The sequence below is a fragment of the Lepus europaeus genome, chromosome 2 (genome assembly GCF_033115175.1).
Source record: "Lepus europaeus isolate LE1 chromosome 2, mLepTim1.pri, whole genome shotgun sequence".
In the NCBI taxonomy this organism is placed as follows: domain Eukaryota; kingdom Metazoa; phylum Chordata; class Mammalia; order Lagomorpha; family Leporidae; genus Lepus; species Lepus europaeus.
Window position 1 is genome coordinate 130,892,782 of NC_084828.1, and position 144,179 is coordinate 131,036,960.

The following is a 144,179-nucleotide window of genomic DNA, read 5'->3' on the forward strand; positions in this document are numbered from 1 at the left end:
AGGTGCTTCTCCTGGTCTCCCATGGGGTGCAGGGCCCAAGCACTTGGGCCATCTTCCACTGCCTTTCCGGGCCACAGCAGAGAGCTGGCCTGGAAGAGGGGCAACCGGGACAGAATCCGGCGCCCCAACTGGGACTAGAACCCAGTGTGCCGGCGCTGCAAGCGGAGGATTAGCCTGTTGAGCCACGGCGCTGGCCCCACTTATGACTTTTGACAAATATGGACCCAAATCTGATTAAGCATCTAGATCTAATTTTTAGAAAACACAAGGGACAAAGGGTTCTATAGAATGCAATCAGGGGAACTCAGACTTTGGGAAAAGTTACGGGACACACAATCCAGAAATTTAGAATTTCAAGGGAAAAAGAGACTCAGAAGCCAACCAGTTTCCATGTCTGGAGCTTACTTTGATCCAGATTCAAATCAATACCAAAAAAAAAAAAAAAACAAAACAACTAGCAGGTAAATGTAGACATTGACTAGATTGTTAGTGGTATTACGGAATTGTTGATTTCAAGTTGGGATTATGCTATTATGGCTCTTATTATCATTTTAAGAATCCTTGTCTTTTAGAGACACATACTAAAAAATATATGGATGAAATCTACCCGGAATTTTCTTCAGAACATTCTAGAGGCTCCTGGGGAAAATTGGTGGGAATGAGCTGTGTGACAGGCAGTGGGAATTCATTCTATTCTTTACAGTACTTTGTATAAGATTGAAAATTTCCACCAAAAAAATGAAAAAAAAAAAAAAAAGATCATAAGGTAACCACTGGAAGAATGCACCTAGAATGCATAACTTCATAACTTCCCCAAAATGAATAGTGAAACATGAATAAGAAAATAATCCATTGAATAAAAGTCAGAAAAAGAGAACTGGGGAAAGAATCTAGAAAGCATTTGAAGGGGGAAACACAAAATTAACAAGTGGAAATACACACAGATCTTCCAGTAATGGGAATCAATGGAAATGATTAAAATCATCTACTACAAGACAGATTGTGTTAACAATTTTAAAATTCAGCTATAGACTTCTTAGATGGGAAACTTGTAAAAAATGAAAAGGAAGAAAATAAAGAAAAAACTGTCTCCTAATCAAATGATAGTAAAAACAGATTAGATAAAATAGATCAAAAAGGTAAAAAATGGAAACGTATGAGCTGGAACTAGCAGCAAAGTGGTCACTGGTGACCCTGACAAGAACCATTCCACAGCTCAGGGGAAGCCAAATCCAGTCTGTGTTATGGTAAGTGGTGAATGGGAGGGGGAGAAGTGGACAGGAGGAGGAGGTAGCTGAAAACCAAAAGAGGCACTGTATCTCCAGTTAGGACAAGCGGGCTACCTATTGGTTTACCATCCATTCCTTGAGCCTCTGGAAGTGCTGAGATGAAGCCACAGGAGGGGGCAAGGCAGGAGAAAGGGAGGATGGACGGAAAGCATTCATGGAGCAGGTGGCTGGCCTAGCAGAAGAGACGCCTGTGTCCCACATCCCAGAGCCTGGGTTTGATTCCTGGCTGCGGCTCCTGACTCCAGCTTCCTGCAAGTGCAGACCCTGGAAGGCAGTGAGGATGGCTCAGTTAACTGGGGTTCTTGCCATCATGCACTAGACTTGGACTGAGCTCCCAGCTCCAGGCTTCAGCCTCGGGCTAGTGCAGTGAAAGAGAGCTTCTCTATTTGTCTCTTTGTGTTTCAAATAAATAAAATTAAAAAAAAAAATTCCTGAGGACAGAAAGTTGAGAATGATGAGAGCCAGAACAGGGGAGATATTAGCAGCAGACAACAAGAAAATACTTTCTATTTTTATTTTATTTCTAATTTATTAATTTGTCATTACACAAACAATATATGAATGCATATTCAAAAACATCAAACATTACAGGTAAAGCTATGCACGCCACCAAACTATTGTTAACTGTTTGGTTAGTATCCTTTCAGAACGTCTCTCTATATTTATATAATACATGAACATGTACTTAAGAAGTACAATATACAGTATTTGTATGTGTTTGAATGTGCGTAGCATGTGATTGAACACCAATGGTATCTTATGTATGGTCCTTTTTTTTTTTCCTGGAAACTTTTAATACTTAACATTGTGTCCTGGAGAGCTGCCCGTGTCAATACATTCTTCTTCATCATCTAATGTCATATAGTGTATACCATATTCCCTATCTTTTGATGGGTATTTTGCTTTTTCATATCTTACAAGCAAAGATGCAACTGACATCACTGAACTTTATGGACATAGGTGCTTCTTTGGGGTATATACTAAAAATTACTGGGTCACAGGGTATGTGAATTTTGAATTTCCATAGATATTATCAAATTGCTTTTAAAAATGGCCATGCCAATAATTGTACACTTACCAGCAACATAGGATTCTTGTTCTACTGCACCCTTGCCATATCTTGATTTATATGTTTTTAATGCTTGCCAGTTTGACCTGAGATAATGTCTTGTGTTCTAAGTGTGCAAATTTCCTGATTTTGCTGAGGTTGAGCATCTTGGTGTGACTTATTTGTACTATACTTGATCTTAGCCAAAAGGCCGAGAAGCAATTATCGTTGTGACTTATTTGTAAAGCTATTTGCTTCTATGTGTTTTTACAGCTTTCAATTTCTATAAGGGATATGTGATCAAAAAGCAGAAGACTCATTGCTAGTCTAGTTGGAATTCATTTTTATGCCAGAACTAAATTTCTTCCCCAAATGGTGATGCTGTCTTAATACTGTTTGTTGAGAAATTCTTTCCTTACTGATTTGAAATGTCACTTATACCATTTACTCAATGTGTATTTGTGTTTATTTCTGGAGTCTCAGCTCTGTTAGAGACTTCTTTTTGGCATCAGGCACCTGAGTTATTCTTGATTCATTGAATGAGAGCTGATGTTGTCAGCTAAGATTACAACCGTGTTGCTTATGAGGCGGTTGATGTTATAATTCACGACACACAACACCTATTCTAGGTAGGTTCGATTTAAATCCATTCCATTATCTACAGACTTAGAGTATTAAAAATGTGTAAACACCCTCTCAGATTGGTTTCTCCTCCACAGGGGACGCCTCACAGGCTCCATTAAGAGGGCAGAGGATTTGCTCAGTTGCCCTGTCTAAAGGTACTGTTTGATGGTAAAGTGTTTTGGTGATTTTAAATTGCTTCCTGGCAACGGCAAAAGGTTTCACACGAAATGGCAGAATTTCTGTTGATTTATATGACTCTTACATTTACAAATGACATGAGGTCTACAAACTATGACATATATTCTGAATCAACAATACAGCACTCAAGCTTTCCCATTTACAACAGGCACAAGTCAAATTCCAGTCACCTTTCCATCCTCATACATCTAGTATATAGGGTGCAGCACCTAAAACTGAAATAGAACTGAATTCCATCTCAACAGTGTCTCTACAAAAGAAAAAATACAACTCAGATTTCTCACAAACTTCACTTTTGGGAGTTTACAAAATTATACATTTTTTCTGTCCATACAAGTCTTCCACCTGATCAAGTATATATATGTAATAAAAGTAGAATTAGACACAGACTGGCTATTCTCTCTTCTCCAAGAATGCAAAAAATATTCCCTTGCAGTCCGTAGACACTCTCAGGTCTGATCTATCTATAGATGCGCTGCTTGCCTGTGAAATGACAGCAAGAACTGTGATCTAGAAAACATTTTGGATTGCAGTGGCCAAGAGCACTTTGCAGTTATCTGGAAATAAGGCAAGGATGCAAAAAAACAGAAATGAAAAAGGTGGTCTGAACTTTTTTTGGGGGTGGGGGCATATCAAAGTGTGGCATTGCCTTGTTTTGAAACTCAGTTATTTTTATGATCTGAGTTAGCGCACCTTTCCTTTCCTTCCTTCAAAGGGCTGTCTTCTGAGGCCAAGGTCTTGGTCTGGAAACTTAAGACACTCCGGTCCCATGTCATTAGATGGTGGCCTGGACTGCCTATTCTGTTTCTCAGGTGGGGAAGGAAAAATAAAGCTCATTCACCAGCCAGGTTTGTAGAACAAATCCAGTAATCAAGCGGACCGTGCCAGTGCAAAATATCAGCTTCTTATGTTTTGTATTACTAATCCCAAAAGACTATTTTTCACTTGATGATTGTTAAAAAAAAAAGAGCAAGGATGTCTGTGAACTTTAACTTGCTTTGTACGGTGCCTCACTTAGCCTTTTTCATTTGTGAATACAGCATGTCATACTAATTGTATCCTACTAGGTGAACAGCTATACAAGCACTCGTATAGCAATCCTTCCATCCACAAGGAGAACACATGCATTCAGAGAGCAGGTCTTGGGATAGAAATCGTGTGACCTGGAATAGACAATGAGACAGGGGTGTATCCTGGAATGTCTAAAAGCGTAAATACAGGTAAATCTATATTACCACGTAGTAAACTATTAGTATTGCTGTGAAAGAGAAGCATATATTAGTAGGCGGCTTGAGGCAGAAGGAATTAGAAGAAAATGGTCCAGTTTTGCATAGGCAGGGAATTCATAAAGAAACAAGTCTGCTGAGATTGACCTATGCCAAAGCCTCACAAAACCTCTTCTGACTTGGGCTGTCATTATCTGCAGTGGGGCCAGAACCCATATCCTTCCCAGGGAGCAAGGGAAAGCTCTCAGGGAAAGGCTTTGGAGCTGTGCTTACCCTGGTCACCCTAAGGATTCAACTTAGTTTACCTTTAGGGCTGAAATTACAGAGGTATAAAGCGACCACCAAAGCGCTTCTGTTCCCCTACCTGCTGGTTACATTCTTGAAATTCCTTTAACAGGAAACACTTTGATTTCTTAGAAATACATGACTACAGGAAGGGAAAAGACTGTCCCACACTTTCAAGGATGAGTTGGGGCTCTTTGATTTTTTTTCCTTGAAGGGGCAAGAAAATAGGGCTCCTGATGCCAGGAGTGGATTTTTCCTTGTGGAGGGAGAAATGGTACAGACGAGAGACTTCCTTCTCGAGCTTCACAAAATTGCCTCTGCGACTCTGCCTGTTCCCAATCTCTTTTTCTGGATCATCGTTGTATCTCAATTATTTCTTAGCTTCCATTTTCAGCCCTGCTAATCTATCTCCCATCTGGCACTGGAACTGAGTACAACATCCAACTTCTTAAAATCATTTTTACTTTCTGAATAGACGCCAGATTGCCAAGGTTGATGGGGAAGTCATGGCTGTCTCCCTTGAGATCGTAGCTGCCAGTAAAACCTGTTCATGCTCTCTCTCTCTCCTTTAAGTCTTTCTTGTGTTGGTAATGCTCGTCCCCTTGGCTAACTCTTGTGACCTTCAAGCCTCGGGTGTCACCTCTTTCAGGAAACATACCCTGACAAAACCATACATCCTTGAGTGTGTCTAACAGCACACAATTCTCACATTTCTTGCTGCATTGTATTAGTTGGCTTGTCTATATCCTGGATGAAACTGTGAATCTTGAGAGCTGGGCTTTGTCCTTTTATCAGGATTACTGAAGAGAACAGAATCCTGCCACAAAGATGCCTGTCATTAAGCTAAAAAGCTTCCTTTAAAAAGGTGACTTCTGATCATCTTAAAATGAATTGGTATTTTATTTCTAGTTATATAAAGATAAATTTCCATGAAGAACAAGTATTCTGGTTACTCTAATCTTACATTAAAAATTTTAATTTTTTTCAAAAGGTCCAGATTAGAGTTTGGAGCTCAAGCAATACATGGCTGCCTTGGGAATTTTTGTAAATAATGGCAGTAGTGATCACTATCGCTGGGGACTTGCTTGTAAAACATTCTTATCAATATTTCCAATTGGCTTAGAAAGTTAGATATCAAAGTGGATAAATCCAATTTTAAATCACCATTATGATAACTGAATACTTAGTGCCTCCCACTCCCTACTTTTGTGTGTGTGTGTCAAGCTATAAAATCCCATTTGAACTATCTTAAATGTGTTTTCTTTGGAGGGAAAGTTAGGTTTAAATCATAATTGATATTACTAAGTCAGAAAACTTCTTAAGTTAAATAAATGGAAACTCACCTATGGTCACTGCACTGACAATGTCAAAACATGGGCATTCGGATGTGTTCCCCAATTGGCATCTCATTGCAATCCAAACTACTGTTGCACCGATTTGGGGCAGGAGGCCCTAAGTCACCAAGGAAAAACTGGAAGTTACACACAAACCAATCAGTTGGAGAACCCTTGTTGTTTCCAAATACAAGGTATCTGTGGCTGTAAAGTGTTAACAGCTTTCACTCTACATGTGTACCTGACTCTGGAGTGTGGGGTGTGCCTCAGGAGAGTCACTCTGGACGCAAAAGCTTCCTAGTACAGCGTTTTTCTGGGGAGGGGAGCAGGTGTGTGGGCTCCAAGGGAAGGAAGGAATATGGGAGAGCAGAGGACAGGAACTACAATAATTTTGCATTTTTGAATACTGCACCATGAGTTGAGTGTATCTTCTTATGTCACTGAAATGAAGTTTATTAGTATTTAAGGCTCTTGATACATATTGCCAGGTTACTTTAAGAGTACACAGGAAAGCCTGCCTTTCCACATTGTCCTATTTAATGACAACTACCTGTGAAGAGTGTTCACATTTCATAGGTTACTACGAGCTGAAACTTGAGGAACTGCCATTATTTCTTCTGTGAGCTACTCATGTTTCCTTTCCTTTCCTATCATTTTTCTTAAATGTAAAAGCAGTAGTAACTGCCATTAGTTACAACTGCATTCCTTAACATCAATCACTTCCTCGGTGACTGGCATTACTTTATGTTTATAGAGTTTTTATATCCTCAGAATCAAAACTTATCACAAAAATTCCAATCTTTTCTGATTCAGTTTTTCTCCACCTGCATTAACTACCACTCTGGCAGTGACAGAGCAGCACATCCAGCGAACTTTCGGTCAACATTCCGACAGCAAGATCTCACATTGCATCTCACCTCCTGTGGCCTCCTTAGCATCTCACTCCACAGCCTTGTATTTAGTTCCTTTAAGTATTTCTAGTGTCATTAATTAACATTAAAATTTTGTTCACTGCACTACATTCCTGCAGCTCAACTAGAATATAAAGTATTTGGGCAATCCCATGTACACCCTGATTTTATGCCTTTTGTTTGCAGCTAACATGGTTAAGTTTTTATTTCGAACAAACATAGAACACTTATCCGCTTTTAACATGGAGAGCTAACTAACTGGTTCTCCTTAACTCCTGATTAGCTAGCTGGCTACACACAGAGCATGTTAATTTCTACAGGCACCTTTCTGAATTCAAGTAAAAGTTTTGGTAGACAAGGATTTCCTACTCATATCATTAACATAATATGAAATTGAGTACAAATATTGCTCACTTTTCTTGCAGTCTTTAAATTATTTTACTTTTGAAAGTTCAAGAACTATCATTAGGTCACTAATAACATAAGTTTTCATTTAAGTAATATTTTGAACTGTGAAAATACAAACCTAGTCAAATTCTGAACACATATGGAGCCAAATATTTCAACAAAACTGCAGTTTAATTTCAGAAAATGTGTTAAAATATATATTTATACATCAATTTCTGACATACACTTAACGTGTTAGTATACACAAAATGATGCTTTCTCTTGAAACTGTATTTATGAAATGTACATTTTAATTTAAATACTCAGTATACACTGCACTTAATCTGCATGTTGCATTTATTAAATACATTAAAATCTGCAATGTAACAAAACGTTTTCTGCATACGAAATTCGAAACACCATTTTAAATGAACAAAAGATGGCTCACTTCATTTTTTTTTTTTTACAACTAGTGTATTGTACACTAGCTCAGCTCCACCATACTACCTGTTCGCTCTTTTTATTTGACATTGTTCACAGACTAGTACATATTACAATAAGAGTGCTGGATAAAAACATGAGGTACGAAAGTGGTTCAAAGATTATAGGTCATGCAGATCATGCTAGACAGCAAAGAAATTGTGACCAAGAAAACACTAAATAAAAATACATAAAGAATGTGCATTATAAAAAAAAAAAAAAAACTCCATTACACAGCTTTGCTTCTTTGGTTACAAAGTAGGTTGAACAATTTCACAGCTTTTTATTTCCCACCCGAAAAAAAAGTCATACGAAATGTTGAAAAGCAGAGGAATCGTGGCAATTTCTCTATTAGAAAGTAGAAACAAATGAACAAAGTTTTCTTCATCAAAATAGCCCAATTATTTATTATATCACAATAACTGGTGGCTACCTGTACAGCTGCACTATGTTCTTCATACTTACACTATACAAAATTTACATTCAAGCTGGGTCTTTACTACTGGAAATAAATACCAAAGGTAAATTGCCATTAGTGTTAGAAATATGCCAGGATTCTTTTGTTCAATTATTGCCTAAACGGTTTAGCTATTAAATGCAATCCTGTCTTTCAATTCCTTTACTGATACTTATAATTATTCAAAAAAATTAAAAAAGTTCTGTGACACTGTTCATGTACATTATGAAAATAGCAGCCCTGTAATAAATAAAACACAAATAAATGAAAACTTAAGTAGGCAAATGTTACTGATATTGAAAGAAAGTGGCTCTCTGGATAAACTGTTATTTATAATGTGAGAGGAAGGCTCAGGGTAAATCCACGGGTAATAGGGAACATGGGAGAGCCACCGAAACTCTTAAAGATCCCACTCATGTGCACCAGGTAAGATGCAGACTTTGCTCGCTTTAATAAACCCCATCTATTATTCTCCTTGTGGACTGATGACATAGAACTGGACATCAACAGCGCTGCATGACATCTCAGAGAGAGGAAAGCTCCTGTAGAATGATTGTCTAATACTGAGAAGGCCAAACACACAACCAAAGCATGGCTACTTGCTTTCGTATAAAGTGGCAGGAACACCAGTGGCACACAAGGACAGGTTGCTTTCAGTTTTTCTTCGTGAGGCTTAAGAGAGCTTTACGCGGAGGAGACATTCGGCTGCTGCGGAGGGTGCTGCGGGGGCTGTGCTGTCGCTGCGTGCTGCTGAGAAGTGCTACCGGGACTGGCCTGTTGGGCTGGGAGCTGGGATAACTGATCATTGTTGGAAAGAGATTTTAACAGTGCATTTTCCCGTTCAAGTAAAGAGTTTCTTTCAACTAATTCTTTTATTTGTTCCTTTAGAACTTCCACTTCTTCTCTTACTGCATACATCAAATGGCTTTTCACCAGGTCCTGTGGAAAAAAAAATTAGGAATGTCAAAAAAAAAAAAAAAAAAAAAAAAGTGGAGTTTATTAGCTTCCTACTTGGTGGCTTGTAAGGTATTTTTATATTAATTTTCTTGTTCTTGTTTTAACGTTTCTTTACTGGGCCTATGGAAAGCAGGATTTTCTTTTGAAGTTTAGAATGACTGCAAGAAATATTTGCCTGCTAAGTTGTCAATAACAAGCCCTGATATTTTTTCAAAAGGTTAAAATCACACACTTAGATGTTAGATCAAGAGGACAAAGGAATACGCCAATGGAATGCTGTCTGATACTAGTCATAGCACTGATTTAGAGAAAGTGACTTTCCATTTTTGACTTTAAAAATCTTAGGATTAAAAAAATAATCGTTCAAAGCTGATGATCTTCATTTATAGCTTATCCACAGCTTTAATAAATTTTAATCAAAATTTTTTATATACCATGAGCAGGATATATCTATGAGAACATAAAAATTGATAACAGCAGAAATCAGAACCAGGAATAAGTCTACTTACTAAAGCTGAATGAAACAGTACCTGAAATGACCAAAAGATGACAAAGATTTTCAGCTCAAGTTATCACTATAATAGTCTTATCTCTAATCCATTTTGAATACTAAAATATTTTGGTAACATAATTATGTATGTCCTCCCTCAAATAGCTCTTAATGAAAAATTGAGATTTTTTAAATGGTAGTATTTCTAAACTAAAAATTCTTAATGTCTTTTCCATCTTCAACAAATCTCATTATCGAAAAGTATAATTTGGTCATCTTTGGTTTCAAGAACCTAGATGTTGGTTTCCTAGAATAGATAAAAACCAAGGACTCATGTAATCAACAATTTATAAATGACAGAACTATAAACTTTTACTCACCATTGCTTGTTCTATTTTGTTGTCAATGGCTACAACACCTCCCCCAGATGCACTGGAAAAAATTAGAATATTTCATTAAATTATTCTAAAAAATTTAACCATCCTTCGAAATCTTCAAATAATGTAAGAGACATTTGTGTTTTCCATAAAACCAAATATAATACTTTAAAATAGCTTATTAAAGTTTATTCTCAGAAGTTTAATACTAATCAGAGGTTCCATTTAAAAAATTTTGAAGGTCTGATTAATAGATAACTTTTCAAAACACTTTGTAGTTTCATCAGTTCTAAATTTGCCTATGGTATATATATTCATATATGAGTGCTACTTTAAAAGTAATTTTTAATTCTTCTCAGGAGTTCTCAATTGTAACTGATCTTAAAAGGACACATTTTGAATGAGCTGTACTGTCTGTACCTTTTAAACTTCATTAATTATAAATTCTAATTGTCTTTCATGTGGAGATTCCAGTGATTACTTATTGCGTTAACTCTGAGCTAATCATTTTCTATGCATTTTATATTTTAACACTTAGTTTTTAAATTTGTAGAACTGGCTTCTAAAAATGATTCAGAGGGTTTTTGGGCAGGGTTGGTTAACAAGCTTAACATTTTGGCAGACCCATATGCTTGGACTGTAGGTTACTTGCTGGTAAAAAACACCTAATAAGGTAGGTGGTTGAGACCAGTTTTTCCTGAAAATCATCTAAAGTATTCTATGCAGTAAGTACATTCCAAATGCAAATATCATTTCAGCATTTATATGATAATGACACGGAATGTTGAACTGTCCTCCTCGGAAGTGTATATTCTCCTACGTACTAACTTAAATAATGACAGTAACAAGAATGTATATCCTATTCTTGGTATTTTCACACATTTTGAAAGACATTTTTAAAAAAAGAACTAAAGTTCTTTTTTTATTTCTCTTGCAAAGAAAAATCTGGCAATTTATTGTATCAATATAAAATTTTAAATAATTTTCATTCAAAATATTACTACTCTCCATAAAGCATCCTGAGAAGACTCTGGTTCAAAGACGGCTGAAGACTATTTTAGTTAGATGATATGAACCCATAATGTTATATCAGATTGAGGTTCAGAAATCTACTGTCCAATGTAGTTGTGCCCTTTATAGTGTAATCTGTGAAGACCTGGTCATAACCTGGCTCTGCGACTCACTATCCATATGACCATCAGCAAATCACCTATTTAACTTTCCTGGACATTGGTTTCCTCATTTGTGAAATCAAGGAGTTGGTGTCAATGCCTCATTGAACTTTCCAATTCTAAATCCTTCAAACTCTGAATTACAGATGGCAAACACTAATTTGGTTTATTTGAGCACAAACCACATTAATTACAGCATACTACATCTCTTGTTGCAATTTTTAAGATGAAAAGGGGCTCTGTATAGCTAATAACTGGAAAAGATATACATCTCATTAACAAGTACTTTATACATGTTGGGCTTTAAATGTTTGTAGAGAGCCCTGTAAAGCAAAGTATAACTAACTACATGCAACTATAAACTACAGAACTACATAAATCATAAGCCTTAATGTAAAACTCCGTGACAGATACCATGTAAATATATTTACCACAAATGTCAACTTCAATCTGGCCAGAAAAACAAAAATGATAGGCATTTAGATAACTGTTTGCTTGAGAATTCCAGACTGTATTTTGTTTTATTTTGTTATGGAAAGATTAAATTACTTTTGAGTTATTCCATGACTTTTGATTCCTTTAACAAATCTGGTTTAAACTGAATACTTTACATGCTAACTTAAACAGTTTTATATATCAACAAGCAACTAAAAAAAAACAAACTTAAAAGGGGTTTATTGCTTCATTTTTTGACAATTAAAATGATCAGCAAATGTCCAAATCATTCTTGTAGCTAAGAAATAATATTTAATGTTGATCTAACAAACTGCTGTCCTGACTCAGACTCTGTACAGCAACAGAGGAAACAGGCTTGCAAGGTATAAATGGATCATATTGAAGATGTGCATCTGTTAAAAGGTATTATTTGGGCCGGTGCTGTGATGTAACGGGTGAAGCCCCGCCTGCAGTGCTAGCATCCCTATGGGTGCCGGCTTGAGTGCTGGCTGCTCCACTTCCAATCCAGCTCCCTGCTAATGTGCCTGGGAAAGCAGCAGAAGATGGCCCCAAGTCCTTGGACTTCTGCACCCACGTGGGAGATCCTGAAGAAGCGCCTGGCTTTGAATCTGCCCAGCTCTGGCCGTGGCAGCCGTTTGGTGAGTGAACCAGCAAATGGAAAACATCTCTCTTTCTGCCTCTGTCTCTCTGTAACTCTACCTTTCAAACAGATAAATAAATCTTTAAAGAAAAAAAGCTATTATCATTTCAATTCTGTTGAGTATTGCACACTAACAATCAGTTAGAGGTACAATTATTATTACTATCATGACTTGTGACTATTAGAAGTTATTATTTAACAGTGCAATAACCTATTGCAGTGGACTCAAACTTTAGCATGCAGCACTCATCTAGAGATCTTGCTAAAACAGATTGCTGGACTCCACTTCCAAGTTTCTGACTCAGTAGGTATGAGGTGGGCCTCCGGAAACTGCATTTCTAACAAGTTCCCAGGCGATGCTGACTGTGCAGTCACACCATGGTTTGAGAACCACTGGTTTACAAAGTGAGAGAAGAATGAATAAAAAAAAAAAAAAAACACCATAATTCTATTTTTAAAACTTTGACCTCTGCTTTACATGCTCTCTTCCTCTTACACTCCTTTTGGCTTGCTGTGTTATGGCCTTATATAACTTAGCAATCTGCGGAACATATGTTCTTTCAGGTTCCCTTGGCGTTTCAGAAACTGCTCACTCAGCTGGAAATGCTCACATATCCAATCCATCCAGCTATCTTCTACTCATCTCTTATCAAGATCCAGTGTCCTCTCTTCAGTGCTACCTTCCAATTTCCTAAGGTAGAGCCAATTTTTCTACCCATCCTGTGGCCCACCAACATTCACATACTTATAGTGCAGGAGGGCAGACCAGCAAATTCTGCCTCTTCCATATATCCTCTGTAGGAATCCTGGGAGAATATGCAACCCTCTGCAGTTCAATCTAAAATAAGGGTTACATGCCCTAATTCATAAAATTCCTGTAAGAATTAAGTGATGTAAAATAGTACTCAGTGTGGGGCTGGTGCTGTGGCGTAGTTGGTAAAGCTGATGCTTGCAATGCAAGCATCCCATATGGGATGTTCAAGTCCTGGCTTCTCCACTTCCAATCCAGTTCTCTGCTATGGCCTGGGAAAGCAGCAGATGACCCAAGCTCCTGGCTCCTGATCGGCCCAGCTCCTGCCACTTCAACCATTTGGGGAGTGAACCAGAGGATGGAATATGCCCCCCCACCCCGCCTCTGCTTCTCTAATAAAGAGAGGGGAGAGAAAGGGGGAGGGAGAGAGAGAGGAAGGGAGGGAGGGAGGGAGAGAGAAAGAAGTCTTCCATCTGCTGGTTTACTCCCTAATCAATAAATCAATCTTTTAATTAAAAAAATACTGTGGTCGCTAGCACACTGAGCACTCAATACCTGACAGTAACTTCTTGTACTGTTATACTACCCCTAATGATTCTGATGGAGCATCTTGAGGGTGGTTTCCTATCTGTTTCACTCTGGTAAAAGAGCAAACAGTGCTGACAGGAACTCAAATCCATAAAGATAAATTAGATCTGCATCAATTTTTTAAATAGAAAACTTTTATTTAATAAATGTAAATTTTGAAAGTACAACTTTTGGAGTATATATAGCGGTGATCTGCATCAATTAATGGCTTATGTGAGGAAACCATTCAAATACTTTGAATTCGCACAAATCGGGATCTCTGCTAGTGTGCATAGGAAGGAGGCACACAACCACCCAAGAGCATAGGCTCTTACCGCCCACGTGGGAGACCCAGATGAAGTTCTTGGCCCCTGGCTTTGGCCTGGCCCAGCTTCAGCTGTTTCAGCTATTTAGGGAGTGAATCAGCAGGTGAAAGATCTGTCTTTCTCTTTCTGTTGCTTTGTCTTTCAAATAATTTTTCCTTTTTTTTTTTAAAGGAAGTATTTGGACACACTTGGGATGGGGCAAGATAATCTATTTTAATATGATCTTCAAGTGATTTCTGATAGAAACTAAAGGTTGAGAATCAGTGCTTTAAACGGTCAGTTTGCTAATAAGGATACTAATAAGGTAGTACTAAGCAAACATGGCCTACAAATACTGTTTATGGAGGGTAGCAGGGTGTTTTCTATGTGTTCACAGTCAGCATGGTGTTTGGCTCTTTTAAAATGAGAAAGATAGGGGCCGGTGCCATGGCTCACTTGGTTAATCCTCTGCCTGTGGCACTGGCATCCCATATGGTGCTGGGTTCTAGTCCCGGCTGCTCCTCTTCCAGTCCTGCTCTCTGGTGTGGCCCAGGAGGGCAGAGGAGGATGCACCCGTATGGGAGACCAGGAAGAAGCACCTGGCTCCTGGCTTTGGATAGGTGCAGTGCCGGCTGTAGCGGCCATTTGGGGAGTGAACCAATGGAAGGAAGACCTTTCTCTCTGTCTCTCTGTCTATAACTCACCTGTCAAATAAATTTAAAAAAAAAAAATGAGAAAGATAAACTCAAACACTGAATAACTCTCCTCCAAGTCTGTTTCCCTCGCTTAAATGTTTTACTTTGCTTTCCTTTTTATTATTGTATTTACCACGTAACATTTTGATAGTTAAGCATTTCCTGAACTTAAGCTCTCTAAGGCAAGGCTTCTTGTCTTTTTATGGATTCTCAATATAAAGTGTGTGTGTGTGTGTGTGTGTGTGTGTGTGTGTGTGTGTGAGAGAGAGAGAGAGAGAGAGAGAGAGAGAATTATTAGGTTCCTCAGTTCCTCATAATGGTTACACTATAAAAATCAGATACTTCAGATTAAGGGTGTCTCTCTCTCTCTCTCTCACACACACACACACACACGCTAAAATAAGTGAGCTTTAAACCAAGTGTTATAATCACTGCCATAGAAGCATGAGGAAAATGAAGTGCTTAGACTCTTATTTTTTCAACTTCCATTAGAGTAAACTGAAGGGCTAACTGAAGTTAAAGGAAGATTTTTTAAAAAAGATTCTCTTTACTGTGGAAACTCTTTCAGAATAAAATCAAGCCTTGAATAACATTTACAGAAGAATTAACAGCTATGGATATGGAGGGAATGGATACAAATGTAAAACTGTGGAAAGATACAGACTATATAAAATTTTATGATAAATTTTTATTTACTGAAGTCACTGCCCCAAAGAACCAAATGAGCTTAATTTAGTGTTTAAATAAAGCGAATTATAACCACACTTCACAGGAAAAGGAAATCCACTTAAAATATCATTGCTTTAGTGAGACAGGTATCAATGCCACCCTAATACGGGCTGGCTTTCCATGCTGCTCAGACTGCCTCTTCCCAACAGGCTCCCACCACACCACCATAGCTTTTCCTCCCAGGTCTCCTTATTTTTATCAGACATTACTTGCACCTTCGCTGTAAAGACAAGAAGGCAGCTAAGAACCACTGACTTCAGAAGGCAGAATCAGCGAAGGCAATGGGAAATCTAATTTGATCTCATGTTAAAAACAAAACAAAACCTCTTTATGAGCTTCCTTATCTGTTGTAATGTAGACAGAAACATTAAGGCTACTTGGGTAAAACAGTGCCAATTTTTCTTTTTCCAAGCGGACACAATTTGAGTAGTTTGTCTTTCTTCTGTCCTCCTCTTGATATAACGTTCACCAATAAAGCAACAGATAGAGGAAAAGAATGCTCAATGACTGTCCACTTTGTGGCAGGTACATCTTAGTGATTCCGTACAGGAAGCCTAAGCAACATTCTCTTTTTAACAGTTGAAGAAAGCTAGGCTAAGTAACTTGCTCAAAGACAATGCTAGGGACAAGATTCAAATCTAGATTAAGGTCAAGTGTATGGTTTTGTTTCCCCAACTATAAATTCCGATTATGTATATTATGAAGAGTGCCTGAACTAAGCACCAAGTGTTAGCTGTAAAGTATAAGCATGTATCCAAAGATTAAACCATGTTCAACACAACATTTATCTTATCTAGCACATTCCTGGAAAAGTTTCAGCTCTGAGAATAAGGGAAGTAACTTCTTGGAAACGGCATTTATTTGCTCAATGATCTTTGGACAGCCAGAAGAGTTTACCTATTCTCTAAGAACAACCATATGCTTTTGGTTTGTTAGAAAGCAAAGGATGCTTTAAAATTATTTATATTTATAAAGAAAATAATGTAAAAAACTTAGTTTGCTATATTAAAAGACCTTATAACTGGTGTTGAGTCATAATTGCAATTACAAACTCATTAAAGGTACCCTAAATTATAGAGTCAACTCTCCTGTAATAAGGACAAACTCCTCTGAGCCGGTAAATCTGATACTTTCATTCTCAAGCTCCCTCATCCAAACCAAACCAAACTGATTCTTTAAACTCAGAAGTAAAAAGAAGCTACAACCTTTCTTGCTGGCCAGTCCTCAGGAATCATATACTGCTTCTAGTAAATCATCCAGAACCTTCATTCTCCCCACCTTTACTTTCCCAAATAAGTGCTGTAATAACATCATTGTTATGAAAACGCATCAATTCTGACCTGGAAAACATTTTACTTTTTCTCCAAGAAATACATGCTTTGTTTTTTAGAAAAGAATCACAAAAGAGTACATTGAATGAGGTCATAATTTAGCAAGTCTGCGAAGGTCAAACATACTAAAACATCTACCACTCTTCTTTAAGAGGGGACTAAAAAATACAGCTTAACGATTAATTTAAGAGCAAATAACAACTCTTTTTTAAAAAGCCTAGGTAAGATATATACAGACTTACTGCCTGACCAGATGTAAAACTCTATGGTAAAAAATAAAACAGTAGACAAGATAACAGTGAATTAAACTAAGAACTAAAAATTTTATGCATAAGACCATTTCAAAAAGTTCATGAAAAAATCAAATCAAAAAACAAGTTTAGGGTTGGGCATTTGGTGTGTAGTTGAGGGGCTGCTTGGGATGCACCCTTATCAGACTGCCTGGGTTTGTGTCCCAGCTCCACTCCTGATTCCAGCTTCCTGAAAATGTATATTGCACTATGGGAAGCAGCAGGTGATGGCTCAAGTACTTGGTCCCTGCTAGCCACATGGGAGGCCTGCATGTGTTCCTGGCTTATGATTTTGGCCTGGCCTAGCCTTGCTTGTTGTAGGCATTTGGAGAGTCAAACAGCAGATTACAGATCTCTCTTTTAAAAATAATTTTTCAAAATTTATTTGAGTTTATTTTGTTGCAAAAAATCTGAAATCCATGCATACAAGAATTTTCAAAATTCTCATGAAAAATGCAAATATAAAAATTATTTCTTGCAGTAAAACAATCTTTCAATTCCATTTTTCCATAAACTTTTTGAAGTCCTCTTACATTCTAATTGTTGGCCTTACAAACATAAAGCAAGTATTCCATTTAATTTAAAAATTTTTTAAAATCCTCAAAAATGCCCCACTGAAAATTTTATTATTAGTTAACATAAAATAAGTGATTTTAAAGCTATCATTAATTTTAGGAAAGCAGATAAAATGGCTAATTAAAAAAGTTATTTTCTCAAGTAACCAGTCTTACAATGGTGATGAAATCTTTTACTAAAGAATGTTTAAAACTACTTAAGTATGCACACAATGACTGATATTTATTGTCAGCATCTTTTACAAAAACGTTATTCAGAAATTCCATTAGCATATTTTATTTTCATCTGGTTAATTCACAAATTCCTGGCAGGAAAAAAATATTTAAAAACAGGAAAAAAGGATACATGTTGTGGACTGTACCAATGTCCTGGCTTTGATACTGTTAGACAGATACACAAAACGTTATCTTTGGGGGAACTGGGAGAAAGATACATGAGACTTCTTTGTATTATTTTTTTTTCTGTCATTTCTTGTGTATCCATTTCAAAATAAAAAGTTTTTTTTTAAAAGAAGCATTCATATGGAAAAAAAAAAATCCAAAGTGTGTATGTAAAAAAGTATGAAATCAATATAAAATCCTTCTACTTCAGACCTCCTTTGTCCAGAGTCAATCGCATTATTTGTATTAAGGACTTTGTAAAAGCCCATTAGGAAGGATTTCTTTAATACTTCAGAAAGGGAAAGGTTTATATATCTATGTGCCTGAAAATATAGAAAAAAAAAATCAAACAAGCATCTTCAATAATTTCTCTAAAACATATACTACTTCTTGAATTTATAAGATAAAATGACCAAGAGAAAAATAGGTAGAATTCGCAAGATTAAAAAAGAAAAACTCAACTTTCAGTCATAATAGACATACAGATTAAACTAAATGGAATATTCCTTTCCAAGGTAGATAACCTCTTTTCCTCTTCTCCCCTCCATATTCACTCACTCCTTGGGCCAGCAGTCCTACATCAGGAAACTTATCTTACAGGCATTTTACATACATAGGAAATAATGTATTTACAAGGCTATTCTTTGTAGCAGTGCTTATAACATCAAGGTTTCTATCAATAGGTAACTGCTTAAATAAATCATGGTATAATCATCCACTTGGTTTTATAGTAGGCACCTATACAAAACCATGAAGAAGCTTTTCTATGTATTGAGAGGGGAACAAAAGATTCTGAAGAACTTAAAATTAAGGTACAGATGTGTACACATTATCATTTATGTGAAGGGAAAGAATATGTATTTTATTTATTTGTAGGATGCATTAACGGTGGATGGATACATACACACAAACCAACAAAGCAGTTCCTGTTTGGGAAGGCAGACAGATGGGGGAAAAGTTGGAAGTCAAATTACTTTCACTACATTTTAGAGAATACTAAGACATTTCAAAATGAAAATGACTCATGAAGCAGATACCCTGTCCAGTCTGAACTCAAAACCTGAACAAATGTCACAAAGGAAAAGTAACAATAGGAAACAGGAAGGGGAGAAAGGTGGCAGAGTGGACAGTGAGAGAGAGAGACAGACAGAAAGGTCTTCCTTTGCCGTTGGTTCACCCTCCAATGGCTGCCGCGGTAGTGCGCTGCGACCGGCGCACCGCGCTGATCCGATGGCAGGAGCCAGGTGCTTCTCCTGGTCTCCCATGGGGTGCAGGGCCCAAGCACTTGGGCCATCCTCCACTGCACTCCCTGGCCACAGCAGAGAGCTGGCCTGGAAGAGGGGCAACCGGGACAGGATCGGTGCTCCAACCGCGACTAGAACCCGGTGTGCCAGCGCTGCAAGGCGGAGGATTAGGCTAGTGAGCTGCGGTGCTGGCCAAGGAACCAGGGGCTTTTTACAGCCAAGGAACCAGGGGCTTTTTACAGGTCTCCCATGAGGGTGCAGGGGCCCAAGCACTTGGGCCATCTTCCGATGCTTTCCCAGGCCATTAGCAGAAAGCTGGATCAGAAGTGGAGCAGCTTGGTTTCAAACCGGCACCCATATGGGATACCAGTGTCACAGGTGGTGGCTTTACCTGCTATGCCACAACACTGGCTCCCCAACAGCAAATCTTAAAAAAATCAATTATGATAAATTAATAAAGAAACAGGTTTTATATTTATGTATCACCGAAATCAATGAGACAATTCTAGTTGTCTTAACAAATGTACCTGACTTCTTTGTATTCAAGCAAATGTGAAAAACTTAAAGTACTTAAAAGGGATGCTAATAAAAATTGTTTGACTTGAGATTTAAATTTATAACAATGCTTATTAAACATATCATTCCTGTGGACTGAACATTAAAGAAGTGCTTATTGATCACCTTTAGGATCTAAATGTTTTATTGTTTAGAATAAAATAAAAACTCATTGTGGGGCCGGCGCCGTGGCTCAACAGGCTAATCCTCCGCCTTGCGGCGCCGGCACACCGGGTTCTAGTCCCGGTCGGGGCACCGATCCTGTCCCGGTTGCCCCTCTTCCAGGCCAGCTCTCTGCTGTGGCCAGGGAGTGCAGTGGAGGATAGCCCAAGTGTTTGGGCTCTGCACCCCATGGGAGACCAGGATAAGCACCTGGCTCCTGCCATCGGAACAGCGCGGTGCGCCGGCCGCAGCGCGCTACCGCGGCGGCCATTGGAGGGTGAACCAACGGCAAAAGGAAGACCTTTCTCTCTGTCTCTCTCTCTCTCACTGTCCACTCTGCCTGTCAAAAAAAAAAAATAAATAAATAAATAAATAAATAAATAAAAAAAAAATAAAAAAAAAACTCATTGTGGGAAATTTTTCCAAAGCCCATTGAAAACTGAATCTAATTCATAAAAATTTCCAAAAAAAAGTTTAATTAAAAATACCCCAGGATTTTCTTTAGTTAGATAAAAGTTCAACAATGAATATTACTAAAAATAAATAAAAACAGTAAGATAAAGTGTTGCTCTGCTTTTAAATCATGTCTTATGCTAGGTGAGAATTACTGCTTTAGAATGACCTAATTCAAAAAAGGGATTCTGATATAGAATGAAGAAAAGTATGACAGCACTACTAGGAAATCCAAAGGGTTTTAAGGTATTTTTTCACTCAAGCAGAATTGTATTCAAATAGCTATTAAAACTTTGTTACTGAAAATGAACCTAACAAATATTTCCCTCTTCAAGCTAACACCATGTCCTCGCATTCTCGGCAATAACAATTCTATAATTTAGACATGGTGAATCACAGAATTTTACACTTAATTCTTCCTTCCTTGAGAACAGGCTCTGCCCCTGTGGTTCTTCCATAAGTAATTTTGTTTTTGTTTTCTTTACCATGGCAGGACAAAGACTTAAGAAACTAATCAGCTATTTATATTATCAGGCATTAATTAGAAGGATATCACTGGAACACAGTAAAAATGGGCAGCTCTTTAGAATTTTTTATTCACCCTTATATAGCTTAGGTAAAAATGAATAAACCTTTTTATTTTTTGCTGTTCTTTGCGTCTTGTTATTCACTGAGAGAAAAGAAGGTGCAGCAGTTTTTATGAATAGGCAACCAACTCAGGTAAACATAAAAACCACGTAAGTTTGAGGGAAACAACAGAGACAGAACTTTATGGATTGGCAGGTTACTGCTGCCCAAATTAAGCTGCTCCATATATTGGTCACGGTGACAACAAATCATAGAAGACTTCTGGGAAATCAGGTGGACTTTAAAAACTCAGGATGATCTTGTAGATAAATCTGATAAAGACCTTTATATGTTAAAATCACGGATTTAGAAAGGAACCATCTGTAAATTCAGTGAAAGGCTTACTTGTATAATCATATCTACTCATTGGTTAGTTAAGAGAACCTATCTTACTCTCCATTCAATCAGAACTGAATGTAAAGGAAAGAAGTGGAAGAAACCAAAAGCGATCCTGAAGGGAGAAAAGCAGACAAAGGTTTGCAGGATTGATTGGTCAGGTCAGATATAGACAGTTCAATCTGTCATCATGTCATTTTGACCATAAAGGAATCCCTATTCTTGATTACGACAGCTATGAAAAATAATTAAGAGAATGCACTCAGCTCAGTGTTTCCATAGAATCTATAGTATAATATATATATATATATATATATATATATATATACTTTTTAAAATTTAACAGACAAGACACAAAGAACACCAATCTACTGGTTCACAACCACATGAACAGAGCTGGGGTTGAGTCAGAACTGGAGCTAGGCACTCGATTCAGGTCTCCCATGTGGGTGGCAGGAACTCCATATACTTTAGCCATCATCTGCTGCCTTCCAGGGTCTGCATTAGCAAACCAGAGTCAGGAGCTGAACTGGCCATCAAAGGTGGCACTGCAATGTGGGATGCAGGTGTCCTACCTGGCATCATCACTGCTAAGCTAAACATCTGCCCCTAACAGTCTTTCATACGCTTTCAGGATGGCAATCATACTTGACTTTTCTGCTTTACATTTTAAGATTCTGTGTTGCACAGGGATGGTTTATGAAAAGTTTAAATGTGAAATGGAAAAAGACCAGAATGCTAAGGTAAATATTACTGGGGATATGGGAGGAACACTGTAGACCTGATTTAAGTATAGTAAAAGTGGCTAGAATAAATAACCAGAGGACCACTGTCTGCAATGCCAGCATCCCATATGGGGTCCTGGCTGCTCCAGTTCAGATCCAGTTGATGTGTCTGGGAAAGCAGAGGAAGATACCACATTCCAAAGGGATTTCAATGTACTTAAACATTTTCAAATGCTGGGAAACAATGTCAAATAAACAATGTCCCAGAGTTTATGAGTTTACAGTTTAGTGTAGGAGATACATAAGTTAAGTGTGATAAACCCTAAGACAGTCTTTAGGGGGTATTTTGGGGGCACATAATCAAGATTTAGGGTCAGTAGAGAATTGTTTACTCAAGGAAGTGCTAAGTTGGGTGGAGAAGAGAAGGACACACATATATACACGTTCCAACTAAAAAGAACGGTAGGTGGCAGTTACCACATTAGGAAACTCAAATAGGAGCGGCGCTGCAGCTGAGTAGGTTAAGCTGCTGCCTGCAGTGGCGGCATCCCAAATGGGGGTCGGATCAAGTCTCAGCTGCTCCATTTCTGATCCAGTTCTCTGCTAAAGCCCCTGGGAAAGCAGCAAAAGATGGCCAAAGTGGGAGACCCAGGAAGAAGCTCCTGGCTCCTGGCTTCGGCCTGGCCCAGCCCTGGCCACTGCACCCATTTGGGGAAAGAACCAGCAGATAGAAGACCTCTCTCTTCCTGTAACTCTGCATCTCAAGTAAATAAATAAATCTTAAAAAAAAAAAAAAAAAAGAAAGAAAGAAAGAAAGGAAAGAAAAGAGAGTACCCTGAATGCGGACGAGAGAGATAAATAGTCTGAAGAAATAATCAGGAGATAGAGCTGGCAGTACTTTATGATTTAACTAAGAGCGATCAGACAGACATCAACAGAAGGAGAGATGCTCTAGGCTGGAGGCAGCAGGTCTGAGAGCCTAACAGCTTCCTACAGGACAAAGTTGACCTGCAAAGCCATTTATATGCTCTTAGTGTGATGAAGAGCGGGAGAAGAAGGGGACAGCATTGTCAGGACTCCAGCAATATTTAAAAGGACAGAAGAAAAAGTCTATCAAGGAGTCTGGGAAAACAAAATAACCATGTAATAAGAAAAACTGGGAAGGAATGGTATTACAGATGTCAAATATCAAATACCAATAGAAAATTCAAAACCCATCCATAGCAGTATTAGCTGAGTTTAGTTTTTATTTAAATAGTTTAAAAACTACTGAAAACTGACATCTACCATGATTCCAACTACTAAAATACAAGGGTACTTTCAAAAAGTTCATGGAAAAATGAAATTAAAATCTATTTTGGTACACAAAAATTTTGAAATCCATGTGTAGTTTTTTTTTTTTTTTTTTAAAGATTTATTTATTTCTTGAAAGGCAGAGTTGGGAGGGGGAGAGAGAGAGGGGAGAGAGAAAGAAAGATTACCTTCCATCTACTTGTTCATTCCCTAAATGGCTACAATGGCTGGAGCTGGGCAGATCTGAAACCAGGAGCTTCTTCCAGGTATCCCAAGTGGGTGCTGGGACCTAAGCACTTGGACCATCTGCTGCTGCCTTCCCAGGCCCATTAGCAGGGAACTGGATTGGGAGTGAACAGCTGGGATTAGAACTAGAGCCCACATGGGACTGCTGACACTGCAGACAGCAGCTTTACCCACCAAGACACAGATCTGGCCTTTGTTTTTTTATGAACCTTTTTGAAAACCCCTCATATACATATGTATAAAAAATCTAAAAGGGGACATGCAAACATTGAGACACTAAATGTATTAGAAACTTGGGATTACAGCTCCCTATTCATATGCCTGGAAAAGCAGTAGAAGATGGCCCCAAGTGCTTGGGTTCCAGTACCACCTTAGAAGACCCAGATGGAGTTTCAGGTTCCTGGCTTCCGCCTGCCCCAGCCCAGCCACTGTGGCCATTTGGGGAGTGAACAGACGATCTCTTCTATCTCAGCAGATGGAAGATATCTCTGTCTCTCCCTCTCTCTGTGCAACCTTGCCTTTCAAATACATAAATAAATAAATAAATAAATCTTAAAAAAATAAAAACTTGAATTAGATGTTGGTTGTTCTTTTCTATTTTCCAAAGTTTTAATTCTGAAAAGGCAAATACATTACGACTACTAAATAAGTTGGAATATAAATGTGTACTCTGGGGGCCGGTGCTGTGGCACAGCAGGTTATGTCACCACATGTGCCACTGGCATCCCATGTGGGAGCCAGTTCAAGTCCAGCTGCTCCACTTCAGAGCCAGCTCCCTGTTAATGCACCTGGGAAAGCAATGGAAGATGGTCCAGGTGCTTGGGCTACATGGGAGAACCAGAAGAAGCTCCTGGCTTTGGCTTAGCCCAGCCCTGGGTATTGTAGCCATTTGGGGAGTGAACCAGCAGATAGAAGTGTGTGCTCTCTTTCAAAAATAAATTTTTTTAGAAGTCTGTAGAAAATGGTAATAAAATATGTTTATCAAAAAAAAGACTTTTTGAAGTTGTTTGTAATTTTAATTATGGCACTGAAAAAATAGTTTATACTTGATCTGCAAGCTATTTCAATTTAAATAAAAAGTAAACAAATTCTTATTTTAACTTAGTTTTATTTTAAGCATTATTATTGTGGATTTAACTTTAATCCATATTTAAATACTTTATTATAAATATTTAAAAACAGGGAGAAAGTTCTAAAGTTTGAAACTTATCTGAAAGTAAAATTAAACCTACTAAAAGGATACACACAAAGTATGTGCTGGATTAAGAACATGCATATACTCCCCTGCCCCAAGTAAACTTTTCCTGATAAACGCTTTAAAAGTAGCCTTAAAAAAGGTTTCTCAATATAATTATTCACAACTAAGAGCAATGAGAAACTCTTACTTAAGGGTTGGCGCTGTGGCACAGCGGGTTAATGCCCTGGCCTGAAGCGCCAGCTTCCCATATGGGCGCCAGTTCTAGTCCCAGTGGCTCCTGTTCCGATCCAGCTCTCTGTTATGGCCTGGGATAGCAGTAGAGGATGGTCCAGGTCCTTGGGGCCCTGCACCCACATGGGAGACCTGGAAGAAGCTCCTGTTCCTGGCTTTGGATCAATGCAGCTCTGGCCATTGTGGCCATCTGGGGAGTGAACTAGCAGACAGAAGACCACTCTCTTTCTCTCTGCCTCTCCTCTCTCTGTGTAACTCTGACTTTCAAATAAATAAATAATAAAAATCTTAAAAAAAAATTTAGCAGGGTTATTATTATTATTATTTTTGGTAATGTTTCCTATTACCTCATTTGTAATTCAAAGAAACTTTTAAAAATACCTTCTAGTGTTTGTTTCTTAGAAACAAAATACTAAATGATACTAAAATGATACTAAATACTAATGATACTAAAATACTAAATGATGAGCTCCTCAGTGGTTACACTTAATACTACTGTAAAGTACTAGGCTTTCTAAAACAAAGAAAAAACAAAACTCCCCCACACATACACACTTATTTGTTTATAATCATAAGCATTAAGTTCAAACAGTATTTTATAATACAATAAATAATTTTAAGCAGGAAACAACTTAAAACATTTATTTTTTAGCAAATGCTTTCAAAGATGGTTTTATATTAAAAGATGAGCCATCATTACTCCAGTTCAAAATAAATCAAATTTATGCAACCACATCTTCACACGATATAAAGTCTCCTTTAGCTTATCCTTCACATTTTCTGGAATTACCGTGTACACCAGAGCTTACTGAACCAGAGTGTGGGCTCCAGTCAGAAAGCGAGATCTGAATCTCCGCTCCATCATGCAATGGCTATGTGACTTGAGCAAGTTACTTACCCTCTCTTTCAATTTCCTTCTCTGTAAATTGAGGACTTTGATTGTATCTATATTACTGTTATGACTACTAAAGGATGTAATATACTACAAATACTGTGTGTCTAATACACACTCGCCATTCGATAGCAAAACACAGCAAAACTGTGAAGAAATCCAGTTAACCTTCAAGTACAGAGATTAACAATATGGGACTCCTAAAGCAGTAGGCTCTGCTAACAATCTAATGGTCATTTATAATAAGCTAACCTTGGATAAATATCAGTAAGAGTTATAGGATCAATGCATTTATTAAAATTTCTTTCATCAGTCACTCACATACTTGGGTGCCTAGGATTGTCCTTCAGAAACAAAACATTCACTAGCAATATTACTTAACTATTTTTGAGAATTTGACAGATGCTCTAAACCATTCATGGAAAACTGAACATAAATAAATTGTACCCCAAATTCCACAGGGTTCATGATCCCCTGAAGCCCAACCACTGACTTCTAAATATGGATATAACCTACAGGAGAGAAATTAGAAATCATTTCCTGATTATCTAAGGTGTGTAGGTTTATGGTAGAAAGAAAAGAAAGAAAATAGAAAAGTACAAGGGACTTTAAAAAGTTCATGGAAAATTCACATTATCTCTTAACTAAACTTTTCCACATATATAGAGTAAGCCCCTCATATTGACTAGGAGGCAACTTATTAGTTTGTTGTATTTGTTTCTGGACTACCACTAATAACAAGTACACTGGTTTAAGAAATTTTATGTTTTAAGAATATGACAAACACAAAATCATGGAATACCATCATCAGAAACAATTTAGAAAATTATTCAAAAGATAGAATGGCATGAGCATGTATGTGTAAGGAAGAGAATAACATATCTCTGGTTAAGGATAAAGTTGAAATAGATACAGTGGCCTGTTCAACTGACATCAACCCAAACCTTTTGGCTTTTCTGGAAAATAAGTAATTTAAACTTATCTTTTTGATAGATTTGAAGTATGTGTATATCATACTTTAATGAAAATATTAATTTTATAAATGTATGGCTTTAGAAATAATTTTTTAGTCTGCAAAATATGATTCTTACATTAAAGATTTCAAGATCCCATCCTGAGCTAATTTATATTATTCTAAGAACATCTCCTACAAATAAAACTGTGTAACAAAGCAAAATAAGAAGGGTACACAGGACAAATTCAGTTTATTTACTTCTAAACAGGATACAATTCTAAGAGGGATTAATTTTTAGGGCATACAAAAATGCATACTGACTCCTAACATATTTCATGTGATACTGGCATCTTTGATGTTCTCAATGTAAAAAATGAGGAAGTTTTTTGGCTTTAGAGGCATTTAAGAAAAACGCCTTTTATTAAAAAAATAAAATCCCCAAAAAACAATAAAATTAATTTAAACCATATTTTATGAAGAAACTGGATATCTTTTTTTTATTTAGAAAGCCAAGACTGGTATATTGACAGCTGATTTTATTGATGTTTCTCAAAAATCTCCTGTGATGTACCACAAATATCCTGTGATAATAACTAGAAAGTATGTGGGCCTCTACATTATATTGTATGCATCTGTAGCAGATGCAATAGCAATATTTAAAGAACCTTACTAATATATGATTTTATTTTCTTTTTAAAACTGATATATTTATTAAACACCACTGCAAAGATATGGCCTTCAGCCTGAGACTGAAAAGATTACATATGCCAAGTATTTCAAATTCCAAGTTTTTAACTTATATTTAGTACTATACTCTTAAGTTATACAATGTGCTCACTTTGTTCATAAATATTCATCTCAATACAATAACATCAGGTATAATACATAAAATCTAATCCATTAAGTCTTACCAATTTATGACCTGATGAGACACTCTTGTGGACAACATTCAGTCCTTAGAAGCTAGAATAACCCTCCAACCATGTGAGGGCATCACAACTTTTAAACTTTCGGCTTTCGATCATTATTATGTCACATTCCTCCTCCGATGCTGAATTCTAAAAAAAATTCTAGCAAAGAGTTTAAGTAAATAAGTGTTTTAATCAAATAGCCTTTAAAAATCTTTTATAGCAAAATTTTGTTTTACCGATTACACAACTGATATTTTGTACTTTTTTTAATGTAAAATAATTTCATATTTGATCTAGATACTTCAAACTTTAAATATCAACATGGACTTTCAGGCCATCAGGAAAACTTGTTAGTAAAGTGGAAATGGAACCAATTAAAGGTTTAAGATCATGATGCAGAAATTGTGATTTAACACCATAACCTGATATAAACAACATTGTAGTTCTACTGAATTGCACTTGAGTTCTATTACTTGGTCCACATCTAAATATGAGTTTCTAGGCTTACAGTGCAAGTGGCTTGATCAGTATACTCAATACTGATCATTTAAATGCTAAGTCAGCATTTAATTTTTATACTTAATCTCAGACTGTCTCCTTTACCCCCGATTCTAAAAATACACAATATGATAAGAATAAAATTTTGTCATGGGTTTGATGTAATAGACAAAACAACATATTATGTTCAGCAGTGTACTGCTTATCCATGTAGGAGTGCAGAAGAAAACTGGGGGGTAGGTGATTCAATAATGGCAAAAATTACTTCATTAAGAATATCACCTTAAATTTACTAAACTTTTACCAGAAAGGTTTCAATGGGACATTTATTTTAATGCCTGAAAAGCAATACTGTACTAACATCTTCTGTCTGGTAAGCACTATATTTTTAGTTGCCAATAATCGACAGAAAAGGCAATACATATTTGTGGGCACTGTTTTGCCTGCATTAATCCCCTAAATAAAATGATACAATGGGGCAAAAGGGAGGGGAAAAAGAAAGAGGCCATTATTGAGGAAGATCAATATGTACAAAGCTATAGCAAACTCAAAGACAGCATTGTAAAGGAAACTCTGCAGCTATCTCAAGAGATATTTGACCCAAATGTACAAGCTTGGTTATGCTGTTACAGATTTAACTTTTAATGGAACTCTTCTATTATACATGGTCATTTAAAAGTCTCTCACATGGTCTGAAGAATTATTAGGATTTTTTCAATTTACAAATATGACCTTTCCAAATGTAATCTCACAACACATTTGACTTCAATAAAATCATATACTATTTTTGTCAAAGCACAGCAATATAGTATAATCACCTGGTGAAGGCAAAAATCTATATATGTAAGGATAAGTACTAGTTTAGAGATGTGGTCATTTCATTAACTCATCACCAAAATGCTTTCATGAAGTTTTTTAACGCAATTATCTTCTATCAACCAAGATTTTTAAAAATATTTGATTTATTCTTCTGTGGGACAAATCCCATGAGAAAATATAATGCACAGCCATATTTTCTAAGGTAAATGCCTCCTGAAACATATATTTATAATACCAGTAATTTGCTTGTTTCTAAGGCTTTGATGAATTGGTCATTTCAAAGAGCAGATTGCTTGACCCTTTGTTACAAGGGCCTGCCCCCCCCAAAAAACCAAAAAAACACTCTTATGATAAATGCCCGGAGCTTATAGGAAATAACGTTAAAGGTGTGTGCACAATATAAATGTACGGTAAACTCAGTGCTTCAGAAAACATACAAAAGATGCAGAAATTCTGTATTAAATTTTCCCAGAGCATGCATTTTAAAAATGAACTGTTACCATGCATAGGGGTCATATTGGAAAATTTCAATCTTTAAATACCAAAATGTAGGAAATCCTTATTAAAAATCTCAGTTGAAATTGGGGACTGAAATGCTTATAGATTAATAGTTAAATTAATCAGACAGCCATTAAAATTTAAAATTAGAATTCATCCTAAAAATTAATATTTACTTAGAAAGCTATACTAATTTATCAGTTATAATCTTGTGTGTCTGGCAATACTGCTATCAAAAAAATCTTAAACATTTCCTGTAGCCATTTATTTTATCATTTCATTATTTTTCAATTTGTGAGGAGAAAAGTCATATTTAACTGAGAATGTAGCCATTTATTTTATCATTTCATTATTTTTCAATTTGTGAGGAGGAAAAATCCCATTTAACTGAGAATGTGCTATTAACAGTTTTTATAATGCAGTCCAGCAAAAACTTAAGTTTACCATTATTTGATTAATTTGATTTTATGAAAAATATTAACAAAACCAAATAATGAGCAGAACACAGTGGATGATTTGTAATAGTAAATAATTATTTGAAAACCTACATGCTCAATCAAATAAGGTTACAAGAGTTCCTAAAGGAACTTGCTATTATGTGCTTAGCTCAGTTTGATATAAATTTCCCTAGCAAGTATAAACCACATTGCTTTAAAAATAATCTAAAATTTCTTTAAGACCATTTACTAATTTAGCCATATTTTCACCCTGATGTTTCTATTCTGAGAAATCCTATCCATAATAAATGCTTGGTTCTATAAAGGTCAGAAATGCGTTTTTTTTTTTTTTTTAATAGAGAAAGGAAGAAAACAGGACAATCTATACCTCCAATAAATTGCACAGTCATTCTACAGATTATATATTGGAGGAATGAGCTTAGAAATATCAAAGAATTGTTTTTTAAAGTTAGTTCAAATGTACCTAACAGAATAACAAGGCTGGAAAGACAATATGTTCCAAGAAATTAACATATAAAAACACATACACACAATCACAAGAAACTTTACTTATTTGTTGTTGGTGCAAGATAATTTAAGACACAATATAAACTATACTAAAATTTAAATATGCATATATACACAATAAGAAGTGTTAGCACATTATGTATTATATGCATTTAAGAATTTTATTAGCACAGTTTTGAAAAACATCTCTAAGGCTATTCAACAGATCATGTTTATAGTCCTCAACCTTTCCAAAGGAGTAGAAACAGCTTATAAAGGATACAAAAGAAAATAAGGCAACTGAAACCGGAGGTGAAGGGGAGAAGATAAAAATGGAGACACAAAGCAAGTAGAGACCAGTTATATATTACTCAAATATATGCAATTAGGACCTGGATGCTTTGTCAACAGAAAGTTGTGCATCTGACTCTGAGCTTAGTATGTAACAGTCAACAGAAAATATAACTTTCAGATACCTTCACATATTACACTTTTGAGAGCTGGTATCTCTTATTTCTTGAAACAAATTATGGTTATGATCATCCTAGACATATATTTAGCAACATTTTCTAGACTAAGTTAGCAATATCTAAAATAGACAGATGCTGCAAATAAAAAGAAATTTTCTGAACCAATGGTTAACGGTCACTGTGAACAGAAGGAGTGAGATTAATTAGATACTGCAACTCTTTTCCCTCCTGATTGTTCCCCTTCCATTAGGACTAGGGAGAACAGACAAGCTTTATCTCCAAGTAGATACGTAAAAAGATGTTTTTGGCTTCCAGGACACAAGTTACATATATTCTGAAAACCTTGCTATCAGTAGGAAATACCTAGCTACCATGGATACCACTACTTGCATCAATTCTTAAGACGTCAGGAAAAAAATACCATTTCAATCTGTGGTCTTAAGTAACCAGATGGTGATAGGCATGCTATCTGTATACATACGTTAGCTTACAGAGCATACAACTATTTCTGGGGAAATATTAAAGGGTTAAAAACTGAAAAACACAATTGAATCTTCTAATTTTTTTAGTATTTATAATCAAGGATCCTCAAAGTTTGAAAATAATCAGGAAGTAAACTGCATAAAGATGCTACTGTCTCAGAGGATTTTCCAACAGATATTCTAAATTTTTACCACCTGTACAACTTTTTTTCTGTCAAATACAGAAAATATTTTAGAAGTAGGCAACCAAAACCTAATAAACACAGAATCAAACTTGGGGTAGACTAAGGAATTTAAGAGTCCTCTATTGGTGCCAGCACTATGGTGCAGCGGCTAAGTCATGTGGGCGCCGGCTGGAGTCCTGGCTGCTTCACTTTCTATCCAGCTCTCTGCTATGGCCTGGGAAAGCAGAAGATGATGGCCCAAGTCCTTGGGCCTCTGCACCCGCGTGGGAGACATGGAAGAAGCTCTTAGCTCCTGACTTTGGATCAGCCCAGCTCCGGCCATTGCAGGCATTTGGGGAGTGAACCAGCAGATGGAAGACCTCTCTATCTCTGCCTCTGCCACACTGTAACTCTGCCTTTCAAATAAATAAATATTTAAAAATAAACAAAATAAAAAAATGAAGAAGTTTTCTGTCAATCACAAAATCCGATATAGTTCTTGATTTGAATAATCTGAAGTTTTAGGATGAATATGTGCATATACAAATAATGTCAACTAGAATATAGTCATCTCCTGTCTACCTACCTACCAGTCCAAATCTTAATAAAAACAAAAAATTAAAAGAATTCCAATTAATATTTCTTTCTTGGGGCTGGAGTTGTGGTGCAGCAGATTAAGCCTCTTCCTGTGACACCAGCATTCCAAATGGGCACAGGTTTGAGTCCCGCTGCTCCACTTCCATTCCTGCTCTCTGCTATGGCCTGGGAAAGCAGTGGAAGATGGCCCAAGTCCTTGGGCTCCTGCACCCACATGGGGGACCCTAAAGCAGCTCCAGGTTCCTGGCTTTGAACTGGCCCAGCCCTAGTCGTTGTGGCCATTTGAGGAGTGAACCAGCGGATGGAAGATCTCTCTCTCTAGATGTCTCTCCACCTAATTCTGCCCTTCAAATAAATAAAATTTAATATTAAAAAAATTTCTTCTTCTCAAAGAGTCTCTAAACCATCTGCAAGTTTAAATACATTGAAGAGGTGTGAGTTTAAATTTTAGTTGTGGAGGAGTAGAACAGAAAAATGAAACAACAAAACAAAAAGATGTCCAATGTTGTCCTGGTTCAGCGATTTCAGGTTATATTTATTTCCTTCTTATCAGAATAAGCTTTGCTATAAATTTTATCGAAACAATAGAGTTTAGCAAACCAGTTTATAGCAAACCAGTTTATACACACACACACACACACATTTCTGTTGTATTCAAAGCCTTAGCTTACCTAAAATTCATTTGGTGAAAAGTTAAAATTTTAAGTGAGATCTTACCAACTGTGCCAATCTTTTCCAGTTGTTCCTCAAATTTCATTTTGAAAATAATTAGTATGACCTCTCAAAATAAGGAAGGGCATTTTAAATTAAAAAACTTTTGACATAACTAAAGAGGAAGGTGGTAAACACATGAGCAGAAGCATGGAAAGAGGCTGAGCAGTTAAGAAATAATTGCTCACTGCCAATTCTAGAGTCTGGAACTGTGCTCAAAATAGATGTCAGTATGTCAGGTGTCCTACTTCCACTAGTGATAGAAAAGCTAAGAGAAAAGATGATTCGGAATCAGTGAAATACCACTTCAAACAATGAGATAAACTCTAAGGTTAAAAATCTGGCAGCAAACAAGTGACCTAACACAAATATCAGAAGAAAACTAAGCGGACACAACAGAATGTAACAGATAGTGATATATAATTTGTAAACAGAAATTTTTAATTCAAGATAATTAAAATCACAACTTAATCTACATGTAAAAATCACAGTACAGAAAGAACACAAATATATTTTTTTCTATTCTAAGAAACACACCTACATTAGTATCTACATGTTCTCTTTTTTTTTTTTGCCACCCCTCTTCCCAACTCCAGTAGTTGTTTCACCTGGATTTTAGGCACTAGTTTTTACATGACTCTAATAATACCAACAAGGTGTTGTACAAACAAGGGGGATGCACTTTTTGTACTATTTTATCCAGAACATTGGTCCTGCCATTTCTGTGAATATATAAATTTTAAACAATCTTGTAGGAGATTAATACAAGTGCATATTTATGTAAGACAGGAGAAAAAATAGATAGGTATTTAATAATTAAATGTAATCTGTGATAATATGCTAGGGTACTCGGATTAGATATATGAAGGACATTACTGGTTCAACTGGCAAAATCTGAATATGAACCATATATTTGTATTTATACTGTGTAACATCAATATTAAATATCCTAAATTTAGTATAGTGCTGGCATATAAGAAAATAATCTTAAGAAACACATACATATTTGGGGTTAAATGAATATGATATCTGCAAATTACTCTTAAGGGATTCCTAAAATATCAGGATGATAAAGCAAATAATGTTAAGAAACACTGAATGTTGGTAAGATGGTTATTGGAGTTCTTTGTACTACTCTTACAATTTTTCTATAAGTTTGAAATTTTACAAAGTAAAGATTCAAACATTCTCTCCTTTTTTAGTTAGGAAATAATATTCTCAAAATGTTCTATTCTCTTTTTTAAAAAAAGATATATTTATTTGAAAGTCAAAGTGACAGAGATATATCTTTAATCTACTGGTTCACTCCCCAAATGCTCACAACAGCTGGGGATGGATGGGTTAGGCCAAAACCAGGAGCCAGGAACTCCATCCAGGTCTCCCATATGGGTGACAGAACCCAAGTAGTTGGGCCATTGTTGACTGCCTTCCCAGGTGCATTAATAGGAAGCTGGAGTGTTAATGAAGGAGCCCTAACTGGAACCTGCACGCTAGGTATCCCAAGTGGTGGCTTAACCTGCTGAACCACAATGGCTACTGTTAAGATCACTTGTTCTCTGGGCTGGCGTTGTGGTGTAGAGGGTAAAGCCACCACAGCAACACTGGTATCCCATATGGGCACTAGTTCACATCCTGGGTGAACCACTTCTGATCCAGCTCCCTGCTAATGCGCCTGGGAAAGCAGTGGAAGATGGCCCAAATCCTTGGACTCTTGCTACCCACGTGGGAGACCTGGATGAAGCTCCTGGCTTCAGTTTGGCCCAGCCTTGGCTGTTGTAGCCATTTGGGGAGTGAACAAGGGAATAGAAGATCTTCCTCTTTCTAACTCTGACTTCCAAACAGTAAATCTTTAAAAAACAAATAAACAAAAAATTACTTGTTCTTTTCTTCTGTTCTCAAAATACAGGTGGTGTTGCCAAAGGTCCAAGTTTGACCCTCTTATATACTACACTCTTCTGGCAATTTTGGTCTTTACTAAAGTTTGAACTCTTCAACTCTTCCTGCTGTACTTGAGGCATAAAGTACTTTAATTTTATATGACAGTTACCACTTCCAATCATGTGATAATGTATTATTTGCCTATTTTTTTCATATTAAGGCCAAGTTCATTAAAGGAAGGAACTGAATTTTACTGATCTTGTTTCATCCAATATTTACTTGTAAGAGTCAATAAACTTTTGCTGTGTCGAGTAACTGCAAACTTCTCTGATATTCCCTCTTAGCTTCATTCCAGGCTACCATACTAGAGTGAAATTTGCACTCTCTTACAAAGCTAACTATGGAAGCTGCATTATTCATTTTAATAAATAGGTCTTCTGAAGAAAGATTATTTTTGAGCTATCAATTTCTATTCTTTTATTTTTATTTATTTATTTTTGACAGGCAGAGTGGACAGTGAGAGAGAGAGACAGAGAGAAAGGTCTTCCTTTTGCTGTTGGTTCACCCTCCAATGGCCGCCGCAGCCGGTGTGCTGCAAAGGCAGGAGCCAGGTGCTTCTTCTGGTCTCCTATGGGGTGCAGGGCCCAAGCACTTGGGCCATCCTCCACTGCACTCCCGGGCCACAGCAGAGAGCTGGCCTGGAAGAGGGGCAACCAGGACAGAATCTGGCACCCCGACCAGGACTAGAACCCGGTGTGCGGCGGCGCCGCAGGCAGAGGATTAGCCTAGTGAGCCGCGGTGCCGGCCTGAGCTATCAATTTCTACTCTCTTTATATTTAAAGATGGTTTCAGTTGATTCCCTCCCTATGTTCCTGACGAATGACAAACAAGAAGACAGAAACCATAATGGCATTTATAGGAAAAAAGAAAGGTAGGCCTGATAATGGCTTTAATTTTAGCATAATAACCAAACAAAGCACTGGATATTGATGGAAGGAGAGATCATTTAAATACAGCAGAGGCAGACTGGTAAAAACCATCTCAACTTGTTAATTCTAATTTATAGAGGGAAGGAAAAAAACAGACCATTAGAAAATTTTAATCAATGTAGAGAAAGGTATATTACTTACATTTTGATTAAAAGATATTCTCCTGAATTGAAAGAATTCTGTTAAAAAAAAAAAGAGACTAAAATCTTTCAAGAAGGACAAAAACTGGGGCTGCTGCTATGGCGTAGAGTGGGTAAAGCCTCTGCATGCAGGGCCAGCATTCCATAATGGCGCCAGCTGGAGTCCAGGTTGCTCCATTTTCAATACAGCTCTTTGCTATGGCCTGGGAAAGCAGCAGCAGATGGCCCAAGTCCTTGGACCCTAGGACCCGCCTGGGAGACCCAGAAGAAGCTCCTGGCTCTTGGCTTCAGATCAGCCTGGCTCTGGCCATTTGGGGAGTGAACCAGCAGATGGAAGACCTCTCTCTGCCTCTGTAACTCCACCATTCAAATAAATAAATAAATCTTAAAAAAAAAAAAAGAAAGAAAGAAAGAAAGAAAGGAAGGCAAAACAGGGATCTTTGGAATATTTAGGGCAGGTATAATGAAAATTGGTATGGGCTAAACAGCTGTCCCTACTGAAAATGATTCTGAGAATTCACAAATAGAAGCCTCAAATACTGTTAACTAGCAACACTGGTAGACAAATTTATACCTCAAAATAAGTAGATCATGCAGTATATAAAGTAAGCAACTTAATAGTTTCTTAAACCTCCAAATGATTCTACTTAATAGAATCATCCTTGCCAAATTAGTAATAAAATTTTAAAAAATCCTAAATTTATGCTAATCAAATATGAACAAGGCAGTCTGGTGAGTTATAAAACAAACAAGGCCATAAGTTATAGTTAATATTTTTTAAAGTTTAACAAATCTTTGACCCTTGTCTGATTATGAATAGAGTGCCACAATACTTTATTAGCTGAGCAAATCTGTGGATATTTGCCAACTGAAGTTGCAGATTGTTAGAACTATTAAAGCTAGCCATTACTGCTCCTCTCAATTAACTATTTAATAAACTTAAAAGGAAGCTAATACTCAGTTTCTACTTGGTTGAGCTTGTCATGTTGGTACCAACAGGCTAACTTACAGTGAAGAATGGCTGATCTAGAATTTAACTGATTCTATTTTGGCATTAACATACTACAAACAAGTATCCGTTAACTTCTTTGGCTCTGGTCAACAGGCTCCAAGGAGAAAATATTTTCAACCCGTGAGAAACTACAGATACAGCAACTTGCCTCATTTCTGATACCTTAAGTTTCTGGTATCTAAAAAAGAAAACAATTAAGGAGTATTTAGCTGTAACAACATATGATGAGCAGGCAACTTCTATGGTTGTTTTATAATGAAAAGGAAAAAACCTTCTAATATTAGATCCAAGTATTATAAAAAATAAAGTTCAAATCTTTCTATACTGTTCTGATGAAAATGTATCATTCATACTGATATCATAGCAGCTCACAAAAGTTAGTGATTTGCAATGAATTAGCACATACATAAAAACTACTCTTTTAGAGTGCCATTTTTCCTTTGTATAAAGTACACCCTAAAGTATTCATACTCTGGCTATATTTGGTAAACTATTCAAATTAGGAAACTCTGATGCTTGTTTCATGCCCTAATTTACATTTATGCATAATTTGCACTACTGTGGCAGAACTATTTAAGAACTTATCTTATAAACAGGGTACAACAAATTTTTATAGCTCCTAATGTATAAGTTAATTATTTTAAAACACTTCTGGTTAAATAAGGAACAGGCCATCAAAAAGATACTTTATTAGACAATGTCTTTAGAAGGACACCTGCAAGCAAATCAAGCCCAAGAACTAAAAGCATCATTTCCCATTTCTAGGCAATGCAGACCATGTCTGAAGTACACACACTTAGCAATACTTCTTTTCTAATAAATGGAGTTGAGTCCATGAGTGTTATGCAAACTATGTCAGAAGACACAAATGCTTTGCCAGGCAAGAGTTAAAAGAATCTATTAAGCTTTCTGTGAATTTTAAAAATACTCTTTGCACTCAACTTACATTAAACACAGAATGATAGAGTGCTAATAAATATTCAGCAAAGTAACTGAACAGAGCATACACTACTTAAAATATGTGTTAAGCAGAAAGATAAACCAAATCTTTAGCCATGAATGGAACTCCATAACTCCATTCTATATTTTAAAAAGTTAAAAATAAAATCTTTAAGGATTTCTGTGGGAAAGCAAACTGTTTTAGGGGTATGCACACCAGTAAAGCAGATCCAGTGAATTCTAGCAAACAAACATTAAAGTTTCTTGCTAAAAATTAAATGACTATTTTGATAGCTTGGTCTTGTCCCTTTTCCAATTTCTTACTTTGAAATAACATTGTGCTTTGCATGATAACAGCTTTTAAAGAGAAACTGTATAAAACAGCATGAAAATTAAAGTAGTTTTGCATTAAAATACAGTAGATAAGTGGCTATTTCATATCCAATTCAATAGAATATAAATCCTTCAAAAAATAAAGCACACAAAATGCAGTAAAAAGAAAAGTATGTTTATAATCTTTATAAAATATAGATTATCCTTTTGGTTTATATTGCTGCTTTGTCCCATGCTAGATACCCTCTAAAAAAACAAATAAAAATCAGTTTTAATGACAAGAAACCAGTACAGCGCAAAGCAATTCATGCATACACTTTTGCATGTATGCATTCCATATGTAAGTATTCATACCTATCCCAGATGCTCTTTGATTCCTGAAACGTGTTCAAATGGAACGCTTGGTAGAAAGCAGTTGAAGGATTCCTGTGAGATCCGAGAATCAAATGGAAATGAAGTTGAGAATGTACAGTAAAATTACCACTTTTCAAAAAAAAAAAAATGGAAGACTTTAGATTTCTAGTATAGTGTAACTGCCTTAATAAAATCAAGAGAAAAAAAAATCACATATAGTTGCTCAGAACAACACTTTGAAAAAAATTAAAAACTGGACAAAATTCAGCAGACCCCCAATGATAATTCAGGATCACAATTCTAAAAGAAAGTGGTAACAGACAAAAATTAAATATTAACTAGCATCTAATTTTCTGTGTGGGTGTACATGAATGCGACTAGTCCACAGTTTAATCAATACTACTATGCATCAAATGACTTTATAAATATTTATCTGCTTAACAACAAAGAGTTCTCACATACAGTGTTTAGGTAAAATAAGCAATCCCTTCACAACACAGAAACTCTTCTTATAATCTACAAAAAGAGGGAAGAATTTGTTAATAAACAATGAAGAGTCCTTTCCCGAGTTGGACTTCATAGAGTTCCACCTTCAGAACCTATTATATATGTGTGGTTTCTTTAAGCTAGGGTGAAAACCTACCCACCATAATCATCACTCATTTCTACCATTCCTTAGGGGCACACTCCCTAGGGCTATCACCACAGAATCTTAATTTATGGGCTCATATGGACAAGTTGCAGTAGTAATGATCCACCTCACAGATCAGGAACAGTTTAAGGGAACTAAACTGCTGACAAACCTGCTCCCTAGCAGGTCTCCCTCTTCTTCACTGTCTCCCCAACCCTAACCCCCTTACAACTGTACAAAGTTATACATTTGGGAATAAAACAAAACCTGCCATATCATTTTAAAAAGGTTCTTCACTCATACAGTAGAAGAATAATAGCAGTTAAGGGGCTGGTGCTGTGGCGTAGCAGGTAAAGCCACAGCCTACAGGGCCAGCATCCCATGTAGGCACCGTTTGAGTCCGGGCTGCTCCTCTTCTGATCCAGCTCTCTTCTATGGCCTGGGAAAGCAGAAGATAGCCCAAGTCCTTGGGCCCCTGTGCCCACATGGGAGACCTGATAGAAAATCCTGGCTTTGGATCCTCCCAGCTCCAGCTGTTGTGGCCACTTGGGGGAGTGAACCAGCGGATGGAATACACCTCTCTGAAATTCTGCCTTTCAAATAAATAAATAGATCTTTTTTTAAAAAAATCAGTTACAGGGGCCATGCTGTGGCACAGTGGGTTAAAGCCCCAGCCTGTAGCGCTGGCATCCCATATGGGTACCAGTTCGAGTCCCAGCTGCTCCTCTTCCGATCCAGCTCTCTGCTATGGCCTGGGAAGGCAGTAGAAGATGGTCCAACTCCTTGGGCTCTGGCACCTGCGTGGGAAACCCGGAAGAAGCTCCTGGCTTCTTATCAGCTCAGCTCTGGCCGTTGCGGTCATTTGGGGAGTAAACCAGCGGAATGGAAGACACCTCTCTCTCTGTCTCTACCTCTCTCTGTAACTCTTTCAAATAAATAAAATAATCTTTTTTAAAAAAATCATTAACAGCAGTTAAGAAACTGTTTATTACACCACAACGGCCCTTTCTAGGAGGTAGGTAGGTGCTATTATTATTCTCATCTCATAGATGAGAAAACTGGGTCAGATAAAAGAAACTTGCTTGACATCACAGACCTACTAAGCAGCAAACAAACTGGTCCCAGAGTTTATGCTGTTAAACCACTACACTATAGTAGAGTTATATTTTGAACAGGATAGGTCTCTCTTTATCTATTAAATGATAGGATCACTATCTAGTCTTGCAGGATAGCTGAACAAGAGATCACATGTAAAGTTCTCAGCATACACTCAGTGCTCAATAGCTATTATTCTATCAACAAAACTAGGTTCAGATAGAACATGGCAATACTGAGGTCCCAATAAATGCCTTAAGAAAATCTATGGTGAGGCCAGGGTTGTGGTGTAGTGGGTAAAACCGCCACCTGATATGCCAGCACCCCCTATGGGTGCTGGTTTGCGAGACTCATCTGTTCCACTTCCAGTCTAGCAACCTGCTAATGTGCCTGGGAAAGGAGCGGAGGATGGCCCAAGTGCTTGGGCCCTGCTTCCACGTTGGAAATCCTGAAGAAGCTCTTGACTTCTGGCTACTGGTTGGCCCAGCCCACTGTAGCCATTTGGGGTGTGAACCAGTGAATCAGAGATCTCTGTCTCTTCTTCCTTTCAAATAAATAAATAAATAAATAAATAAATCTTAAAAAAAAAAGTCTCTGTAGCAGCAGGTTAAGCTGTGGCTTGGGACGCCAACATCCCATATGGGCACCAGCTCAAATTCTACTGCTCCCCTTCCAAGCCAGCTCCCTGCTAATGTGCCTGGGAAAGCAGCAGAAGGCGGCTCAAGTATTGGGACCCCGCCTACCACATGGGAGACCTGGAAGAAGCTCCTGGCCATCAAGGTATTTGGGGAATGAACCAGCAGATAGAAGATCTCTGTCCCTCTCTGTAATTCTGCCTTTCAAATAAAATAAATGAATCTTTTTTTTCAAAAAAGTCACTACAGAATTATTAATACAGACAACTATTTACAAGTTCTATTAGAACAGCAATCAAATATCAGTGATCATGAAACAATAGTAAATATACAAAATTCCATTATTTCAAAATTCAGATTAAGACTCATTGTTATTCACTGAATTTTAAGAAATTATTTTAGAAAGCAGTTAATATTTTAACCAGTAGGTATTTCTTAGATAATCCAAAATTAGCAAGTCACTAGTTGCCAGAGTATCAACAAAGCCCAAAGCAGCTGTTTAAATTAGGAGTTTTTAAAATGTATACAGACTGTCATTCCTTGCCTTATTTCAGTCCCCATCCCTTTTTTAATCCTTTCTCTGCAATCTTTAAGGCAATCAAAGGCACTGATTAGACTTGCCAACAACCAGCAAAACCCTTAAGAGGCTTCTAACTACTACTTGCTTAATGTCTTACATCCTCTCAAGATACATTTACCAGGCCACTTTTCACTGTTTACAACTTAGTCTGGGAAATCAAATGAACACCAACAGAACCCACCGAAAACTCAATCTGGCTCACTCCCCTTACCCCTGCCCCGTACTATATGGAAAGTACTTTGCTATTTTTATAGGAGACTTCAAGTTTAAACTGAGTTACTCAAAGGAATATAGTAAATATAAGAGAATAACACAGTAAACTGAGAAGGTACTACGCAAGTCTGGAACTAAAAATTCTTTAAAGGGTATTCACGATATATCTATGACACTCTTTAAGATATCTTCACACGGAGCCGGTGCTGTGGGGCAGTGCATTAACGCCCTGGCCTGAAGCGCCGGCATCCCATATGAGACACAGCTGCTCCACAGCACTCTGCTGTGGCCTGGGAAAGCCGTGGAAGATGGCCCATATGAAATCACAGCATTTTTGCAGTCTAATAGTAAACTGTTTCTCATAAATCAAATGTAAAAGCAAAAAAGGGACAAAGCTACAGTTAGTAGTAAATCTTGGGGTGTGAAAAGAACCTGTGAAGTACAACACAACAAATGCACCTAAAGTCTTTAAATCATGTCAGAATACTCTTAGGGTGCACAAGCTGACAAACAGCCACTATATCTACATATTTCTACATATATTCAAAATGAAGAAGCCAATTAGACTACAATATAAGTACTATTGTTTCTGAATACTTCAACTGGAATGTTATCCATAAATGAGAGATTTTTAGCAAATAGTCTCCAAGCATTAACAGGCATAGGTTAAAACAGGCAAGTCTGGGGGCTGGCGCTTTGGCATAGCGAGTGGGGCCACTGCCTGCAGTGCCAGCATCTCATATGGGCACCGGTTTGAGTCCTGGTTGCTCCATTTCCTGTCCAGCTCTCTGCTATGGCCTGGGAAAGCAGCAGAGGATGGTCTGAGTCCTTCGGCCCCTGAACCTGCCTGGGAGACCTGGAGAAAGCACCTGGCACAACTCCGGGTGTTGTGCCTGTTGGGGAGTGAACCAGCGGACGGAAGACCTCTCTCTCTGCCTCTCCTTTTCTCTCTGTGTAGCTCTTTCAAGTAAATAAATAAATCTTTTAAAAAAAAAAAAAAAAGACAAATCTGTGAAACCTAACTGGTCAAGGAACTTCAAGAGAGCGGAGAGGAAAAGAATCATTTGTAAATACTGAAGGACCTAACCATCAAAGATTTCTGTTTTGGAATGATGTAAAATTGAAACAAGGAGCCCTAGGTAAATGCTGATAATTGGGTCATTTCAAGGTTATAGTTGTTGAAACCTGAAGGCATCTTGGGGAAGGTAGATTTTACAATATTAGAGTGAAATATTGAATTTTATGTCACTTTGTCACAAATTACGTACTGCCCAAGAAATAAAACTGAAACCAGTTTTCTAACAACTTATTTGATGTCATTATAAATTAGCATTGTAAATACAGAACCAGGGAAGCAATTCTTCAGAAGACTGAGATATGGTTTGTAGAGACTTAAATAAAAATTCTGCTTTTCTATTTGTAGACATGGTTCTCCCTGACCCTATAATTTGTCATGTTAATTTCCATGTACATGAAAATCATGTCACATCAGAAAGTGACTCAAAGCATGTGATAGAAATCTAGTTACTTTAGCAAGACACTGTCTTCGGAGGGGAACTGTAACCAAGAGGAAGCACACCCTCCCATACATACTTCAAAACTAAGTTATAAAAATTGTGGACGCTTAAAGAGTGATGTACAGGAGCCCCAAAACTTACAAACACCTTCTCTTTTCCTTATCTATGTCAAGTCAACTGCAGAGACTTCTAAATAGAAATCAAGGAAACAATAAGCAAAAGATCAACAAGGGTCATCTTTATTATTTTCTGGGCTAAATGATTAAAAACATCCTTTAGGTAAAGGGCTAAAATACAATAAATTTGTAGCTACAGTAGCTTTTCTTTCTCCCCATCATACTGTCCACTTAATAAAACAAGACTTCTAACTATGGGAGTATCTAAGAGCGATGGCTTTGGAGTCAAAGATCTGAGTATGGGCCTATGCCCTGTTACTTAAAGGCTATGTGACTCAAATTCTCAGAGTCTCACAATCCATATGAAAAAGGGGGAATAAAACACTTCTTAACAGGTCATTGAAAAGATCAAATAAGATTATGTATACACAGGGTCTGACACAAACTTGGTTCATGCTTTTATGTAAGGTTATAGTTTCTACACTATACTGTGTAAAAATAAATTTCTGGTAGAGCATCTGGATGTGGAGCAACTGCTTCATCATCAAGGCCTTACTGATAGAGCTAAGCATACTAAATCAGCTAGTGCATTCCATTTGCTGAGAATTTTGATTTTGGGAGACTCAGCACTCCTCCAGGTATTCCCTAAACACAATTTGGTCTTAAGATTTTTAATTTGAAATACAGTAATCATTGAAAAGAGTGCTGAAGTGGCCCAAGATACAAAGTACTTTAACACTAAAATCTTCAAGATACATTTAACAGCAATCACTACACAAATCTAAATTTCCTATCATTATATTTAAGTCCTTCACCTTGGTCAATGTCTGTCAAATTACTGACATCATTTCCCAAATCTGAAAGATTCTCACTCTTCCATATCATTATAGAAGCTTCCTTTATCCTTGGTTTGTAAAACCACCCCTTTCTCTTATCAGTGAATGACCCTTTTAAGATTCAGCTTAAGAATTAGTCTAAGAGAATGAACAAGTAATAGGTTACTTCTGGGTTAAAAAAAACCAGGGGTGGTAGGGAGGCTTCCAATGTATGCTACTTTGTGTATTTTGAATTTTGAACTACATAAACATATTAGCTATGCAGATAATTCTTAAATGAAGTCAATCTATTTTCTTTTTACTGTAATCAGATTTGATATCTCAAATTGTTCCCATTAGCACCATGTAACTCCATCATGGCTTATATTTTATATATATATATAAATATAAATATATATATAAAGTATACATTTGGTAATCATTTTCCTACAGCCCAAGATCTTGGAGGGCAGGATAGTCTTATTTCTGTGTGCCAGTCATTCCTACTCAGAGATAAAGCCGAATGACTGACATTACTGCTCTAAATGTTTTCATGGACATTCAATCTATTTAATAAGTATTCACCTTCTCTTACTGTCTAGAGGTTAGGTTGGCAGTTCTCTAGCATATTTGAAAGTGGGGACTCATATGTATACGGACCAGATGGAACCTTAAAATCTGACCAGGTTCCAAATTCTTTCTTTATAAATTACAAAAATTGGGAGAAGGTAAATAACTTGACCACAGAAATCAGTTAACTGGTGGAAGAGCCAGAAATAGAATACAATTTGCTATACTTCTTACTACATGGCTTATTTGGCCTAAAATAATATCTCCTTTTCGCTGATTACATTCATACCATATATACATGTAAGGATACTTCCAGATAAAAATCAAAGACTCTTGGTATGATTTGCAGCACACAAAGAGTGACCTGGGAGAGTAGTCTGGACACTGAAACATTCCGTTTCTGTGATGTAAATAAAGCTTGCCGTACATGTTGTCTTATGTTATTGATTGTTCACAAATAGCCTGCATAACTCATTTAATCTTTTCAAATTCTGTACGGAAAGTATTATCCCCATTTTCAACATGGCAAGTCTTGGAGTGCTAAGCGACTAGCTCAAGGTCAAATGCCTCAAATGCGTAGCACAGCTGGATTTTAGCCCAAGCATGCCTGACACCATTGCCTGTCTTTAAATGCCCACTAAAGAAAGGTTAATGGATTATTAAACACACTACTGATTTTATTTGATCAAAAGATCCTTCCTCCCCTTTACTGTTTTTGTTCTGTTTTCAAAGGGCAGGTAGACCATATACAAAGCAAGGATTTGTTTTGATTTAACATAAAAAGTCACATGGTCAAACTGAATTCTAATTCTAACTTTAGAAACTAGTGGGATTTGAAACTCTGCTTTGGAAATCCTTTATTCACAAATTAGACTATTTGTGTTAATAATGAAGACAGATTGCCTAAAACATCAAAGATAACACTGAATTATACCAGCACTATTTACAGTAACTGACATATTGATCATAAAGTTTATCTTCCAAACACCACTGTTTAGTCAAATTTTGGTGAAAACTTATCAGAAAAGAGGCTAAAGTATTTTAATATTCAGACTTCACTTATTTGATAGCAGGTATATGTCATAGGTGAATACTAATAAAATTAACTTGACTATCTGCAGATTTTTCACTTAACCATCATATATAAATGTGCAACCTAAAGGATGAGAACTCATTATAACCAAATAAGCAAACGTTAGGATACAAATAAAACCAAACACTTAAATCTGATCTGGGGTTTTAAATTTGAGAAGTAGAGACCAGCACTGTGGTACAGAGGGTCAAGCCACTGTTGAGTACTGTTTTGAGTCCCAGATGCTCCACTTCTGACCCAGCTCCCTGCTAATGCATCCAAGAAAGCAGAAGATGGCTCAAGTGCCTGGGCTCCTGTCACCCTTGTGGGAGATCCATCCAGGAGACTGGATGGAGTTCTAGGCTCCTAGCTTTGGCCTGGCCCAGTCCTGGCCATTATGGCTATTTGAAGAATGAACCAGCAGATGGAAGATCTATCTCTCTTCTCTGCTCCTGTCCCCCAACTTTGCCTTTCAAATAAAAAAATAAATAAATTTGAGGAGTAAGCAATTTAGAGCAGCACAGATGAAATTCAATTCACCCAATTTAAAAGTAGAAATTATGCAAATTCTTTTAGAAATAATCATTAACCCTTTAATATTAGTCAAATTTGAAGTATATATATTCAAGTATATTTATTAAAGTCCTAGAATAATGTATAGTGATGATTCAGATTAGCTATTGTTCCTAAATCTTTAGAAAGAGACACAATTTTTGATCCAATCTATGCCAGATTAAGAACAAAAAATAATCAGTACTTTAGTACATCCAAAACATTATGCCAGTGACTCAGATATGCATATTCTTTGTGGATGCAATAATTAATACAATACCATTTCAATCAGAAGCTTAAAGGATTTATTCCAATTCAAGAGTTGTGCTGCAAATGCCCTTTAAACACTGTCAATTATTAAGATTTCTTATTAAAAATCTGGTCTTCTCATTAATAAGGAATTACTTAGAGAACTTTATTCAGGCTACATTTAACCAGACACATCTGCTTTTGTAAAGCCTCTTTTTCCTCATACTTAAGTAGTCAGAGATAATGCAATTAAGAAATAACCAGCCATCTCTTTAGGGGCCGGTGTGGTTGCACACTGGGTAAAGCCATCTCTGATGCCATATGGGCACCAGCTGAATCCCAGCTGCTCCACTTCCTATCCAAATTCCTACTAATGTGCCTGGGAAAGTGGTGGAAGATGGCCAATGTGCTTGGGCACCAGCACCTATGTGGGAGACCCAGAAGAAATTCCTGGCTCCTGGTTTGGGTCTGGCCAAGCCCTGGCCATTTTGGCTATTTAGGGAGTGAACCAATGGATGGAAGATTGATCTCTCTTGGTATTGCCCTCTCTCTTAACTCTTTCAAATAAAACCTTAAAAAAAAAAAAAGCATCTCTTTAGAAAAAGAAATACATTCTGGTCCTTAAACAATCATTCATAGAAGAAATTAGACCACTGTTCCTCACTATTAACAATTCTTCCTATTGCTACTGGGAATCATACTTCACCTCATTCCACTGTTCATTTTCTTGTCTTGGTTATCTGCTATCATTCTGCACTTCCCAACCCCAACTCCTACCAAAATCCTTTTATACTTTTCAAACAACTCTGTTAAGAAAGACTCATTTTGGCTTATCATGATTGGTGGAGCTGCTCTTCCTTATTGGAGGAAACTAGAGAGAGCATGACTGCTGCCAATCTTTTCTGGTTGCAGAAAAAGACAAACTCCATTCCAAATTAGCAAGGTTCCATAAATCCAGTATCTCACACTTTCCAAATCAGTATTATCAGAATTCTTAAAGAACCAATAGATTGGTATTATGTTTATTCACAGGAAAGACAGAACATATGTGTATTACCAATCCTATACTATAAAACTAAAACAACTTCTTACAAAGATGATAAAGATCAAGATTTGTGTTCTAATCCCCCCTTTCCTTATGTTTCCTGAAATAATAACCAATGTTTTGCCTACATCATTTAGTTCACATAAAATTCTAAACAATATGCATCCTAGTGAATATAAAAGGCCACATTCCTACTGATTCAACTCTTGGTTTTAGGATTTTCAGATACCCTGGGAAATCATCAGCTTTTTTGAAGAATATGTAATTTCCTTGAGTAAATTTTATTTTCTAAATGATATTTTAGTAATCAATGTGGCATTCCTGATGAATGCACCAATATTAGTTGTTATACTAAAGAATGTCATATATACATATGATTTTACACTTTGATTATTAACTTCTGGGTAAGAACTCTCTCTCAGAGGCTTAAATATGCATTAAATGGGTATCTAGTGCATGATTTCTACATTATCTGTAAAGCTGGAAGAGCAAAATTGCCTCCAAAATTCAATAAAGAAAAGCAAGCTTCCAAGAAATACAGTTCAAGTAAGGAGCTTTCCATTTCTGGCCTTATCTGCAGTGAGACTTTCATGTAACAGAGCTCTATGAAGTAATTACAGGTTTTACTGTAAACAGGGAAAGTTCTGCCTCCTGGTGTACATTTACATAATCCTCACTCCCAGAAAAACAAATTAACAAAAATGAGAACTCTGTTAAAGAAAAATATATAAAAGTGCATAAAAAAATTTTTGTGTTTTACAGCACATACCAGAAATACCACTTAAGAGTCACAATTTATAATACTTTGTAAGTAGTCATCAGCAAACCTCACAAATAAAATCATTAACAAGATATAGAGATATTTCCACTAAGGGGTCCTTACAATCAGGTTTTCAACAGTCTTTTGGCTGCAGTTGACAGTTCACAATTACAGCCATTCATAAGAGTTCCTGGAATGCGGCCTACAGAGTTCACACTGGTCAGCTATCTATGGAAAGCAATCTGTACTGTGTTCCTTTTAGGGCCAGTAATATTTTGTACCTTGCCCATCTACAAAAGAGGAGTCTGCTAAATGTGTAGTTTAAACAAATTTTGTAACATTTACTGTAAAAGTGACCACAAATTATTTATTAACTATTTTCAACCACGATTATACCCACCAGATTACATAAGATCAATTTAAAAGAGTGTCAATAACGAACCACAAGTCATTCTAATAAGAATGGCTATATATATATATAAACTTTACGGTAATTAATAATTTGGGATCAGCAGGCAATGCTAATTGTTAATTCTTTCGCATACACAACCATCAACACTTCTATAATAGTATTAAATATATATTACCTTAAGGCCTTGTTCTTTAAAATTGCAATACAGAGCATTGTATTAGGTAATAGAACCAAATCATGATGTACTTTTTAGTTTAACAACCGAAATCACCCATTTCCCCTCCCTTTCTCAAAGAAATACACCATGTTTACTAAAATCCTAAAATTTTTTACAAAACAAAGACCTTATTTACCAAAGTTCCCTTAGGATCTGAAACCTATGCACAATGTTTAGGTCATAATTACTCAAAACTTCTCACTCCAATCTGTGTTACCTTTGAGTGACTGCTCATAAAACTGTATGCAGGTTAAAAAAAGGCAACCCCAAATCGCCATATTAAGATTTTTATATAGTATTGTCTCTGCAAAAGTACTCAACTCAGAAATTTAAACATGTCTACAAAACTATATTATTTAATTTTAAGCATACTATTTTAAAATGTCTTCCTGAAGGCTTTCCATTATAAATTGCTTTTTTTTTTTAACTTGATTTATTCCTTCACCAGGTGTTGGCCCACTGACAGTCAAATGTGTAAGATTACAACTTGGAAACTAGCATGTTAAATTAAAAACCAATGGAAGACTATCCACAAAAATTAGACAAGCACATTTGATAAGCAATGCCAATTTTAAAAGATTGAAGTGAGAAAGGAAGTGCCATGTTTAAAGTAGGACTGCACAAACATCAAAACTCCTGAGCTGGCTTAACTGTTGCCATTGAAAACACTGGTATAGTAGTATCTTACTGTACTAAAAATTAAAACATTTACATGTTTGAATTATCAATTTTAATACAGTAAGAGAAATAAATGCATCTCTGATGTCATACCCCAAAGAATATATCTCAGAGTTTCCAGATGTCAACACATCTCTCTGCTTTGTGCCATGTCATAATTTTAAGTTCAGAGGAATGTAATTACTTATGCTGTAAACTTAAGAGGTGTGAAAAGGAGGGATAATATATTCTTTATTCATAATGTACTTCAGTATAGAAAAGTAGGGAGGTTGGAAAACCAGTCATTATTTCTTGAAGAAATAATACAGGACAGTTTATAGAATCAGAGAGGTAAGGAACAGATTATTTACCAACTCAATCAGAAAAGATTAGCTTCTGGCAGACAGAAAAGGGAAAATGCCCCCTGTTGACTATTATCAAAGGTGGAAAAAAATTTAGTTTGCTTTTTCGTTGTGCCCCATACGTAAAAATGGAAGCACCTATAAAAGTAGAAGGATTTTTCTGAGTGGCCTGTCGTATCAGTATCTTGGTAGTCCCATCCATATAAAGTTTTTAGCTAGCTGGGCTCACTTATGGACATGTGGTACTCTCTAAGAGTCCTCAAATGGAAGAAACACTCACCACAAGCAAGTCACCTACAAAAAAAGATGAACTCTTGAGTTACAAAAAGAGAGAAGATGAATGAATTTCAGTGAGCATTTTTCAAACCAACAGACATATATAACAAAAATACAAGGCTAATTAGAAATGGGAAGTCAAGAAAAGTACATGAAAGAACTCAAGAAACATAGAAAGAAAAGGCTTTAACATCTCAGTGTATTTTTTACATACCAATTTTGTTAGAAATCTATAAACCAGTTTTGATATTTTAACACACCTAAAATTAATTTTTCTTTGAAAACCCCAGCTACTAAATGTCTAACCTGTGAAGCACCTGAAACATTTTTTGTAACTTTAAATTGTGCTATCAAGTCAGTTTTTAAAAATTTACTTTGTCAAATTTCAAAAAACACTAACAATCCTTATTAAATCACAACCAAACACCAACTGTTGTAGAACTGGTGTAGCAATACACCAATTTTCACATAAACCATTAAAAAAAAGCACCTCTTAAATAGAGGGAGCCAGTAATTCTCATTTACACTTTTATTATAAAATCACTCTTATTTTCAAGAACTACAGCTTTTACTATTGTTGAAGGCTCTATCTAATACCTTCCTCTCCAACCGTAAAAAGATTAATGGAATGTAAGAGCATCTTACATTTTTGCCTAAACAAAAACTATCTCAGAGAAGCCTCACAACCTTCTATCCCCTTTTATTGAAAGGCTGAACTAAGTATGAATCTTCAAATCCAGATCTGACACTTCCCTCTCTCTCCAGCTTTTCCAGATGCACTGCGGGGAATTCCTCACATAGATTTCTTTTAGAAATCTAGAATCATGAGAGGGTCTTCTGGTTTTCCAAAACGGAAAATGTGTAAATAATTTTATGTGTCAGTCTCCAAACTCACACCGACAAAACTGCCATGAAGTGTTCAAGTGTGACTGGTGTCTAAGAAAGGGGCAATCCTGTGGCAGCATACTAGCTACTGCCTTCAATTTGTGAGGGTTATGCTAAACTCCATTTGTTGAATAAACGCTGCATCCCTACTCATTTTAATAACTTTAAACAGCTGTGACGAGACCAATACCTTCACTACTCACTTTTACATCAGCAGTCCATTTTTACTAAACACAAAGCAAATTTTAAAAGCCCCAATGAACAAAGAACTCTCCCGAAGCTGCGTCCTAAGCTACAGTGTCTGGCCAAGTGTTCTTAGGAAACATTTAAAATAAAGATTTCCATACCTGTCTTCATCACCATCAACAGGAATAGCTATGCTGAATACAGAGGTGGCGAGACTGTTCATAGGTGTTAACTGAAGGGGATTTGCCAGGGCATCTGCAACAGGAGGCTTCACAACAGGCTTATTGTCAGCAATGAGAGAAAGTGGTGGTTGAGGTAGGGGTTCTGATTTTCTTCTAGTATCGTCAACTTGCCCGACTAAAGGTTGGGCTTGAGTCTGAAACTGGCTTAAGTCAGACTGCGGTAGACTCGTTGGGGCACTGTGCGTGCCTGGCGCCAAGGGCAGCCCGACGTGCTGGATTATGCTGCTGCTCCTGCTCACTGGCGTATGGCTGCTCAGCTGCTGCGACTGGGCCAGAGGCGCGGGTACATTTGGCATAGTAACAGAAGTGGTAGACACACTAGGCACGCTTGGGGCGGGCACGGCTGCAGGCACGTTTGGAACTCCGGGCACCACGGCGTGAGGGCCACCAGGCAAGGCTGACAGCTGACCACTGCCACCCATCTGCGGCGGAGGCACGGACTGGGGCTGCCCAGCCCCTGTAGGCCCCATGCCTGGCTGCACCACGCCTCCCAGAGCAGCCGGGGGCACTGCGGCCGGCTGACAAGGCGCTGCCTGCCCGCCTTGCGCAGGTCCTGGCCCTAAGGCCAGAGCTTCACTCGGCTGGGAAGACGCGCCTAAGATCTGCGCGCCCACTGAGGCGGCGCTCTGGCTGGTGCCCACGGCAAAGCTGGCCGCCGCGGCGGGGCTCGCTCCCACGCCGGCGTTCGAAGGCTGCGCGGGGCTTGGCGGCTGCAGGCCGGCCACGTGCTGTTGCAGGTACTCACTTTGGCCAGAGGGCTGGACCGGCAGCAAATGCCCAGGCGCTATCTGAGGCTGGGGGTACGCGAACTGTTGGGGCTGCTGCGGGGCTGTAGCGCCGACCGCCGGGACCGGCTGGGGAGGCAAAGACACCGCCGACTGCGCCTGGGCTACTACATTCGTTGGCGGCAGACTCTGCCCACCCGGCCCCGGAGGGGCGCCGCTGGGCCCGATTCCCTGGGGCTGGCCTGGCTGCGCGGCTGCTATCATTGGCTGCGGCCCGGCAGCGACTCCTGCAAACGGCGGCAGCGGAGCCGAGCTCTGAGCCACAGCCCCACCTACGGGCGGCGGCGGCTGTGGCTGCCCAACGCTAAAACTCTGCGGCTGGGCCGGAGTGGGCTGGCTCATTTTCTCCGACGGGGGTAGCTGTGACACAGCAGACAAGGAGCTGTCAGTTCCAGAGTCGGGCCCGTGCGCCCCCTGCATGGAGGCCACCACCACCACCACCGACCCTCCGGTGGCGCCCAGGCCACTGTCCCGCTCCGCAGTTTGCTCCAAAGTATTGCTGTGTCGAATGCAATCCCCAGACCTGGTCAGGACACTGCTGTCGGAATCCCGCTCATAGTATTCCACACACGTCCATCGGCCGCGGCGGTAGGGCTCTCCGCTCCCGTGGTCCAGCTTGATCACGCGAAATCGGGAACTGCAAGTGGCGGGCGGCTGAGCCGGGGCTGCGGGCCCCGGCCCGGCAGACGGGCCCGCCGCCGGGGGGCCTCCGGGTGCTCCTGAGGCGGGGGCCGTCGCCGCCAGGGTGCTGGCGAGAGCCCCAGCGACGCTCCGGGCCGACACGGCTCCTCCTCCGTTGGCAGGAGCGGCCGCCGCGGCTGCCAGCTGCCCATCCAGGAGGAGGTTTGGGGAGACGGTCCCGGGAGTCTCGGCGTCCCCAACATTGTTGAGGGTCTCTTCGGAGGAGCTGCGCTCGCAGACCTCCTCAGGCCCGTAATCTGTGGCCCGGGAAACGTCGAATATCTCGGAGGAGACGTCCTCTGTGCGCGACTCGTCCGGGTCGTCCAGGCTCTCCGTGTCCTCGGTGATGCTACTGGCCACCTGGGCCGTGGTGACACTGGTGATCTGGAAGCAGCTCTTCTTCTTGGCCGGCATCTTGGACATGGTGAGGAAGGCTGGAGGGCACACGGGCACGCCGGCTCCTCGGGGATCCTGCCGGAAACGGCGAAGGGCAGCGCACAGGGGGGCCCCCAAAGACAAAGTCCGAGTCCGCGCTGGGGTGGGCGGCCCGCAGCTGAGGAGTCACGGGCTGATGCGGGCGCCGGACGCTCGCTCAGACATCCTCCTGCCCGCTTCCTTGTCGGGGTCGATCTCCGCGGCTCGGCCCCCAGGTCGCACTCGTGCGGCGGCGCCTCAATTCAATCCCGTCCGCCGCAGCAAGAGAGGGATCCCAGGGGCGCGCTGGCGGCTTCCTCCCTCGTCTCCGGGCCGCCGTGGGCAGTCCAGCTCGGCGCTCGGCACGGTCAGCAGGCCTGGGCTGGGGGTGGGAGTGGGAGGGCGAAGGGGAGGAGGAGGAGGAGGAGGAGGAGGAGAAGAAGGAGGTGGAGGAGCAGGAGGCGGCGGCGGCGGCGGCGGCGGCGGCGGCGTGAGGGGCGGCGCTGCCCCGCTCGGGCTCCTCAGGACGGGGCCGGCAGCAGCTCGCAGGGAAGAACGGGAGGAGTGGCGAGGCCGGAGGTTCCCGATTCAGCTGGGAGCCCGCGGGCCAGGGCTGGCTGAAGGTCTGCGGGCGGGCGGCCCTCCCTCCCCGGCTCTAGCCGGAGCTCAGCCCCAGGGACATGGTGACTGTCTTCGGGCGGAAACCCGCTCCGGGGGAAGGGAAGGCCGGCTCGGGCCTCCCCTCCCAGGGGGAGCCACCCCCGCGGGCGGCGGCGGCGGCGGCGGTCTCGGCCTCCCCTCGCGGCTCTCCGGAGAGTGAGGGGCGGCGGCGGCGGAGGCGGCGGCAGACGGCTGGCCGGCGAGCGGAGGCGCTCCGACGATGGGAGGTAGCGGTGGTGGCCTCTTCGGCTCCCCCTCGGTGCTCCGGTTCGTAAATCCTGGAGAAACTGAAATTCAAACTGCTGAAGCGGCGGCTGCAGCGCCCTCCCCTCGGCCAAGATGGGGCTGAAATGGCCGCGCCAGGGATGCTGGGAGGAGCAGCAGCCCCGCTGCCGCCGCCGCTGCCGACTAAAATGCCGCCGCTGCCGCAGCTACCGCCAGCGCCGCAGCCGGCGCCGCTCCGTGACGCACCGGCGTCGTGACGTCACCGCCCCGCCCCCTCCGGTTTCCTGCAGTTTCGCGTGGAGGCTGGGGGTGGATGGGCGGAGCTAAAGGTTAAAAAAAAAAGGGGGAGCGGTTTCTTTCTTTAAAATATTTTTAATTTAAAATTTTAAGTGATGAAGAGCTAAAGACAGTTTTTAATTCTAAGCCGAGAGAAGCTTGCGACTTCGCTAATCTGATGTTTGTACATCGGTTTGTTCTGAGACACTGGAAGGCTGGAGGTCATGTGCTGTGTCTAATGTTTAGCAAAATCTTGGTGAAATGAGGGCGATAGCCGTGGGGACCTTGGAGGGGAGAATTAAATGGGATAAAGAGGGATACCGCGGGAGGAACCAAATCACTTAAAAAGTCTTGAAAATAAAGGTTGAGCCCTACAGTAAGAGAAGTGAAATGTTGAGAGGAATCAGGATGATTAACGAGGTAAAGCAAGCCAGATTGAGTCAGAAAAATGATCCTGCAGCCAGAAATTCTGTCTCCAACAATGGCATCAGGGGAGGGTTACTTGCCCAGGGTGAAGTCAGTTTCAAAAAAGATTAGGGGTTGCTAACATATTCCTGATTTTCCTGAATTTGCTGATTCCAGGCTGGAAGAGTTCATTTAAACTCTGGAGACTGTTTTTACTTTCAGCACGAAATCAGCCTAGTGACTCCACAAATGTGGAACCTACTGCATTACATAGATCTAGTTCTTTCTTTTGTTTATTCTAAAGCTGCTAGTTGGAGCCAGGGTGTTCATGGTTTTGGTTGGACCATGAACAACCGTAACAGGTCAGAAAGCACCCTTTCCTGAACTGGTGCGAAGAATAGCTGTGAAAGTGCTGGCGAGTTTATCATTTTGTGGTTACTTCCCAGCAAAAACAAATGGTAATACCATTTGTTTTTCTTTTTTTAAAAAAGATTTATTTATTTGAAAGAGAAAGTTACAGAAAGAGGTAGAGGCAGAGATCTTTCATCCACTGGGTCACTTTCCAATGCCTTCAATGGCCCAGCTGAGCCTATCCAAAGTGAGGAGCCAGGAACCTTTTCCAGGTCTCCCATGTGGTGCAAGGGTCCAAGTCTTTGGGCCACCCTCCGTTGCTTTCCAAGGACATTAGCAGGGAGCTGGATTGGAAGTGGAGCAGCCAGGACTCAAACCGGTGCCCTTATGGGATGCTGGCGCTGCAGGCCGGGACTTTAACCTGCTTCGCCACAGCATTGGCCCTGAAGGGCATAATTTCAAACAATTAAAACAAATAGGAGTAGTGGCTCTTGAACTCTGATATACTAAAGCAAGTCATCATTTAGGTAGAATCTAAAAGTCTTACTGGAAATCAAGATTCCCTGTCTGTTGCAGCTTTAGTAATCACATCTTGGTGACTTTCATAAATCAGTATGTTGTATGTCATTTTATCCAGTTCTAAAATCTTTGAGGAGTAGACACACTTCTTATCTGAAAAGATTTTGATAATTAAAATCTATAGAGAATATGCTATGGTCTTAATTGTAATTAATTTATAGAGAGAAGTCTTTTAACCTTAGTAGAAACCATATCCTCCAAACCCAAGTGACTGAGGTCAGGATGTGAAATAAGACCCCGTAATAACATCCCTGTTTCTTAAGGGGGTGGGAGAGTAAAAGCACAAAGTGTGACATTATGCTGCTGTTGTGGCAGAGAGAGCTAATGGAATGTTTCATTTCTAAACCTATAGTTCTAGTCATTGTTAGGGACAGTTTTTCATCAATAAGTCAGATCAGCTGGTTAAATATAATATGAACATACAAAAGCTTAATTTTGCATTTATTTACCACATTGTTGAAAGTACTGTTGGCTGTGGAGCTTTTGGAAAAATAAATGTTGCGTGTACCATTATATTATCTTATTATGTAAACTTCTTGATCACTTGTCATGATATCCTTAAACCACACATTTAAAGGAAAAATCTTGCTTACCTGTAAGACCATTTCTACATAAATAAGTTGTAAAGGATATATTATGAAATGAAAGAAGAGATAAAACTAATTTAGGAGAGATGAAATTCTAAATTTCTGGTAATCAGGAAAGGTTAAAGTTGTTAAAAGACATATTAGAAATAAGATTTGTGGGGCCGGTGCTGTGGTGCAGCCAATTAACACCCTGGCCTGAAGCTCCAAGATCCCATATGGGCGCCTGAGACCCAGCTGCTCCATTCCACTCTAGCTCTCTGCTGTGGCCTGGGAAAGCAGTAGAAGATGGCTCCAGTCCTTGGGCCCCTGCACCCACATGGGAGACCCAGAAGAAGCTCCTGGTTCCTGGCTTCAGATCGGCCCAGCTCCGGCTGTTATGGGCAATTGAGGAGTGAACCAGCGGATGGAAGACCTCTCTCTCTCTCTCTCTCTCTCTCTCTGCCTCTTCTCTCCCTGTGTAACTCTGACTTTCAAATAAATAAAGAAATCTTTAAAAAAAAAGAAATAAGATTTATAAAATTCAAATGTTTCATTTAGATATTTAAAGATTTGTGTGTATGTTTAATGAAATAGTTCTTTTGGAAGTACTGTTTTCCAAAAGGTTAAGGACTTTAGCTTCTTTTACACATTTGAACTTAAAAAAGGTAGAGGATTTATTGCATCAAAACCACTGTGAAGAAATTATAAAAATTCTCATTGCTACAAATAAGTGTGAAATCATTGTGTAGGGGACAAAAATGGTAGAAGGCTTTCTAAAGTACAAAAGGTCATGCATTTCAAAGACTTAAAAGCCTTCAAATAACTAATTAAAATGGCAGAAAACAGGATATACATGTAAGTTCATATGTTGTGTGTGTGTGTGCGCGCAGAGTTGTTAATAAGCAATGTGGTTGCCTCATTCACAGGAGTCCGAAACCTCAAGAGGAAGGGTCTTACTCCAGTTACCTTGGCTCCAAGCCTGCACCCAGAAACCTTTGTTACTGCTCCCAGAGCTCCCAGCTTGTCCTGTACTTCATAATTCCTTCAAAAACTTCTTGTAACACTGTATGGGAAACACATTTAGGAGCAACGCAGAGGGAAAAACCCACTTAAAACTAAAACTAAGGACTATTTCTAATGTTGAAAAAAAAAATAACTGTGACAGCAAGATCTCTTCATCATTTGTAAACAGCATACCCTCAGATTCTACGAGATTATTATGTAACCGTGTCAGTACCAGATGGTGAATTATTTTATAATCACAAGCTCCTAGGATGTTAACTGCAGATACTCAAGAAAACCTGACTTTTTATTTTCAGTGAGTGCATATTGTATTTAAAATAATGAAACATTAAACACTCTGGAGCAGAAAAAAGAAAACAGTACTTTCTGTTAAAATTGAGGATCTTGCTGGGGCAGGCATTTAACTCAACACTTAACAATCTGCTTGGGATGCCTGCATCCCACACCTGAGTGCCTGGGTTTGAGCCCTTTCTCCGCTTTCAATACCAGCTTCTTGGTAATGGGTGCCCTAGGGGGCAGCAGGTCCCTACCATCCACGTGGTAGACCTGACTAGGGCACCTTGCTCCTGGCTTCAGACTGACACAACCCCGGCTGTTGCAAGTATTTGGGGAGTGAACTAGAAGACGGGAGATCTCTGTCTCTCTGTCTCTATCTCTCTGCCTTTCCAATAAATAATAAATAAATAGGCATCTTCCTAGACGAGGAGCAGTAACCCCTTACCATGAATGCCATTAACCAGCCAGTGACCTATATTGAACATTCCTTGAGTGCATTAGGAATTGGACAGTGTGTATCCAGGCCAAATCATTTTCTGGGGTTTAGAAATCACTTATGTTTATTTTCTGTTTTTATCATCAAACTGTCAGGAAAATACAAAATGGAGGAGTAGTTTTCAGTTTCCAAAAAGCATTTGCTAGAAATAAATATCAGTTGTCTAAACAAATAGTCTTTGATTTATTACTGTGATTTTCCTGGGGTTCCATTTCTGGAACAATATCATATTAATAAAACTTTGCAGTGAACCATTGTGTAATATTATCTAAAAAGGAAAAATGCAGTGAAAAAGGACTAAGGCTAATAAGATATCATGAATACTTTTATAAAGCAAAATATAATCTGATTGAGATGCACAAATTCTTAAAAATAAGATGTTTACAATTTTCTCATTTAGGAAAACTTGTATTAGACACTCTTAGAGTTTGATACACAGTGAAATGATGTCTTTTTATTTATTTTATTTTTTTTAAAATAAATATGGGATGTAGGGGACCAAGGACTTGGGCCATCTTCTACTGCCTTCCCAGGCCATAGCAGAGAGCTGGATCAGAAGTAGAGCAGCTGGGACTCAAACTGGTACCCATATGGGATGCCGGCACTGCAGGTGGCAGCTTTACCTGCTACGCCACAGCGCTGGTCCCAGATAATTTATTAATTTTAAAAAATATTTATTTGAAAGAGTGAGAGAGAAACAGAGAACATGAGATTCATCTGCTGGTTCACTTCCAACATGGCTGTAGTGGCCAGGGCTGGACCAGGCCAGAGCCAAGAGCCAAGAGCTTCTTTCGTGTCTCCCATGTGGGTGTAGAGGTCCAACCACTGGGACATCTGCTGCTTTCCCAGACCATTAGTAGGGAGCTGTATAGGAAGTGGAGTAGCTGGGACACAAGCTGCTGGCCTTATGGGTTGCTTGCGTTGTACGTGGCAGCTTTATGTGCTATGTGCCACAATGCTAACCCCTGGAATTTAATTTAAAATATCTAAATCTAAAATGTTAATTCTGTTCTGCAACCTAGCATAAATGCTAAAATATGGGACAGCATAAATAGAACTAGCTATTAAGGACTACAATACTTCTGTAGATTTGTTTTTTTTTTTTTTTTTTTTTTTGCTCATTATAAATGGCCACTTGGAATAAAATGAAAGAGATGTACTTTGCCTAATTGGAAAGATCAACAATAAATTCTGGTTTTGCTATAAACTTGTTTGGTGATTGCTGACAAGTTTATTAATCCCTCAGTTTCCCCATTACTAAAACAAAGAATATTGTGGTAATAACATCGTCACAAACAGCTGTTAAACTACCCAACTCACTGAAAGAATGCAGAAGAAAAGTGAAGTTGTGGCAGTGCTTTGGTATCTGTGGGAGAAAAGATAGCAATTCCATGTGAAGCTATTGGTAATACCATTTTTCTTTTGAAAGGCAGAGTGGACAGTGAGAGAGAGAGACAGAGAGAAAGGTCTTCCTTTGCCGTTGGTTCACCCCCCAAATGGCTGCTGCGGCCGGTGCACTGCGCTGATCCAAAGCTAGGAGCCAAGTGTTTCTCCTGGTCTCCCATGCAGGTGCAGGGCCCAAGCACTTGGGCCATCCTCCACTGCACTCATGGGCCACAGCAGAGAGCTGGACTGGAAGAGGAGCAATGGGGACAGAATCCGGTGCCCCAACCAGGACTAGAACCCCGGGTGCTGGCGCCGCAGGTGGAAGATTAGCCTAGTGAGCCGTGGCACTGGCCAGTAATATCATTTTCAATATCATTTGTCAATAAGAAAAGTAGCGGCTACTAAATATTCATGATTTTATGAAGAAGCCATGTTCTGAAATAGGTGAGTTATTTACATGTAGTGGCATTTCCTTTGATAAAGTGATCCATCATCTGTTCTTTCTTGTATAAATGAGTGTGGTGTATACACGGGTGTGATTATATATTGCTTAAAGTAGTAAAATATGTGTAATTTTAAGTTGTAACTGACACTCACAAAAGAACATTGAAAGACATTGCCAATTTCTGGACTTCAGAATTATAGTCCTCTCTGTCTACACTATTATTGGTTTATAAAGTTTTAGAAAAATGCGCTAGAGTGTAGAAACTTCTATACAGTAGACCTGGACATTATCTAGGTGTTTTTGAATGTAAATCTGAAGGTCATTCATGGGAGACAAGGGTTGAAAGGCACAGGTAGCATCTTGACTGCCTCATATTCCCAGTTATGTTTAATTCCCAAATAACTAGCTCTTCAATCACTGGGAACAAAACCTTTTTAGCATTTTACTTTGGAGTACCTGAAATTCTACTTTCAAAGCATTCATGCTTATTAAAAGTTCAGCCCATGATTTGTATTTGCATAAAGATTTGAGTGTTCACTTAATATGGACATATAATGAGCTGCTCTCTGCAGTTTAATACTCACTCCCTCCCCCATCCTTAACCTATGATCTTTGGAGGAGAACGAAGCCACTCAACTACAGACAGAGAAGGGAAATGCAAAATGAAGGTGAAAAGCTAACCACAGGGTTATTCCAATTTTGGCCATCAGCTTCCTAATGCAAAATGAGTAATAGTGTTATTTCAACACCCGTTCTATGGTACTTGCTTGTTTTAAACTAAATCGACTGGACACAAGTACATTTTCCTCTTAAAAATATTTAGAACTTTACCCTTCATTTTTTCTGGATTTTGACAGTAATGTCTCTTCTTTGCAGTTTGCTTATGTTTATTCAACAACTGATCTAATACTATCTTTTTAGCCTGTAATCATTTTATTTTTGTTTATTTTGTGGTACTACAGCAATACAAAATGATTCCACTTCCTAAGGAAAAAAATTCAACTCCTTTCTACAAAAATGCATATTTTAAGAAAAATAACAATTTGGTGCTGATTCATTCAAATTATTAAAGTATTCTCCACTGAATTTCTTTAAATGTAGTGCTTGTGTTCAAAAACAGTTTACTGAATATTTAATTTGAAATATTGTATTTTGGCATAAAAATTCTCCTAGTCGCATCAAATTTATCTTATGAACAAACAACCCCAAATATAACACTAGTTTTACATGTTATTCATTCAACCTGTATTTAGAAGCCTTCTATGTGGTACCCTCTTTGCTGGACTTGGGGAAAACAGCTGTGAGCTACACAAGACCTTAGATTTTGATAGAGGAAATAGACAGCAAAGAACTAAACAAAGAAATGTGGCAATTTCAAATGCAGTCATGCCTTGTGCAAACATCCTTCAGTCTATTTACACAAACTAAGATAGCTATGATGTCACTAGGCGAAATAACCTTATGGGGTCACTATCACATATACACTCTGTTAATGTCATGAATACATAATTGTATTCGTTAAGTGTTGAGAAGAAAGGAAATAACAATGCAACTTGTAGGATGGGTCTCCCTAGAGAGGTATCCTGCATGTGAGGGCCTGAGAAGGGCTCTTTGATTCAGGACAAGCTCTTCAATAACTGGGGAAGGCACATTTGAGGAATAGACATGGGTGAAGACAATGGCCTTGTAGTGGAAACCCCTGTGTGGTGGGGAGGGAGCTGGGGGGCACCTAAGAAGAAGTAGGCAGGGACCACAGATCATGTGGGCATTTTTGGCGAAATGAAAAACACATAACTTATTTTAAATGTAATCAGAAGGGGTCGGCACTGTGGCAAAGCAGATCTGTAGTGCTGGCATCCCATGCGGGTGCTGGTTCAAGTCCAAGCTGTTCCAATTCCAATCCAGCTACCTGCTTGGGAAAGCAGTGGAAGATGGTCCAAGGGCCCCTGTACCCGTGTGGGTGACCCGGAGAAAGCTCCTGGTTCCTGGCTTTAGTCTGCCCCAGCCTTTGTGGCCATTTGGGACTGAACCAGCAGATGGAAGATCTCTTTCTTTCTCTACCGCTCTGTAATTTTTTTCAAGTAAGTAAATACATAAAAAAATAATCAGAAGCCACAAGAAGGTTATAAGCAGTGCATTAGCATCTGATTTAGACAAACTTTTTTTGTCTTCTTAATTGCTAATAGTTTAGAATATGTTGTGTATTATGCTTAGAAAGATCTTTAAAAAAACTTACATGATCAAAGATTAGTTTCTTTTTTTATTTAAAAAATGTTTAAAAGATTTTATATTTATTTATTTAAGAGGTAGAGTTACAAACTGTGAGAGGGAGAGACAGAGAGAGAGGTCTTCCATCCACTGGTTCACTCCCCAATTGGCTACAATGGCTGGAGCTGCTTTCTCCGGGTCTCCCACATGGGTACAGGGGCCCAAGGGCTTGGGCCATCTTCTACTGCTTTTCCAGGCCATAGCATAGAGCTTGATCGGAATTGGAGCAGCCGGGACTCGAACTGGCGACCATATGGGATGCTGGCGCCACAGGCGGAGGATTAACCCACTGTACCACAGGACTGGCCCCAAAAAGTAGTTCCTTCTTATGGGATTATAATACTTGTGTCATACCAAAATGATAGAAATATTTGACAATCTAAAAGACATTCTTATACAGATATTTAGTTACTTTGTAGTAAATTAACTATGTATAAAAAAGAAATCTTTTTCTCATTGAAATCTTAACTCTAACCTAAGGGCAGTGACTGGGATTACTCAAGAGAAACTTGAGATGCTCCACTTTAAAAATCAATCAAACAACTCTGAATAAAAGTAAAGAGGAAGTCATTTTTTAAAAATGTAATTATTAGATAAGTGATATAATCAACTGACAAAGATTATTTCCAATAAATAGAGCTATATATTTTTTTTTTGAAGATCTTCCGTTTTATGGGTCATTCCCTAAATGCTTGCAACAGCCAAGGCATGGCCAGGCCAAAGTCAGGAGCCAGGGTCTTTTTTTAATTTGTTTTTTATTTTTTTAAAGATTTATTTATTTGAAAAGCAGAGTTACAGAGAGAGAGAGAGAGACAGAGGGAGAGAGAGAGAGAGACATAGAGAGAGAGAAAGAGAGCGGTCTTCCATCTGTTGGTTAACTCCCCAATTTGCCACAGCAGCCAGAGCTGCAACAATCTGAAGCCAGGAGCCAGGAGCTTATTCCAAGTCTCCCACAGGGGTGCAGGAGCTCAAGGACTTGGGCCATCTTCCTCTGCTTTTCCAGACCATAGCAGAGAGCTGGATCAGAAGTGGAGCAGCCAGGACTAAAACCAGCGCCCATATAGGATGCTGGCACTGCAGGCAGCAGCTTTACCTGCTATGCCACAGCGGCAGCCACGAGCTAATTTATTTTTTTGATTTATTTTATTTATTTGAAAGACAGAGTACAGAGAGAGAGAGAGAGAAAAATCGTCCATCCGCTGGTCCACTCCTCAGATGGCCGCAGCTGCCAGGGCTAGGCCAGGCCAAAGCCAGGAACCAACAGCTTCTTCCGGGTTTCCCACAAGGTATGGGGCCTCAAGCACTTGGGCCATCCTCCACTGTTTCCCAGGCACGTTAGCAGGGAGCTGGATCCGAGGTGTAGTAGTTGGGACTAGAACCAGTGCACATATGGGATACCGGCATCGCAGGTGGCAGCTTAAACCACCACACCACAATGCCAGGCCCAATAGCACTAATCTTAGGGAGGCTCAGGGTGGGACCTCAGCTTTTCAAAGACATAAAAATACACCTAAATAAATGTAGAGACACTTTGAAGAATTCAGGTATTCATCAAAGGTCCAGAGAGGAGGGTCCCATATGGAAGAGATAGGGGACAAGGCCACACATTTTGGTACTAGTGGGCTGCTTTTCTTTTAGAAACTACACAGAGAATGATCTGTTTTCTGTTCCATGGGGCGTTGCTTTATTAATAAGGCTACACTTTGGTGCACTGGTGGAAACAGCTGACCTAGGCACTTTCTTTATGCCTCCCTTGATCTCAATGCCAGGCCTATGTATTCACTGGTAAATTTCGTCTTTCCAAGGTAAAATCCAAAGTAGGGTCATTATGTCTGAGAGCTTCAGCAGAGAGAACAACTTGGACTATTATCTGGAACACACAGAGGGAGTTTTTTTTCCTGGGTGAACATGTGAGAAGAAACGCTTAGATGCTTGGACTGTAGGCCCCAATGTGGATTCCAAACAGAACTAAAATTATCTTATACAATAATTTTGAACTCAATTATTATTAGAAGGAATTTGGTGTTTCATAATATGGGATTATAAAGTACTCAGAATAAAAAAAAAAGACTAAATGTCAAGGTTATGAACAAATTCTTTGCAAGGGAGTCAAATGTTCCAACATTGTATTTTTGTTAAATATTCTCAAATGCAGATGCAGATTATTTTTACCACTTAATTATGAAGCTTACAAATGCTGTTCATACTATTTTACAGCAGTACCTTATTATGAGGAGAAAACCATTACCCAAACTTTGTAGCCCACCTTATTAATGATTTTTACTTCAGTTGACTTCTATTTTCAAAAATTAAAATAAGTATGATGATGAATATTTGTTATCATGTGATACATTTTTAAATGCTAAACATGGTAGAATATTAAGTAAAAAATTTAAGCAAAACTATATATCATCTTTGAAAGGAAATTACAGGTATATGTAGGAAAAGAATTTTGGGAGAAATACATCAGAATTTTAATAAAACTATCTCTGATAAGATTATAGACCTGAGAAATATTTTTTTCCAAAACAATTTCCACTTTTTTACAATGATCACATTTCTTGGGTCTAGATGTATTACTTTTGTGTCTTTTAAAAAAGTACCCAGAGATCCAACCGGGGCCAAACGTACCTTTGTAAAGGTATAACACCAGATAAGACTAGAGTTTTAGTTGTGAGATGTGGCAAGTGATACTTCATACATGCTATCTAAGGATGAATTACTCCTCAGGAATATTACATATTTCAATGCCATCAAAGATAATATTAGGGGGCAAGTGTTCAGTGCAAAGCTTAAGTCCATTCTTGGGATGCCCGCATCCCAAATTCTCTGCTTCTGATCCAGCTTCCTGCTGATTTGCACCCTGGGAGGCAGGTGATGGCATGGGTATTTAGGTCCTTGCCACTTACACTGAAGGCCTGGGTGGAGTTCCAGGCTCCTTGGTTTCAGCCTGGTCCAGCCCTTGGTTGTTGCATGCATCTGAGTAGTGAGCCAGCTGTGTTGCTGGCTTTGCAACATTCTGTCTAGCTGTGTGTCTTTGAGGCAGTCATGACTTCTCTCGATCTGTTTCTTTAACTGTAAAGTAAGAGGATGCCTATTTTTAGTGCTAGGATTTTGTGAATCAAGATAACCAAGGGACAAGTGGGTATTCTTGGTTTTCCATGGAGCAGTCAGCATATAAATGGGTCCCCCAAATGTCTTTTCACCAGCTTTGGTAACACTCCAGTGTGCTGGTTTTCGCCTGGTTCCATTTCCCATGGTTTCCCTGCTCTTTGATGCACTCCTCTGCATTCCAGGAATGGGGTGCTATGACCTTCATCACCAAGGCCTTCATCACCAAGGATCTTTTGTCTTGTGGTTTCCAGTTGGGCTCAGCCAATAAGAACTGCTGGCAGGAGATCAGAGGGCAGTAGAAGAGAGAGTTTGGGGCATTTCTTTCCCCCTTCCTTCCAGCTGGGCTGACATTCTGGTAATGATAGCATTCCTGTAGCTCCTATCAGATCCGCTCCCGTGACTCCAGCTGTTGCTGCGTGCTTCTTCAGATCCAGGCATTATAAAGGCGTCCCAGAGTACCAGCCCACAAGCGCCTCAGTGTCCGCTGTCGGGTCGCTTCACTTTGCCCATATTTCTGTAATTTTTTTTTCATTAGTTTATACTCAAAATTCCCTTTGAAGCCTGCCTTCAGTTTTCTTCAGGACAAGTGGAAACAGCCAAGTGATTGAAATTTTTCTGATTCCTATAACTTTGCTCAAATCTAATGCTTCCCATCTCTCTCAGAGCAAGAGCCAAGATCCTAACAATCAGCTACATGATTTGTGCTATGCTCGCTGCTCCAGCCATAGCAGCTGTTCCAGCCTACCAAGCTATTCTCCTGCCTCAGGACTTTTGCACTTGCTGTACCTTTTGCTTATTCTCTAAGATATTCCCTCACCTCCTTCAAGTCTGGGCTCAAATGTCACCTTTCCGTGAGGTTTACCCAGACTACATTATAAGCAGCTTCCAGAAGCTTATGGGAAAAAATGGAATTAAGAGATAAATTGCTTTGGTAGACATTTTTTAAAATGTCTGTATAGCTTTTTCCTAATACACATTTTGCATTAACTTTTTGAAGAATCCTCAAATTTAAATCTGAAAGCCTCTCCATCTTCTGTTCTTTCCCGCTTTGTTTTTCTCCATAGAACTCATCATTTTCTAATATACTGTATTCTTATTTTGTTTGATGTCTAGCTTCCCATATAATAATGAATTACTCCAAGAGGGGAAGTGTTTTCTTCTATCTTGTTCATTTTGTATTTCCAGAGTGTATAATAGAGTCTGGCCCAACCAAGATTCTCAATAAATATTATGTGAATTAATTAACTTTTCATTTTTGTGTTCTGCAACATTTTCATTCAGCAATTATGAATGTAAACTCATAAACATGCCTAAAATGATGAATCTTGGCACACCAGGAAATGTTCTGCAAAGACAGGTATTTTTGTAGGTGTGTCTTTTAGAAGAAAAAAGGAGACCATTTGAATTATTACATGGAAACGGTTTCCTTACCTTTTTATTAAAGCATCTTATTTTTTGAAAAAAAATTAAAAATATACATGCTATATACTGGATCATGTACAGTAGTCCTTGATAATACAACATTTTTACTATTCTGTAGAAAGGGTAAGATTGAAATTTTGATCAAGAGTACATGTTACTTTGACACTAGTCAAGGCACATTGAAATATTTTAAATATTTGGTATAATAACTATCTTACATAACATTTCCTTTACACAGAAAATTCTGGTAAATAAAGTCACTCTAAGGGTAAAACATTCTTATCTTTTTTTTCCTTTTCAATGTAAGTCTATACTATACTATACTAACTATTGTTATGCTATACTAACAAATTAGTATAGTTATACTATACTAAGAAGCTATTGGAAAAAGGTTCAATTTGAAATCAACATCTAAAAGCTATGGATTAAAGAATACCTAGGTTTTTAGCCGGCGCTGCGGCTAAATAGGCTAATCCTCCGCCTTGCGGCGCCGGCACACCGGGTTCTAGTCCCGGTCGGGGCACCAATCCTGTCCCGGTTGCCCCTCTTCCAGGCCAGCTCTCTGCTGTAGCCCGGGAGTGCAGTGGAGGATGGCCCAAGTGCTTGGGCCCTGCACCCCATGGGAGACCAGGAGAAGCACCTGGCTCCTGCCATCGGATCAGCGCGGTGTGCCGGCTGCAGTGCGCCTACCGCGGTGGCCATTGGAGGGTGAACCAATGGCAAAAGGAAGACCTTTCTCTCTGTCTCTCTCTCTACTGTCCACTCTGCCTGTCAAAAATAAAAAAAAATAAAAATTAAAAATTTAAAAAAATTAAAGAAAAAAAGAATGCCTAGGTTTTTAAAAAAAATTTTTTTAGAGACTCCTTGGGCTTTGTTTTCTTCATGTGTTTGGTTTGGCTGCTCTCATCTACATACTTGTTCTCATTAGGGTTTGAATTTTAGAGCTAGCCTCACTCTGCAATGGGAACAAATGTCTTTCCATTACATCCTCATGCATTCGCAGTCCCAGAGGCAAAGAATTAATAGGTGGTACATGAGATGTGGCACCATCACATGAAAGAAGCCAAGTTTGAAAATGTGTTTTTCCTTGGTGTTAATATAGTTTCAACATAACGAGAACTCAGAATAATCAGCTAATGATCAAAAATGAATCATTGTTAAAACACTGTGTTTTGGCATAAAATAGCTAGTGTTTCTAGTTGGTTGATAATCTTCATAGCAACCATGGTATTTGGCACATCCTAAACACCTTTCATTAGAAGCCCTCTGACCCCTTTGAAGTAGCTCATTATACTCTGAAACATTTCTGAGAATTAGGAAGACTAATATACAAATTTTGCTGATGTGCTGTGGTTGTACAGGAACATTACTTAATATGCACTACAAAATTTCTCAACAATTCTCCAGCCAAGAAGGAAATTGAGTAGATGCAGCAGGAGAGATTTAGAAGTATTGCAACTCAGTCTCCAAATTAGTTGGGTCAGATTTCTGGATTGTTTTATTCTTTTCTAAAAAAGAAATAAATGAGTTGTGTAGGCTACTTTAATAGTAGAGTCACTATTAATATCCATAAAATTATATGGCACCATATTTCCAAGGGGTTTGTTTTGTTTCCTACTTTCTTGTTATTCCTCATTGTGCTATGAGATGTTTTGGTATCAGATATTTTAGTTTTGACCTAAAAGTCCAGGGAAAAGAATGTTAAGAATAGCAGTCAATAAGTAGAAGGGCTCACCATGGATCTATTCATATCCATGTCCCTGGTCCTCACTTGCAAACGTGTAATACTTTATGGTTGTCAAACTCTGGCCATGCATCATATCATTTGAGATTTACAACCCCGTATCTCTGTGACCTTGGGTAAATCACTCAACTGGTGGCTGTGGCTCCTGTTTTGTAAGCTAGGTTTAATACATACCCTTTACTAAGCCAGAGGAATGCTTCAGAATTAATAATAGAGTAGTTCAGTGCATTATGAACTCCTTTAAAAAGATGTTATTATAGGCCGGCGCCGCGGCTCACTAGGCTAATCCTCCGCCTTGCGGCGCCCGCACACCGGGTTCTAGTCCCGGTCGGGGCACCAATCCTGTCCCGGTTGCCCCTCTTCCAGGCCAGCTCTCTGCTGTAGCCTGGGATGGCCCAAGTGCTTGGGCCCTGCACCCCATGGGAGACCAGGAGAAGCACCTGGCTCCTGCCATCGGATCAGCGCGGTGCGCCGGCCGCAGCCCGCCTGCCACGGCGGCCATTGGAGGGTGAACCAACGGCAAAAAGGAAGACCTTTCTCTCTGTCTCTCTCTCACTGTCCACTCTGCCTGTCAAAAAATAAAAATTAAAAAAAAATTTAAAAAAGATATTATTATAAACGCAAAGTTTTATTATTCATCTAGCTTAGAAAGCTAAAATTCCGAGAGACTAAGTAAGTATTTAACTGCATTGGTCCCAAGAAGTAGAGAGAACCATGAATTAAAAGAATTTTATGGGGCCAGTGCTGTGGCATAGTGGGTAAATCTGCCGCCTGCAGTACCTGCATCCCACATGTGCACTGGCTTGAGGCTCGGCTGCTCCATTTTTGATCCAGCTCTCTGCTATTGCCTGGGAAAGTAGTAGAAGATGGCCCCAGTCCTTGGGCCCCTGCACCTGCATGGGAAACCCAGAAGAAGCTCCTGGCTCCTGGCTTTGGATTGGCGCAGCTCCAGCCATTGCAGCCAATTGGGGAGGGAACCAGTGAATGGAAGACCTCTCTCTCTCTCTCTCTCTCTCTCTGTCTCTCTGCCTCTCCTTCTCTCTCTGTGTAACTCTTTCAAATAAATAAATAAACAAATATTTTTTTTTTAAAAAAGGATTTTTCAGTTTAGGTAAGAAGAATGAGATTTTGTCACAAAGGGCGAAATATTGCCTCATAAGGGGAGAACAGTACTTTCTAAAGAATGTAGTCAAATATTTATTCTGAACTATGAACACAGTAATTTTATTTAAATGTATGAAACTGAATATGATTTCATCAGCTATATAGAGGCAACATATAATATCTAATAACTATCAATATTTTTGAAAAGATACCCAGTTTGGAGGTGAGCAATCTTCAAATTATTATTAATTATATGAACTATAAATGGAAATAGATAATGTTTTTATAAAAATATTTCAAAATGTACATATATATTTAGAATAATATTGCTTTAGCATTATTAAGTCAGCTTTGTCACTAATATGAGGGGTTCAAAAGTTCATGGAAAATGTATGATGTGAAAAAATTATGCATGGATTTCATTTTTTTTTGCAAGAAAATATGCTTATCTTTTAATTCCATTTCTCCAAAAACTTTTTGAAGTACCCTTATATCATTTCATGTAGCTTACATATTATAATAAAGCCTCCTGAAGAACACTAGATATTTTATAAGATGTCTTGATTTGAATAAAATTATTTTGCCTAGCTTCTGCATTATTGTTCTTTATTAAAAAGATTATTACCCAAGTCCATGTGATTGAAAGATTATTTGTATTTACTAAATGATGTTAGCATCAGAAAATAATCCTTTTAGCTTTACATTTATAATGGAAAATTTCAAATATATATAGAAATGTAGAGAGAATTGAGTAATGAATGCCAGTACTTGCATATTCAGTAGGCTCTGAGAAAAGTGAGAAGAAGCCAGCAGCAAAGAGAGATGGAAAGATGTGGTAGATATTTCATAAATATCTCCATTGAGTCTCTACAACTCCATAAGATAAGCATTATTAACAGCAGCTTAGAGATAAGGAAATTGAGCCTCAGAGACTGAAGACTTCCTGGAGAGTCCATGTTCTCTCCAGTATTCCATTTCGCAATTTCTGACCCACCGGGTCAGATGTTCTCCAACTGGTGAAGAGGAACTGCTTTGGGGGTGGGGCGGGGTTTGTTTTGCTTTAAGGTCTGCTGGTAAATGGAGGGATGGAGAGAGAGGGGCTGAACCTGATCTGGCTAAAAGTGAGGGCAGGGACCGTTGATAGTAGGTGTTTTTTTTTTTTTTTTTTTTGGTGGTGGTGGGGTTTAAAGAATTAATTATTTATTTAGATAGTGAGGTTCGTGGGCAGGAGGTGGCTGCTTGCCATGTGAAAGACACAGTGGACCAGGGCAGATTTGGGGACGTGCCAGTTCATTAGGATGGTGTGTTGGGACCTGCTGCTGTAGTTGCACAAGGCTCTCTGCAGGACTTTCTACTCCCTTCTATTAAGGAGTAGTGATTTTATAATATTAAAGATATTATTTTTCTATTTTTTTAAAGATTTATTTATGCACTTGAAACATATAGTTACAGAGAGGCAGAGGTGGAGAGAGAAAGACAGAGATCTTCCATCCTCTGGTTCACTACCCAAGTGACCGCAATGGCTGGAGCTGGGCCTATTGGAAGCCAGGAGCCAGGAGCTTCTTTCTATGTGGATGCAGGGGCCCAAGCACTTGGGCCATCTTCCACTGCTTTCCCAGGCATATTATCATAGGGCTGGAATGGAAGTGGAGCAGTCGGAACTTGAACCGGCGCTCATATGGGAGGCCAGGATTGCAGGTGGCGGCTTTACCTGCTAAGCCACAGCACTAGCCCTCTTTTTCTATTCTTAAAAGGCTAATGTTGTTGGTGTCTTTGTCTGTCATTCTACAATCTATTTCAACTTAAATTAAGATGCATATTTATATGTATGTATAACCATCTTGGAATTAGGCTCTGCAGGGTCAGCTCTGTGCCCACCAGACAAGCAAATTCCCTGGATACCAGGCAGTGTCAGTAGGTTGCTACTGCATCCTGTCCCAGAGAAGACGATGCTTGGGTTCTAGTCCCAGTTCTGCAATTGGCAAACCAACTCATCGCTCTGGACCTATGTTATCTCTCCTTCGAAAAACCACGAGACTGAACGGGACGATTCCTAGACCCTTCTAGCGCTTCCGATCTGCAGTTGTATGAGAACAGAAATCACAGCTTAGGCCTTCAAGGGGAAAAGCAACCAAGACATTTACTTTCTATGGTAAACTCTTTCTGTCTGCTGTACATATTGTGAACAGGTATTTAGCTAGCTTATATTCATTTGAAGAGGGAGGGGCTAAGGAGGGAGAAAGAGAGGGAGAAAGAGACAGCAAGAGCTCCTCTCCACTGGTTTACTCCCCAAATGCTTGAAACCGCTGGAGCTGGATCAGGGCTTGTCCACAGCAAGAGCTAGGAGCTAGAAATTCATTCCTAGTCTCCCATGGGTGGGCAGCAGGAACCAAATTACTTAAGCAATCATCACTGCCTCCCAGGGTCTGCACTGATGGGAAGCTGGAGCCAGGATCTCAGAATCCAGGCACTCCAAACCCATGTGCTTTGACATGGGATTCACCTGTCTTAGTCACGAGGCTGTCATCCCATTTCCTGCTATATAAATTTTAGTGTTCAGAGATTTAAAATCCATCAATCCTGTAGACATGCCAGAAAGCATACCAGCTGGCATTTCCAAATACTTAGTTGACTGTGTTTTAGCATTGCTAGAAAATTTTCCTGTAGGATGAAACTTTACTAGGAGTTGAGTTTTTTAAATATCATTTTGAAACTTAAAGTTAATAACTTATTTTGGGCTTCCTGTTTATTTACTTTTTTAAAAAGATTTAATCATTTTTTGAAAGGCAGAATTATAGGGAGAAAAGAAAGGAGGGAGGGAGGAGGAGAGAGAGAGAGGAGAGAGATCTTCCATTCACTGGTTCACTCCCCAAATGGCCACAATGACTGGGGCTAGGCCGGGCCAAAGCTGGGAGCCAGAAGATTCTTCCTTGTCTCCCATATGGGTGCACGGGCCTGGGGACTTGAGCAGTGGATTAAGCCACCATGTAGGACGCCAGTGTCCCATGTTGGAGTACTGGCTGCTCCACTTCCGATCCGGTTGACTGCTAATGTGTACAGGAAGGCAGCAGAATATGACCCAAGTTCTTGGGCCCTGCCACCCCCATGGTAGATCCTGATGGAGTCCCTGGGTCTTGGCTTCAGGCTGGCCCAGCCCTGGCTGCTGTTGCTGTTTGAGGACTGAACCAGGAGATGGAGGGTCTCTTTCTCTTTGTCTCTCCCTCTGTCACTCTACCTTTCAAATAAATAAATAACCCTTAAAAAAGAAAAACTGCTTGTAAAGTTTTTCTACTTCATGACCTTGTGAACCTTATGGGTGGGATTATTTTCTTCATTTATGCGTGGGGAAACTGAGCCTCTTGGAGGCCAAGTCATTGTAATGATCAACTTGTCATTACTTGTTCAGTGTCTGTGGTCCCATTGAACAAGGACTGGGACTGTGTTTACCTTTTTTCTCTCTTTAGCACCAGTGCCTGGCATCGTACAGTATCTAGCACACAAATAGCTGCTCAGTACATATTTGATGAATTAATAAATATCGGAGGGGCTGGTGTTGTGGTGTAGTGGGCTAAGCCTATGTGTGCAGCTGCTAGCATCCCATATGGGCGCCAATTGGAGTCATGGCTGCTCCTCTTCTGATCCAGCTCTTTACTTATTCAAATAAAATCTTAAAAAAAATATATTGGATTAGTAATAGTTCCAATAAATATTGATCATAAAAATCACTAGTAGCATTAGTTTTTTTACCCTTCAAGCAAGTGTTGTTTCGCTATGCAACGCTGCTTCTTTAAGTATACCTGCTTAGTATTCACAGGATGGAGGCTTGAGGTCTGGAAAATGAATTATGTATTGCCTAATTTTTAAAAAATTTATATATTTGAGAGGCAGAGTTACAGAGAGAGAGAGAGACAGAGAGAGAGAGAGAGAGAGAGAGAGAGAGAGAGAGAGAAGTCTTCCATCCACTGGTTAACTTCCCAGTGGCTGCAATGGCTGGAACTGTTGTGATCCGAAGCCAGGAGCCAGGAGCTTCTTCTGGGTCTCCTGGGTGGGTGCAGGGGCCCAAGCACTTGGGCCATCTTCCACTCCTTTCCCAGGCCATTAGCAGAGAGTTGAATTGGAAGAGGAGCAGCTGGGACTCGAACCAGTGCTAATATAGGATGCTGGTGCTGCACGTGGAGGCTTTACGTACTACGCCACAGTGCTGGCCCCATTGCCTAAGTTTTTAAAAAAGGAAGTAGATTGCCTTTGAAGAGTAGAAGCTGAGCACCCTTGTTAAACAAACAAACAAACAAACAAACAAAAACAGGATAAATCCTCCTGGAAATCAGATATCTTGAGTCAACCACAGAGGCATTGTTTTCTTTATTAAGGAATAATGTCATATATAACAAGCATTCTCATTTGTGATAATTTTGATTTGGCCAGTGTATTTTATGCTCAGTAACTCGAGTGATACTTGAAACTCAGTCAGGCTGATACTAAGAGTCAGAGTTCTTAGCACTTCAGAATATAAGAAAGGAATTCAAAATGACAATGGAAAAGTTAGAGATTCTAATCCTAAACAGGAACACAGGGAGGCAGGAAAGACAAATGTATGATAACTGCAACATGCAACTGTGGCAGAAACGAATTTATAATTTTACCAAATGTAAGAATTACACAGTAATTCTTATATTCTAATCTTCAGACTACTATTGGAATGCTTTGGTGAGTCTTGAGTCTTCTAGGTTTGCAACACACTGCATGGGATTCAAAAGATAGGAAAAAGAATTGGAAGGTTGGAAATGTGGAAAGGTAGAAACAGAGAGAAGCTGAGCTCCAGTGAGGTTCAGTGTCAAAAGTGTTTACCTTGAATCCACGTATTCCCAAAACTCCTTGAGGATGTGCTCCACCAAAACGAGGGAATGAACAAGACAGAGGAAATGATGGGCACAAGGCAAAGCGAACTTCCAGGATATAAGGAAAGGAGACACTGGGTGACATGTGTGCAACTGGTGTCCAAGGCCATCTGTCCAGGTGATGCATGTTATGGGAGGTGAGAAAATATTCTTTTTTTTTTTCAAGAAAATTAAAGCATTTCTAATATGTTTGAATATTTTAAGAAAAAGTTTAAGCAACTGATGAAAAGTTTGGGTTGAAATTAGTGATAGCACATAGAATATGTGGCAAAACCGACAAAAGCCAACTCCAGGGAAACAAAAGTTTGAGCCAAAAAGCAAAAAAAGAATTAGCATGCTTACAGTAATATAAATATGAAGCATTAATCTAACCAAAATGGTGATATTATGATACTGAGTGGATAAAGACATGGGAAGGGCATTTGGAGAGGGAGACAGTGGTTACAGAAAGCTGTGCTCTTATAGTCCACAGTGATCAGTCACAGAAAACACCTACACTTGAAAAATCAAATTAGCAGCACAAGCAAATATGGTATAAAAGGATTGTGGAAGCACCAGATGCACGAACCAACCAGTCAAACAAACTAAAAAATAAACCGGTTAAAAACTGTGAATGTGGTTGCCTTTGGAATGGGGAGAAATGTGCTGGGGAGAGGCCCATGGGACTCTTATTTTTCATAACATGCCTTATAAATTGAATTCATTAAACAATGTACATGTATGCTTTTTTTTAAAGAAAAGAATGTATTTATTTATTTGAAAGGCAGAGTTACAGAGAGGCAGGGAGAGAGAGGGAGAGAGAAGTCTTCCATCTACTGGTTCATCTCACAGATGACCACGATGGCCGGAGCTGTGCTGATCTGAAGACTGGAGCCAGGAGCTTCTTCTGGGTCTCTCTAGTGGGTGCAGGGGCCCAAAGACTTGCGCCATCTTCCACTGCTTTCCCAAGCCATGGCAGAGAGCTGGATAGGAAGTGGAGCAGCCGGGATTCGAACCAGCGCCCATATGGGATGATGGCGCTACGGGTGGCAGCTGTACCCTCTACACCACAGCGCTGGCCCCCATGTATACTTTTGATTAAAACAAACAAAAAGAAATAAAAATAATTAACTACATAAAAAATAGTTAAGAAATGACCTGCTAATATTCAAATGTGGGGAAATTTTTCTTTTCTCAGCACAATGACAAGTACTGGTGTTGTTTGTGAAGCCAAGATTTTGGTTCGATGCTGTTCTGGTGAGGCTCGTTCTACAGGAATTTCTAAGCGGATGAGACATTTCCTTTCCTGGAGTTGTGTGGGATGGTTTATGTACAGCTATGGAGTCAGGCCTGGTGCACTATCTTGGCCCATCTGGGTCTCTGGAAGAGGTGTGGTGTGGAGAGCAGAACCCTGGATTTGTAGACACACAGACCAGAGGTCAAATTCCAGCTCCATCAAATGCTGTTTATGTGAACTCAGAAAGGTCACCTGACCTCTTTGAGACTCAATTTCCCCATCTGTAAAATGGGACTACGTAATGCCCACCTCATAGCGGTGCTGAATCACTAAGTGAGTTTATGTTTATAAGACAGTTGGCAGATGCCCGAAAAGTATCAGTTCCTCCTCTCTGACGTGGTAATCCCACAAGTTCAGAGCAGAATCCACTTCAACTGTACTTTATGATGTCAGTGCAACACTAATACAATCATGTAGATTTAGATTATTTATGGACTTAAATATCTACTTATTTCACCTTTTACCAGATGCAAAAGAACCTACATGGATGTGTTCTAAAATAATTCTCTTGGTTAAATTAGATGGATGGTTTGATGTTCTGTAGATACAATGTGAGTGTTTGTGAGTTCCATGTGGCCTGGGACCATGAGAAGGCTTCAGAAACGCTCAATCTCTGTAGGCGATGGGACAGTCAAAAGATGCCCCATCCAACCGGTCTCCCAAATTGCTGCCTAACCCCTGGAAACCCTGTGAGTCACAGTGCAGAAACTATTCATGGATGCCGGCATTCCCCTTAGGGTATTATTTGTATGACACTGCTAAAGAGCAGCTTTAATTTCTTTTTTTCTTTGCCAAATATTAACGCTAGCACCTGGCTCACAAAAGTGAAGGATGGGAGGAAAAATCCATTTAGGCAGAGAGACTGAGGAGGTCCCTTGCAGAGGGAGGATGACGAGGTTTTGGACAAAGGCCTTCCTGGGGAACAAAGACCATGTGGTCCTATGGTTCTCCATCATCCAAGTGCCAAGCATAAATGACCCTGGTTGAGAAGAGCAAAGGGCCACTTGTCAGCTTTAGGATCCTGCTTCAAGTGGATTTGGGGATGAAATATCAGCAAACTATCTCTGTGTTGCTACTTCTCAAATCTGCTTGGATACCAACAGAAAGTGCCTGTTTTCACATTTAAATTATTTCATTCACTAAATAAATTTTCATTTTTTATAGCTTTTATAATGCAGCAAGTGGACAGTTTTCTTTTTCCGTAAATGGCTCATAGTAAAATAAATTTCTCATGTTTGATCTGGATGAAATAGTCTTGAGTCCTTACTTTGTATTCTTCCATTTTATCTACCTTGAATAGAAATAGAAATCCTTTCAATAATTCTATCAATTGAATTTATTAGTTCCTTGAATTGGACACCTTTCTGGACCCTGGAGATACCAAGATGTCTTGACAGTAGGGCTCATTTCCTAGTTAGGGAGGAGAGCTGGGGAATTGAGGACACAGATTGGGAGGCAATGGTGATAAAAATGACAATAAAAAATATGGAGGTTAATGCGAAATCTGGAGAGACCAACGCTGGAGCTTTCTGAAAAGGTTTCTCCAGAAGAGACGAAGCCTTGGCTTGACCTGAAAGCCCATGTGAGAGTTTGACAGTTCCGCAAAGAAGACATTGAAGGTGTTTATAAAGGAAAGATAGCAAACGAACAGAGTTTAGAGTCAAAGTCTCCTTGGGGAATGGCGTAAAGAGTGAATGTGGGAAAGTAGTAGGAGGTGAGACATGAGGAGAGGCAGAACACCCCGGAAATAATAACAAAGGTGACAAGTTCCAAGATGTGTGGTAAGAGAACACTGCTGATGTTGAGGGTGGGCTGGAGTGAGGTGAGAGATGAATTAGGCTTCTAGGTAAGGGAGATGGAGATACTGAATCATGGACATGAGTGTGTCAAGGAAGGATGCTAAGTGATTGTAAGTCACTTGACAACGGACGGTACCATGTAAACTCAAAAGCAGATACTGATTACTGATATTATCTGTCCTGACTTGGAATGTGCTGTGATAACTCATCCCCAGTTTCATAAATACTGTCTGTGGTCAAACTGTGTCCACTGCCTTCATACATCCCCCCGTGATCTCCCAGGATTTATGATGAAGCCTATTTGTGGCGCAAGCTCGGTTTTTGCCTTTTTAAACATCATAAAATAAACTTAGAGTGCCCACTTTATTTTCTTTAGATGTCCCACAGAAGCTGATCAACTTTTCCTTTAGCACAAAAGTTAAGGTCAAAATACCTTTTGTGGGATGAGTAAAGTGGAGAAATTTGAGGATGTGGCTAAAGACGCTGATGATTTTATAGACTTTTCACTTTGATGAAAGAATTGATGCCTTGACCATGGCTGCATTTTCAGCATTCCAGGCTCGTGATAAAATGGAATCCAGGTCAAATTGCTTGTAACGTTTATTTTTAGAAACTTGTGAATCAATATGTAAACATTTATAAGTATACATATTTGGATTTCACAATGACTTAACATTTTGACCGAATCTTTGTAGCTTTGCTAAATCCATCAGTGAGACAGCTGAGGAAATAATTTCTGGTTGCATTTTTACTGTTCTTTAGGGTCCCCCAGGCAGGAAGCCACAGGAAATAATGCATTGTGGTGCATATTTCCCTGCAGGATTTGGTGTGTCATTCATTGTGTAGAATTTTGCTTTCCAGCTGCCTGTAGTTCACATTTTTGTACTTGCCTTTCCCCCTCCAGGATAACTTGATGAAGTCAGTTCCTCAGAGACAGAAAAAAATGTGTTTTTATTTTTTTAAGGTCAGTTTTCCATCACCATCTCCCTTCCCCCCAACTGAGAGATAAACTTGATGAAAAAGAAAAGAAATATAAGTAGCCGGAATTATTTTGACATACGAAATAACCAGAATTGCAATATGAGATAATCATTAGATAATGGTAAGTTATCTAACAGGACAAGTGCTTTGGGTGAATGAAAATAAGGTCTGCCAAAAGGCTGGGTCAGTTTCAGATGTAGTGAATTAGAACCTGGACCTGGGAAATGAAAACCGCCCTTTTCTGAGAGAAACTTCCCATTTTTCAGATTAGATGTACAGCTTTTTGGCTTCTTTTTTCTCTCACGTCCCTGTCTCCTTCCTTTATTAGAGAGTGAAACGTTTTCTCTCCTTTTAGATGGACAAGTAGTAGAATAAATGTTTTTAAGTCAGAACTAATAGTCTCAAATTAAGCACCTTTTTTTTTCCTCTTTGAAAACCAAAGCCTTGACTTTTTCAATGATTTTTTTCAACCTTGACTGCACATTAGAATCAACTGGGGAATTAAAAAAAAAAAAAGAAAAGCCAAAGCACAGATCCCGTCCCCAGAATTATTGCTTTGGTTGGTATGGGTGGAGCTTCAGTGTGCATATTTCTTCAAACCTCCAGGGCTGACTCCAACTACAACAGAGCTGAGACCACTGACTTCACCCTGGTAGTTATCCCCAGGCTCTCTCTGAGCCTGCGGAACCTGACCACCCTATCCCCCACTTAAAGGCTGCTCATGGATGACCGTGACAACGAAGGGCTGCAAAGTGAGGGACTCCAGATGATCTCTTAGGGCGTGGGAGAAAATGAGAACCTCTGTATCTGGTTTTTAATCTCATTCTTTAGCCATACCTATTTAAAAAATATTTTATGGTGCATACAATATATGGGTCTAACAGAATGGGAGTGGATAGACTGACAGAAGTCCTTTTTCTTATTACCAATGTTCTCTAATTCTCTGCTTTCAGCAAGAGCAGCCCAAATGTCAGCTTCTTCTTTTTTAATTAGATTTTTTTTAAATGTCAGCTTTTTGATGCGTACTGATTGCTGCAGACTTGTTTAGGGCTTAGTGTAGAGTCCTACGAGACACTTAGCCTCCACTCCATAGCTGTATTCTATGGCTAACCATTGAATACAACAGTTTCTCTTGCTGCGCCTAAGCCTCTCCAGGGTTCCTGATACAGCTTTATCCCCTCTTACTCTTCTAAGATTTCTAAAATGCACCAGCAGTTTTTACAGTAACAGAAGAAGCTTAATATATAAATGTCTTCAAAATATCCTCTGCTATTTGGTGATAGTAAGAAATGATTTTCTTAAAAATTAGAGTATTTTTAATTGTTTTTTTCATTTACTTGAGAAACGGAGAGACAGGAGTTCAGAGAGAGAGCAAGAGAGAGAGAGAGAGGAAAGAAGTCTGTTCAGTGATCCACCTGTGATGACCGGAGCAGGTCTGTGGCAGAAGCTGGGAGCTGGGAACTGAATGCAAGTTTTCCATGAGGGTGGCATGGACTGAATCACTTGGGCCATTGTCGCTGACTCCCAGGTCTGTATTGGAAGGAAGCTAGAGTGAGGAGCCCGGCCTGAGTGCTGGGCCAGGCTCTGTGACCTGGGATGTGGGAGCCCTAACCTGCCTCTTAACTTCTAGGCTAAATACCTGCACCAGAAAGAAATCATGTTTAAGGTATGTGGTTTTTCCTTCTTACTATTTGCCGAACTCTTTTACTTAGTGTAGGGTTAACTATACGATGGTTAAGTAAACTGAATGTAGATCTTTGTAAAAGTTAAGAGTGGAATGGGAGAGGGAGGAGGAAGAAGGTTGGAGCATGGGAAGAGGAAGGGTGCAGTGGGAAGTATCACTATGTTCCTCAGTCTGCATGTATGACATACATGAAACTTGTATATCTTAAATGAAATTTAAAAAGAGAGAGAAAACAATAATTGAAAGGATAAAAATATTTACCTTAATTGGACATTGCCCAGTATATACATGTAAAATAAAATCACACAATTTAAAAGTTGAAAAATAAATAACCTGAAACAAAACAGAAAGGTCTAATAATGATGTTGTGGCTAGCTTTTAAAAGAATAAAAAGAATTCATGGGGCCGGCACTGTGGCGCAGTGGGTTGAAGCCCTGGCCTAAAGTTCTGGCATCCCACATGGGCACTGGTTCTAGTCCCGGCTGCTCCTCTTCTGATCCAGCTCTCTGCTATGGCCTGGGAAAGAAGTAGAGGATGGCCTAAGTCCTTGGGCCCCTGCACCCACGTGGGAGACCTGGAAGAAGCTCCTGGCTCCTGGCTTCAGATTGGCACAGCTCTGGCTGCTTCAGCCATCTGGGGAGTGAATCAGTGGATGGAAGACCTACCTCTCTCTGTAACTCTGTCTTTCAAATACATAAAATAAATCTTTTTTAAAAAAGGAATTCATATTTTTAAAAAATATTTATTTACTTATTTGAAAATCAGAGTTACACAGAGAGAAAAGGAAAGCTAGAGGCCGGCGCCGTGGCTTAACAGGCTAATCTCCGCCTTGTGGCGCTGGCACACTGGGTTCTAGTCCCGGTTGGGGCGCTGGATTCTGTCCCGGTTGCCCCTCTTCCAGGCCAGCTCTCTGCTATGGCCCGGGAGTGCAGTGGAGGATGGCCCAAGTGCTTGGGCCCTGCACCCGAAACCTCATGGGAGACCAGGAGAAGCACCTGGCTCCTGGCTTTGGATCAGCATGATGCGCCGGCCGCAGCGGCCATTGGAGGGTGAACCAACGGCACAAGGAAGACCTTTCTCTCTGTCTCTCTCTCTCACTATCCACTCTGCCTGTCAAAAAAAAAAAAAAAAAAAAAAAAAAAAAAAAAAAAAGAAAAGAAAAGAAAGAAAGAAAGCTAGAGAGAGAGAGAGAGGTCTTCCATCTGCTAGTTCACTCCCCAATTGGCCGCAACGGCTGGAGATGTGCCGATCCGAAGCCAGGAGCCAGGAGCTTCCTCTGGGTCTCCCACATGGGTGCAAAGTCCCAGGGACTTGGGCCGTCTTCTACTGCTTTCCCAGACCACAGCAGAGAGCTGGATTGGAAGTGGAGCAACCGGGACTTGAACCTGCTCCCATATGGGATGCCTGCACTGCCTGTCCTCCCTCCCCCCATCTTTCAATGTGCTGAGAATCCCTTTCCTACAGTCAACATCCTTTCTTCTCTTGTCTTCCATCTGCCTTCCCTGGTTTCTTACCAAGCCATTTGCTTCTCTGCCTCACCCCGAGTCCCCCTCAGATATCAAATATCAGAACCCACTGCACACGCTCTGGCTGTCTTCTCACCCCACCCTCTCGTTTTGCCACCTCAATCTTGCAGCACTCAGTTTCTTGCACAGGGGTCTGTACCACCAGCGCCAGAGAAGCGGCTTCCTTCACTTCTGGTGCAGGCTGATCTCCTGGTCCTGGCCTGAAGGCTCCACCAGGGAGCCTTCCAGGCTCAGCCCACAAGCCTTCAGACATCTGCAGACTGGAAGGTGACCTTTCCGCTGTGTCTTGCCCAGCCCAGTGGAAACCACCCCATTCTCCACAGACCTCATCACGTGAGCGTGAAAGGTCTAGATGCAGGTCTCAGAGTTTCTCATGGGGGATTTCTACAATACCTTCTCGTTTTCAAGTTTTTGTGCCTCTTTTAAATATGCACCTTGCTCTGAAAATCTCTGCAGTTGTAATTAACCTCTGATATTTGGAGAGTTTTAGAGTTTTCACGTACCCTGGATGCACATCATCTGACTTGCACAAGCCATTGTGTTTCTTTTGTGACATAGGCACTGCCTGGTTTGCATTTTTCACTGCTGGGAGTGAGAGGGTCGCTCTCCTCCACTTGGAGCCAAGCTTCGTCCGCAAAGTTTGGTGTTTGCCTAGCAACATTCTGGTCCCCCATCCCGAGCGAGGCTATTTGGTATTGCGTCACCACTTCCCTTTCCCCTACTGCTCTGTGACCTACTGTGTGGACACGTGAAAAGTGGTGGCGGTGGTGGTGGTGGTGGGGAAGTAGCGCCAGCTCGCACTGCAGTGTTGGCAGCTGCTTTATTTTGACCTATAGTTAGGCTCGGTTTGCGGTGCCCAGGGGAGGGGCTGGGGCTGGGAGGTGAGGGGCAGACACAGATCAAGTTCACTTTCCTTTCTCTCCTTGCACTTCCAGTTTCAGAGACTGGAGGCAGATCTCTCAGCTGTACTAGGGACCTGCACTTCAGCTAGTGTTTCAAGGACATCAGAACTAATCTTAAGACTGTCCAGCCCCAGTGGCACCCCTGGGACTGAGACTAAATAGGGTAAGGGAGGAAAATGAGGATCCTCAAGGACAGTGTCAGGCAGTCCTAGGAGGAGGGAGAAGAAAGGCAGACAGAGGTAGAAGAACAGAAAGAAAACTAATTGCTTAAGCGAAAACAAAGCTGGGTTACCCTGTGACTTATTAAAATACATTTACTGGACTTTTAAAAAGATTTATTTATTTATTTATTTATTCATTTGAAAGGCAGAGTTACACACACACACACACACACAGAGAGAGAGAGAGAGACCTTACATCTGCTGGTTTACTCCCCAGTTGCCCGCAATGGCAGGAGCTGGGCCAGTCCAAAGCCAGGAGCCAGGAGACTCCTCGGGGTCTCCCATGTGTGTGCAGGGCCATCTTCCGCTGCTTTGCCAGGCGCATTGGCAAGCTGGATTGGAAGTGGAGCAGCCAGGACTTGAACTGGTGCCCATATGGGATGTGGGCACCACAGGCAGCAGCTTTACCTGCTACGCCACAGCGCTGGCCCCTTCACTAGACGTCTAATCAGATATGTAAGATGTCCAACTGGTAGGAGCACTCTTGATATACTTGGATTTTATGTGCAAATTGAGGCAAGTTTTCAGATACTTCCTAAGGCAAGAAGTTCCTGGTACTGAAGAGGTGGTCACTTACTGACGCTACTTATCCAAGACTATTCCGTGGCTCCTCAAATATCCATGTCATATGAAAGGTAGTTTGTATCAGGCTGATGCTTTGACTCAAATTTTTAAGGCTGTTGAAGGTAATTGCTTAAAACTTTTTCTTTTGCCTAGGCGGGAAATGCCTATATGTTGTTGATAAATCTGGTTTATCTATTTTGAAAAAAATCTGGGCAAGAACATATATGTAATATTTTTCTTTTTTTATCACAGGTGATGCTTCTTCAAGGAAATACAGGACATACAGAAAGAGTGGAGAAGAGAAAATAAAAGGCTCCAGCTTCCAAGGGAATTCTTTTTTACCGTTTGGTCCACATCCATTCCAGTCAGCCTCCTCCACACACGTGCGCTTCTCCCTTTCTCTTTGTCTTCAGTAGGCATCCTGAGGTTCATCTCACTCTACATCCCTTCTCTCATTTAGCATTATATCATGGGCGTATTTCTGTATACGGGAATGTGTGCAATAGAATTTTTATGTATAAATTTTATTGCAAAACTGCACATAGAAAATGCATGAGTTTTGAGTGTGTAGCTTGATGAATGAGCACACCCAAGCAACTAGCAGAATGTACTGGTACCCCAGAAACTGAACATTAAACCTCCCTCAGACCACCTCCAGGCACTAACAGCCTCCCTCATGCCTCCTTCCAGACACCATGCTCCATTGGAAATGTTACCACTATCCTAATTTCTTTCTTTCTTTTTTTTTTTAAGAAAAGATCTATTTATTTATTTGAACGTCAGAGTTACACAGAAAGAGGAGAGGCAGAGAGAGAGAGAGAGGTCTTCCATCCGCTGGTTCACTCCCCAATTGGCCACAACGGCCGGAGCTGTGCCGATCCGAAGCCAGGAACCAGGAGCTTCCTCCAGGTCTCCCACATGGGTGCAGGGGCTCAAGGACTTGGGCCATCTGCTACTGCTTCCCCAGGCCATAGCAGAGAGCTGGATTGGAAGAGGAGCAGCTGGACCTCGAACCGGCACCCATATGGGATGCCGGCGCTCCAGGCCAGGGTGTTAACCCACTGAGCCACAGCACCGGCCCCACCACTTTACTAATTTCTAAAGCACAGATCTGCCCTCCCACCCCACTGTCCTGAACTTTGTTTGATGGAGTCATATAGTACCTAGCTTCTCCCATCATTATGGCTATGAGAATCATTCAGCTTTTGTGTATGGCTGTAGTTTGTTCATTCTCATTTTTGTATTCTATTGTATGAATACAACACAATTTATGTAACCATTCATTTTGTTTTAAAAAAATTATTTATTTATATGTTTGAAAGGGGGGGGGGGAAGAAATAGTCCATTTGCTGTTTCAAATAGCTAGGACTAGGCCAGGATGAAGGCACAAGTCAGGAACTCCAGCTGATCTCCCACACGTTTGGCAAGAACTCAATTGCTTCAGCTATCATTTGTTGCTTACCAGGAACATTAGCAAGAAGCTGAATCAGAAGTGGAGTGGCTGGGACTCAAACTAGTACTGGGATATGAGATGCAGGTATCTAAAGCTGCTGCTTAACCCACCGTACCACAACACCCGCCCCTGCCTCTTAATTCTTAATCATGGCTTCTCATGAAATATAAGTTCTTAGTTTTAATGATTGATGCCTTCTGTGTCCTGTCTGAGAAATCTTTGCTTATTTTAAGATCATGATGGTATTCTTTTATTTTTTTTTTCTAAAAATTGTATTATCTTACCTTTCACATTTAGATCTACCATACATCTGAAATTGATTTTTACTTATAATTTGAGATAGAGGATCAAGATTCTTTTTTCATGTGTGTATTTAATCGATCCATTTTCCTACATTCAAAAGATTGTTTTCTACCTCATGCAGTGTATGTTTTAGTACTTCCATATATTCCACTTTATGGAGGTGACATGTAGCCAGCTAAGAAAGCATTTCAGTTGAACATTTTCTAACTTATTCTCCTTTGATATTTGGCCTGAATGACTTTAAAAAAGATGTTATTGGAATGGGGGCTAAAGTACCTTATTATATAAAGAATAAGTATCAGAGGTCTGGCATTGGGTGCAACGGGTTAAGCCACTGCCTGCAAGCTGGCATACCATATGGAGGCCAATCTGTGCCCAGGCCAGAGGATGGAAGATACCATTCTTCTCTGTCTCTCCCACTTTCAAATAAACATAAATAAATAAGTCTTTAAAAAGAAAGAATAAGGAGGCTGTCATTGTGGCCTAGTGGATTAAGCTGCTACCTGCAGTGCTGGCATCCCATATAGCTGCTGGTTTGAGTCTCAGCTGCTCCACTTCTGACCCAGCTCCTTGGAAATGCACCTGGGAAAGCAGTAGAAGATGGCCCAAGTGCCTGGGCCCCTGCACCCATGTGGGAGACCTGGATGAAACGCCTAGCTCCTGGCTTTGGATCAGCCCAGCTCTGGCCATTGTGGCCGTTTTGGAAGTGAACCAGCAGATAGAAGATCTCTCTCTCTCCCTCTCCCTCTGACTCTCCCTCTCCTCTCTTCCCTTGCCCCTCTCTATCCCCCCAACTGTGCCTTTCAAATAAATAAACAAATCTTAAAAAAAAAGAATCAAGATGCTAAAAACAGCCAAACTTTTGCTAAAATATGATAAAATTCTTAGTTATAATTCTAAATTGACTCTTTTAAAAAAATTATTTATTTATTTGAAAGTCAGAGTTACACAGAGGGAGAATGAGAGGCAGAGAGAAAGAGGTCTTTCATCCACTGGTTCATTCCCTAATTGGCCGTAATGGCTGGAGCTGTGCTGATCTGAAGCCAGGAAACAGGAGCATCTTCCAGATCTCACATGAGGGTGCGGGGGCCCAAGCATTTGGGTCATCTTCTACTGCTTTCCTAGGCCTTAACAGAGAGCTGGATTGGAAGTAGAGCAACTGGGACTCAAACTGGCACCCATATGGGATGCCAGCACTGGAGGCAGTGGTTTACCTGCTACGTCACAGCGCAGGCCCCTGAATTTACTCTTATAACCAAAATAAAAGGTAGGACTTGAAAAATGAATATTGGTTTTTCATTTTTAGAAAAGATTGATTTGAATGACAGAGTTACAGAGATCAAGGGAGAGATGGAGAGAGAGGGAGAGAGACTTTCCACCTGCTGGTTCACTTCCCAAATGGCTACAAAGGCTGGGACTGTTCTAGGAGCTTAGAACTCCATCTGGGTCTTCCACTTGGGTGGCAGTGGCGCAAGCAGTCAGTCCATCCTCACTGTTTCCTAGGTGCATTAGCAGGGAACTGGATCAGAGCAGCCAGGGCTCGAACTGACAGCTCATTTGAGTTGCTGCCATCATAGGTGGTTGCTTAATCTACTGCACCTCAATGCTGGCTGAAAAAAGTAATTTTGACTGGAGGCTTGCATAAATCAACATTTTTGGAGGCTTAGGTTAATTCTAGATAACAGTGATGTTGATCTGATTTTGTTAGATGTACATTAATCAGGTAAATAATTAAGATACTCTTCTGTATTTTGAATACCTGTGTTGTGAGTGTAACAAATTATTTGATATTTATCAGAGGAAACTTGGTTTGAGAATAAATAACAAAATTAACATTTACTGTTACTGAACAACTGGCATTAATTTTCTTAGTGACTTATTTCCAGGTAACTTTCAGATGACTTCTAGTTTGCTTTTTTTTTTTTTTTTAATATTTACTTTATTTATTTGAAAGACAGAGTTACAGAGAGAGGTAGAGACAGAGAGAGAGAGGTCTTCCATCCGCTGGTTCACTCTCCAGATGGCCAGTGCTGTGCCGATCCGAAGCCAGGAGCCAGGAGCTTCTTCTGGGTCTCCCACACGGGTGCAGGGGCCCAAGGACTTGGGCCATCTTCTACTGCTTTCCCAGGCCATAGCAGAGAGCTGGATTGGAAGAGGAGCCGCCGGGACTAGAACCGGCGCCCATGTGGGATGCTGGCGCATCAGGCCGGGCCTTTAACCTGCTGCGCCCCAGCACCAGTCCCGTAGTTTTCTTTTTTTAAAGATTTATTTATTTATTTGAAAGTCAGAGTTACATAGAGGAAAGGCAGAGAGAGACAGAGAGAGACAGAGAGAGAGAGGTCTTCCATCCGCTGGTTCACTCTGAAGCCAGGAGCCAGGAGCTTCCTCCGGGTTTCCCACGTGGGTGCAGGGGCTCAAGGACTTGGGCCATCTTCTACTGCTTTCCCAGGCCATAGTAGAGAGCTGGATTGGAAGCGGAGCAGCCAGGTCTCAAACCAGTGCACATATGGGATGCAGGCTAAGATGTTAAACCACTGCGCCACAGCGCCAGTCCCAGCGACTCCTCATTTTAAAGTTGTTAGAAAAATACAAACTTAAGATGAGTATTTAACAAGGTGTGTATAACCAAAACTTTGCAAGGAGGTGAGTTCTGTACATTCCAATAATACATACGTGAGCTTTATTATCAAAATTTAACATTTCCATATGGTTAGAAAAACCATTTTGTATGGTGAGCTTTATTTTAATAAAATCAGTTTGCTAAGTGGACTTTAAATATCTTGTAATGTAATATAACAGAAGATAATATAGTCTGGCTTAGGAGGAACTTTCTGTTAGTCTTCTTTTCAGCTACTGGGAAAGTGTCATTGGTATTAATCAACTTTTGGTATTTTTCTTCTTCTATTAAATATCTGTTTTACTATGAAATATAATGTGTTTGATTTTTCAAAATTAATCTTAAAGTGCCTAACAGTCCTGCCATTTAAAGTGGTTGTGAGCAAGATGGGCTTGTGATGCGCACACTTAATTTTTTTGCACTCAGCTGAACAGAAACTATTAATTTTTATCTCAAAAGCCTGATAAATCTGTATGCAACAAGTGGATACGAATTAGATTTTAACCTGTAGTAATTAAATTTCTTTTTTGGCGGAACTGATATAAGTATATATTTACACATATTTATCTGTATATGGGTTAAACAGTTGACTTCTGTTGCGATTATGTCATGACAGAATCAATGTAGTGAAGTCAGATTTACGGAGACTCTTGTATCTTTTTCTTCTCATGTGCTAACCGAATTATGTATTATGTATTTTCAAAAATTGTATCACCTTATTTATTCAGCGTTTCCAGTGAACAAAATGGAACTGAAAACCACAAATTACCACAGCGAGGCTGGTGGGTTGTGGTAAGTGATTTAGATCAGAGCTTCCCAAAATGTGTTTCACAAAATGCTAATTCACGGAATTAAAACAGTGTTGTGTTAAAACAAAACAAAACAAAACATAAAGCATACAGTGTTCAAATGAATTTGGAAAATAAAACTTACCCTGGTTTTCCAAATACTGGGGTCTGCAGAGCCTTTCATATGTTAACATGGGCTGTGAGTGGCCCAGTGATGGAGGGGAAGGGTAGGAGGATGAGCTTCTCCAACTGAGACTTCGGGGCAACTCCAAGGTCTACTTTGATGTTTCTGGTATATTTTTCAAGAAATGTTGGTGGGGCTGGCCCTGTGGTGCAGTAGCCTAATCCTCTGCCTGCAGTGCCGGCATCCCACATGGGCACTGGTTCGATTCCTGGCTACTCCTCTTCCCATCCAGCTCTCTGCTATGGCCTGGGAAAGCAGTGGAAGATGGCCCAAGCGCTTGGGCTCCTGCACCTGCCTGAGAGGCCTGGAGGAAGCTCCGGCTCCTGGTTCGGATCAGCCCAGCTCCAGCCTTGCATTTATTTGGGGATTGAACCAGCAGATGGAAGACCTTTCTCTCTGTCTGTACCTGTGTTTGTAACTCTACCTTTCAAACAAATAATTAAAAAAAAAAAAAAAAAGAAAGAAAAAAAAAAAAAAAGAAATGTTGGCTTTAGAAACCAGCTTTGCCCTAAGGTCACCAGTTCAGCCTAATCTCTGGTCACCCTTCCCAAGACACTAGCCTGATGATTTTGGTGCTTTTCTCTGCCTTATACCCTTGGACTGATTTCTATGTGGGAAGAATTTGAGTTACCTTACATTCTTTTTTTTTTTTTTTTTTAAGATTTATTTATTTATTTGAAAAGAAGAAAGAGACCGAGAGGAGAGAGAGAGAGCGAGCTTCCATCTGCTGGTTCACTCCTCAAATGGCTGTAATGGCTGGGGTTGGGTCAGGCCAAAGTCAGGAGCCTAGAACTCCATCCTGGTCTCCCATGTTGGTGGCAGGGACCCAAGTACTTGGGCCATCTTCTGCTGCTTTTCCAGGCACACTAGCCAGGAACTGGATTGGAAGTGGAGCAGCCAGGACTTGAACTGGCATTGCACGGGCTGCCAGTGTTGCAGATGGTGGCCCCACCTTTCCATTCTTGAGCTTGATCCCAACAACAGTCCCTTCCTTCCTTCAACAGGTTTTTATGAGCTCCCCTCCTCCACGCGGCACTGATCAGGCGTGCCCTTGGTGTTCCAGGTGCGGCTGGTGTTCTGCTGTGCTTACTACACCACTTTGTCCAGCGCTGTCCTCCTTCTCCCTCCACCCTCCACCCTTCACTCTTCAGCACATTCCACTGTTTTATTACCTTCATGGCACTTGCCACTATCTGGAAATACTCATTTCTGCATTATCTGTTTGTTACTTGTCTGCTTTACCCACTGGACAGTAACTCTGAGACATCAGTCTTTGTCTCTCTTGTTCTCTCTTTCGTAGTTCCAACAGTGCTCAGCACAGAGAAGATCCTTCATAAGGCCCAGCCTCTGTGGTCAGGAAATTTTTAATGTAGCGGGAAATGGAGATAAACATAGGATCCTATGCATTACCAGCTGTGCTTGAGGCAAACCTAGGATGCTCTCTGCTCTTGTGTGTACGCAGAGAATGGCAGGGTGGGCAGTGGGTGTCAAAGAAGACTTCCTGCAGGCAACCTGCAAACTCAACCTTGAAGGCCAAGTAGGACAGCGTTTTGGACAAGGAACCAGTCCAGGCAAAAGGCTGATGGAGAGGCAGGTGATTTGGACAAATTCAAGTGCTTCAGGAAAGACAGTTGGCAGAGTGGAGGAACTGAGGCTGGCAAGGCAGCCCTGGAAGGTTGTCCTGAGGAGGTGGGACTATTCTGAATTTGACAGGGAACCGTCAAATGGAAGATTGTGATCATGGTCAAATTAGTATAGGAGAGAATGAGGAGGTCAACTCAAAGCCTTTGAGAGCAAACAGACTTGGTGCTTAAGAGGCCCCCTTCCTCGCACGCACTTTCCTCTTCCTCTCCTTTGCTCCTGACTGTTGCTTTGCTGGAAAACATCTTTTTGTCCATCTCTGTGTGCCCTAAAGCTACCTATTGCTTAAGGACCAGCTTGAATGAATGACTGGTACCGTGGGCTGAAGCCCACCAACTGTACAAGCCTGGATATATTTTGGGGCTGAGAGGTACACGAGAGGAGAGTATCCTGGTGTGGGTACATTCGTTCCAGGCATCTGGGGTTCCACAGAACCATGCAATGCTTTGTTGTTCCCTACATGCCAGACACTGGGTGAAATGCTGGGTTTACGAGGATTATGTCTCTAACTCTTTCAACTGCAGTCATGTGTCTCCTAACGACAGTTAGTTCTGAAAGGTGCATTGCCAGGCAATTTTGTTGGGCAAACAACATAGCATGTACTTGCACAAACCTCCATGGGCTAGGTCAGTCACTCAATGTGGCCTCCTGATGCAATCAAAACACTTGGTAAACACAAGACATACAAGGCTGGCATAAAATGCCATACTGCTTTACAGTACACTTTAAAAAATATTTATTTATTTGAAAGGCAGAGTGAGAGAGAGAGAAGGAACAGGGGAGAGAGGGGAAGAGGAGGAGAGATCCTCACCTGATGGTTCACTCCCCAAATGCCTGCAACAGCCAGGGCTGAGCCAGGCTCAAGTCAGGAGCTGGAAGTCCTTCTGGCTCTCCCACAGAGTGGCTGTGGTCCAAGTACTTGGGCCATCTTCTGCTGCTTTCCTAGACACATTAGCAGGAGCTGGATTGGAAACAGAGCAGCTGGGTCTCAAACCGGTGCTTGGATATGGGATGCTGGTGTTGCAAGTGGTGACTTAACCCATTGCTGCACAACATCAGCCACTAACAGTAAAGGGTTTTTTTTATAAGTACATGGGGTACAGTCTAAAATAATCATTAAAAGTATAGCGTAGAACATTTAAAACAGTAACATAGTCATTTATTACCAATATTATGTCCTGTACATAGTTGTATGTGCTTTACTTTCACATGACTGGCAGCACACTGCTCACACCAGCATCACCACAAACATGTGAATAATGTGTAATACTAGGATGTCACAACAGCTACAATGTTGGGCCAGGTGTGGCGCAGTAAGTTAAGCTGCTGCCTTCGACACCTACATTCCATATTGGAGTGCCAGTTTGAGTCCCTGCCACTCTCCTAATCCAGCCCCTGCTAATGCATCTGGGATCCAGCAGATGATGGCTCAAGTCCTCAAATCCCTGCTACCCACAGCGGAGAATTGGACAAATTCCCTGGCTCCTGGCTTTGGCCTAGCCCAGACCTGGCTGTTGCAGCCATTTGGGGAGTGAAACAGTAGATGTAAGTTCTCTCTCTCCCTCCCTTCCTTTCTTTCTACCACTCTGTCATTGCCTTTCAAATAAATAAGTAGACACATCTTAAAAAATAACATGCAGCTACAGTGTCACTAGGCAATAGGATTTTTCATCTGTACACTGCTGAAACTTTATGTAGCACATGAAATGTCCATATACTAGGCATGGTTATTAGCTTTGTGTTATGAATTAACCAACTAATGCACAGTTCTGTAAATAAGTTGTTGAAAGTCATTCTACCATTAGTAAAGATTAGGACTGGAATCTTAGAAGATTGGCATTAGACCCATAATAGCAGCACTATCTTGTAAATAGCATTTGACTGAAAGTCAATACAGCTGGATTCTAGTTAATAATTAATAGCAATCATATATCCAGCTCAACAACCCAGCAAGATAGGTGTTATCACCTCCAGTTTAATAGGTAAGGTTACTGTGCACTAGAGGGTTTACATGAATTGTACCAGGCCGCACAACTTGGGTTTGGACCCAGGTTTGGTAGACTCCAATGTCAAAGATTTTAGCACTTAGAAATGCTCCTCCTGGCAGTTCAGGACTTAATTTTTTAGAATGGCCTGTGACCTTAGACTCTGAGGTCCCAGCTTTGTCAACTGGAAACTGATAGAATTGGACTGGCTGGCATCTGGGCTCCCTCCTGCTCCACGATCTAGGATCTGACAGTCTCTGAGAGGCCTTGTCAACTTCTTCCCCTGGCGTTCATCTTCAGTACTTTTGGGTTGGGTTCCCACCTTCAAACGATGAGAGACAGAAGAATAAAATTCGTGACATGACTAGGCAGCCTAAGAAGCGAGCATGGAGCTGAGGGCAGAGGCCTGGCTCTTAGCCAACTGGAAACTAAAACAGTCCATGAGATGATGACAAACTCAGAGCCAAGCTCCTTAGAGTGAAAGTACCGGACAAGAAAACTGGGGAAACGACCACACGGTTCTGAGGCTGCTCAGAGGCCCCTGAGAACCAGGAAGGAACAGCAAAGCTATGTTAGCACAAGTGCACGTGGCAGACGTGGTGTAGAGAGAGGGCTGAAAATGGAATTCAGTGCAGAAAAACCAGGGCTTAGTGGACAGTCTAGAAAGACAACGTTGTGTTGAGAATAAAGGCAGACACAGGCAGGTCCGTTGGGTGACACCTGACCGAGGCAGTTTGTCTAAGATGGGAAAGATCACATGCCATTTGGGGACATTTCCTGGGAAATGTGTTGGCAGAAAACTCGAACTTCAGCAGACAAATTGCTGGGAGAGCTGTCAGAGGGGAAAGATGCTGGTTGTGTTTATATTGCTAATTATATCACATGTATTTGGGGCTTTGAAGGGTACAATTAGTAATTGCCTTTTTAGGGTCTTCATATCAGGGCAACAAAACTATAAAAGATGAAAAAAGGTAAGGTTTAAGGGAGGGAGGGGAAGAAAAAAGGCTTCGTTGGCTCATGATAAAGTAGAAAAATACAAACCTTTGTTGTGCAATCGGTGCGCAACACAACTGCAATAGATCATTCGGAAGGGAGGCTGCATTCCCAAATCCTGCAGGCCTCTGTGCCATTGCTTAACTGTCTCTGAAATATGGAGGCAAAGTTAGACGGAGAGGGAGTTGTCACAGGCTCAGACATTCTTGGGCTGGAATGCTTTCCCCTGTTGTAAATTTGGTGTGCATTAGTTCTTTGTGGAAGGCCTCATCTAGTCAAATGTTAACAACTTGGGCCCGTAAATTAGAGATACCCCTTTCATTAGTGTCCTAAGTTGCTCCACGTGGAATGAGGCTTATTTAAATAAGGCATGTTTAACTACTATTACAAAGGCTGCTTAGGAGACAATGAACATTAAAAAAAAAAAAAAAACAAAGATGGGAGACATATTGACCTGCAGAGGAAGGGAGAGGAAAAGAAAATTTCCATTTCTAAAGCCTCAAAAGCTGTGAAGCAAAGATCTAAAAACCTGCCCTGACCGTGATAGGGACGTCACCCACTGAACCTCTTTGTCACCACTAAGGCCTCTGTAAGGACAGAAAGGGGAGTAGTGGACTGCTTTAGGATAAATGGTGATGTAACGTAAGGTGGCTCTCAAGAGGCAAATACGCTCATAACAAGGTAGAAACCTGAGACACTTCACAGATGTTCAAGCATTTGGGAAATATGGAACCTTCTTAAGTAAAGCACCACACGTAACGCAGCGTCTGACATTCAGGGGGTCTGCTGCCCAGCTTCCTTTTTCTCCCTTTCTTTACTGCTAAGTCGTGAACGTGGGAGAAGAGACTGCCGGCCTCCTTGCTCCTCTAATCTTTTCCTTGTGGTGTGAGTTGGCAGGTGGGCAGTTAGGTCTAAGTAAGCTGGAAGCCTTGCAGCCTATGGTGTAAGGTTAACTCTTTAGCTGTCGGTTGAAAACATCCACCTTCCAGGACGCCCCTGTCTCATCCAGGACCAAGAAGAGGAGCCACCAGGATTATAAAGATATTAACTCCACGTGTAGGTACTATACATTTTGTAGCTGGCTTCCCACATGTAGAGGTACCATTCCTTACCTCAGAGGCTGGGAACTGGGTGGGGATGGAGGGGAGCCCTGTTTTTGCCCAAGACCAAGGTTGGGGGTTGTTATTCAGGGTTTCCTCTCTTTCTTTGGACAATCCTCTGGCCTACTCATGGTGGGAGTTTCTCCATGTGGGGCAGCTCACACTCACACACGAATGTATGTTCATTTGCTAACCTTTCAAATACACCTTGTTTTTACTCTGTGCACTTTTGTATTTGTCTCTGCTTAGAATTCTTATCTGTGTGTGAGGCAAGAACCTGAGATAGAGATTAAAATATGCAGGCCTCCATCACTTTGATTAGACTGAAACCAAGTTTATTTAAATCTACTATAGGGAAGAGAGTTAACATACACAGAGCCAGAACAAGGTCTTTTAGGAATGGAGCAAACAGAACACTTCTCAAGCACAGAGGTCACATTGCTGGTTTACTCTCCAAATGCCTACAAAAGCTGAGGCTGGGAACACAATTCCCGTGTCCCGTGTGGGTGACCAGAATCTGGTTACTTGAGTTGTCACTGCTGCCTCCCAGGGTCTGCGTTCGCGGGAAGCTGGAGTCAGAAGCAGATATGGAACCCAGGCACTCCGGGATGGCATGTGGGTGTCTCAGTCAGTGTCAACCACAAGAGCAAATGCCTGCCCCTGAGCACGCATTTTATTCCAGGAACTTGACCTGTATCAGTGATTTCATTTTATGCTCCTAACAATGCAGACTCTTTTTTGAGTTAGGGAACTGGGAAATTAAACGCTTAAAAACTGCCTCAAAGTCATATAACAGCTAAAATGGTAAAGTTGGAGTTTGTCTCTAATCTAACTTATGTTCTTTTTAAAACTATCTGATCCTAAAAATGTTTGTAGAAGCTGTTAAATGATAGCTATGAGATGGCAGCCAGGATGGTCATCTGGGTTGTTTGGCTTAAATATAGAAACATTTCTTGCCCCGACATGCCTCTAAGTAAAATAATAATACTATTATTTTTCTTCTTGCAAAGATAGGACATATACTTGCATTAAAAACATACAAACAAGTAAAAAGAAAATAGAAAATAAAAGTCATTCAAATCTCACCATCCAGAGATGACTAGAATTAACATTTTATTATTATATCTCTCGAATGCTTTTTCTATACTTACATTTTTATAGATGTTGTATTTATACAAATATAGATTTTACAAAAAGTGATCATTTGGGGATGGTGCTGTGGCATAGTGGGCTAAGGCCCCACCTGCAGTGCTGGCATCCCATATGGATGCCGGTTTGTGTTCTGGCTGCTCCTCTTCTGATCCAGCTCTCTGCTATGGCCTGGAAAAGCAGTAGAAGTTGGCCCAAGGGCTTGGACCCCTGCACCTACATGGGAGACCCAGAAGAAGCTCCTGGCTCCTGGCTTTGGATTGGCCCAGCTCCAGCCATTGTGGCCATTTGGGGAGTGAACCAGAGGATGGAAGACCTTTCTCTGTCTCTCCCTCTCTCTGTCTATAACTCTACCTCTCAAATAAATAAATATTTTTTTTAAAAAAAGTAGTCATATTATATATACTTGATTTATGAACTGATTCATGCTTATTTTAGTAAATTATATATGAAAGTTTTTCTACCTTAAACTTATTAGCACTTAATATAATAAAATTTTGATAAACTTATTTACATTAATGAAAGTAATTATAACATTTATTAAATTTCTTGAGGGTATCAGAGGTAAAACTAATAAAATCTTAAATTTTATTTATACTTCTAAAATACTATTTATTATTTGAAGCATAATTGGACATATTGATGTCCAACGCTCTTATCAGTACTCAAAATCCAACTATATTTCCTTTGAAGCTGGAAGGTTTTGGTTTTGAATTTTTATATATTTAGTTGAAAGGTTGAGAGAGAGAGGGAGTGAGCTTCCATCTGCTGCTTTACTTCTCAGATGCCTGCAGCAGTGGGGTCTGGGAAAGGCTGAGCCTGGGAGCTGGGAACTCAGTGCAGGTCTCTCACATGGGCGGCAGGGACCCAAAAACTCGAGTCATCATGTGGTGCACATCAGCAGGAAGCTGACTTTGGGAGTGGAGCCGGACTTGACCCAGGCACTGCAATACAGGGTGTGGGTGGCTCAAGTGGTGTTTTTTAAAATTTTTTAATTTTTTATTTATTTTATTTATTTGACAGAATTACAGACAGTGAGAGAGAGAGAGAGAGAGAGAGAGAGAGAGAGAGAGAGAAAGAGAGAAAGGTCTTCCTTCCATTGGTTCACCCCCCAAATGGCTGTTATGGTCGGAGCGATGCCGATCCGAAGCCAGGTGCTTCCTCCCTGTCTCCCATGCGGGTGCAGGGGCCCAAGCACCTGGGCCATCCTCTACTGCTTTCCCAGGCCACAGCAGAGAGCTGGACTGGAAGAGGAACAACCGGGACTAGAACCAGCACCCATATGGGATGCCAGCACTGGAGGCCGAGGATTAATCTAGTGAGTCACGGCGGCAGCCTCAAGTGGTGTTTTAACCTCTGTTACAAACAGCCTCCCGAAATTTCAAACTTTGTATGCCTTCAATCAGCAATAAAGATCATCCGAATAACTCATTTTCACACATGATGAGACTTCAAATTACTGATTATTACACAAGCCTGGCTGAGAGAAATAATAGCCTGAGAACTCTAAAAGTGACATACCATTCATATAGATCTCTGGGGGAATCTGTCCTTGAATCAAACAGCGTCTTCAGGCTGCAATGTATTTATACACCTTGAAAGCTTTCGCTGTCTTGAAGATCCCTGTAAGAATCACATCTGTGCAATTCATCATGCAATTATGAATGAGTGGTGTCAAGGGCAGTGCCTACTATGCCAGTTGAGGCCCCCGGTATTAAATCTGTGCAAAAATGTGTTTCAGAGCTCAGTGCTAAGAAAAAAAACGTCTTGCTGAGAAACTTTATGCTTCTTCCTTTATTGTACTACAATGATATTACTCATTGTGATTACTAACCTCCTTGTTCCCAACCAGGAAGTTTAGACACAAATTTGATGGCAAGAAATTATTCTAATTCTTTTTTTTAAGACTTATTTATTTGAAAGAGTTACACAGAGGGAGAATGAGAGGCAGAGAGATACAGAGATCTTCCATCTGCTGGTTCACTCCCCAGTTGGCCACAATGGCTTGAGCTGCGCTGATCTGAAGCCAGGAGGCAGGAGCTTCTTCCGGGTCTCCCACACAAGTGCAGGGGCCCAAGCACCCGGGGCATCTTCCACTACTGTCCCAGGCCATAGCAGAGAGCTGGATTGGAAATGGAACAGCTGGGACTTAAACCAGCGACCATATGGGATTGCAGCCCGGGGCTTTAACCTGCTGCGCCACAGTGCCAGCCCCTCTAATTCTTAATAGTAACATGTTCACATTTTCCTCTTTCCTGCTTTTTTTGTTTCCTGTTTTCACTTTGCTATTTTCATTGTTGCATAGGTACATGAGACAATTCTTCCTTAAGTTTTTTTTTTCTCTTAGTGAAAGCAAATATCTCTTTTGGTAAAAGAACATTATATTGTGAAATATTGTATTTCACTATATGATTATTTTGTTTTGTTGAATTCAATTTGCTGTCTTGATCTTTGGAATTTTTGTCTTGATTTTTGTCTTGATCTTTGGAATTTAGAAAATGCCTCAGGATATAGCCTGTTGTGTTTCTCCTTTTAGTAATCTTTTCTGGCCATTAGTGAGCCTCCTTGGCCTGAAGACTAAGACTTTATTTTCTTCTATTATTTCTTTGATGATTGTGTCCCTTTCGTCTCTTCTGTGAAGCTAGTATTTTCTTGGAATTAAACACTTTTTAGGTGACAAGATCATCTGATTTGCCTGGAACTTTCCCAGTTTTCGTGCATCCAGAATGGTTGATGAGCCTACGCTTAGCTAAGCTATTACGTCTCTCAGGACACTGGTTTTCACATTATTTATATCGACAGAGGAATTTTGTATTATTTCTAATCCATTATGAGACTGATAGTATTGAAAATAAAAATTAATAAAATAAAGTGAAATAGAAATATAAAATTTTAAAAATCATTAGATTCAACCTAAATACCATTACTCTGCCAAGTTGCTCTGAAAGTTTGAAATGCTTACTCTCAGTTTGTGTGGGTAGCTTGTAGCTAGTAAAATCTGCTGTCACCTGGAGGACCATGCTCTGAGTAGCTCTGGTCTGGGGGTTCTCCAGTCTGCTCTGACAACCTTTCCACCATCCTCTGCCCTCACTCCCATCTCCCCAGCCACCACCAAGTGCCTCTCGTGTGTCCAGATAATCCCCATTTCCTTAAGCTGAGCACTGCCTGGGAACAGTGTTTGTCTTTCTATGCCCAGCCACAACCACTCTGCAGGCAAGGAGTTTGTGTTGCTGTTGTGTTCATTGAGTCTTTTGGGGACTAGAAGAAATTACAACAAAATTTTAGCTATGGTTGTTTGGAGGTAGGGTGGGATTGTGGGGTCTTTCCTTCTTCTTCTTCTTCTTCTTCTTCTTCTTCTTCTTCTTCTTCTTCTTCTTCTTCTTTTTGTATCTTTTAGTAAATCCTAAATCCTTTGTACCACACATATGTTAGGAATAGAAAAAAAAAATCAAGCATTATTTTAACAACTGATGCTGTGGAATAAGTGGTATCAACCTCATTGTGGTTTTCCATCAGTTGAAAGCCCCCTTTCACAGTGGAGTTGAATCGTAGGACAGAGGCCAGTTTGTGTGAGGAGAATGAAACACTAAATAACCCTTGTGATCATGGAGGAATGGGACCCGATTCTTACCCCATTTGGATGGAGAAGACCATCAGAGATTATAGTGATCGATTTTAGAAGACAGTCAAGGAAATTGCGTATACACGTTCCCGTAAAAGAGGAAAAATGTTTCTTTTTCACACTGTCCCTTTTCAAAGGCTCCGTGATACAGTCAAGTTGCCTAACCTCCTTGTTTGTGTTGTTCTGACACTGGAATAACCGGATGTGATCATTTAAAGTATGAGTGATGGGGCCCCGACTTCCCTGCCTAGACAATAGTGCTGTTGGGGAGTTAATCACAGTTTGAAAGTGACTTATCTGTAACGTACAATATGACTAATTTAGCAGCTAAGCAGTTTCATTGTGATCTTGGTGTCAGTGGAATTCCTGTCACCTATCCAACAGTTAAGTCATAGTGCATAACTGCGGGCTGACATCACCATGCTACATGTTTATTGGCTGAAGACAAGGGAAAAAAAAAAAGTTTCCTGGACTGTAAGCCTTTCCGGTATCTGAACGAACGACTTGTGCTGTTGCTGCAGCACAGCCAGAGAGCAAAGTAAAAATGTGATTTGAAGTGGCTGGCTTTGGCACGCCGTCAGAAACCGCGGTCAGAGGCACGCAGGAGATGCGCCAAGGTGCCTGAGCATGAGGTCTCTTTCCTTTGTGTGGGACCCTCTCCCCTACCCCCCTGGTGAGTGGTTACCCTGTGGGTGGGAGAGTTGAGGCAGTGACACTATCTTGTACTGAAGGCATTTAATTTTGCTGAGAATTTTACAGTCTGTCTTTGGAAGGAATAATTTTAAAAATGCAGTTCACCATCTGCTATACACATCGCCACTGAAGGGATGGTCAGCTGGGACCCAGCTGAAAACCTTTTATGGCTAAAAGCCTGGCTTCTTTCCGAGGGAGCTGGTAGTCTGGCTTCACCACTACGAAATACATAAACTTTTTAGCTGTGTAAAATATCAAGCTTTCAAATTACACACAGAGATGCCTAAAAACTCAGTTCTGGCTGACTGGCGTTTATGATAAGAACAGCTAGCGTGTTTACTGTGCACCAGCACTGTTCTAATTGACATATGTTAATTCATTCAGTCCTAGGAACCCCCACTGTTACACCCCCAACTCATAGATGCCAGAATGGAGCTGCAGGGTCAGACTGCTAGTCCAGAGTGAAAGCGGGATGTGAACCCATGGAGTTCAGCCCCAGAGCCACTCTTTTAATTTTTAATGGATTAACATTTGTATTTATTTGGAAATAGGTCATTTGATCTCCTAGCTCACAATTGAGAAAGAACAAATATCTGCATAACGATAAAGCACACTCTCAACTCTGGCCTCCCACTACATCTTTTGTAACAAGGACAACAACAACGATTACCACTATTGCTATTTCCATCTCCTGAGTGCTGCTTACGTGACATGCTGGAAATGATAACCCTCATATCTATCCTGCATCAACCCCGTGTGAGATAGAAACTCTACTACTATTATCTCCACTGGATAGGTTAGGAAAATGAGGCACAGTGAAAGTCACACAGACAGTAGGTTACAAAGCAAGGATTCAGCCCCCACCTAGGTCCAGATCCCATGCTTTTAAGTGCCACACTACACTGTTTTCCTATAGTTGCTGTTTACTGAGCACCAGCTAAGAAGTATTCCTTGCAACAATCCTGTGTCCAGCTATTATTAGCCCCCCTATAGATGGGAAAAGGGAAATTCCGAGACAGCAGGTAACTTGGCAGCTTCAAAGTGACAGAGCCAGCACTCCACACTCCACCCCACCTCTCAAAAACCCAAAGCTACAGTTCCCATATAGGTGACAGCGTGTAAATTAGGTAAAGGACTGGTACGCAGGACTCGGAGCACAAGGACTGTCATCTTGGTCTGGGCATCCCCCAAAAGGCGGGTCCTGGATGTCAACAACTACCTATGGGTGGCGCTCTGATGGAGGGGCACCCTCCCCCGGGCATCCTCTCTATCTGCGGATTCTGGGTGACTTCCTGAGTGTGGTCAGACTCCCCTCTCTCCCTTCAATTCCCTTTTTCTTTTCATTGCCTGCAGTATTTCCAAAACTGCATTCCTCTGTCCTTCATTTAGCGCTGAGCCTTGCACATACTCAGTTCTCTTGCCTTGTAAGAGTTTCCTCCCCACCCCTAAGCCTCTTCTCTTTCTGTAGTACGTACTCAGTTCCCTGGAATGCGGCCACCCATAAACATGACACACATTTTCAAAGGGCTTTAGAAATGCCTGTGATTAGCGAATTGCATTTTGTTAAAGGGGAAGTGTGTGAACACCGCCCATGTGTAACCTGTTAATTTCACAGTATGGGCGTTCTGTCTTTTAAAGTGTAATAATTTAAAGAATCTAAGAGTACAGTAGAAAGCAAAAAATAAAAAGACTAAAAAGGGAACAGATTGAAAAACAGTTTGAAGATGATAAAAGTCTTTACTCCAGAGTTTGCAGGAATAAAAAGCCCTTGTGGTTCATTTAAACTTAGACTCTGTGAAAGGGAATCAAAGTAGCCATTTGTTCATGGAAGAAATATTTCTTTTGGAGAGGCAGAGGATAAGAATACGTACGATAGATCTTGCATGTGCTTAAAGACTTAGGAAAGTCAAGTACTCCAAGAGTGAAGCAAACTGCGAGGCAGGGTTTTTCCAGGAAGGAAGGGAGAACTCTGCAGGGAGTGATCACAGGATCTTGAAGGAGGAGAGGCTTGGCTGGAACTAGAACTGGTAGAATTACAATGGTTGGAATTAGAAGGTAGGGAGGCTGGCGCCGGTTGCTCCTCTTCCAGTCCAGCTCTCTGCTGTGGCCTGGGAGGGCAGGGGAGGATGGCCCAAGTGCTTGGGCCCTGCACCCACGTGGAAGACCAGGAGGAGGCACCTGGCTCCTGGCTTCGGATCAGTGCAGCGCGCTGGCCGTAGCAGCCATTTGGGGGGTGAACCAATGGAAGGAAGACCTTTCTCTCTGCCTCTCTCTCACTGTCTAACTCTGCCTGTCAAAAAAAAAAAAAAAAAAAAAAAAAAAAAAAAAAAGGTAGGGAAAGGACAGCCCATATGGGGAAGAAGTAGTCCCAGACAAAAGACAAGATAAGGGCATGAGGCTACCAATCCTCCTTCAGGGTATATAACTGTTAAGTTTATGAGAATCTTTTGTAAGAATCCACAACAATGGTCAATTATTTGTTCTGCTTTCATACCAGATAATAGGATGTACTGGGAAAGTATGAGTCATCCGAAAATTAGCAAATTAAAAATCTTACCAGGTTATCATGCTTTGACCTGGCCAGCCCCTGGCGCCTTGAGCCAATCTTTACCGAGGAAGGAAGACTCATCATTGTAAACAACTCAACATTGCCCAGAAAGTGTGCTCATCTACAACTGAGCCAGATAACTCAGTGGACAGGAAGACTACTCCTGGCTCAGCTGATCCTCAGTTGGCCTCAGGGCGATCACCCCATCACCCCCACTCTGCGTTTATTTCTTGAAAAATGACCAAGTTCTTCTGTACAGAGAGGAGGTGGAAAATGAATGGGAGCTTCTCAAGGGTTTTCGTGGTCCTAATCAGTGTCTGGGAATAACTTTTTGTTTCAAGACATCCCTTGGATGAATGAGTTCCTTTTGGTTCTTTGATCTTGAGTGCTTCAGGATGTGGTCTGAATGACATCACTTCATTTATTCATTCAGACCTTGAATGAGTGCCTACTGAGGTCATTTGCCTCCAGGACAGCCCCTAATGGGCCCGGCCTCCCAGCCTCCCGATCTGCATGTCTGTGTCCTGTGGGGCCAGTGGAATATGGCAAAAGTGATGGTATCCCACTTCTGAGATAGATTACAAAAGTACTTATGCCTTTGTCCTTGCTCCCTCTCTTCTGTCACTTGCCCTGGAGGAAGCCAGCTCACAGTCAGCAGCCCTCAGAGGCCCAACCAGTAAAAACATGCTCTGCCCACAGCCAAGGAGAAACAGGCTTTTCGTCAACAGATTTGTGACACATTCGTCTGCCTCAGTCAAGTGTTTGAAGAACTGAAACCCTGGTTGACACCTGAGCTTTGTCAATGACCTTGAGACAGAACCCATCCATCTATGCTGTTCCTGACTCAGAAACTATACATATGATATAATAGTGTTTTGTTGCTTTAAGCTGCAAATATTTAGAGTATTTTGGTTTTTTTTTTCTTTTTTTAACAGGCAGAGTGGACAGTGAGAGAGAGAGACAGAGAGAAAGGTCTTCCTTTGCTGTTGATTCACCCTCCAATGGCCGCGGCGACCGGCGCACCACGCTGATCTGAAGGCAGGAGCCAGGTACTTATCCTGGTCTCCCATGGGGTGCAGGGCCCAAGCGCTTGGGCCATCCTCCACTGCACTCCCTGGCCACAGCAGAGAGCTGGCCTGGAAGAGGGGCAACCGGGACAGAATGTGGCGCTCCGACCAGGACTAGAACCCGGTGTGCCGGCGCCGCTAGGCGGAGGATTAGCCTATTGAGCCACGGCGCCGGCCTAGAGTATTTTGTTACATGGCAATAAATAACTACTATACCTGATGTTTGTGTGTTTCTGTGCCTGTTAGTGGGAAAATGAAAAGCTTAGGCGTTGACCTCTGGGAATCACCAGGACTCTGGAAAAACCTAAACCCTACAAAGCCAGATAGAGAAGATCCTAGTTATAACACAGTACATCTAATACAAGGGACATTGCTACTAAGGTCTATAAGAGGCAGACGATAGAACAGTGAACTTTATTTGGAGAGGAAAGAGCCTGCCTCCCCGCCCCCCCCCCCCCCCCAATTTTATAGGCATTTGGAAATTAATCTTAGGGAATGTGTTCAGTTCCATACAGTTATGGCCAAGGATTCATGTAAGAATCCCTAGCTAGGGAAGATGGATTTATACGAAGATAGGAAAAGATACTGATAGATTTTTTTTTTTTTGACAGGCAGAGTGGACATTGAGAGAGAGAGAGACAGAGAGAAAGGTCTTCCTTTTTTCCGTTGGTTCACCCCGCAGTGGCCGCTGTGGCTGGCGCACCGCGCTGATCCGAAGCCAGGAGCCAGGTGCTTCTCCTGGTCTCCCATGCAGGTGCAGGGCCCAAGCACTTGGGCCATCCTCCACTGCTCTCCCGGGCCACAGCAGAGAGCTGGCCTGGAAGAGGGGCAACTGGGACAGAATCTGGCGCTCCAAATGGGACTAGAACCTGGGGTGCTGGCGCTGCAGGCAGAGGATTAGCCTAGTAAGCCGCGGCGCCAGCCGATACTGATAGATTTTTAAGCAGGACATTGACAGACTCAGAAATATATTCTAGACAGACAGCTGGCATGGGTTCATTGCCAGGGTCTGGTAGGAGTAGAGGCGGGGCGAGAAGGAGGCCAACTACAAATAACTGTAGTTCTTCCCAGTAGCTGCTTGTGTTAAAGACCAGTGAGCTTTGGATGTCATTATATCACTTGTATTTTTTGGTAGATCCTTTAAGATTTATATTTTTATAACAGTCTTATTTTTAAAATTTTTGTTTTGAGAGTAATTCTAAATTTATCAGTGAGTTGCAAAAATAGTAGATGGAATTTCTGTACTTTCTTCGCTCAGCTTTCTCCTATGTTGGCATTTTATATAATTGCAGCACACTTTTAAAAAAAAATCAAAACATGAGCATTGATTCAGCACTTTCAAGTAACCAGCAACTTTACTCAAACTTCACCAATATCTGATTAGTGCACTTTTTCTGGTCCAACGTCATGCTTTGTTTCTGGTCATCTTGTCGCCTGATCCTCTTTAATCTGGAACAGCAGCTCGCCTCTCCTTGTTTCTCGTGTCCCTGATGTCACTGAGGAGTACCAGCTGGCTGCTGTGTGGGCTATTCATTGTGTGAGTTTCTCCTATCTGATGACGTGCTGTTTCCTCGAGATTGAGGCGCACACTTTGACTGGAATGCCACAGGAGTGCTGTTGCGTGTCTCCAGAGAATTATCCTGGAATCAGTAGGTTTTATCACTGCTGATGTTAATTTTGATTAATTGGCCAAAGTTTTTTTTTTTTTTTGCCAAGTTTTTACACTGTAAAGTTATTGCAATTTCCTTTGTAACTAATAAGTATTTTGTGAGAAGAAACTTGGAGGCTATGCACACTTTCTGTTTCTCATCAAACCCTCACCAGTAACTTTAAAAATGCCAAATTAGAATTAAGTTTTTTTTGATGCCTAAAATGATGATTACTTTGGCAATTGCCAAATGGTGAAGAATCACAAGATTTTTAATTATGTTGTGGTTTTATTTTTTTTTTAATGTTTTAAAAATTTTTTTTTAAGATTTTATGTATTCATTTGAGAGCTACAGACAGAGACAGGAAGCGACAGAAAGGTCTTCCACTTCCTGGTTCACTTCTCAAATGGCTGCAATGGCTGGAGTTGCGCCAATCTGAAGCCAGGAGCCAGGAGCTTCCTTTGGGTCTCCCAACTGCAGGGGCCCAAGCACTTGGTCCATCTTCTACTGCTTTCCCAGGCCATAGCAGAGATCTGGATTGGAAGAGGAGCACCTGGGACATAAACCAGTGTCCGTATGGGATGTCAGTGCCTCAGGCAGAGGCTTAGCCCATTATGCCACAGCGCCCTGTCTGGTGGGTTTTTTTTGACAGGCAGAGTGGATAGTGAGAGAGAGACAGAGAGGAAGGTCTTCCTTTTTGCCGTTGGTTCACCCTCCAATGGCCACCGTGGCCAGTGCGCTGCGGCCGGCGCACCGCGCTGATCCGATGGCAGGAGCCAGGTGCTTATCCTGGTCTCCCATGGGGTGCAGGGCCCAAGGACCTGGGCCATCCTCCACTGCACTCCCTGGCCACAGCAGAGAGCTGGCCTGGAAGAGGGGCAACTGGGACAGAATCCGGTGCCCCGACCGGGACTAGAACCCGGTGTGCCGGCGCCGCAAGGCGGAGGATTAGCCTATTGAGCCACAGCGCCGGCCTATGTCTGGTGGTTTTAAAACCTGTTCATGGTGTTGATGCTGTGAGCAGTGAGTTTGGCTGCTACTTGTGATGCCAGCTTCCCCGGAGTGCCAGCTCGAGCCCTGGCACTTATCATCCAGCTCACTGTTAATGTGTCTGGGAAAGCAGCAGAAAATGGCCCATGTTCTTGGGCCCCTGACACCCATGTAGGAGACCAGGATGGAGTTCCAGGCTCCTGACTTCGGTCTGGCACAGCCCTGACCATTGTGATCATTTGAGAAGTGAACCAGCTGATGGAAGCCTCTCTCTTTATCTCTCCCTCTCTCTATCACTCAGCCTTTCAAATATGTAAAAATAAATCTTTAAAGAAACCTGTCACAAGTTCTTGGATATGCTATCCTTCAAAAAAGTGGCGCTTGATCCCCTGTTCTACGCTTGGAGCCTCTTTCTTAATGACTAGAATGTGGGAGACTTGATTTCCAAGGCCGATCATATGAGGCATGATTCACTCGGGGGAAGTCAGCGGTCATGTGCTGAAGACACTCAGGGCACCCCTGTGGACAGGCCCTGAGGCCTGCTTCCAGGAGCCAGCACTGACTTGTAGGCACATCCATGAACTACCTTAGAAGTGAACCCTCTAGCCCCTCGAGAGCCTCCAGCTGACTGGAACCCTGGCAGACATCTTGATGCAACCTCATGAAAGAATGAGCCAGAACCATTCAGTGAAGGCACGCCCAGATTCCTGACCTGCACAAATGGGTGTGTGAGACAATAAATGTTTATTGTTTGAAGTCACTCTGTTTTGTGTAACCTGTGATGCAGAAAGAGTTAATGAATTCACACGGGTAGGTGGGAAAGAAATCCACAAGAGAAGCTGATCCTAGGAAAGAAAGTATGCTCACTTGCTCCTCCCGAAGTCCCCCCCAAACCCATGGGAGTGGGAATGCATATTAAAAATGATAGTGAAATCATACCTTTTACCAGATCAGCTAAAATTAAAGTCTAATACCACCCAGTACCTCATGCATTGCTGGTCAGAACAGAAATTGCTCCGATTATTTCTTTTTTTTAATTTTTTTTTTTTTACAGGCAGAATTAGACAGTGAGAGAGAGAGACAGAGAGAAACGTCTTGCTTTTTCTGTTGGTTCACCCCCCAAAGTGGCCGCTACGGATGGCGTGTTGCGGCCAGCGCGCTGTGCCAATCCGAAGCCAGGAGCCAGGTGCTTTCTCCTGGTCTCCCATGTGGGTGCAGGGCCCAAGGACCTGGGCCATCCTTCACTGCACTCCTGGGCCACAGTAGAGAGCTGGACTGGAAGAGGAGAAATCGGGACAGAATCTGGAGCCCCAAGTGAGACTAGAACTTGGGGTGCCAGCGCCGCAGATGGAGGATTAGCCTAGTGAGCCGTGGCTCTGGCCATCCAATTATTTCATAAAATTGTTTGGCATACCTAACAAAGACACAAGTATAAGCTCACCAGCGGGTAGATTACCAGACTTGTCCTCCTAAACATATATACAACAGAAATGTCACACATATACATCCAAAGACATGTAGAGGAATGTTCATAGTAGTTTTACTTACAGTAACCTTAAACTAAAAACAAACAGAGTAGCTATTATGGTAGAATGAATGAACATCAATAGTAGGCAATAATGTGGATGAATTTTTAAAATAATGTTGAGTGGAGAAAATCAGACACAATGGAATTATATATTGTATGATTCTGTTTATATAAAGTATGGAAGGAGGCAAAGTTAAGGGTTTTTTTAGGGATGATTACTTAGGTGCTAAATACATAAAGAAAAGCAAAGCAAATGAATACCAGAAAAAGTCAGAATTATGATTTCTTGAAGAATGTAGAAATCGTGGTGGAAAAAGGACTATGGGTGGGAGATTTGGGAGGTGTTTGCAATATATCATTTCCTTTTTTCCTTTAAAATCATTCCTATTGAGGCTTAGTTTACATATAATAAAATTAATATAATATTTATATATATGTGCATAATGTAAATAAGCATATAAAATATATGTAACTATATGTAAGCTATATAGATGTCAACTTGGTAACAGTGCGTTAAAGTGTATATTTGTATTTCATGCTCAATGTGCATTGTATTTTATAGTTTAAAAGGTTAAACATAGAATATGAATATAGTGTAGGATCTTGGGGATCAGACTGGATCTAAAGGTAGAGCGTATAAACATGAGTTAGCAGCTAGGACTCGGTTGAATAGCATCTAATATGTACTGGGAACTAAGAATGAAGGTGTCACAGAGTGGGCAAGAAACTTCCTCCCAGCCAATCTATAGAAGCAGCACTGGGTGGGCCAGTGGTCAGGTCCTGATTGCCAGCACGGTCCCTACACCTGGGCAGTACAACGTAGAAATTTTCATCTCGAGAGCAGAAAGTATATGGGCCCAAGAGAGGGTGAGGTTTGATGCTAGCAAAACTAAGATGAAGACGTATTCGTCTTATACTATGAGCATCCTTTAAACAGTTTGTGGATAAACAAAATCAGAATGTGGGCTTGGCAGGCAGGTTGTTGTGGCACAGTGGGCTAAGCCACCGGACACTGGCTGGGACACCTGCGTGCCATATTGGAGTGCCTGTTGGAAGTCCCAGCTATCCTTGTATCTGATCCAGCTTCCTGCTAATGCGCCCGGGAGGCAGAGGACGATAGCCGTGGTACTTGGTTTCCTACCACCCACGTGGGAAACCTGGACAGAATTCTTGGCTCCTGGCTTCCTTCCTGGCCTGGTCCTAGCTGTTACAGCCATTTGGAGAGTGAACCAGAGGGTAGAAAAATCTCTGTGTCACTCTGTCTTGTCTGTGTCACTCTGTGTGTATACACACACACACACACACATATATATATAATATATATAGATAAACCATTTTTGAGTCAGTATTTTGCCTAATGGTTAAGACACCAATTAGGATGCCTGCGTCCCTCGTGGGGAAGCCTGGGTTTGACTCTCAGCTCTGGCTCCTGACTCCAGCTTCCTGCTAAAGCAGATCCTGGAAGACAGTGGTGATAGCTGAAGTACTTGGATTCCCATCACCCACGGGGGAGACTTGGATCGAGATCTTGGCTTCCAGCTCTGGCCCCCCCAGGCCTGTTGCTGGCATTTGGGAAGTAAACCAGCAGATGGGAGCTCTCTCTCCCTTTCAGATAAACACACCTTTTTTTTTTTTTTTTTAATGACAAAGTTTATTTTGATGCGAAACATCTAACTCTGAGCATAGCTTTTTCATCATATGTATTTTCCATGAATGTTCTGAAGACTCTTGTATCTGTCCCCTCTTGTGCTCTGTTTCTCCGTACCTTTGCTTGCTCAGCAGCCTGTCTACGTATACTTCAGACTTGCCTCACTTTGGATATGGTTATACGACAGGAAGGGAAGCGGGATAAGTATGTATATATGTAAGTCTAAAGTTCAGCTTTGATGACTCCTGGACCAGTTGGTGGTGTTTCTGTAATATCACCCTGGCCGAAGGTGTTTGTACCTTAACCTTTATCTCTGACGATGAGTGGAAGGTTTTGTGTTCCCTTGCAGAACGTCTGTTAACAGAGACTGGCTGTGTGAGGTGTATTTTGGGCTACAGTGGGCCTTCCTTCCCCTGAGGTAGCACTTGAGAAGTCCTGGTAGCATATGCTTTTGGAAGAAGGCATCAGGTAACCTTAAAAAAGTTACCCCGGTGATTCAGCTATGACAACCCACATTCTGTGTGACGACCTGCCTTCTCTCCACACCATGCTCCTCACTAACAATGTTTTATAGCAAAGCCACTCACTGAGCAGATACAATATCTATCTATCTACCTATCTACCTACCTACCTACCTACCTAGCCATCCACTCACTCAACAACTATTTCTTGGGTTCTGTGAGTCTGGCCTGGGACCAGCCCTGATTCAGAGTGAATCAGAGTGGAACAGTAACAGGCATTGGCCCTGCCTTCTTGGAACCGTCCGGCATGGGACACACATGAATCACTCAAGCAGGTACATGTAAAATTACCAGTCAGGTAAGTGCTATAAAACTGGGTTTATTCCTCAGGAAGAGAACTAAACTTAGGAGTAGTTTAATAACTGTGATTTTCAAGTATCAGCTGAACAAATTAATATGGAGGAGAATGACTAGCTATTGTACACTGAGAAAGCACATAAAACAGGCTTGCTGCAGCCTGAAGAAGTTACCATAACAGATGGCAGAATCAGAAGGCCTGCTCTGTGCCAAGCGTGGGGTCAAGTGATATGTGTATCACTTAAATTAATTACACACCAATATCTATGAAATTATCTATTCATAAATCCTCACAGAACACTATAGAGATAACAAATTGAGGCTCAGGTAGATTGAATAACCCAAGATCATATATACATATATATTTACACACACACACACATATACTGTGTATATATTATGAAGGTACTTAAAAAAGTTCATGGAGGAGGGGTGGGCATTGTTCATATTGCATGAAAAGCTGCTTGGGATGTCCATGTCCCATGTCAGAGTGGCTGGGTTCAAGACCTGGGCCCCTCCTGATTCCAGCTTCCTAATAACGTGCACTCTGGGAAGTAGCAGTGATGGCCTACGTGGGTCCTTGCCACCCACTTGGGAGTTCCCAGCTCCAGAACTAGCACCGTCCAGGGAACTTGTCCCGGTCCAGTCTTGTCTGTTGTGGGAGTTTAGCGACTGAGTCAGTGAATGGGAATGCTTTAGTTGTTTCTAAAAAAGTATCCATGGAAAAATGGAATTAAAATATAAGTGTATTTTGGTGTAAAAATCTTTAGAATCAATGTATAGTTGTTTTGTAATGTGCAGTCTCTGTGCACTTTTTGAAAAACCCCTTAATGCCTGAATTTCAAAACTTTTTGTACCAAAATAAACTTATAAACCTGAAATTACATTTTAAACATTTTTTTTTATTCGACAGCTAGAGTTATAGGCAGTGAGAGAGAGAGAGAGACAGAGAGAAAAATCTTCCTTCTGTTGGTTCACTCCCCAAATGGCCGCTACAGCTGGCACTGTGCCGATCTGAAGGCAGGAGCCAGGTGCTTCTCCTGGTCTCCCATGCGGGTGCAGGGCCCAAGCACTTGGGCCATCCTCCACTGCACTCCCGGGCCACAGCAGAGAGCTGGAAGAGGAGCTACCAGGACTAGAACCTGGTGCCCATATGGGATGCCAGCGCCACAGGAGGAGGATTAATCAAGTGAGCCACAGTGCCGGCCCAACATTTTGAAGTATACTGTGTGTAAGTGTATACATATATATGTATATAAGAAAACTTTATTGATTTATCACATGCCATAAAATTCTACCTTTTCAAGTATAAAATTGTTCGTTAATTTAGAATTGTAAATTGCCACTGTCTAATTTTTAAGATTTATTTATTTATTTGAAAGGCAGAGTTACAGAGAGGCAGAAGCAGAGAGAGAGAAAGAGAGAGAGAGAGCGAGCGAGAGAGAGAGGGAGAGAGAGAGAAAGAAGTCCTCCATCCTCTAGTTCACTCCCCAATGGCCACAATGGCTGGAGCTGGGCTGAACTGAAGCCAGGAGCCAGGGGCCAGGAGCCAGGAGCCAGGAGCCAGGAGTTTTCTCCAAGTCCCTGAGGCAGGTACAGAGGCCAAGGGCCTGGTCCATTTTCTACTGCTTTCCCAGGCAGAGAGCTGGATCAGAAGTGGAGCAGCCGGGACTCAAACCAGAGCCCATATGGGATGCTGGCACCGCAAGTGGCAGCTTTACCTGCTATGCCACCACTGTCTAATTTTAGAATGCGTATATAACCCCATAACAAACTCTGCACACATTAGCTTTCATCCCTTATACTCGTACTCTTTCTCCCAAAGCCTGGTAACTATTAATTTACTTTTCTCAGTATGATCTTCCCTCTTCTGGACACGTCACATGGATGGAGTCATACAATATGAATCCTATTACATGTGGCTTCTTTGTGTTATGCTTTCAAGATTCATTCATGTTGCGGCATTTTATCAGTACTTTGGTTCTGTTTATTGCTGGATAGTATTCCTTGGTATAGACAAAGCACGTTTTATTTATTTATTAATTGATTGACCTTTGGGTTGTTTCCATCTTTTGGCTATTATGAACAATGCTTCAGTGAACATCTGTGTACAAGGTTTTGTGTGGAAATATGTTTTAATTTCTCCTGGGTATTCACTTAGGGGTGGAATTATTGGTTCATGTAGTAACTCTATTTCAACTTTTTGAGGACTTCAAACTGTTTTCCACAGTGGCTGCACTACTCTACATTCTCACCAGCCATGTATGAGGGTTCCAATTACAGCCTCACCAATGCCTGTTGTCTGTCATTTCAACAATCGCTATCCCAGTGTGGACGAAGTGGGAGCTCGCTGTAGTTTTGATTTGCATTTTCCTAATGGATAATGATGTTAGTCATCTTTTCATAGGCTTATTGATCATCTGAATATTTGCTTTGAAGAACTTCCTGTTTGTATGCTTTCCCATTTTCAAATGAGCTTGTCTTTTTTATTATTGAGTTGGAAGAGTTTGAAAGAGTATTATAGAAACAAGACCTTTATCAGAAATATGATTTGCAAAAAACATCATTTTATATGTTGTCTTTTCAACATTCTTCATTTGTATGGCCAAATTATATTCTATTGCATAGATATACTACATTTTGTTCTTTCATTCATCAACTGATGGACATTTGGGTTATTTGCATTTTTTGGCTATTGTAGCTAAAACAGTCATGAGTATTTATGTACAAGTTTCTGTGTAGACCTATATTTTCAATTCTTTTGGGTCAATGTTTAGGAGAAGAATTTCTAGATAATATGGCAGCTCTGTTTAACATTTCAAGGAACCTGCAAACTGTTTTCTGAAGTGGCTACATCATTTTACAACTTAGCAGAAATTTATGAGGGCTCCCATTTCTACACATTCTAGCCACCAGTATTTTAGCAATCCTAGTGAGTGTAATGTGGTATCCAATTGTGGCTTTGATCTGCACTTCCATACAGTAAGATATATTTATTTAAAGTCCAAGGCCAGAGTTGTTTTTTATTTTATTTTTTTATTTTTAACAGGCAGAGTGGACAGTGAGAGAGAGAGACAGAGAGAAAGGTCTTCCTTTGCCGTTGGTTCACCTTCCAATGGCTGCTGCAGCCGGCGCACCGCGCTGATCCGAAGGCAGGAGCCAGGTGCCTATCCTGGTCTCCCATGGGGTGCAAGGCCCAAGGACTTGGGCCATCCTCCACTGCACTCCCAGGCCACAGCAGAGAGCTGGCCTGGAAGAGGGGCAACCGGGACAGAATCTGGTGCCCCGACCAGGACTAGAACCCTGTGTGCCGGCACCGCAAGGCGGAGGATTAGCCTAGTGAGCCGCGGCGCCGGCCTCAAGGCCAGAATTTTTAACCACTGTGCACTAACACCTCTCTCAGCTCTTAGAAGTAAGGAAAAGTTTTAAAATAAGATTGTCAATTATTTCCTTGGGTTTTAATTGTAACTTTTGTATTCACCTCTGGAAGCTTTTAAAAACAAGGACTTTTTTAAAATTAAAAGTTATTATCTAGGCTATAAGAGGGATGGAGTTAATTTAGTGACGTGCTGGGGACTGGCTAACAACAAGTGGAGGTGCTGAGATGAGGTGAGGACGCAGCAGCCTTTGGTTTACACTGTTGCTGATTCCACAATGTGAATACTCCCACTCTTCACCAAGTGAAACTTACCAATTTCATGTCTGTCAGTTATTGTGAAAAAATCCCCATCTCAACTTTTTTGAGTGGTAGTAGCTAAGCCAGCTCTGGCACACCAATTCCATAAATTCAGTAAGGCATTCTTTGAATTACAAGTGTCTTAAAATTTTTTTAAGATTTATTTGAAAGGCAGAGTTACATGGAGGGCTGGGGTCAGGGAGAGTGGGGGGGTTTGGGTGGGTAGAGAGAGGGAGAGGGAGAGAGAGAGAGAGAGAGACAGAGAGAGACAGAGAGAGAGAGAGAGAGTCTTCCATCGGCTGATTTTCTCCTTAAATGGCCACAACAGCCAGAGCTGGGCCGATCTGAAGTCAGGAGCCACGAACTTCTTCAGGGTCTCCCACGTGGGTGCAGGCACCCATGCACTTGGGCCATCTACTGCTTTCCCAGGCACATTAGCAGGGAGCGGGATCCAAAGTGAAGCAGTCAGAACTTGAACCTGCATCCGTATGGAATGCTAGTGTCCCAGGCTGCGGTTTTACACTACGCCATAGCATCAGCCCCCAGAATTACAAATGTCTTAACACATACAAGAAGACAAATTGATAATCTGTCGCAACAGATATAATTATATATATATATATATGCAGAAAATTCCAAGAGAATTAAGGTATCTTCATAAGCAATAAGTAGTTTTAACAATATGACTAGATACAAAATAGTTATACAAAAAATAGCTTTCCTCACAAAAGGGGTAGCTAGTTAGAAAGTGTGACAGGGAGGATTTCTCAGTCACAGTAGCAACTAAATAGCAACAGCAACAAAATTGTAAAATTCTTGGACATAAATTCAATGAATAATATACAGTTTCTAGAAGAAGAAAAATTTGAATTTTTTCTGAGAGTCATGAAAAAATCTTGGCTACAATAGAAAAGTATATGCTGAAATCTTATCAGACTCAAAATTATATAATTGTCACTTTCCCTTGAATTATTTTATCAATCAAATGCAGTCAAGATTAAACTATTTTTGAAAAATCATATGAGATGAATACAAGGCTCAACAGAAAAGGATAAAAGCACCACAATTAAAAGGAGGGGGGCGGCGCTGTGGCGTAGCAGGTAAGTCCGCCATCTGCAGTGCCAGCATCCCATATGGGAACTGGTTTGAGTCCCGGCTGCTCCTCTTCTGATCCAGCTCTCTGCTATGGCCTGGGAAAGCAGTAGAAGATGGCCCAAGTCCTTGGGCCCCTGCACCCACATGGGAGACCTGGAAGAAGCTCCTGGCTCCTGGTTCCTGACTTCGGGTCCAGCCAGCTCCAGCGGTTGTGGCCATTTGAGGAGTGAACCAACATGGAAGATTTCTGTCTCTGCCTCTGCTTCTCTGTAACTCTGCCTTTCAAATACATAAGTAAATCTTTAAAAGAAAAAAAAGGAGGGGACTAGGATATTTTTGAGAAAGAAGACACTGGGAGAGACCTATGTTGCCACACGGTGCCCGTATATATATATGATGGGACTTGTGGCTCTGCAGCTTAAGCTACTACTTGGGATGTGTGCATCCACATCTGAGTATGATTCGAGTCCCAGTAACTGCTTCAGATCCAGCTCTCTGCCAATACGCCTGGGAAGCAGCAGATGATGGCCCAAGTGCTTGAGTTCTTGCCACCCTTGAGGGACACCCAGATAAAGTTCTTGGTTCCTGACTTCAGATCGGCCTAGCCCTGACTGTTGTGGCCTTTTGGGGGAGTGAACCAGCAGATGGAAGATCTGTCGCTCTCTCTTTTCTGTCTCTCACTCACTGTGCCTTTCAAATAAATAAATAGATAGACAAATCTCCTATTAAAATGCAGAAGTTAAATAAGGTGATGCTAGAACAGTGTTTATTGTAGATTAATGGGAGAAGTAGATAATCTGGTAATACAATCTAGATATGTGAGATAAAGGTAGATTTCAAATTAGAAAGGAAAATTCTATTTATTTATTTATTTATTTATTTATTTTTTGGCAGGCAGAGTGGACAGTGAGAGAGAGAGACAGAGAGAAAGGTTTTCCTTTGCCGTTGGTTCACCCCCCAATGGCCACTGCGGCCGGCGCACTGCGCTGATCTGAAGCCAGGAGCCAGGTGCTTCCTCCTGGTCTCCCATGAGGGTGCAGGGCCCAAGCACTTGGGCCATCCTCCACTGCACTCCTGGGCCACAGCAGAGAGCTGGACTGGAAGAGGAGCAACTGGGACAGAATCCGGTGCCCCGACTGGAACTAGAACCCGGTGTGTCGGCGCTGCAGGCAGAAGATTAGCCTAGTAAGCTGCAGTGCCGGCCAGCAAAATTTTGTAAATTACATTGCAACATTTGGTTAACTATCACATTGCTCAAAGTTTAATGTATAGAAAATTATACTCAAAATGTTCTAGAAGAAAGTGTGGAAATAATTATTTTTATAATTTTGGATTGGAGAAATTAATTTTTTTAAAAAAAACATAAAACCCAGATGCTTTAAATTAAACTACAGAAAAACTTAAGCTTTTATACAAGAAAATGTTCATGCAAAACATGTATTTTGAAAAACTCTACATGAATTTCCAATTTTTTTGCATCAAAATAAAATTATCAACTTTTTAAAAGAACATTTATTTATTTATTTGAAAGGTAGAGTTACAGAGAGGCAGAGGCAAAGAGAGAGAGAGAGAGAGAGAGAGAGGGCTTCCATCTGCTGGTTCACTCCCCAGATGGCCACATGGCTGATCCAAAGCCAGGAGCAGTGCAGGGTGCAGGGGAGGGTGCAGGGGCACAGCACTTAGACCATCTTCTGCTGCTTTCCCAGGCCATAGCAGAGAGCTGGATTGGAAGAGGAGCAGGTGGGACTTGAACCAGCACTCGTATGGGATGCTGGCACTGCAAGCTGAGGATTAACCTCTATGCCACAGCGCTGGCCCCAAAGTAGCAAGTTTTTTTTCTTTTTTCCATTTTCAATTCTTTTTATATACAGAGGATCAGTTTAGCATATATTAAGTAAAGATTTCAACAGTTTGCACCCACATAGAAACACAAAGTGAAAAATACTGTTTGAGTACTAGTTATATCATTAAATCACAATGTACAGCACCTTAGGACAGAGATCCTACATAAGGAGTAAGTACACAGTGACTCCTGTTGTTGACTTAACAAATTGACACTCTTGTTTATGGCATCAGTAATCCCCCTAGGCTCTTATCATGAGTTGCCAAGGCTATGGAAGCCTTTTGAGTTCACCAACTCTGATCATATTTAGACAAGGTCGTAGTCAAAGTGGAAGTCCTCTCCCCCTTCAGAGAAAGGTACCTCCTTCTTTGAAGACCTGTTCTTTCCACTGGGATCTCACTCACAGAGATCTTTCATTTAGGTCATTTTTTTTTTTTTTTTTTTTTTTGGCCAGAGTGTCTTGGCTTTCCATGCCTGAAATGCTCTCATGGGCTTTTCAGCCAGATCCGCATGCCTTAAGGGCTGATTCTGAGGCCAGAGTGTTGTTTAGGACATCTGCCATTCTATGAGTCTGCTGTGTATCCCACTTCCCATGCTGGATTGTTCTCTCTGTCTTAATTCTATCAGTTAGTATTTGCAGCCACTAGTCTTGTTTATGTGATCCCTTTGGCTCTTAGTCCTATCATTATGATCAATTGTGAACAGAAATTGATCACTTGGACTAGTGAGATGGCATTGGTACATGCCACTTTGATGGGATTGAATTGGAATCCCCTGGTATATTTCTAACTCTACCGTTTGGGGCAAGTCAGCTTGAGCATGTCCCAAATTGCATATCTCTTCCCTCTCTTATTCCCACTCTTATATTTAACAGTGATCACTTTTCAGTTAAGTTTCAACACTTAATAATAACTGTGCATTGATTACAGTATTCAACCAAAAGTATTAAGTAGAACAAACAAACAAAAATACTAAGAGGGATAACGTATTAAGTTGTTCATCAACAGTCAGGGCAAGGGCTGATCAAGTCACTGTTTCTCATAGTGTTCATTTCACTTTAACAGGTTTCCTTTTTGGTGCTTGGTTAGTTGTCACTGATCAGGGAGAACATATGATATTTGTCCCTTTGGGACTGGCTTATTTCACTCAGCATAGTGTTTTCCAAATTCCTAACAGGGATCATTTTTCAGTTAAAATTTAAACACCTAAGAATAATTGGGTGTTAATTACAGAGTTCAACCACTAGTACTAGAACAAAAAAATACTAAAATGGATAAAGTATTACATTGTACCTCAACAGTCAGGACAAGAGCTGATCAAGTCACTGTTTCTCATAGTGTCCATTTCACTTCAACAGGTTTCCCCTTTGGTGCTCAGTTAGTTGTCGCCGATCAGGGAAAACATGATATTTGTCCCTTTGGGACTGGCTTGATTCACTCAGCATGATGTTTTCCAGATTCCTCCATCTTGTTGCAAATGACCGGGTTTCATTGTTTTTGACTGCTGTATAGTATTCTATAGAGTACATGTCCCATAATTTCTTTATCCAGTCTACTGTTGATGGGCGTTTGGGTTGGTTCCAGGTCTTAGCTATTGTGAATTGAGCTGCAATAAACATTAATGTGCAGATGGATTTTTTGTTTGCCAGTTTAATTTCCTTTGGGTAAATTCCAAGGAGTGGGATGGCTGGGTTGTATGGTAGGGTTATATTCAGGTTTCTGAGGAATCTCCAGACTCACTTCCATAGTGGCTTAACCAGTTCCAAGTTAGCAAGTTTTTACAACACACTTGAACAGAGTCTAGTTTGAAGCACTAAGATAGATATTGGTTTGATACAAACTTTTAACAAAACAACATGAATTCTGCAAAAATTGAAGCAAGAACAAATATAAAATCTATGGTAAAGCTTGGGTGAAAGAATGTCGAATTCATTGATGGCAGACCACACATATCAATTTACAAGGAAAGAGTTAATCTTGTTTGTGCTCCAGTTGGAAAAGACCAAAAATTGATAGCATAAATGATAGGCAACACTATAGACATCTCAGTTGGTTCTGCTTACAGAGTTCTGGTTTAAAAATTAAAGTGGAGCAAACTTCTCTGCTTCATGGGTGCCAAAACTGTTGTGTTCATGTCACCTGCAGATAAGATCAGAGATTTCAATGGAAACTTTAAACAAGTGAGATCAAGATCCTAAAGCATTTCTTCCAAGAACTATAACAGCAGATGGAATATGACTTTCCAGTCTGATCCTGAAGACAAAGCACAATCAGAGCAATGGCTATCAAGAGGTGGAAGTGACCTTGTCAAAGCAAAAGCAGACCAGTGAAGAGCAAAGGCCACGCCAACAGGTTTTTGGATGCTCAAGGCATTGTGCTAGCTGACCTTCTGGAAGGCCAAAGAACAATAACACCTGCTTGGTAGGAGACGGGTTTGAGAAATTTAGCCAAAGTGTTAGCAGAAAAACACCAGGGAGAGGATTACCAGACAGTCCTTTTCCACAATGACAATGTTCCTTCTCTTTCTTCTCATCCAACCAGGGCAATAATGTGAGCGTTTTGATGGGAAGTCATTAGGCTTCCGCCTTATGGTCCTGATTCGGCTCCTTTTGACTTCTTTTTGTTTCCTAATCTTAGAAAATATCTAAAGGGCACTTGTTTTTCTTTGTTAATAATATAGTGAAGACCACACTGACATGATTAAATTTCCAGGACTCTCAGTTCTTTAAGAATGGGCAAGATGACTGGTATCATAGCTTACAAAGTATTTTGAATCTGATGGAGCTTAAGTTGAGAAAATATAGTTTATATTTCTACCTTTTAATTCCATCATTCCATGAAACTTGTTTATTTATTTGAAAATCAGAGTTACAGAGAGAGAGAGAGACAGAGAGACAGAGAGGGAAAGACAGAGAGGGAGAGAGAGAGTGAGAGATCTTCTAATTGCTGGTTCACTCCCCAAATGGCAGCCATGGTCAGGGCTGGGCCAGGATGAAACCAAGAGCCAGGAGCTTCTTCTGGGTCTCCCATGTGTGTGCAAGGGCCCAGGGACTTGGGCCATCCTGTGCTGCTTTCCCAGGTGCATTAGCAGGGAGCTAGATCAGAAGTGGAGCAGCTGAGACACAAACTGGCGCCCATATGGGTTGCCTGGGATGCCAGCACTGTAGGTGACAGCTTAACCTGCAGTGCCACAGCCCTGACCACAATATGACAGGATTTTTAAATGCAAAAAGCAGCCCTCATAAGCAAATACATGAAAAGCATAAACAGACTACGCACCAAAGTGAAGAACAGAGAGATGTTCACTTTCTAAGTTCTGAGTTCCACACTTGTAATTTTCTAATAACAAAAACACAGTTAATTAAAAAAAAAAAAAAAAAAAAAGGAAATAGAAACCAGCCACCTCAGAACATTCCCTAGTCACTGTGTTCCCTCCTTATGGTGTCCAAAATGGCGGGAAAGTGTGGAAAGAGGGCAGTAAAATGGCTTCCTGAGCTGTGCTTTGAAACATATCTCCCCTTAGTAACGATGTGTTGAACAGTGCTGAACTTCCAAGGCTAACCCAATTTTATCCTAGGCTGGGTATAGGCTTCTGAGGCCCGTCTCTCAAACTCACCTATCAAATGTACGATTGATCCCAAGGATATACTGTATTCTAACATCCAATGCCCAGCTTTCAAAATGTGTGATTGCAGCCAGTAGAGAATTGCTGAGACCAGTCAATAAAATGAATAAATGCAGGATTTTGAATTGGGCCTGAGGCAGGTGAAGGCAATGTATTCAACGTTTATAATTTTATTCACACAGAATGTTTCTGGGGTTTCTCATTTGCCGTTTGTGTATCTCATTAAGGTAATTATCGTTCCATTGTAGCATTATGGGAACCAACATTAATAACAGGGTGCTTCCACCTTTTGCATATGTAATGCTTTCTTGTTTCTGAGCACATCAATTTTTCAGGATGTGGAGGGAATAGGCAGTTCATTCTGGAATAGACTAGTTTTTAGATGTTTAATATTTATCCTGGAGTGAATATTTGTGGGCTAGATAGAATCCCCTGAAAATAAAAATGTCACATTCTTGTTTATATGTAACACTTACTTATTACAAATGACACGAAATGCTAATATAGAACTAACTCTTAAAAATAGTTCAGAGACACTCAGTTTAGAGCTAATTTATAGCTTGAACACTTTGAGAGAATAGTTGGGTCAATTTGTTATTCAGTGAAATTGCTGAAAATGTGTATGATGATGATTTTGATTCCACTTTGAGGTACAAGGGTACTCTCGGTGGAGGGAAACTGGACTCCATCTAAGGTTATTGAAATGCCATTCACAGGAATACCCAGGCTCCATTCTAGGCTTGCATATGTATGTGGGCGTGGTGTGCGTGCTGGCCCGGGCGCACAAACAACCCTTAAGATTGCCTGAAATATTAGCAAACGATGCCCTTTGCGTCCCACGTCAGTGCAGTAATATTACACAGAGAGGTGGCCGCTCCGTTAGACCTTCCACGTATCTTTCTACCGTTGGAGGCCCACGGCAGGGTGCCCACGTTCAGACAGTGAGTTAGTGACAGGCTGTGCAGAGAACAGAGCACTTCTCTGTCCACAGAATCCCGGGCATCGGGATGAACACGTATGCACTGTATCCCACGAGTATTTTTACATGACTGAGTATCAATGTATACATTCATAGCCTCATGAGTGCATGTCTGCAAATAGGAGGTCTCAACAGCTCCATGCGTTTTCTTCACCAGCTGGTGAGTGCTCTGGCATACGTAATAAACCTTCTACTGTTCCTGGAGAGGAAGTACTAAATGTCTGAGGTTTTATAACAAATATCATATTTCACTTAAACAGTGTAGAAATTATCCCAGTATAAATACATTACTATTTTATGTTTTTGATTTTAACTTTTATTACTTTTGAAAGAACACATGTAATACATATTCATATTGGAAACAAAATATAAGTAAGTGAAAAGAAAAAAGTGATGGCTGATTCTACCACCTGTACATAATAGCAACTACAGCTAATTTGATGTATATGCCTTTAGACTTTTTTCATGCACATACATACATGTATATAGTTTTTTTTTTGAAGGTTTATTTATTTGTTTGAAAGGCAGAGTTGTAGAGGGGCAGAGGCAGAGACAGAGAGAGAGGTCTTCCATCTGCTGGTTGACTCTCCAATTGGCCGCAATGGCCGGAGCTGTGCCCATCTGAAGCCAGGAGCCAGGAGCTTCTTCCGGGTCTCCCACGTGGGTGCAGGGGCCCAAGGACTTGGGCCATCTTCTACTGCTTTCCCAGGCTATAGCAGAGAGCTGGATTGGAAGTGGAGCAGCCGGGATGAGAACTGGCACCCATATGGGATGCTGGCACTGCAGGCGGCAGCTTTACCCTCTATGCCACAGCGTGGCCCCCATACAGTTTTTCACAAAGCAGATCATCTCACAGATGTCTTAAAACCTTCAAATTGTGCTCTAAAAGTTTAATATATATCATCGATATCTGTCAACTTCCAGCACAATATTTAATGGTCCTAAGCCAAAGGAATTCTAGGTACATGAGGTCAGGAATTTCTGGCCCCAAAGACCTCACAATAAGTTGAAAACTAAATAATCCAGGCCTGGCCTCCTGGGGGTGGGCTGCATCACTATAGCATCAGGAAGTAGCCAGGGGAAGATCATGGTGACTGAGTGTCCAAGAAAGAGAGACAGAGGGGCACTTTGCAGGGTAGAACTGAGTTTGGGGTGGAAAGAAGTGAGGGCTACAGGCCAGGGCCCAGGCATTGAGGGCCAGGGTCCAGGGTTGCTTATCTCCATACTATCATTAAAAATTTCAAATTCAATCTCATTTTTCAGATAATTTTGAAGCTATATTTTTCAAAGTAGAAAGAATGTATTTTATCTGGTAGTGTATTTGCTTTAATAATTGGTTAATATTATTGTAATTTAATAATAAAAGTTAACACAAATAATTGGTTAATAGTATTAAACTTCACTAATAGGTTAGCACATGGTAGTTGTGTTATCCTCCACTTGTACTTGTACTTAAGGCAGGCCCTGAAGCATTACAAGCAGGCTTGACTATACATACCATGAGTTTTCTGTGTGTCTACAATGTATGCTTTGTTTTGTATAATAATTTACCTGTCTGGCGAAGATTCAGCAAAGTGACTTTTACTGAAGTTTGCTATGTGTCACATTCAACTGGGTACAGGGTGAGAGAGGCATGCACAGGTCACACTCTTCCGGAACTCAATTCTCCTGGGGACCTCACACATGTGAAATAGTTACCCCTCGGAGTGACGCCTGCGTCTGCCAAGTATAGGGCCACAGAGAGGAAGGAGTGAACAACTTTCAGGCCAGGATCCTGGGGTCAAATAATTTACCTGGCCAACTACAACCTCACAGAAATCTTCAAAAAGCTGCACAAACCATCCCATCCAAATTGAATGATTGTCAACTTTCTAAATAGTTTTTAAACATTTGTGGTCAGCTTGGAAAGTTGGTCCCTTGACAAAGGGATCATTTGGAAACTGACTTTCAACAAATGATTCTTTCTTACCGGGACGGTTTCCCGGGAACACTCAGAAACGCTAGCCCAGGCGGGATCTGAAAAGATGCAGAGGCATTTGAATGGGAGGAGCGCGCTGAAGCAATGAAGAGATCCTGCAGAGAGGGGCAGAGGAGCGCGTGTACCTGCTTGGCGTGGTCTGGGAAGAGTAACTAAGCATACTAGAGCAGAATGAGGGAGGTAAGGAAGCAGATCAAGGCGAAGCTGAGAGAGGGCAGGGGCACAACCTGGAGGGTGTTGGGGGCCTGGGTCCCAAGGAGCTTGATCCTATAGGAAACTGCAGCTGCTGAACACTTCGTAGCCAGAAAGTGAGCCCATTAGAGGTGCACCATAGACAGATCATTCCGGCCGTGGCCGGCAGAGCGGATGCATTGACTTGCTCTTGTCCTCCTAAGCTTCTTCGGTAGCAGCACTATCCCCTCAGTCAGTTAAATGAGCAGTGACCTCTTTCTCACTCCTGATCCTAACCACCTAAAAGTCCTGTCACATCCACTCCTTTCCTTTCTCATCCCTAGACCCTCCTCACACTTTCCACTGCCTGTGCCTTTTTCTTTCTCTCTTTCTTCCTTTCTTTCTCCCTTTCTTCCTTTCTTTCTCTCTCTCTCTTTCTTTTTTAAGATTTATTTTTATTTATTTGAAAGGCACAGTTAGAGAGAGACAGAGAGAGGGAGAGACACAGAGAGAGGTCTTCCATTCTCTGGTTCACTCCCCAAGCCTCTGCAATGGCCAGTGCTGGGCCAGGCTGAAGCCAGGAGCCAGGAGCTTATTCCAGGTCTCCCACATAGGTGCAAAGGCCCAAGGACCTGGGTCATTTTCCCCTGCTTTCCCAAGTGCATCAGCAGGGAGCTGGATCAGAAGTGGAGCAGCTGGGATTAACTAGCACCCATATGGGATGCCTGTGTTATAGGCAGTGGCTTTATTTGTTTTGCCACAATGCCGGCCCCTGTGCCTTAGTTCTGATCATCATTATCTTTCTTTTGAACTTCTGAAATATAATAATTATTTCATTCTAATAAAAGCTAGCATGTCCTGAGAGCTTCCTTTGAGGCAGGCTGTGCCCTGAGCACTTTGCATCTGTAGTTTCTTTGACTCTTCACAGCTATTGTTATGTACACTATATTTCTGGGGAAACCAGGTCAACAGACAGACTAAGGAACTTGCCCAAGCACACAGATGCTAAGCAGCAGACACAGTTTTGAATCCTGGGACTCTGAATCTAGAACTTGCCCTCATCGTGACCCTAGTGTCAGATAGTACAGAGGATTCTCTCCTTTTCAGACCACTGGGCCCCAAATGTCTACAGCATCCAGAAGTCAGGAACCCCATCTGGGTCTTCCACAGGGGTGGTTGGAACCCCAGTATCTGGGCCATCATCTGCTGCCTCTCAGGTGCTCTGGTGGAAGTGCTGAGTAGGTCTTGAGCCAGGTACTCTGATCTGTGACGTGGGCATCCCAAGTGGCAGCTTAACCCATTGCATCACAACACTACCCCCACTCCCCTTTCTGTTTCTCTCTTTCTCTGCCTTTCAAATAAGTAATCAAAAAAAGAGAGCGTGTTGGCTAGGGGAAAATAATGGATTCTGTCTTGGACATGATGAATTTTAGACACCTGGAGTTATAAACATGGATCTCTCCAGAGGTCATATTACTATGTAGGCTTGGGGCTCAGGAAACAGAGGTGAAGGCCACGTGAGCCAAACACCAGCTACAGAACTGCACTGAGCTACAAACGTTATCTCATCTGTTTGGCTGCTGGCATGTGAGTTTTGTTAGGAACCAGGAGGCATTTATCTTAATGGTTATCTGAAGTGCAATCTCCACCAGAAAAACTTTGCTGATCTGCCCAATGGGGCAAAGCGCCTCTTCTGTAAGACCCTTTGTTACAGACTGAATATTTGTGTCCTCCCAAACTCATATATTGAGGACCTAACCCCCAGGGCAATGGTATTTAGGTCTGAGGTCTTTGGAAGGTGCTCAGAGTTAGGTGAGGTCTTTAGAGCAAGGTCCTGGTCCAATGATGAGTGCCTTTGTAAGAAAAGACACTGCTCTCTCTGCATGAACACGCACGGAGAGATCATGGGGTGCACATGAGAAAGTGGCTGCTCAAAGCCAGGAAGGAGCCTTCACCAACATCCAATCCTGCCAGATCCTTTTCTGCTTGTTTGTAAAGATTTATTTAGTTGAAAGGCAGAGTTACAGAGAAAATGGGAAGAGAGAGAGAGAGAGAGAGAGAGAGAGAGAGAGAGAGAGACTCTTCCTTCTACTGGTTCACTCCCCAGATGGCCTCAGCAGCTGGGGGCTGGGACAGAAGCCAGGAACTCCATCAGGGTCTCCCATGTGGGTAACAGGGGCTCACCTTCTGCTGCTTTCCCAGGCACATCAGCAGGGAGCTAGCTCGCAGGTGGAAGAGCTGGATCTTGGACAAGTGCCCACGTGGGGTGCCGGCGCCGCAGGCAGCAACTTTACCCACTGTACCACAAGACTGGCCACCTCGCCGGATCTTATCTGGGACTTTCAGCCTCCAGTATTGTGAGAAAAGAAATTTCTGCAGTAAAACATTATAGCAACCTGAGCTGAGTAATACAAGCACACTTCACAAAGTTCACGGAGAAGTGGAATTCAAAGGTAAGCGTATTTTGGTGCCAGACATTTTTGAAAACCTTAGATTTTATACAACATGCCTTTTCCACAGGATTTTTGAAAACTCCCCAGTATACATGGATTTCACAATTTTTTGGCACCCAAATAAACTTACCTTTTCCCTCCACTTTGCATGAATTTTTTTTTTGAGGTACCCTTGTACAACCCGTTTAAAGGATTCTTTGTGTGTCTCCTATGGTTGGTGTACTTCCGTCACTCTATTGGTGTATGCCTTCTGGCACTCCTTCCAGATAAAGGCAGCTTGAGGGCAGGCCCTTCGTCATGCATACTTACCTTAGCATTTCCTCTGGTGCCCTGCACAAGCTTTTGCCTATGGTCAATACCTAGCTCATAGCTGGAGATCAGCTTGAGAAGACTCAACATCATGCATCAATCTGTGTGAAGAGAGTCACAGATAAATGAGCTTAAGGCGGATACTGGGCAGAAACCTAGGGGCAAATTCCAGATTGAGATTCAGGTGGAAACAAGTCAGATGAGTTTCAACATGAAATTTGAAGAGTAGCCAGGAAGGACATCAGCAGAAAAAACGAAGTAGCAAATGTGTTTCCATTTAAAGTGTATTCTTGGGGCTGGTGTGCACAGTAGGTTAAGCTGCTGCCGGTGTCGCCAGCATCCTATAATGGGGTGCCTTTTCCAGTCCCAGCTGCTCTGTTTCCAATCCAGCTCCTTGCTAATGTGCCTGGGAAAGCAGCAGAAGCTGGCCCAAGTGCTTGGGTCCCTGCACTCAGTGGGAGACCTGGATGGAGTTCCAGGTACCTGGCATTCGCTTGTCCTAGTCCTGGCTGTTGCATTCATGTGGGGGAGTGAACCACTGAAAGATCTTACTCTCTCTGTCACTCTGCCTTTCAAATAAATCTTCTTTTAAAAAATATAAAGTGTATACTCTCTTGGGTGTTTTTCACTAGTAAGGTCATTAACATATGTAAGATTATGTTGTGGCTTCTTGGCTGTTTCAAATTGACTTCAAAAAAACCTAGGTAGAATTTGTCCAAATCAAGTGAATTTAAAGGTCAAAATCGATAATGATTCACATCCTTAATAATTTGATCAATTCTCATTTTTGAAAAAAGGGAACAACAATCAATCCACCAAAAACAAAAACAAAAATCTGACAATGGCAGTTACCCCCAAAAGAAACACAATGAAATGAAACAAAAGTTTCATTTATTGCACTCTGAGCTGTCATTAACTTTACTGGGATTTATTTCAAGTCAACTGAGAGTTCTCAGTAAAGACTTCATTGGTGGTGCTATGAGGCTGCAATTCTGTGTGTTTTCTTTTTAACGGTTTATTTATTTATTTAAAAGGCAGAGTGACAGAGAGAAGAGGGAGGGAGAGAGGGAAGGAGAGAGAGAGAGACATCTATCCACTGGTTCACTCCCTAAATGTCTGCAACAGCCGGAGCTGGGCCAGTTCGCAGGAGCCAGGAATTCCATTGGGGTTTCCACATGGGTAGCAGGAAAACCCATGTACTTGAGCCATCACGTTTCCTCCCAGGATGCATTAGCCTGAACCTGGATTAGAAGCACAGCAGCCGGGACTTGAACTTCCACTCTGATATGGTATGTGGGATCCCAAGTGGTAGCTTAATCTATTGGACCTCATCAACTGTCCCTGCTTCTGTGTTTTTTGTTCGTTTGTTTTGTTTCCTGTAGACTGCCCAGTGTGTTCTGGCAGCCATGGCAGGCAACCTATCCTGACGTCCGGCTTTGACGATGGCAGAAGTGAGGGAGATGTATTTATTTTGTCTCTGGAGCATCTCCCATTGGCATCTTGCTAATCTCCCGGGTGCCCTGGAAGCAGTGAGCTTCTAGTGGCATCATCTTTGGCGTCCAGCATTTCAGAGGGTGAAAGTGGAGTAAACGGGACTCTCCTGACCTAAGAGAAACCAGCGGTCCGTGGGCCCATGGGGACTAATTACAGCTTGGTGCAAGCTCTTAGACCATGGCTGTCCAATGTGGGGCCCCCAGGCACAAGTCACTGACAAGCACTGGCACCTAGTCCAAACTGCGATGTGCTGCGTTATATCTGCACTAGATTTCAAAGATAGTTTTAGAAATCTAAAAATAATTGTTTATTAATTCCACAGTGCAGTTATATTTTGGCTACATTAAGCTACATAAAATATATCATGAAAATTAAATTTACTCCCTTTTGCTTTTTTAAATTTGGCCACCTTGAAAATTTAAAATGATGTGCATGGGTGGCATTATATTTCTGTTAGGGAGAGTCTAAGGTTTTGTTTTTTGTTTTTTGTTTTTTTTGACAGGCAGAGTGGATAGTGAGAGAGAGAGACAGAGAGAAAGGTCTTCCTTTTGCCGCTGGTTCACCCTCCAATGGCCGCCGCGGCCAGCGCACCGCACTGATCCGAAGCCAGGAGCCAGGTGCTTCTCCTGGTCTCCCATGCGGGTGCAGGGCCCAAGCACTTGGGCCATCCTCCACTGCACTCCCTGGCCATAGCAGAGAGCTGGCCTGGAAGAGGGGCAACCGGGATAGAATCCAGCGCCCCAACCGGGACTAGAACCCGGTGTGCTGGCGCCGCAAGGCGGAGGATTAGCCTGTTAAGCCACGGCGCCGGCGAGTCTAAGGTTTTGTACCACGCTTGCTGGTCTGGAGCTTACCGGAATTGCTTTCTTCTTGTGTGAATCATGCCCCAGTTGTGTACAGATGCAGTTTTATTGACTGCGTTGTAGCGCTCCACACGCCCAGAGGCTCTCCCACCTGACATCCCAAACGTTAATTAACCTCACTGAACAGCTGAGGACGACTGGTATTTTTAGCTCGATTTCACAGATGAGAAAACTGAGGCACGAGGAGATTTGCATGATGTGCCTCGGGCTCTCCAGGGTAAGGTGGCAGAGCTCAGGAGAGAGACGGTGAGTCACTGTAATTCATCAGGCAGGGAGCCAACAAACCATATATCCTTGTTCCCACCGTAGGTTGTCTTTCAGGGTAGGGGCCACGCTTTTAAGATGCGATTTTCTGGGTGGTCCTTTGGGGCAGCAGTTAAGACACTGCTTGGGATGCCCACATCCAATGCCAGAATGCCTGGGTTCAAATCCCAGCTCTGCCTCTGATGGGTTCAAGTCCTGGGGTTCTAGGTATTTACATGGGATACCTGTATTGAGTTCCCAGGCTCCTGGCTTGGGCCTGGCCCATCCCTGGGTGTTGTGGGCATTTGAGGAGTGGACAGAAGGTCTCTCTCTCTCTCTTTCTCTCTCTCTCTCTGCCTTTTAACTCATAAATAAATAAGTAAAGTGCTATTTTCAACTTTTAGAATATTTAATGTACTGTGAATATTACAAAGCATTAGTGCTCATTGCTATAAAATCTAATGCCTTTTGGCAATAACTATTAGATAAAGTATAAAAATGGGAAATAAGTGACCTTGTTAATTGTGTGGAATTTTGAAAATGCCCTCTGGGGAAGGAATGATTATCTAGTAGTTTGGAAGCAGACAAAGCCTGCTTTTGATGTGTTCACTAATTTTTGACATTGCATTTCCTATTTTGAGGAGAAAACATTGCAAGCAAGAGCATGTTGGTCTAAAACTGGATCCTAAACAGGCAGAAGAAGGAAGCAGCCTTGAAACTCTGTGGTGGCCCTGGTAACCTTGTGTCTTTGTTAACCTGTGCTAGAGAGCTCCCTTTAGAAGCGCAGGCTCCAAGTTTTGCTAAGGGAGTTTTCTCATAAAGAATACATCTGTGTTCAACTTTAGGAAGGGGAGAGTATCAGGAACAGATACCAGGTGACAGCCACTGAAGCACGATCCCCCTCTGAATTGTGTTCATTTTTCTTGTTCTGAGTAAGACAGAAAGAAGAGAACCAAATCAAATATCGCCTTGAGATTGCATTCTCTTTGAGACAAATTGTCAATGTTACTCTAAACTACTAGACCACTACTGTTAAGACAAAAAGAAATCAAACCAAATACAGCCCTGTGATTATATTCTCTTTGATTGAGACAAATTGTCAACGTTACTGTAAACTCCGAGGCCACTACACTGTGTGGGTTTAGGAGTAGGATTAGGGAGTTCTGGAAACCATGCATGTGTCTGTGGCCTGAAATAAGCAATCATCAGGATTTCTTGTGAATGCATGGGTGAGAGGCTTCTACACCTCCTCATTCTGTTTCTTGTAACAATCATTTAATGAAAACACAGTATTTCCCAAGAATGGTGCCACGATGTTGGTTTTCTGCTAGGCACCTGTCTGGATGGGAAGGCTGTTCATAGGGAAAGCCCTCCCTGTGTTCATGGGCAGCACAGGTGAGCCTGAGCAGTTCCCAGTGTGTCATCTTGTCCTTGGGACAGGAAATAGGACTGGAGTGCTGAAAGCTTTTTAATTATACTCACAGTTGCCTTGAATAATGAGAGCCTACTTGTGGGCACATGTCTTGGAGGCGCATCATAGTCTTGCTATCATTTCCTTTGCCTTTTGCTTGAACCAGAAAAATGGCTCAGAGAAATTCATGCATACTTCCCTCCCATCCCCACCCTGCAACGGGGAGGCTGAAGCATGACTTAGAAGTCAGCGTCGTCGGGAGCATTTCAGCACTCCAGGTGTCTTTGAGACTTCAGGCTCCCAGTGGAAAGCAGAGGTGGGGGAGCAGGAGGAGAAGGCAGCCAATGACCCTGTCCGGAAAATGCTGCAGATCTCCGTCCCAGAAAATCCTCCTCCTCTGATGGTTCTTACTTCTCCCAAGCTGATGGATTCCACTCTCAGTGGGTGGGAAGGGTGCCGAGGAGGAGGAGGAGGAGGAGGAGGAGGAGTGCTGCAGGGGACCTGACGTATGCTTGCTGGGGGGGCGGGGGGGGGAGCTTTCAAAACTTTCTTTAAAACCTTCACTCCTGCCCCTGCTGGTCGCCCCTTCTTGCAGCTCAATGTATCGCCCAGATGTGTTCGTTTTCTGATCATCACAAAGCCATTCAGCACCCCACCCCCAGCACGGTGCAGGACTGATGCAGCATACCTCTGTTGGCAGGGAAATCAGGAATGCTTTTAAAAACAGTGATCATTTCACTTTGCAGTATAATCCCTGGTTTATAGCCGACTCTGAAGTTGAGATCTCTTATGCAATTAGATCTGCTTGTTTTGAACTCACGCCAGTGGGAAGGCACAGAGAGCCAGGCTTTCAGTACCTGGAGGAGAGAGGTAATCATTTCATGCCTTGATGTCCCAGAACCCTCTGGTCTATGGAAAGGTCCAGAGAAACAGCAACTGTGCTAAATCTATGGCAGCCAACTGGCCAGGAAGCATCGTCTGAATGGCATTTGGGCAGACAGTGACGATCATCAGTTCTGGTTCTGACCCTTATTTAATAAAGACCTGTGCAAAGCGTACATATTAAAGTGATGATAAATTGAACTAGTGAGAATATGACTATGCTTGAGTGGAATTAATGAATTGATGCCCTTTCAAGGCAGGGGCATTTGGGAAGGTAGGGAGAAAATAATAGACTGATGGAATGTAAAGGTGTTATGGACCCGGAAAACAATTATTTCCCCTTTCTGATGAGCTCTCTAGGGACAACGCTTGGACCATGACCCACAGAAGGTCTGTGCGACCAGAGCTGCTGTTCCCCACTAGCCGAAGCAAGACACCAGTGGGGCACGAGTGTGCTGCCTTCTGTCCAGGCTCTGATTCATGCCTGCAGAAAAGCAATATGCTCCTGGTGCACCCAGCACAATACAGGCTCTCTAAGCTGTCACTCACACAGGGCCTGCTAACACTCCCGGCCCTTGTTTCTGATTCTTGGCTTGCTAGGGGCAGGGAGTGTGGGGAGAGTCACACACTTCCCAGCTGTGGAAGGCACGTCCCTGGCAGGCCCAGCGAGTCATCACATGGCTGGCTTGGGCAACTGCAGCAGCCAGATGAGCTAGACGGCAGCTTATACTTCTTGGCAAATTTGCCAAACGTTTAGGAATCTGGGGCTGTGGTTCCAAAAAGTCTGCTCTCTGCCCCTTCATCCCCCAACTATAAGAAAAAAAATAAAAACCTACAACTTTAAAACTTCTTTTGGCATGGCTGCTTGCTATAACGTCTGGCTGTAGCTCCTACATCTTTCTAACACCCTCCAGATGATGGGCGGACAAATTTCCAAGCTGTGCTGGCTCAGCCATTCCCTGTGTGAACCTCACCTGGTTGGCCAAAAAATGATGCTAGCAAAGGTTGCTGATGGAGATGACGGCAGGCAGACAGACATGGTGAATGTTAGAAGTAGCAAACTTATTACTAATCTTTGCAATGCAGGCAAAAGGAGCATCATGTCAAAAACATCACATTCGGTCTGTATTACAGGAGGGAGCAAAGCATGCTGAAGCTCACAGTGTGGCTGACATCAGAGGTAAGCCCCAAGGCTTGTCTTAAAGCAGGGACTGGTGTTGATTCTCGGGCAGTTGACAGGGTGAAAGGGACTGTGAGACTATTTTATGATGAAAAATTTAGTTTTTGAGTCCTATAGTGATTTTAATACATATATAAATATTATTATATACTTATATTTTAAAAAAATCTTTTGTTCATTTGAAAGGCAGAGAGAGAGAGAGAGAGACCCAGAGAGATCTCTCATCTGCTGGTTCATTCCCCAAACGCCTGAAACAACCAGGGCTGGAGTAAGCCAAAGCCAGGAGTCCAGATTACATTGGGTCCTCCATGGGTGGCAGGGACCCGATTGCTTGAGCCATCACCTGCTGCCTCCCAGGGTGTGCATTAGCAGGAAGCTGGAATTGGAAGCAGTGCTTGGATTTGAACCCAGGCACTCTAATATGAGATGTGTACTCCCCAAGCTGTGTCTTAACCACTAGGCTGAAAGCTCACCCCTGTTCCAGGGATTTTAAATACATTAGCTAATTAATGGAGGTTTTGTCAGGTACGTGCTGCTGTTCCAGTACAACTGAGGATACTGAGGCTCAAGGCAGTTAGAAAATTCTGACTGGTGTGTGTTGGGGGGGGGGGGGCGACTGGCACTGTGGGTTAAAGCCCTGGCCTGCAGCGTCCGCATCCCATATGGGCACTGGTTCAAGTCTCAGCTGCTCCACTTCCCATCCAGCTCCCTGCTAAGGTGCCTGGGAAAGCAGCGTGTGGGAGACCTGGAAGAAGCTCCTGGCTTTGGATCAGCTGAGCTCAGCTCCAGTTGTTGTGGCCATTTGAGGAGTGAACCAGCAGATGGGAGACTTTCTCTCTCTTTCAAATCAATAAGTTAAAAAAAAAAAAAAAAAAAAAAAAGAAGGAAAATTCTTACTGGCTCCAAAGCCAATATTCTTAGATTCTCTGCATTAAACTGCCTCTCTGGGGCAAGAAGTGGATTTTTTTCTGCTGAAGATTTACCATTTTCCTTGATCTTCCATGGAGTTTTATCTTGAAGAAGTACCCGGGGTTGCCCTTTGCAGACATGGTACAATGTCTAATAGAGACGAACAGTGAGCTGAGTGAATCGAAACTGGACCAGTAAAGTCTAGCCTTTGTGACAGTTTTTTGTCTCCTCCTCGGCCAAGAATGTCTGCACACACTGAGTCACGATGCCGGTCCTCTCTTGACCTGGCACACAACTCGACGTGAGTCACGGAAGGATTTGAAAACCAGGGTTGGGAAGAGCCTTTGCTGTTAGGTGGGTCCAGCTAAACATAGTTGGGCATCAAGTCTGGTGGCCCTGGAAGAAGGTTCTCCTCACTTAATACAAAATACTGGGTACAAAAAAGTTCAATTCATAAAAGAGAAGCAAAAAAATCAACAGGGAAGAGCAAGTTTCTTTTCTCAGTCCCCCTCATTTCTCTGCTTAGGGGCAACGCTATTAGAAGTTTCTTGGGGGATCCTTCTAGAAATAGTCTAGCCTTGAGTGCACTTCTCCCCCTGGTTTTCATTCTTGCAACAGCTGATTCTTGGCAATTTATATAAAGTAGTGTTCAAGACATGGGCCCCAACCCTGAGGAGGAAATTGACTCAAGAGCCAATTTCCACTGTGTGATTGGTCAGTGTGCTGATGGACGTGTGAACAGGAGTGATGATGGCGGTGTGGGTGGATGAGGGTTGAAATACCAATGTGTCTGAGCAGCTGTCACAAATAAATTGTACTCACAGTTCACTCGCAGTGAAGAGACAATATTTGTAAATTATTTTAAGGACAGATTAAAGCGTATTCCTGTGATAACCACTCCAACCTGCTTCATGAAGAACAAAAGCTTTGGAGACTCAGCTGGTTCTCTGAGAACTGCATGCGTGGCCCTGGCACACCCCTGGTGGGTCTTGTGAGTGTGGCCTGGTGCACATTCTGGGGAGTTTGAAACGTGCAGCCATTCAAGGTGCAAGGGGGGGGGGGCATGAGCCCTCATTTTCCAGAGGCCTCTAGAAAGCTTTCCCTAAATAGTAGGCGCCTCCCCTTCAGTTGGGTATTGGTCTCCTGCTTGCCTGATTTCAAAGTCTCCATAGTTATAACAGAACGGAAGTCACGAAGTGGCAGAACCGCACATCTGGATTGAATCTAGCTCGGCACAGCAGTTAGTACACGGTCAGGCAGATAACGCTTTGCAGATTGAAGGGACAGCTGAATCTATTGCATGTGGATGCAAGCTACTGGTGGAAGCCTTGGAGCAAATCCTTTCAGTGCAGCTCGGATTTATGGGAGCTCCTGAGGAGCCTGCAGGCTTTGAAGAAGGGCGTGCAGCGATGTGGTTCATAAAGAGTTCATGTGGACTTCGGGTCACCTGGATTCTCACCCCGTACCGAGTTTTAATTCCAGTGCGCTTGTAAGCCAACTCCTGACTCGGATGCAACCTCTGCTCCATGTCTGATTGGGAGTGAAAGACAGAAGATTTAAAAAAAAAAATGGCCTCCATTATTTTCACACGATTTCCAATCCAAGCTATAAGCCAGCCTTGGCTGCCCCCCCATCAGCCAGGGGTAGAGAAAGTTTTGCAAACTTCAGTGAGCCTTGCAGAAAGTCTGGCTTGCGTCCCGCCTCGAGGAGCAAGGCAGCCCAGTTCGGGTTGGCTGTGCCCTGTTTTGCTCGCTGTGGCAGCTCGCCTTGCAGGCGTCCTCAGAGAGAATGTGGCCCAGTACACTCTCTGTCTGTTCTTTCAAATGTGCCCCTCCAAGCAGCAAGGAGGTTTGCTGGTTATTATGACACACGAGGCAAAAATGCATCTTGGAATGAAGCACAGCTGAGCTGCTGTGGGCAGGTCTATAAAACACAATGATTTCCCGAGGATTTCCGTCCTTGGGAGCTCGAATGGCAGCCCAGCTGACAGCAGGAGCTCGGGCCTGACTTAAGTTTTCATATCATGTCAGAAAAATATAGATGCAATTGTCCTCGTGAAACAAACTCATAACCCAAATTTACACAGCTAATCAGATTTCAGTTGAAAAAATAATAAAATGTGTTCTTATCCTTTAAAAAGTTAACTGTAAATGCTAGGGTTTACAGTTTGAGAGGGTTACTTTTCTTTCTTTCTTTTTTTTTTTTTTCAAGATTTGTGTATTCGTTTGAAAGGCAGAGTGACAGAGAGAGAGAGAGAGACAGAATGGGTGGGGGGAGAGACAGAGAGGAAGGGAAAAACAGAGTGAGAAAAGGATCTTCGTATGCTGGTGCATTTTCCAAAAGGCCGCAACAGCCAGAGCTGGGCCAGGCTGAAGCCAGGAGCCTGGAACTCCATTCGGATCTCCCATGTCAGTGGCAGGGGCCCAAGTATGTGGGCCGTTATCTGCTGCCTTCCCAGGTTCATTAGCAGAGAGCTGGGTTGGAAGCAGAGTGGCTGGGACTTGAACCTGGGCTCTGGTATGGGATGCCAGCATCGCAATGGTGGCTTAAGTGGCTGATAAAGAACACTGGCCCACAGAGAGGTTTTTGTTTATTTTTTATTTTTTATTTTTATTTTTTTAAACTTTTATTTAATGAATATAAATTTCCAATGTACAGCTTATGGATTACAATGGCTTCCCCCTCCCATAACTTCCCTCCCACCTGCAACCCTCCCCTCTCCCGCTCCCTTTCGCCTTCCATTCACATCAAGATTCATTTTCAATTCTCTTTATATACAGAAGATCAATTTAGTATAAAGATTTCAACAGTTTACACCCACATAGAAACACAAAGTGAAACATACCGTTTGAGTACTAGTTATAGCATTAAATCAAAATGGACAGCACATTAAGGACAGAGATCCCACATGAGGAGCAAGTGCACAGTGACTCCTGTTGTTGACCCAACAAATTGACACTCTAGTTTATGGTGCCAGTAACCACCCTAGGCTGTTGTCATGAGTTGCCAAGGCTATGGAAGCCTTCCAAGTTTGCCGACTCTGATCATATTTAGACAAGGTCATAAAAGACAGGGTGAGGATAGTAACCAATGATCCTAAGAGTGGCATTAACCAGGTTTTGTTTTGTTTTTTAATATATATTTTATTTTATTTGAAAGGTAGGGAGGGTGGAAGGGGGGGAGAGAGAGAGAGAGAGAGAGAGAGAGAGAGACTTCCATTCAGAGAGACAGAGAGAGAGACTTCCATTCAAGGGGCTGAGCCAGGATGACAGCAGGAGCTAGGCAATCCATCTGGGTCTCCCTCATGGGTGGCAGGGATGTAAATATTTGCGCCATCAGCTGATGCTTCTCAGGGTGTGCATTAGCAGGAAGCTGGAGAGGAAGCAGAGGTGGGACTCAGCTCTGGACACTCTGATAATGGCATGTGGGCGTAGCAAGTGCTGGCAACACCTGCTGTGCCGAACACGTGCCCTGAAAGGGGTGGTTTGTTTTCTTTCCCCTCCCTCATCCTTTCCTCCTTGTCTCCCTCCTCTCCTTCTCTCCTTGCCTCCTGCCTAAGAGTAATATGAAGAACGAGGCCTGCGTGAAATCTTGCCTTTTCACCCAGTTTTTAATCCCTAGCTGAGTTAAAGAAAAAAAAAAAAAGAATACATTTTCCAAGTACCTTTTGGGATCCTTTCAAATTTGTTTCTCCCCCTTGCTTTGAAAATGACCCCCAAAGAGATAAAATTACTCGCATGGATTCTTACCGAAAAGCAGCCAAGGTTTTATTAAAAACACCATCTTTTGTACTCTTGCATATTTTCTTTTACTCTCTAATATGACAGGATATCAAGTGTAAAAGAAATACAAATGTATGACACTTCCCCTTTCATCGTCACTCAGTTTCCAAAGCCTTCCAACCTATCACCCCATTTTTCTCCATTAAACATGAGGACTGAGCAAGCAGAAGGCTGTATTTGAATGTTGAGGGTAAAGGGAACTTTGGTGGGAGACTACCTGCATTGGCTGCTCCGTAGAAAGTCTTCTCACCCCATGTTGGGACAGGTGGGACCCTTTTGTATCTTGGGGGGACATGTTCCAACTACCTGGTGTCCCACAGAACTCAGAATTCTGGAAGTTCATGTTTCTCGATGTGACTGGATTTCTTTATTTAGAAAAAAAGATGAGGAAGTGTTGATACCTGGTTGAAGAAATAAAGTTTAAGACAAATGCACGATTTCTCCTCAAATATCTGCAATGTGGTACAGAGTATTGCTTCAAAGAGCAATAGTCTAAAATACATCTGAAAAATAATTTGATGAAAAATAATTTAAATGTAAAAAGTACGGTGATCTAGATTTCCTTTCCTTCTTTTTAAAAATTCTCAGCCTACTTTGGTTCATGGGAATCTTCCCATGGAAATCTCCCTGGAGAAGCGGAATGGAGCAGACTGCACAGCAAAGTCAGGGCGAGATGCTTGTGGTAGAAAAAAGTAAAAGAAGTCAACATTTTCTGCCTTTTTAAAAAGAGGAAACATGCCAAAAGAACAGTTTAGAATTATTTGTTCTATTTTTCTTGCTCTGTTTTCATTCTTTCTATAATTTGGGAAAAGTATTTTTCTAACAACCATAACAAAAAGAACAGCCATAGTCTTTATTTTTAGTGGCTCTGATTTATCCTGGACCACCCGGTACTTGCAAATACAGACCTCTGACTTTAAAAAAAAAAAGTGCTTTAAACTCTGAATAGTTTATCAGAAACTGTAATTGGGTCTGATTCAATCTCAGGCTGAAAAGAAGAACATATCAAAGAGGTACAGTACGTGCTGGGATAAACGTTTTGAAACCAGTTGAATAATGAGGTTATTAATTTGATGACGCTTACACCTGAGTTTGGATAGGCATGACCCTGGGTCCGGAGAGGCTGTCTCATCTCCACTAAACCTCCCAGAAGGAGCGTTGCGTCCATATAAAGCTAAGTGCAATTAACCAGGCGAAAGCCGCGGGTCCCGTCAGACCTGCTCGCATTCCTTGCTCTCGGTGACTTCTCAGTTCAAGAGGGCTCATCCTTCGGGAATGTTTTAACACCCTTTGGAAGCAGTGCCAAAGTCCAGGGCTTTGCCGGCTTGATAAAACCTTATTTTACTGTGAGATGGAGAAAAATCTGCCCTGGGAGGGGCTCCCTTATCAAAGGCAGTCGGTTACAGCAGCAGTGCGGTAACTGGCAGGTCTTGGGGAGATGAGAGCCCCTTTGAACTTGCAGGGAAGTTTAACAGCAAGAGTGCAGATTCCTGGGAGAGGATCTGTTACAAAAAGAAGATAAAGGACGATTAAGTAGCTTTCCAGCCGGACAGAATGCACGCAGCTGCAGGCTCCGTGCTTAGTTCTCGCACTGGGGGAGCGAGTAAATGCAGAGAACTGCATGACGTGGTGTTCCAGGTAGTCGCCCCAAACGAGAAACAGACCACATCCATTATTTTTCCTTCCTTATCATGAACTAGGAATTAACTGACTTGGGTAGGATGACAGGTGGTGACCCGTTAGGGAATCTGGTGATTTACTGATCATGCCAAGGCCGGTTTAATTCCTGGGGACTCTCTGTGAAGTTCAGGGAAGTTGGGAACATCGGAGGGGTGGGGAGGAGCCCGTGTGAAGAGGGGCATAGGCACTGGGCTAAGCACTTTGTAGTCAGAGTACTTCCCCAAAGCCTTTGTGGCGCTCCTCCTCCTTCTCACTTACTCAGCAGATAGTCCACAGGCTCTCTGTGCCTGGCACGCACCGGGCACCGGGGGTTCAGTGATGAATCCAGGGACGTTCCTGCTCTCAGAGTCTGCAGGTGATTTCAGATCCTGACCAACTGCCCATTCTTCTTCTTAGAAGGAGCAACTCCAAAGAACTGATATACTGCCCTGTATTTCCAGAATCTGTGTCTCTGATTCCAAGACATTTTTCATTTCACACAATTTTGTTCTTTCTAATAGAGGCAATTCATTACATGAATAAAAGCCCATTTAATTCAGATGTTATTTAAAAGGCTTTTAAATTTTTTAATTTTTAATATTAATTTTGTTTTTATATATTTACTTAAAATTTTTTTAGAAATTTTTTTTAAAGATTTATTTATATTTTTGGAGAGGTAGAGTTACAGTGAGGCAGAGGCGGCGGCGGCGGTGGCGGCGGGGGGGGGGGGTCATCCATCTGCTGGTTCATTCCCCAAATGGCTGCAATGTCCAAAGCTGTGCCAATCCAAAGCCAGGAGCCAGGAGCTTCCTCTGGATCTCCCACATGGGTACAGGGGCCCAAGGTCTTGAGTCATCTTCCACTGTTTTTCCAGGCCATAGCAGAGAGCTGGACCAGAAGTGGAGCAGCTGGGACTTGAACCGGTGCCCATATGGGATGCTGGCACTAACACATACACAGCCCCAGCCCCTTATAAAGCTTTTTATCTAAATAAATTTACTCATTAGACAAGAAAACCTCAGCTCAGACACAATTTCCATTCTGACTGTTGTTTTTATCATGATAGAGTTTCTGTACTCATTCCATGAGTTTCCTTTTCCATAGAGAGGAATCCATAGGTAGTATTAAACAGACATTTGACCTGTCAGGGTAGATGGTTTATTTCTTATCAATTAGACAACTAATTGGTCTGGAAATAACCTTTATTTGTTTCTGTTTGTCTGTAACAATATTAGCCACCATCCAAAATATAAAGGTTTGTTTAAAAAAATATCTGTTTTACCTACCCAATTTTCCTTGGAGGGAAGGGAAAAGTTTCTAGAACTTTCCAAAAAATGAAATCCAATTAACATTTTATTTTATTTTATTTAAGATTCATTTTCTTTATTTGAAAGATAGGGTTACAGAGAGAGGTAGAGACAGAGAGAGAGGTCTTCCATCTGCTGGTTCACTCCCCAGATGACTGCAATGGCCAGAGCTGCGCCGATCCAAAGCCAGGAGCCAGGAGCTGCTTCTGGGTCTCCCATGCTGGTGCAGGGGCCCAAGGACTTGGGCCATCTTCTACTGCTTTCCCAGGCCATAGCAGAGAGCCGGATCGGAAGTGGAGCAGCCAGGTCTTGAACCGGCACCCATATGGGATGCCAGCGCTTCAGGCCAGGGCTTTAACCCACTGTGCCACAGTGCCAGCCTCCCAGTTAACATTTTAAACAGTCACATTACACTCATCACCTGTAAAGTTATGAAGTTTTCAGAAGAGCCATTTCTGATCAGTCAAAATATAAAATAGTATTCAAATACTTATTTTCTTGATAGGCTGAAAGTACTTTAGCTAACAATCTCAATATTTGTTGTTTATGGAAAATTTTAGTTTCTCAGGGATCCTGTGGGGGCTCTGTCTGACATGATGAGTTTTAAGGGCTCCCAGTGATCCCTGCTTCTGCGTATTTATGCCCTGTGTAATCTACCTACTCCCCCTTAAGAAACAGCCATGTTGGGAGCAGACCCTCCAGCCTCTCTAAGCCTTCGGATACCTGCAGCTCCCACCAACAGTTTGACTACAATCTCATGAGAGATGCTGAACCGAGCCGCTCAGCTATGGCCTCCCAGATTGCTAATCTGCAGAAACTGAAGTTTATTTTTTTTTTTAAGATTTATTTATTTATTTGAAAGGCAGAATGGCAGAGAGAGGGATCTTCCATCTGTTGATTCACTCCCCAAATGGCTAAAACAGCCAAGGCTGGCCAGGCCGAAGCCAGGAGTCTCCCATGTGAGTGCAGGAGCCCTAGGATGTGGGCCATCTGCTACTGCTTTCCCAGGCCATAGCAGAGAGCTGGATCAGACGTGAAGCAGTTGGGACTCTAACGCACCCATATGGGATGCTGGCACTGTAGGCAGAGGCTTAACCTGCTATGCTACAGCACCAGCCCCCGGTTTCCATTTTAAAGACAATACATTAGTATTAAAGAAAAATGTGTAGAAGAAGTTTAAAAATATATCACCAGTGGTTCTAATTTCCAAAGACAACTGATGTTAACATTCCTGTGTACTTCCTTGTATTTCTCTTCTGGGATGTTTAAACAAGCAGGTGTGATTATACATTGCGTCCCACGCTCTCACCAAGCCACATCCATTTTCCTGAATAACAAAGTTCAGTAAGATGGGGAATCTTTAGTCATCCTTGCCACGGAGCTCCCTGCTCAGAGTGACAGGTTCTCCTGGAAATCAGATGCAACTATGCCAGGAGTGTACAGAAGGCTTGTGAGTTGGAGTCCGGCCCTGGCAGGGAAATACTGGTACCTAGGGTGGCAGACACAAGGCTGGGCCAGGCCAAAGCCAGGAAACTAGAGCTTCATTTGGGTCTCCCATATGGGTGCAGGGGCCCAAAGACTTGGACCATCCTCCTCTGCTTTTCCAGGTGCATTAGCAGGGAGCTGGGATGGAAATGGAGCAGCCAGGATTCAAACTGGCACCCATATGGTCTACTGGCATTGCAGGCGGTGACTTAACCTGCTGCATGCTTTTTAATTCAGTTCCAACAGGCATGTGAAGGACCATCCCTGGCCTCTAACAACTCATATTTACATTCATAAGGTGAAAAAAAAAAGATTAAAAATGGGGCCAGCACTGTGGCATAGTAGGTTAAGCCTAGGCCTTCAGTGCTGGCATCCCAAATGGGCACCAGTTCGAGTCCCAGCTGCTCCTCTTCCAATCCAGCTCTCTGCTATGGCCTGAGAAAGCAGTGGAAGATGGTCCAAGTCCTTGGGCCCCTGCACCCGCATGAGAGACCTGGAAGAAGCTCTTGGCTCCTGGCTTCAGATTGGCACAGCTTTGGCCGTTGTGGCCACCTGGTGAGTGAACCAGCAGATGGAGGACCTTTCTCTCTGTCTCTCCCTCTCTGTCTATAACTCTACTGCTAAAATAAATAAATAAATATATTTTAAAAAGGATTTAAAAAAAAGAGATTTCTTCCTTTAAAAGGCAGAATGAGAGAGCGTATGCGCAAGAGAGAGATCTTTCAGCTGCTGGCTCACTCCTCAAATAGTTGCAGTGGCCAGAACTGAGCCAGGCTAAAGCCAGGAGCCTGGAACGCCATCCAGGTTTCCCAGCTGGGTGGCTGGGGCCGAAGGACTTGGGCTATCATCTGCTGTTTCCCAGGCACATTAGCAGGGAGCTGGACGGGAAGCAGAGCAGCTGGAACTGGAACTGGAGCTCATGCAGGATGACAGCATGGCAGGCAATGGCTCAGCCCGCTGTGTCACACACTGACCCCACATTCCTAAACTTCTTAGAGAAATCTACAGTCCCTGCCCGCCGCTTCTCTTCATCCAGGGCAGAGATGTGGAGTTACACAGTGTAAGCATCAAGACCTCTCCCAAAGCCCCGAAAGGAATCCTAGCAATGTGTTCACAAAGTAATATTACATTTTTAGAAAATTTACAAAAGGAAGGCACTTTTCTCACCCCTGGTTGAAACCACCATCTCTTTTCACGCTGCCCTGAGCCCAACACACATACATATTTTCCTTTATGCAAAGAGGAGTGGCAGGGTTTGCTCAGAATTTATTTGCATAATTTTACATTTTTTTATCTTTAGAAAATATTTATTTGTAAAGCAGTGATGGGGTGGTGGGGGGAGAGAGAGAGAAAGAGGGAGAGGAGAGAGAATGAAATGTTCCATCCACTGGTTCACTCCCCAAATGGCACTCTGGCCAGGGCTGGGCCAGGCCAAAGCCAGGAGCTGGGAGCCAGGAATTCCACCCAGGTCTCCCATGTGGGTAGCAGGGTTCCAAGTCTTTGGGTCATCCTCCACAGCTCTCCCAGGCACATTGGTGGGAAGTTAGGTCAGAAGTGAAGACGCTCAGACTCATACTGTGATGCTCATATGGGATCTCAGCACTGCAGACGGCAGCTTAACCCACTGCGCCACAATGCTGGCCCCTTGTATTCTCTTTCTTTGTAGAAACTGAATCACTGTGCATCTCAGGATCTGAAAACCTGGATTTACCTCTTGGTTTCTGAATTGAAAAAAAAAAAAAAAAGGTTTTAGTAGTGTTTTCAATGATTTTATAATATGAGCATTTTTTTTTTTAAATTATTAGTTGATCTCCCTGGTTAGTAAGGAATTCAGAGTTTGCAATTTATAGAATTAGAGAATTCTCTCCTCCCCCCCTTTTTTAGTGTTACATGTTTGGAAATTTTATTTTGTTTTCTTGAATGAGCTCAGTGCGCTATAAGTGGTGGCGTTTAATTCCCAGGGATGGTGGCTCTTCGGAGAACACAGCTCTTCAGCAAGTCTCCCTCGTTGTGCCCCCAGCACCCCATTCATTGACTCTAACAACACTTCTGGAGGAAAATAGCTGCCTCTCCAGTTGTCCATTTTGACCCCTCAATTAAGAGTTCAAGTTACATAGGGTCAGCACTGTGGCATAATGGGTTAAAGCTCTGGCCTGAAGGGCTGGCATCCCATATGGGCCCTGGTTCTAGTCCTGGCGCTCCTCTTCCCATCCAGCTCTCTGCTATGGCCTGGGAAAGCAGTAGAAGATGGCCCAAGTCCTTGGACCCCTGCACCCGCGTGGGAGACCAGG

The 144,179-nt window shown here is 41.5% G+C and overlaps 1 protein-coding gene across 5 annotated transcripts; it reads right to left on the reverse strand.

Annotated features, from left to right (window-relative positions):
• Positions 1-7,475: 7,475 nt before the first annotated feature.
• Positions 7,476-54,012, reverse strand: TSC22D2 (TSC22 domain family member 2). Of its 5 annotated transcripts, XR_009868194.1 has the most exons (5): positions 51,618-54,010; positions 38,612-38,683; positions 27,784-27,942; positions 10,067-10,118; positions 9,142-9,178 (listed from the first exon to the last, which is right to left on the reverse strand). XR_009868194.1 is itself a non-coding variant. In XM_062213135.1 (4 exons), exons 1-4 carry the CDS (start codon positions 53,585-53,587, stop codon positions 8,924-8,926), a joined length of 2,349 nt encoding a protein of 782 aa, XP_062069119.1. In that variant the 5' UTR covers positions 53,588-54,001; the 3' UTR covers positions 7,476-8,923. The 5 variants fall into 5 exon arrangements, 3 of the variants coding, with proteins under 3 accessions (XP_062069119.1, XP_062069124.1, XP_062069131.1); XM_062213135.1 differs by lacking the exon at positions 27,784-27,942 and having other exon boundaries at positions 7,476-9,178; positions 51,618-54,001; XR_009868195.1 differs by lacking the exon at positions 38,612-38,683 and having other exon boundaries at positions 51,618-54,009.
• Positions 54,013-144,179: the final 90,167 nt, after the last annotated feature.

Excerpts from the sequence above, each read along its gene's own strand:
- TSC22D2 (XM_062213135.1), bottom strand. The coding sequence starts at position 53,587 with ATGTCCAAGATGCCGGCCAAGAAGAAGAGCTGCTTCCAGATCACCAGT. Across the intron at positions 10,119-38,611 it reads TCAAAGAGCATCTGGGATAG|TGCATCTGGGGGAGGTGTTG; the intron begins GTATGAATACTT and ends AATTTTTTCCAG. Across the intron at positions 9,179-10,066 it reads ACAAAATAGAACAAGCAATG|GACCTGGTGAAAAGCCATTT; the intron begins GTGAGTAAAAGT and ends TTTTTTCCACAG.